Genomic DNA, 144179 nt, shown 5'->3' with positions numbered 1-144179 from the left:
TTAAAATCGAAATAGTTATATCTTTCAAATTCAAGCTTTTGTTTTACAATCCGATTTCAATTACATTCGTGTACAACCCTCTAAATTCAATAATTACAGAAATTTTAACCAATTTTAAAATATTTTCATTTTAGTCCCTATACTCAAAATTAACAATTTTTACTTTACAAATTAAATCTTTTTTCATACCTAAGCATCAAATCTAACCCAATAATACCAATTTTATCCAGCATTCATCAATGATAACATTTAGAAGTTTTAAGAGCTTCGAAAATTAATACTCGAGTTAGCTAAACCGAATTACAACGATTTCAAAAATATAAAATTATGAAAAACGGATTAAGATAGATACCCATGCAAAGCTTGGAAGCCTGGACGAATGGTTGAAGGTTAACCATGGCTTCCCTAATTCTTTTTGACACCCACGGTTGAAGAAGAAAGAAAATATAATGGGTGTCCACTTTTGGTTTCGTTTTATTATTTGCTAATTAACGTTTAACTTAATTTTAACATTAAAATTTAACTTATAAATTATTAATTATAAGCATTAACCGTCCCACCTATATAAAACTGGCTAAATTGCACTTAAATCCCTATATATTCATTAATTAAACCTTTTATAAGTTAAAATTTAATAGTGATCAACTTTTATGATTTTTATGATTAAATCTTTATATCTTAATTAATCACTAATTTGACAAAATTATCTATCCAAAATTCAATTCACCTATATATATAATAACTCCACAAACATTTACGGGTTTGGTTTACAGAAACGATGTCCTGAGACCTTATTTTCCAAAATCATTAATTTTAGGGTCAAATCACTTGTACTTTAACCAACTGACCAATTAGCAAATTTTTTGGATCAAAATTCACGAAATTCAATATATCACTATATTTGACTCGTGAATATTAAATAATAATATTTACAGATTCACTCGTTGAAATTATGATCTCGAAATCATTATTTCCGACATTACTAAAAAAACGAATTGTTTCAATTCCCCTTAATAACAAATTAACAATACCACTACAATCAATACCAGATTTGCTAATATTAGCATCCTAGTTAGGCCTCCACAGTTTCTCCTTACTATGATGACTGGTATTATCAGAATGCCTAAACAAATGACAAGAAATATTACACTTAGGAGGCATCTTTGGTACTTCAACACCGATTGAAACCATAGTGCCCTAAATCTTCAACATTAACAAACTGGGGCAACACTAAATTCACATAAACTTCAACACATACATTTGCATATGAAAGCCTTTTGTAGGGTGGCACAATACTATATATTCATATAAAATGGTGAGCCGATGGCACTTGCAATGTAGCTCAATCCTTTTCAAGAAAAAAGCTTCAAAGAAACCCAACTTAATTGAATCCAAATAGGCATCTTATCAAGGTTGAACTCCAGCTTTTGCAAATTTGGTTCCCATTTACGCAACATCACATCATTGGCTTATTTTGAATGTGCCAAGGATCATACTCTAAAACCCAATCCCTAGCATCAGAATTAGAAAACTGAAAAACAAACAGATTATCTCTAGCCAATTTAACATCAACACCACATTGCTTACTCTAGAGCATATCTACAAGCCGCTGCATTGGCCTAAAAACTGTGCCACCAAATAATATTGGCATTTGCAAATCTGCGGAAAATACTCCAAGGTTTTATCTAAACTTAAATCAAATAACTTCCTCCAAGCAGATTGCTAGATTGAGCCATAATAAAGAGAAAAGGCACAGAAATCAAAAGAAAAGAGGAAATCCAACAGAAAAAGTAGAGACCGAGAAGAGAAGCATGAAATTTCTCAAATGCATCCTTATAACATTTTGAAGTGATGATAATATCGTTACTTATTTAATTTTTTTTATTTCATTGTATCGTGTGATTATTAATTTCAATTATTTATTGGAATTATTGATATTCATTAAGATCTATTGTATTTGGAAGTCATGTGCAGAATTCATGAACATGTGCCTTGTAGCTACATAAACTAAAAAATGGCACACTTTTTAAGAAACCCCAATGCCCCATTTTCTTTACAAATAGGAATAATGGAACCAAATAGCAACACGTCTCAAATCTAAGGGAGAGCTAATCAAAACCTATAGCATCCTCTCCTATGGTGACTCTATCACATTTGATTGCACTAACTAGTCAATTAATTAACGCAACCCATTTTTGAGATTAAAAAATTAACAAACCAAACAGTAGTTTTTCCCCTTTTTTATTAGTTAAAAAATTCTTTAATCATTGCTTCCAATTTCATTCTCTATAGGTCCAATTATTCGTTTAATTTGATTGGTTGGAGATAACTTATATTTTTTTTTAAATATTGAAATGCAGTCCACCTCAAAATTTTTAAAAAGAAATTCAAAATTAAACCATAAATGGAACACATCTACTCACTATGTTTTGGATGTCTAGTCCATGAAACATATAATGGAAAGTGTGATAAAAGTGACAAGTCCGAAATGCCAAACCAAATTGAAACTTTGTCACCAACAATATTTAAAAGGTTAATTTTTTTTAATTTTGGAATTATAGTCTTGGTGAAATGGTAGCTTTAAAGTTATTAAGTTAAATTATGGTATTTTTAAAAGGTTATGTGTAATGTAATGTCATGTTATTATTTTCGCATAATATTCACAAAAAAGCTATGCCATTTTAGTTAACAGTTTGACGACTATTATTTGAATCAGGATTAAAAGAATATAAGAACTAAAAGTGATCAATCTGATCTCCAAAGAAAAATAATCAAATTGAAGAACATGAATTAAATCCATGGCTAATAACAAATTTTGAACTAAATGATTTAATGATTCACTATTTGAATAAGACTGATATTTTAAAATTCAGGAAGAAATAGATTAGAGTATAAAATTTGAATACACAATATTTTTTAACTAGAGTAACATTATCGAATTATCTCGTAATATACTCAACATATTACACAATTAAACAAATTATTATAAATGTCAGAAATATTTTTTATGATTAAAATAAGTAAGGAGTTCATGTGATGTAAGTGCCAAACATAGACCAATTTTAACATATTTTATATAACATGATTTATATTTAATTACATCAAACATTGCACCTTTTATAATTATTTTATATAATGGAAGAAATGGCTTTTACAAAAATTTCCTGGTTCATTGCATGTACGGTGAAACAATCCCTAAGAAATTAAAATACAAAACTCCCATTAAGACGGTTGTTATGGAGTTAGAACTTGGAAGGCGACCTCTATGATTACCAACTTCGGGGTCCACTGAAAGATATGTAGACCTCCGCAAATCAAAGTTTATTGGGACCCACCATTTCAAATCGACACTTCCCACGTGTCTGCCACTTTATATATTATATATACCCAATCATACACCATTTTTGCTGCTCCATCAGCACAGAAACATGTCTTCACAATTGCCTAATCTTTTCTCATTTCAAACACTGAAACATCGTCGCATCGCCACTCTCAAAACCCCGAGCCCCCATATCAACTGCCTGGCCATCCACGCTAACCTCCTCTACGCCTCCTCTGCCAACGAAATCAGCGTCTATAGTTTATCCCATCACTCCTTTGTCGATTCTTTTAACCACGATCCCACCACCGGGTTCGTCAAGTCCATTGCATTCAACCAAACCAAAATCTTCACCGCTCATCAAGACGGCAAGATCAGGATCTGGAAAATCGATACCCTTTACAAAAACCACCAGCTTATCTCTACTCTCCCCACCGTTAAAGACAAGTTCCTCAATTTCATGTTGCCGAAGAACTACGTTAACGTACGGCGTCATAAGCAGAAGCTTTGGATCCAACACTGGGATACAGTTTCGGGGTTGATGGTAAATGACGCCAAGGGGTTAATGTACTCGGTTTCGTGGGACAAAAGCTTCAAGATATGGAACGTAAAGAACCAACGTTGTTTAGAGTCTGTTAAAGCTCATGAAGACGCCGTTAACACATTGGCTGTTTCCGGTAATGGAACTGTTTACACCGGCTCCGCCGATGGGTTGATTAGAATCTGGGAAATGACGGAGAGACGGCATAGTTTAGTGGGAACCTTGGACAAGCATAAATCGACGGTGAATGCGCTTGCTTTAAACGACGAGGGATCGGTGTTGTTTTCAGGAGGGAGTGATGGTAGAATCCTGGTGTGGGAGAAAAGAGATGATGAGAATGAGGTGGGATATGTGGAATCATTGTGGGAGCATAAAGGGGCGATATTATGCTTGATCAACGTAGGGGAATGGTTTGTGAGTGGATCATCAGATGGGACGGTGAGGGTTTGGCAACGTGGTGGGAAAGAAGGTGGTGGGTTCCATTGTAGCATAGTTCTGGAGGGACATGAAAAACCTGTGAAGTCGTTGGTAGCAGTTGAAACAAGTGTGTTGGAGGGTGTGTTTTCCATATGCAGTGGAAGTTTAGATGGAGAAATTAGGGTTTGGGAGATCTCAATATGTTCTAACTTTAAAATTCCCATGAATTCAATAAAACTTGCTTGATTTTTCTTTATACTTTTGTTTGTATACTGATATATTATATGTACATCAAATCTTCTACTTTTTACTCATGATTTCATAGTTGAGTTAATAAATATCTCAACCTTAAGTCGATTAATTTGGTCATGCTGAAAATACGGTTAAGGATGAGGTAAGAAATCTTAGATCATTTAATTTTAAGGTTAAAAATACCAAAAACGTGTGGAGTGTTGCCACCATTGTTAATTGTTGCAATAATTAAAATACTTGTGGGTTTGAACACGATTAATAAAAGCTGGAATAAAATATTATTTAAATTATTTTAAAATATTTTAATTACTCTAAAATAGAGTTTTAACATACTCACTACCAATAACTAATAATTAAGGTTAAAGTCTCTTTTTTTTTCTCCAAGCCGTTTGTTTCTTATATTTTATTTTGCTTAGCGGCAGTGCCAGCCTCCGAGCTGGCTATCGCCTGCCTTTATTCCTTTTTTCTTCTCATTCAATATACACGTCTTCTCTCTTTTCAGTTTGCAGATCTATTTTGTGAGTATCTTTGTTGTCTTCACAAGTTGTGATGGACAGATGACGGTGCCTATCCTTCGCTAAAACTCCACTGGCCACTAGTAGTTTTTCTTGGAAAGTGGGTGACTCTTCGTCAACTTCTTAACTTGTTTCTATTTTGAGAGTATTTCAGAATAATAAATCATTTCACATGTTGATTTGGACCCGTGTTGTCTTAAATTTTTTTTGTTTGTTTTTCCATTGTTTAATAAGTGTTCAATTTAGAGGTTTTTGTATGCTTTTGTAGCACGTTTTTTGGTCTTACTTATGCATGTAATCTTAGTTTTACAAGTGATTTTAGGGATGATTTTGTTATTCTCCTTTCTAGTTTGGTGAATGCTCAATTCTTTTGTCAATTTTTTGCTCGCCGCTTTGAACCATTTGGGACTGATTTTCTTATCGTATTAAGTATTTGCAACCACTCCAAATATGTCATGCTTGAGTTGTGACCATTTCAATTGTCAGCGTGTCATAATATTCTATTAATGCTGAGGCTAAAGCCCTTGTCATGTTGATGGAACTCGTCATTCACCATTTACGACGAGTTTTTACTATTATTTTCCCTCTGGATTGTATGGTTCTATTCATTGAATAAATTAATGAATTTACCTTTCAAAAAAAATTTAAGGTTAAAGTATTATTTTAAATTTTCTTAATTACTTTTATTTTTATAAGTAAACTTTTTATTTATTAACGTAATAAAATAAAGTTATCACATGAATAGAAGTCTAAGTATATAAATAGAGATTGATTTTATCTTTTAATTATGACTTAATTAGTGCTATCAATTAAAATTTAAGTTTAAATCTATAAATGTAACATTTAAGAAAAATCATCAATAACAAGAACAGAAATTATTAGCATTAAAAAATTAAAAATATTCCAAAAAGAAATATTCAAATGACAATGGCACATATGTAACATCATTTTAATTGAAGATGACATTACATAATATTATTATTATTTTTTAAATATTATAAGTTGTTTATTCTGTGCTAAACAAGTATTCTTTTTTACCATATAAGATTTTAATAATTATTTTTAATCATCATTATTAAATGTGTTCTTTCATATTTAATCAATTTAATTTCCTACTTATCATAAATCATTATTATAATTGCTTACATTTTTTATTTTAATTTAATATTATTTTCAACTCCTTTTTGTTTATAAAATATTATTTATTTTAAATATTACCTTTTTTTATATATAAATTTATAACAAAAATAAATGCATTCAAGATTTGAATACATATAATTTTGGGGAAACAGAAATCATGTGATTTAAGTAAATAATACCAAAATATTGTTTTTGGTGTATTCAAAAGTTGATCCTCATGAAATATGTGTTGTTGCAAATAATATAATATGGTGTAGAAATGATTATGTCCACCGTCCAAAAGTGGTTAGCTGACTTCATTATTCTAACTTATTTAATGGAAAGAGCTAAAGTGTAGCTTTGAATCCCCCCAATATATACCCAAACATTCTTCACCTTTGCCATTATATTACTCTAATTTTCATTTTCTAAACCATATTTTTTTTAATTAAGGTTAAAATATGTTGACTTTCATGACTTATTCTTTCTACTTAAAACTTAAATTCTATTTTTTATTTAAATATCCCCAGTTCAGTCATTAAAATCGTATGTATTTTTTGTTAAATTTTGTTTACTTGAAATTTTTATTAGGTTATATCCTCATATGACGTGACATATTATTAGTAGAAAATAAACCTGTTAAATTGAAAATTTTTGATAGAAACTACTGATGATGATAATGGTTGGGTTAGGATTTTTATATTGAAGAAATAGAAAGATTAAATTTTTAACTTTTAAAGTACAGAGACTGTTGATACTAGGTATCAACAAGATAAAACAAGGAGAAGGTAGTGATGGCAACAAGGGGGCCGGTTCACATATGACAATTGGAGAGTCGAAGTAACTAAGGAGGACGAGGGAGGAAGGAGAAGAGAAAGGAATTGTGTGTTTGTTTGCTAGAGGCATTCTATTATGGTTGTTGAAAGGGGAGAGGGCCTCATTCATTGTGCCTTGGGGTATTTATAAATGGAAGGTTTCTCTCCAATTACATTACGTCATTGATAATCTCGAGATAAGATGAACTTGTTGCATACTAGTTGTCATGTACAACTCTGACATTCCCTTTATTGAGGTAATATGAGGTTGTTAGACCTTAGTGGTCCTTTCTTGGTGAATGTGATCGTGCTGATAGCGGGTGGCTAAAGACAAGTGCTTTATGTGAAGCATGAAAGTGATTGGTCACCCAGTGAGTAGGAAAGGAATTCGTGAGTGTTTCCCGATTGCTTCTTGTGATGCCACATGTCTACATGTCTAGTAGGGGTATAATATTGACCAAAGCTCAAATTATGTACAAGTAGAGGGAGTAATAGCAGATTTTAACCTATAACTAAATATTCCAACCCAAATTAAATATATTTAAATTAAACATATTTTGGACACTTCCTTTGGTCCACTAAACATACATAATATTGATGTTTGATTGCTTAACAGATTTTTTTAATTAAACCCACTACTGAGAAACTTCACGTGGTGTAGCTTCTCTGGAATTTGTAATGGCTGACATGTGTTTTTCCAACAAATCTTTGTCGCTACAGTGCTTTCAACCTGTCTTGGTACGAGGAAATCAAGACAAAATTGGTCATACACACACCTTTAATATTCTTACAATCAAAGCAAGTATATGTGCAATATATACAATGCTTCCAAACGTATTAGTAGCGTTTAGTATGTGTTTCTTACGTTTTAGATAATTCAAAAATATAGCCTTCTAAATATCACTCACTAAATTAGAATTTAACATGTACTTTTTGGTGTTGAGAAGAAGAAGAAGAATTACCAGATCAATCTTTATTTTTTGAATTACAATTATTTAATTATATTTTTTTGGATTTTCGAAATATTTTATATTTAAGTTTATGTATATTTATGATAGAAAAACAGGTGGCGCAATCTGATTGGGTTTCTATTTTTTTAACAACCTTTGACATTTTGGATTGAAATTGTTAACAGAAGCAAAATTGACGAATACTAAAATGAGAAAACTGATATAATTTGGGGGCTTAAACATGAACAACAAAAGCTGACCAACAATGACAGCTTTCCGTCACCTTTTCGTAGCATAATATTGCATTCCAGTTAAGTGGGAACATGTGGGAGACCATTAGGCAATTGCAGGTACTTTATAGTAATTATTGTTTAAATTTTTTTATAAAAATAATAATACTTATAACTTAAATTGTTAATTTGCTTACATTTATAATTTATAAATTGTAATTATTGTTTCTGTCATAAAATATACAATTCCAGTTTAGAAAACTGTACGTATAGTAAACACTTATGAGTATATATATATATTCTCTCTCTTTAGTTGCAAGTAAAATTAATAAGAGAATTGATCAAAATACACTGCAAAATCAAAAAAAATGGAAACATAAATTTCTATTTCTTAAAAGCTTTTGGTTTCGGTTTCTCCCACTGGCACCAATGATGCACCACCGCTAGGGGGTATTGGAAGGTTCGGAAACTTTGATCAACCCACCTTATGAATCCTTTAGCTCAATGGGATTGGTTAATAGCATCAAGGGATTGTGTAAATCAGTATTGGACGGGGTTGGTTCAGAATGTGTGCCGCCAGGCAAATCGGGCTGCTGATTCCATGGCTAAGTTCGCGGTGGTTGGCATGATGTCCATCGGTTTGATGAACCCCCTTCAGGTTGTTCGAGATGAATTTTTTGGCTTCCTTTTGTAGCCCGTGTTGATGTTTCCTTGTACCTAGGGCGTTGTCCTCTTCACGTTACCAAACATATATATTTTTTATTTCAAAAATAATTTCGGGTTATTATTAAATGGATTAAATAATTTATTTAATCTTGATTTTATTTTATTTTAAAATTAAGAAATTGGACCTTATTGATTTTAATGGTTTAATTGAAAAATATGAGTAAAAATATAAATAATTTGACGGTAATTATTTGATATACAGTAGGAAGTTTTTATTTTATAAGTGAAATGAGATTTTGCCACATGTCTTATTTATTTATTAAATTTTAAATACAATTTAAGGACACAAAGAAAAAATCTTAATCTTATTTGTGGAGTTAAAACTTTTCGTTTCCAAAAAGAATTGTCATGTGTTAAGAAAAACCTTTAAAAAATTTCTCTTTATTTTTCCAAGCCGTTTACTTCTTATCTTTTGTTTTGCTCAGTGATGGTACTAGCCTCCAGGCTAGTTGTCTCCCGTCTTTTTCCTCTCCCATCAACCCTTTCTTTCTTCTTCTCAGTTACCACACATGTATTCTCTCTTTTCATTTTGCAGATCCATTTTATGAGTATCTTTGTTGTCTTCACAAGTTATGATGGACAAATGACAGTGCTTGTCGTTCGCTAGAACTCCACCGACCACAGTAGTTTTTCTTGGAAAGTGGGCAACACTTCGTCAACTTCTTAATTTGTTTTTGTTTTGAGAGTATTTCAGAATAATAAATGATTTCACGTGTCGATTTGGACCCATGTTGCCTAAGTTTTTCCATTGTTAAATAAGTCTTCAGTTTTAGAAGTTTTTTCTGTTCTTGTAGCACGTTTTTTAGTCTTACTTATGCATATAACCTTAGTTTTACAAGTGATTTTAGGGATGATTTTGTTGCCATCATCTCTAGTTTGGTGAATGCTCAATTCCTTTGTCAATTTTTGCTCGCCGCTTTAGACCATCCGAGACTGGTTTTCTTATCATATTAAGTGCTTGCAATCACTCCAGATATGTCGTGTTTGAGTTGTGACAAATCCAATTGTCAACGTGTCATAATGTTCTATTGATGCTTAGGCTAAAGCATTTGTTGTGTTGATGGAGCTTGTCCTCACCATCTAGAACAAATATTTGTTTTTTTTCCCTCTAAATTATATGGTTCCATTCATTGAATGAATTAATAATGAATTTACCTTTAAAAAAACTTCATTTAAAAAATTCATTTCCAATGTTCCAAATAATTATTCATAACTTGAATATAAAATTACCCAATTCAAATTAATCGATATATTTAATTAAATGTGAATATTGATTAAACCTCAAATAATCATAATCCCAAATAACCCAAACCCAAAATGAATCACCCTAAAAACTTGACTTTCAAAATGGAAATTACTCAAACAAAAAATGATCCAAACCCGAGATTAATTCAAACTAAAAATGATTTGAACCAGAAACTAACCCATCTTGAAATAATCCAAAAAAATTAAAAATTTAAATTGCATCCAATTAAGGGCTAGTTTAGCATTACTTTTGAGAAGCACTTTGGAAGAGTGGTTTTGGGAAATACTTTTGAATAGTTTGGTTTAAGATTTAAGTGTTTAATATTACCGTAAAAAAGTATTTTTCATAAATAAATGTTCATTTTAGACATGGTGTTATAAAGTAATAAATAAGCATTTAAATAATGCTCAAATTATTTAATATTATGATATTTTAATAAGAATATAGAAAATTATTTATTATAATTTGTTTTTAATATTTTAATATATGAAAAATAAATTTTAAATATTTTTAAGTAATTAAGCCAAGAAGGGAAAGTATCATGTGTTGAAGGGGTGAAAACATAATTAAGTTGTCAAAAGTGCTTTTGGGAGAAAAATTAAAAAAATAACTTCTTCGCTTGAGAAAAAATACATTATGAAAATCTAAAAATTTGATTCAAAAGTTACTTGTTTACATTTCTGTTACTTCAAAAGTACTTTCATGTCAAAAGTGCTTCTAAAAAACACTACAAACACAGCCTAAAAGTAACCCGATACATCCAATTGATAGGTCTAACTTTGCGCGCTATAATACATGACTTATGGTATTTCTACCCAAATATTCAAAAGGTGAAATTCAGCTATTAGACCCTGTAGTTTGTATAAATTGTGGATTTAGTATATGTATATTAATTTGGTCATTTTCTGTCCATGTACTTTTAGAATTTAAAATTTTTGGTTCTAACCAAATGATAACTATTAAATTCATTAAATTAAGTTTTGTTATTTTCAAAGTTTGATGTGTCAAACATATTATCACATGTGTAATGTTATGTCTGTTTGTAATTTTTCACATATTACTCACAAAAATAAATTAATAGATTCAACAATTGTTGTTCACATTAAGACAAAAAATTTGAAATCCAAAAAATATAGCCACCGAGAATGATCCAGTTGGTGGATGTGAACTAAACCTATAACTTTACACATAATATAGGACTAATGACATAATTTGACTAAACATATTTAATTGTTACCATTGGGTTAGGATTAAACTTTTCAAATTCTAAAAGTAAAAGGGACCGAAAATGACCAAACTAAAGTAGAGGTACTAAATCCACAACTTACGCAAAGTACAAGGTCTAATAGCAAAACTTGACCTTTATAACACATATATTTAAAGAGAATTTGTGACATTTAACACAGTTTTCTGTCGCCACAAAGCTGGCCAGTTTCCAGAAAGTTAAGCCTTTAATCTCCTTAATTTCACGCTTATAATTGTAAAAGAAAGGGACAGTTTACAATTCCATGGATTGAGTATTAGCTCGACTGGCATCGGTATTGTTGTTAGTGCAGGAGGACGTGGATTCGAGTGCGCTGAAGCGAATTATCCTCCTATTTAAGGATTGGGGAGGGGTTATGGATAGTTTTAGGCATTATATAAAAAATGAGTCAGACATGATAAAAACTTATAATGAGATTAATTATATGAATTGAGGGATAGAATAGGAATGTGTGCAAGGGTACTGAATTTTCGACAAATAAATAAATTTGGGTCGGATAACATAGATATTAGGAATTGTAAAGCAAGAAGGCAATGTGAAGACAGATGCATTGGGTGAGTGTAAGGACTAAAGCAACCAACAATTAGTCCCAATTTTAAGGTATCTCTCTATTTATGAAATAAATATTTTATTTTACGCTATTCTCAATGATTAATTACTTGTTATAACATAAATTTATTTATTTGTCTGGATTGTTGACTTTTGTGTTCTCCCTAAATATTCCTCTCTCCGGCTGACCCGACCTCATCCTTATCATACAACATCCTCATTGCATGCATTTGGATTTTTTATTTTACAAAACTTAACTTTCTTATTTGATTCTCTGTTTTATTTATACAACACTGGAACTTTGTGCAACTCCCAGATCAACTTTTATAATCATTTTTTTTATTTTTTGACTAAAATATTTATGTACTTTTATATTTTTCTTTGAATTTTTAGAATTAAGATAAAATTGAGATCATTTGTAAATTTTGAGGGTTAATTTTTTTTATAAAATGACTAAATCGATACAATATTGAAAAGTTAAGGACTAAATTTATTATTATAGTAATTTTTTAACTGCCACATTATCTTAATGGGTGACCAATTTGAAAAAAAAATGGATAATTGGGTGAAATTTATGTAGGCATTGTTCAAAGAGAATTAAGGCTCTCCAGTTATTGAAGCTGAAACTTTTTCCAGGAGAGGATGAAATTTCATGCTGATGGCAATGAAAATATTTGAGTTTGTGTAAGGGTGAGGATGATAGGGGAAAATTAGAAAAAAAAATTTGGGCCAAGCTAAATTATATATTTTTAATATTTATAATTTTGAAAAGATTAAATTAAAATTTTATTATTTTTAAAGATTAAAGTATAATTTTACAATATACTAAATTAAAATTTTATAAATTTTAAAGGGTCAAAAGTGAGATTTCTTGATTTAAGGAGGTCAAGGCCCTTGCTATGCCCTCGATACCACTCCTATCTATTTGTAGGCGGGATTAATTTGATTGAATCATGAATAACATAAGGACATAAAACATGTACTAGATCTATATTATAGATCAAGCATTTGGGTGAGTTAATGTCACAGGTTAATCGGGTACAAATTCAATTAAATAATGATAAAAATACTCTTACTTTATAAGGTAAATTGTATTATTTCGAAAGTTATTTTTTTTTTGTCCTTTTATATTTTTATGTTAAAAAATAAAAAAACAACCCATATAATAAAATTTAAACCTAAATCTATATAGTATTAAACATTTTTATTTTACCGTTGAATCAAAATCCATTTATTATTTATATAAAATTTTTAAATATTTATTATATAATCTTATTTTTCACCCTTTGTCCTAAATAACATTGTTGGTTTAGAGGCATGAAAGAGAAAGTGGGTCCAAAGGCAACCATTTAACGTGGGCCTGAAATGCTCAAACAGAGCACAATGGGATATCCGCTACCGACTCATCAATGAGCCTTTTCGCAAACTACAAATCCACCACAAATGCTTCAACCAAATTTACTTGCATGTACGATGTAGAATTGCTATATATATATAACATAAACAACCGAGTCGGGTTGCATTTGATCCATCTATTTAAATTGGGTTATTTGATTTTGAGTTATTTCAGATTGGGTTTATTTTAAATTTAGATTTTTTTTAAAAAGATAACTTTATCCTTTATTAATTAATTATTATTCTTTTTTTATCTTCAATATTTATTTTAATAATTTTTATTAAAAATAATAAAAACTTAATTAGACATAAACATATTTTTAATTATTATTAAATTATATTATAAAGTGTATTATATTCTAATATAGTCATATATTAAACATGATGTATTTTTCAATTAATACTAGATTAATTATGTCAGACCTACGATGTGGGTGAAAACCTTAGATAACAAATTTATAAAAAAAAAATTGATATAGCTTTGATTGAAATGGTGAAGTTGAATCTAAGTTTGGCCTATTGGTCGAGTGTTCACCTTCCCTAAGAATAGTCTAGGTTTGAACCACAATTGCATCAAAAAAGAAATGGTGAAGTTAATAGAGTGAAGATTATAATATTTTGAGTTCCAATCCCATTATGTCTAAGTATTTTTTTCTAGATTTCATCCCATCAAAATGATATTGTTGTTACAAAAATAAAGGAGTTTTTGGTAAGTTCATTATAGAGCTGGGATCCAACTATGAGTGACACTGAACTCAGTCAACCCCTTTATAAATAGTTATAAGGCTTTGTTTTTAAAGTTACATTTGCAATCACAATTGCAATTACAAAGAATACATCTAAATAATTATAACAAGAATTGCAATTGGAAACGTATAATAAGAATAAGAATAAGAATTTAAACTTATATTAGAATAATTTTATATAGAGTCCGCATATAATATGATATAAACCAGAATAAATATAAACTAACGATTAAGCTAATGTGTTGTTGAAAGAGATTAATTCAGAATCCAAAGTTTAAAATCCAAGTTCCCAAACAAGCATTAATAAATTTAAAGGCTAATATAAAAAAGAATAATAAAATTAAAATATATGAATTAAATTGTTGAAGCGACTTCAATGTAAAAATAAAAAATAAGAACTTCAAAAGATTATACCCCTTCATCCCTAGTTGAACCCTTCCTAAAGTTTGATTGAGTCAAACCTCTCGTAGTTTCGTTTTGATCCCACCCAAAATTCTATGGTTATTAAATTCAGTATTATATTGCTGTCATCATGTTCCCTGGAAACAACATGTTTCACGATGTCAGTGGCCCTGTCCCCAATTCCCATTCCCAAACTACCAATCAAATTCCAAAGGAAATAAAGTGATAGCCCTAGTGCTACATTATCTAAATGTTCCATATAGGATAAAGGGTTTGCAAACAAAGGCCATTATAAAATTTGAGTATACAAACGAGTTAGACTGATTGTATTTCGATTGTAATAGTAAATATTGATATATTAAATTAGTTGAATGTTGTATGTTAAGGGTGAATGTCCTTCATACTACTTTAGAGGCATGCACTTCGACCAAGGAAAAGAGTGCAGGATTTGTTTCTAAATTTAGCAGGGTACGTCCAAAACCCAGATTATATATATTTCTTCCAATTTTACTACAACTGGTTGCATATAAAGATGATATGCATCAAACAAAAACAAAAAAGAACTAACAATCTGACAACATTCTTAGTCAGTTGCAACATTATTCTAAACATTCCCCGACTTAAACTTAACTCTTGATTTGAGACAACATGCATCTGACATCTTTGCTGTTTGGTCTCTCCTTTGGATCATCCAACGTGCAGAAATACGCAATCTTCAAAACCAGAATCATTTGATCTTCAAACCCTTTTCCAATCAGTTTAGGATCTATGGCTGTTGTGGGGTTGTCTGAAATCATGATGTTTCTCATCCATTTCACTAAACTCATCTCATCAGTGTGTTGAAAGAACGTATCAGATGGTAGCTTCCCCATCACCAAAACACTAAGTATAACCCCAAAGCTATAAATATCACACTTATCAGTAAACTTAAGTGTTTGATGATATTCAGGTGCTATATACCCCACAGTTCCAGCCAAATTGGAAGTGGTAATATGAGTTTGTGCATCAGGCATTGCTTTTGCAAGCCCGAAATCTGCAATCCTGGCTTCCATTTCATCATCAAGGAGGATGTTCCCTGGTTTCAAATCTCTATGAATGATTCGAGGGCTATGGTGCATGTGAAGATATTCAAGCCCAGCAGCCACTCCTTTTGCTATCCTCTGCCGCGCAAGCCAATCTAGCTCCCTTGTGCCTTCTGATACTTGTTGTAAGATGTCTTGCAAGCTTCCATTCTTCATGAATTCATACACAAGGTAGTGACAGTCGGGTCGAGAAATATGAGCCAACAACGGAAGAAGATTCCTATGTCGAATTTGGCCTACTGTGGTGATCTCTGATTTGATTTGACGCATTTTCTTGTTGAGAAGCTTGCTATCTTCATCAGTTAACTCAGCTGCATCTTTTGGGGGTTGAATAATTTTCTTAATAGCAATCATTTTGCCATCACTTCCTGGTAATTCAGCTTTATATACTTCCCCACACCCCCCTTTCCCTATGATCTCCAATGAAGCCAACCCATCTTCTTTCTCTAAAAACGATAAATCCTCAGCTTTCTTAATCAATGGACTGAATATGGATGGACCAGGATCTTTAGCAGCTCCTAAAATGGTTGCCAACACCAGTTTAAACATAACAGAGAAGACGAACCCAAATATGCCCCCACCTACAGCTCCAGAAAAGAATCCCAACAGCCATTCCATTGCTTTTTTACTCTTATTTTTGTGTCGGTGTTGAGTTACTGGTGATGAGCTAGGACCTTCACCGGTTACTGATTTGCTTCCAATTGGTGATGGAGCTTGAGCTCTGCTTCTGCTATTGTTTGTTGATTTCCTCTCAGCAAAAGTGTACCGTTTGGGGTACTGAGATACTGTTGATTCATCAATTTGGCTCATCAATGGAGCAGAACCTTCAAGGAAATTGTTCCCTGAGAAATCAAAGAACCGAAGGTTTCGAAACGAACGTATAGATGATGGGATTTTACCGGAAAACAGATTGTTGGCAAGGGAAAGATTTTCCAAGTTGGGAAAATACTTCAAGAAGGTCAAGTCACCGGTGAACTTATTGGAAGATAAATCGAGAACTCGGAGATGAACCAAAGAAGACAAATTCGACGGTATCTCGCCGGAAAACTTGTTGTTTTGAAGGTCGAGGATTTCGAGTTTTTTACAGTGAACAACTTCATGTGGAAATGGGTTACCAATCCTGTTGTGGGAAACGGAGAGCTCTTTCAGCTCCGACAGCTTCCCAATTGCAGGAGACAGAGACCCATCAAGCATTTGGGAATTAAATACAAGCCTGGTGACTTTAAGGACATAAGTGTCGTCGTCGGCGAGTCTTCTCTCGCAGAAAACGCCGGCGGCGCTGCAAGGATCAGTGGCGGGGAACCGTTGACTGGCGATGCCCAAGTCTTTGAGAAGTGTGGAAAGAGCTTTGGAGTCTGAACGGTCGAGAGTTAGCCTTGAATGGGAGATGAAGAGGAGAGAGAGGAGAGTGAGGAAGCGAAGGAAGTGACGACGACGGTGGGGTATTCCGGGAGAGAACGCCATTTAGGGCGGATAAGGCGGGGTTGGTGGAGGAGGAGAAAAGAAAGGTAGTGAAAGATTATTGGTTGTTCATATTGCTGCTATTTAATTCCTTGGTTTTTTAGAAGCTGATACCGTGTGGAAAAAAATGTGAACGTGGAGCCCAGTTGAGTTGATTTTTCCCGTAAGCAAACGTAGTCACCAGGTGGAGGTGCTTGTATATTTTCGATTAAAAATATTGTCCATTTTTATTATTCAAAATTTATCTCTTATTATTTCATCAATCACATTAGTTTTAATGATAAAAATAAATAAATAAATAAAATTTTTAATAGTAAAAATTAGTAAAACGGATTTTTTGTGATATTTTTGCCATCATCCAAACCAATTATTTTATTTATGTTTATAAAAAAAGTTTTTCTTCGTAATATTAGATTCAGATTTAGTTATGAATATGCTTTGTGATGTTAATTTGATTGTAGTTATTATTTAAAGTTTGAGTATCCCATCATGTAAATTGTTAGTTAATTTTTTATATAAATTTATTTTGTTAAGTTTTATTTCATGTATATATATTTTTATATATTGTAATTTAGATTTGAATATATTCTAACCATTAATTTTATTTTATTTTATTTTATTTTATAATTTAAATTTAAATTATAATTATTTAGATGTATTATTTATATTATAATTATGTTTATTATAATTTTTTCTTAAAAATAATTACAAAAAAATATAAAATAATTTGTAATGTGTTTATTATTTTTAGATGATAGATCGAGTTAGCAAACTGAAATATCCAAATTAATGTTCGCCAAGTATGCCTTTCTAGGACTAAATTACCAAAAATGTCAATTTTTTTTTTGGAATTTATCAGATTAGGTCGATTTTTGGAAGAATTACGAGAATAGGTCAATTTTACTCAAATGCTTTCACGTAGGCGTGTTTTTAGGTGAAATGTAGAAAATCGCTTCTAGGTGGACACATTTTCTGCATACTGCCAATAATACGCTTCTAGCTGGATGCGTTTTTAGTATGTTGGTAGGAAAACACTCCCTGGTGTACGTGTTTTCTGACAGTTCAACTGAAAAAGCTTCCAGCTGGAAGCATTTTCCTATTGGGTATTTCGTGCTAGGGTTTTGTATTTTAAGGTTAGGGTTTAGGATAGGGTTTAGGGTTTTTGAAATGTTAAATAATTATTATTGTATTAGAAATTTAAAAACCTCGTATTTTCATCGAAACTTGAAGTAATTGTTTGGGATGAAATATTAGTTTTTAAATTTTTTCACATTCTTAATACTAGTTTGATCCAATATTTTAGTAAATTATTTATCACAGTGCATTAATATTGATGAGATGGGTTCTGAAAATATATCTCAGGATATATGGTGGGTTTTTTGTCCCAAGTGAGAGTTGAATTTGTAGAGAGATAACGCTCCAAGTAGGACGCACAATATTAGTTTTTAAAATTGTACACATTTTTAATACTAGTTTGATCCGATATTTTAGTAAATTATTTATCACAATGCATTAATATTGACGAGATGAGTTTTGAAAATATATCTTAGGATATATATGATGGGTTTTTTTGTCCCAAATGAGGGTTGAAATTTGTATAGAGATAATGCTCCAAGCAGGACGCACTATCAGCAAAAATACTGAAAGCGCATCTAGTTGGAAACGCTTTCAACTTACATGGCACTGGAAACGCTTCTAGCTGGACTCACTTTCCATACTTTTGCTGATAGTGCGTCTTGCTTGGAGCGTTATCGTTCTACAAATTTTAACCCCCACTAGCTAGTGGGAATTTTTAGAATTAACTTGGAGCTCGTCTCCTGATCTATAAATGAAACATATTTCAGCTTCAAGTGACATAAGCCATTTACGAGCAAATAACCAGTTGTCAGGGAGATTAGAAGAAGAAAAGTTCATAGAGAAGGAATAAGTTGGAGCAATGACGCAATTTGCATAAACGTAAGCATTGATTTTTGTTGTTCATATTTAGTTGTAGCATTAATTTTTTGCGTAATAGTTTTTTTTGAACATCTCTTGACAGATTATTTGGTTGAAAATGAGTGGATGGATTAATGCTATTGTTTATTACGACGGTGAAGTGCGTGACACCGAGAACGAGGTCATTTTTTTATCAGAGAACATAGTGCGGCTGAGTTTTAACCAAAACATATAATTGTCCCTCTAATATCGATTTTGTGCATTAGACGACCCCGTTAGATATGATGCTTTCGATATTAGAAGTGTGAGAGGGTTGGAGACGATGGTCCAGATGCATTTGAACAGTGAGTCACCGTTTCTTGAGTTATATGACTAGTTCTCAAGGGGAGACCAAGGCCCTCAGACGTTGACATATGCTCTTGTTTGAGATGAAAGAATGGAAGAATATGCCGGTAGTCTAAAGACATAGTTGTCTAGTGGGTTCACCACCTTGTTAGGAACTTCCCATCATGATATCTTGGAATCATCAATGGGAAAAAACTCATTTGTCTTGGCCCTAGATTTCAACTGTGGCAGGTAGAACATTGAATAGTCAGGTTGGGGTGGAGAATGGAATACACGACCCATGCACGACACTCATTTAGTGGTATTGATTTGAACTTCAGTCAATCGATATTCAATGTTCGGAACTCTTATAGGGGAATGACATCAACTTTCAATGGTTGGCTATCGACAAATGATTTTGGATGTTTCGATAACTACATAAGAAGGGATAATGTACTCCTACGACGTCCACCGACGAGAGGACATCCAACACAGAAGATGTTGGTGGGTTTGAGAATGAAGACGATAGTGAATCTAATGTCGGTCCAATTTGGGAGACTAGTACTGATGTATAACACCCCTAACCCCTCTCCGTTGTCGGATTAGGGTCACGAGCATTACTAACTAATCAAAGAATTAAATCAATCATAATCAACATATAAACTCACTAATAACATTATAATATGCAGAGGTAGGTCTTCCACTGTCTACACTCTTATCACTATTTATCCCTTCTAGAATGTTCAAATTCGGATACATATAAGACTATTCCAATTTTTAGCATCAGGGTACTAGTCTATACTTCGTCTACGATTATCTTTTTAATCTATCTTCTATGATGTTAGTGGAATGCACTTAATTTAGGTTTGCTAAACCACCCAAATTCCAAGTAAAAGTTACTCTTATAGCCTCTGTTACGAGTCTACAGGACCCTAAAAATAGTTCAAAAATAGGCAGGGACTAGTTTGAAACAATTCTGGAAGTTTAAGAAATAGTTACAAAAGGTTTAACTGCAGGGGCCACACGCCCGTGTGTCTGGCCGTGTGGGCATTCGAAGTAGGGACACACGACCATGTCCTAGTCCATGTCCTTGCCCGTGTAACTCACTGACTTAGGTCACATGGCCAAGCCACACGCCCGTGTGCCAGACTATGTACCCTTTTGAAATGGCCTCGCACGTTCGTATGCTAGCCGTGTGTCCCACACGGCCAAGTCACACGCCTGTGTGTCTAGCCGTGTGGACCTAAATTGTGCTTTAAATCACAAGTTTACCATTTCCTATTTACTTGGACACTAAACAACTCAATTTCTAATCATTCAACCTATTCAAAACACGATTAACACATGTCCAAAATACACAAAATTCATCACCTAATATGCCTAACTAATATACCCTCATTCGTATCGCAGTTTATATGTTCAAATACACCAACAAACACATCAAAAATTCACGTCTTTCCTTCATATCACGCTTGCCATATTTGAACTAACTTCCAAACTTCTAAAGTTACCAAATATGAAGCTAAGCACATACCAAGCATTATGCTAAGCTACCAACTCTTCCTATCCTATGGCATGTCATCTATATCCGACTCAGCCTGATACAGTTAATAGGGATTCATTTCACTTTTCAATACAACCAATGTCTTAGTTTCATGAATATATATATCATCACATATAAGTATATATTCAATTTGATAATCATCACATTTTTCTCAATACAAATACATTCACAATCAATATATTTTATAAATATACAAAATCAATCCATTTCATTTCAATTATGAATTTAATTCAATTCTCAAGTACCAAAGTACTCACCTTAATTGCTTACCATATGCAAACAATTATATATGCAATAATCTACTATTTAATTCGGATTATAGAAACACAAACCGTGATTTTCGAGCTATTCGATGTCGATTTTATCCTTCCCATTTTTACTCGAGGATTCCGGTACGATGTTAGCTATGGAATAAAACAATAGAACACATTAATATTACACAATTCAATTTCATATTACATTTCAATTTTCACACTATATTTTGCTTATTCTTTAATTTAGTCCCTAAACTGAGGCCAATTTTAATCATCACATTTAACTTCATATTTTTGTACTAATTTCACTCTAGACCACATTTAGCTTCCTCTTTTCCAATTCGACCCCATAATTTTGAATTTTTTTCACAATTTAGTCATTATTGTTCAAAATCAACAATTAATTCCACAATTTAATCATTTTCCATTTCTAACTTAAAAATCTATTTATTTAATCTCTAATACTTAAACTATTCAACAATGTCAACATATAAAATTTTAAACAATACTAAAAATTACAATATGGGTCAGGTAGCATTAGATAGTGAGATTCCAAAAATATAAAAATTACAAGAGAAAGGGACTAAATTGACTAACCAATTGAAATTTGAAAGCTTGAAGCCCTTAGGCCGTGCGTTCTCTCCTTTCTCCCTTTCTTTTCTTTTTTCTTTCTTTTTCGTTTTTTTATTTCTTAATTTTGCATGTTTCCACTTACTTTTATTATAACTTTAATTTTAATTATTATTATAATAAATATATATACATTAATGTTAATACATATATATAATATAATATATACATGCATTTTTACTTAGCCACATTCGGCCACCTATACACAAGCATTTATTAAATGGTTTAATTGTTATTTTAGCCCCTTTAGTTTATTTCAAATTATAATTCAACTTTTACCCTATACACGATTTAGTCATTATACTTAATAACTTTTAATTTATGCAAATTCACTTAACTAAAACCTAATTAACTATACAACCAACTTCGTAAATATTTATTAAAAATATTTACGAGTCTGATTTACGAGAATGGAGTCCCTAGAATACACTTTCTGATACCCTTGACTATCGGGTCGTTACAATTCTCCCCCTAATTAAATTTCGTCCTCGAAATTTATTTAAAAAGAGGTGGGGGTATTGAGATCTCATCGTCTCTTCTAGTTCTCAAGTCGCTTCCTCAACACTATGACTACGCCATAATACTTTCACTAATGGAACTCGCTTATTATGCAACGCTTTCACTTCATGTGTCAAAATCTCAATCGATTCTTCTTTGTACGACAAATTGGGTTGAGTCTCAATGTCTTCCGTCGAAATAACATGAGACGGATCCGATCGATATCTTCTAAGTATTGAAACGTGAAAAAATTCATGCATTTTCTATAATTCCGTAGGTAGAGCTAAATGATATGCAACTGGTCCTACACTTTCCGTGACCTCATACTGTTCGATAAAACAAGGACTCAGTTTCCCCTTTTCGGTCAAATCTCAAAATTTTCTTCAAAGGTGAAACTTTAAGAAATACTTTATCGCCAACAAAATATTCAATATCTCAACGTTTCAAATCTGCATATGATTTCTGTCTATCGAAAGCTGTCTTCAATCTATCAAATTTTCTTAACAATGTCTTCCGTTTCTTGAATTAATTTCGGCCCGATCATTCTCTTTTCACCCAATTCCATCCAGCAAACAAGTGTTCGACACCTACGACCGTATAAGGCTCCATATGGAGCCATTTGAATACCCGATTGGAAGCTATTGTTGTATACAAATTCTGCCAAAAGTAAGTAACACTCTCATCCTGATTCAAAATCAATAACACAAGTATGAAGCATGTCTTCCAAAATCTAAATAACACGCTCAGATTGTCCGTTATTTTGCGAGTGAAAAGCTGTGCTAAAATTAAGTCATGTACCAAAGGATTTTTACAACTATTTTTAAAATCTCGTAGTGAACCACGGATCTCGATCAGAGATTATCGACATAGGGACACTGTGCAATCTCACAATTTCTTGAATATAAACTTCAGCAAGCTTTTGAAGTGACCAATCAATCCTGACTGCAATAAAATGAGTCGATTTCGTAAGTCGATCAACAATCACCCATACAACATTTTTCTTACTTGCCGGTAAAGGTAACCCCGTTACAAAATCCATCTTGATACGGTCCCATTTCCACTCAAGAATAGAAATAGGTTGAAGTAATCCTGTGGAAACCTGATGTTCTGCTTTAACTCACTGTCAGGTTAAGAATTTAGCCACATACTCAACCACGCCTCTTTTCATTCCTGGCCACCAATAAGATTCTCGAAGATCGCGATCCGTTTTCGTTCCTCCAAGATGCAAAACAAATCGACTATCATGAGCTTCGCAAAGTATTAACTCTTTCAATTTTGAAACATTCGGAACACAAATTCGGTTATGAAATCTCAAGCAACCACAGTCATCAATGTTGAAATTTTCTAATATGCCATTATGAACCATTTCTCTTTTCTTCGCCAACTTGTCATCATCTAACTGTGCTGACTTAATCCATTCAAAGATCACCAGTTTGATCTTTAGTTCAGCTAATAAGCTTCCATCATGATTGATACTAGGTTGAGCAAGCATTGCCCTCAATTCAATCGCTGCTTTTTTACTCAACACATCAACTACAACGTTAGCTTTACTAGGGTGGTAATCAATAACACAATTAAAATCTTTTAGAAGCTCGACCCAATGACGCTGTCTCAAATTCAACTCCTTTTGAGATAGGAGGTATTTGAGACTCCTATGATCGGTATAGATGTGACACTTTTCTCTGTACAGGTAGTGTCTCTAGATCTTTAAAGCAAAAATCATATTAGCTAGCTCTAAATCGTGTGTCAAATAATTGCGTTCATGCATTTTTAACTGACGAGGTGTATAAGCGATCACTTTCTTGTCTTGCATCAACACAACTAAGACCGCTCAAGGAAGCATCATTATAGACCACAAAATCTATTCCCGATTTTGATAAAGCATCATTTGGTTTAATTTCTCAAAACTTTCTTGACACTGATTGTCTCAGACAAATTGAACATTCTTATGTAATAACTTTGTCATCGCCAAAGAGATCTTTGATAATAACTAGCCAATCCAAGAAAACTACGAACCTCTGACACATTCCTCGGTGCTTTCCACTGAAAAATTGCCTCGATCTTTTTCGAATCAACTCTAATTCCATCTGCCGAGATAACATAACCCAAAAATACAACCTCTGATAACTAGAACTCACACTTACTAAGGTTTCCATATAACTGTTTCTCTCGTAACACTTGCAAAACAATTTTACGGTGTTGCTCATGCTCGTATTTAGATTTCAAATAGATCAAGATGTTGTCAATAAAAACTACCACAAATTGATCCAAAAACGGTTGGAAAATACGATTCATGTGATCCATGAATGTCGCCGGAGCATTGGTAAGCCCAAAAGGCATCACTAAAAATTCATTGTGGCCATAACGCGTATGAAACGTCGTATTAGGTACGTCAGTATCTTTCACTTTCAACTAATAGTAACCCGATCTCAAATCGATCTTTAAAAAGACAGAAGCTCCTTTTAATTGATCGAATAAGTCATCAATACGAGGTAGGGGGTATCGATTCTTAATCGTCAACTTATTCAACTACCGATAGTCAACATAAAGCTGCATCGAGCTATCTTTCTTTTTGACAAAAAGTATTGGAGCTCCCCAAGGTGATATACTAGGGCGTACAAAAGCGCGATCTAGTAAGTCTTGCAATTGTACTTTTAATTCTTTCAACTCAATAGGTGTGTAACACCCCTTACCCGAGACCGTTTCCGGAGTCGAGCACGAGGCATTACTTAGCTTATCTTACCAGTTCGGAGCATAAAAACTAGGTTTGAAAATTTATTTCATTATTCGCAGCAAATCTGTCTAATCGCGCAGCAGTTACTAAATTAATTATAACTTGAGCTAAAGAACTCGAAATTTAATCCCGTAAATTTTCCCTGAAACTAGACTCATATTTCTACTCACCATAAAATTTTTAGAATTTTTTGTTCAGCAAATTAGTACAGTTTATTAGTTAAAGTCTCCCCTGTGTCACCACCAGACTGCCCTGACCTCTAGTTACTAAAAATAAGTTTTCTCGCTATAGAATTTTCATATGAAGTTCTTACTTGTTTCTATAGAAAATAGACTCATTAAGGAATCTAAGCATGTAAATTTCAACTCATAACCATTTTTGTACAATTTGTAATTATTTTCTAAACTCAGAATAGGGGACTCCAAAAACAGTTCTGACCCTATCTTACTAAAATTCACATATCTTAAAATATAAATTTCTTTTTCCTACACCGTTATTTTTCCATGAAAATAGACTCAACAAGCTTTAATTCCATATATCATTCACCCTCTAATTCATTTTATACTATCTTGGGTGATTTTTCAAATTCACGTCACTGTGCTGCCTGAATTCTGTTTCTTTGCAAAATTTTATCCTTTCATGATTTCCATGCATAATTTATCACCTAATCTTTCATAACAACAAACACCTTCATCCTTAATCATTTTAATAACCATACATCATCAACTACTTACACATCACTCATTGTTCATATTATACCAAAAGTAGCTAAGTTTCTATACATGCCATACACAAAACAAAACGTCTAATTATACCGAGTTATTTCTTTGATAGTGTGATCGGCCTCCGACGTTTCCTTCGATCCCCGAGTGGCTAGATAAGTACTATAAGAAGAAGAAAATAAAGAGATTAAGCACTAGGCTTAGTAAGCTTACAAGCAAATAAATCACAACATTCAACATAATGGATAATTATGCATAATATCATCTAACATCATAAATTTCTTTACTTCTCAATTTCTATCTTCTTCTTTATTCCCTTACCTTCTTTCTTACCTGACATTTCCGTTTTCATAAATATAATCTACTTTTCCTTTGCTGTTAATTCACTGTAATTTAACTCGTATTCTGACCCGTTGAACCACTCGGAATACTAAGGATACTAGGGTCATTCTTGTCTATCAATACCCTGCCAATGCCATGTCTTTGACATGGACTTACATGAATTATTCCTGTCTCCAATGCCATATATAATATGGACTTACATGGCTCAATCCTGTCTCCAAAGCCATACTTCTAATATGGACTTACATGGCTCATTTCTGTTCTGTCCTGTCAACCCTAATATCCTAACATTCCTAGGGTTCAACCGGGGCTTTCTAACACTTTTCCTCTGTCACTTCACCTTAAATTCGACTTTAAATATTTTCATAACATAAATATATAAATGCTGGAAATTGACAATAATAATGTAAAATAAAAGAATATTGCATTTATTTACTGTAAACTTACCTCGGTACCAATTATAGCCAAATTTACCAACTTAGTCTTCAACTTTATTCTTCCCTTTGTCTAACCTCGAGTTTCGTACTTCTTGATCTAAAATAGTAAATTTAACTTATTTAATAATCACATTCATCAAAATAGCCCTCGACTCTAACTTTTTCAAAATTACAATTTTGCCCCTAAACTTTTACATAATTACATTTTTGCCCCAAGGCTCGGAAATTAAACTTCATCTCTTATTCTTATGTTTTATAACATTCTGAACATTTTTCCCTTCTATGGCAACATCAAATTCTAATTTAATCCCTTATCAATACTAATTTTATTTTTGCATTCTAACTCTATATTCTCTCTTAATTCTTACTATAAACTCAGTTTAATTCTTCAATTTCCCCATAAATCCCTAATTTCGGGATTCTTTCAATTTAATCCCTATCAATTCAAAACTTATATTTTATTTTACAAATCAATCTTTTACTAACTTCTAACTTAAAATTCAATCATTTTAACCTCTAGTTCATCAATTAATTCAACATAACTCATGTCTAACAATCTACTAACTTTCAAAATATCAACAAAAATCAAGTAGTATTTATCTCTAGGATTTCAAAAACTCAAAATTATAAGAAAAAGACTTAATTTGACTTACCAATTGAGCTTGGAACCTTAAAACCTTAAATTTCCCTTTTTCTTTTTCTTTCTTTCTTTCTTTCTTTCCTTCCTTCTCTGCCCGTTTTGCTCTCTGTTTCTTTCTCTGTTTCGTCTCTTCTATTCTGTTTCTTTTCTTTCTTTTCTATTCTTTCTTTTGTTTTATGTATATATATAATATAATATAATATATTAATAATATAATATAAAACATAATCATTCCTATAATATAATAATATTTCTTTAACACATAAAAATCTCAGATTTTTATACTTATGCCGCCTCAACTTTGGAAAAAGGCATAATTGCCTATTTGGTCCTTTTAACTTTTCTTTAATCTATAATTAAACTTTTATCCCTATTGCAATTTAATCCTTTTTCATAATTAACTATCGAAACGTTAAAATTTCTTAACGAAACTTTAATATTATCCTATTGACACTCTGTAAATATTTATAAAAATATTTACGGCTCAGTTTATGATATCGAGGTCTCGATACCTCGTTTTTGACCCAATTTACCTAATAATTTCTTTTAAATCACAAAATTCACTGATTCAAAAATATTTCTAACTTTTTCATCGAATTTAGTGATCTCAAATCATTGTTCTGACACTACTGAAAATTGGGCTGTTACAACTCTTCCCCCCTTAAAAAAATTTCGTCCTCGAAATTTCTCACCTGATACAAGCTATTAAGTCAAATCTTTCTTCACCCCTTTCAATCGAAGTCCATAAAAATTAATCATAACTCATATCACTTTCGAACTCATACCAAAACTCATTTTAGAAATTGATACTATGCCTGAACTTAACTGAGCAGCTCTGATGTTTTCTTGCCATCACTTTTTCACTAGTAGTATGACTACCAAGAAATGTCCAGTAATTGTCTGTCGAAACATAACTGAGAAACTCGAATTATCTTATTTAATACCTTTGAACGAAGATCTTGGAAACCCATCCAGCGATAAGAAAACAGATAATTTAAACCCATTGTGGAGACCCAAGATGTACTGATTCCATCACTGATTATAACTCAATTAACTTTTCAATGAATAACCCACTCTGATTAAAACAACTGAGTCGATTTTATCTATCAGATAATAACATTTCAGAATAATCTAATCTTCTTGTTGTCAAAACAATCCAGATATACCATATATCATAATCCTCTCGGAACACCAATCGAAAATTTCCACAAATAGCATTTAACTCAAACGAATTTTGACATTCCATTATTGACTTGTTGACATAATTTCAGAATTACCTGAGAAGTGAAAACCAAAATACAAGTTTGAGCTCAATCTTCCTCCATCTACACTTTTGCCGATGTCAACCCCTTTCACGAAAACTAGAAAGGAATTATATATAATAAAAATATTTCAATCATTAACATCGAAGCTTTAAACTATACCGAAGCCACAACCATCAGATAGATTAAAAACCATAATGCCATAATAGAACTGACGTTCCAACCATATAGATAGAACAATACTTCAACATCAATAATGCACTCCATGTAGTCTAACTATCTCTGAAATGTATAACTCGGCCAACTTGTCAAGTGAATAATCCATACGGATTGGGATAAAATGAGCCGACTTAGTTAGCTTATCAATCACAACCCATACTGCATCTTTCTTTTTCAGTGTTAACGGCAATCCTGTCACAAAATCCATAGTAACTCTGTCCCATTTCCATTCTGGAACTAGCACAGGTTGCAATAATCCTGAGGGTACCTGATGTTCGGCCTTTACCTATTGACAAATCAAGCATCTAGAAACAAACTCTGAAATATCTCTTTTCATTCCTACCCACCAATACAATTTCTTCAAATCATTATACCTTTTTGTACTGCCTGGATGAATAGATAAAGAACTGTTATGTGCTTCCTGTAAAATCTTTCGAATAAGCTCATCATTCTTTGGTACACAAATTCTGTCTCTAAACATCAAACAACCATCAGAACCAATCCAGAAATCTGATTCTATGCCTGACTCACATTGAACTCTTTTAGCTTGTAACTCATTATCATCTTTCTGAGCTTCACAAATCTCTTCAAGAAATACCGGTTTAGCTCTAAATTCAGCTAAAATAGAACTATCATCTAACATGGCTAAATTGGTATTCAAAGCTTGCAATGTAAATAAAAGTTTCCTGCTTAAAGCGTCAGCAACTACATTTGCCTTACCTGGGTGATAATCAACCACTAACTCATAATCTTTAAGCAATTCTAACCATCTTCTTTGCCTCAAATTCAAGTCTTTTTGAGTCATCAAGTATTTCAAGCTTTTATGATCGGTAAATATCCGGCACCTTTCACCATACCAAGAATCACATCAAACTCATCAAATGGCAATAGCATGAGATCGGCCGGAAAACAGTAGCCTCTAATAATTAAAGGACAATTTCTACATACTTTATCTACTAATACATGCTTGCCTAATGGATTCGATACTTTAATCACAAATTTTGTAGATTCTATAGGCATACTTATACTAGGCATCAATTTCATACAAACATAAGAATGAGTCAAACCCGGATCAATCAGAGCAATGACATTAATATCATGTAGAGAAAATGTACCCGTAATCACATCGGGGGAGGATGCCTCTTCGCGTGCACGAATAGCATAAGTCCTTGCAGGGGCTCTAACATCTGGTCTCACAATTGAATCTCCAGAGGTACCTCTGTTACTTGCTCCTACTCCTAGTTGCCTCGGTGATCTGCCTCTAGTAGGAGCATTTCCGAATCTAGCACTCTGTGTTACCTCTCGGCTAGCCACTTCTGGACATTCTCGTACAAAATGATCTGGAGCACCACATTTATAGCAAACATTTTCGCCTGCCCGACAAGGACCATAATGAAGTCTACCACACCGTGGACACCCTGATCTACCCTGTCTGACATTACCTACACTCGTAGTCGATGTGGTCTGAGCCTTCGGATCCTTAAATTTGCTACCTCTATTCTGACTAGATTGCCCTGCCGAAAAGCTAAATCTGGTAGAAAACTCTTTGGGCCTCTTGGATGTAGCCTGAAATGATCTGCTCATCTGTCTCTTCTTTGTATCTTGTGTCTCTGTCTCAACTTTGCCTTTTCTTTTTAATAGCTCCTCTGCCTTACAGGCTCTCTCAACTAAAATAACGAACTCTTTTATTTCTAGGACACCCACTGACAGTCGGATATCATCATTTAACCCATCCTCAAACCTTTTACACATGATAGCCTCTGTGGACACACATTCTTGAGCATATTTACTGAGCCTGACAAATTCACGCTCATAATCGGTCACCGTCATATTGCCTTGTTTCAATTCCAGGAATTCCTTTCTTTTCTGGTCAATAAACCTCTGACTGATGTACTTTTTACGAAATTCTTCCTGAAAGAAATCCCAAGTGACCCTCTCTTTCGGTACAACTGATACAAGTGTCTTCCACCAGTAGTAGGCTGAGTCTCTAAGAAGTGATGCTACACATTTCATACACTCCTCGGGTGTACAAGATAATTCGTCAAAGACTCTGATAGTATTCAATAACCAAAATTCTGCTCTTTCTGCATCATCATCTTTTGTTGCTCGGAACTCTTCTGCCCCTTGTTTCCTGATTCTATCAACTGGTGGCTTTTCTCTTACCACTGTACCTGTGACTGGGGAAGCTTGAGCTGCATGGGTAGCCTGAGAATCATGAGGGGCTGGAGGTCTAACTGCCGGATTCGTACGAACGAACTCGGCAAACAAATCATTCAAAGCTCGGAAGAGAGCTTCTCGAGTCACTCCTCCCTGATCAACTATTACTGGCCTATTCTCAGATGGCGCTGCCCCTTCTGTGGAAGCAGGCGCATTACTTTCTACATCATCATCACCAGCTCGCCCGGGATCCATTACTATAAAATAAAATGTTTATTAAAAAAATTGTCAGGAGTCGTCACACTATCAAAATACAAGTATGGCATGTATAGCTAGACTTTTTCTCACACTAACTGTTCCGAGAACCGACTAAACCTGCTCTGATACCAATAAAATGTAACACCCCTTTACCCGAGACCGTTTCCGGAGTCGAGCACGAGGCATTACTTAGCTTATCTTACCAGTTCGGAGCATAAAAACTAGGTTTGAAAATTTATTTCATTATTCGCAGCAAATCTGTCTAATCGCGCAGCAGTTACTAAATTAATTATAACTTGAGCTAAAGAACTCGAAATTTAATCCCGTAAATTTTCCCTGAAACTAGACTCATATTTCTACTCACCATAAAATTTTTAGAATTTTTTGTTCAGCAAATTAGTACAGTTTATTAGTTAAAGTCTCCCCTGTGTCACCACCAGACTGCCCTGACCTCTAGTCACTAAAAATAAGTTTTCTCGCTATAGGATTTTCATATGAAGTTCTTACTTGTTTCTATAGAAAATAGACTCATTAAGGAATCTAAGCATGTAAATTTCAACTCATAACCATTTTTGTACAATTTGTAATTATTTTCTAAACTCAGAATAGGGGACTCCAAAAACAGTTCTGACCCTATCTTACTAAAATTCACATATCTTAAAATATAAATTTCTTTTTCCTACACCGTTATTTTTCCATGAAAATAGACTCAACAAGCTTTAATTCCATATATCATTCACCCTCTAATTCATTTTATACTATCTTGGGTGATTTTTCAAATTCACGTCACTGTGCTGCCTGAATTCTGTTTCTTTGCAAAATTTTATCCTTTCATGATTTCCATGCATAATTTATCACCTAATCTTTCATAACAACAAACACCTTCATCCTTAATCATTTTAATAACCATACATCATCAACTACTTACACATCACTCATTGTTCATATTATACCAAAAGTAGCTAAGTTTCTATACATGCCATACACAAAACAAAACGTCTAATTATACCGAGTTATTTCTTTGATAGTGTGATCGGCCTCCGACGTTTCCTTCGATCCCCGAGTGGCTAGATAAGTACTATAAGAAGAAGAAAATAAAGAGATTAAGCACTAGGCTTAGTAAGCTTACAAGCAAATAAATCACAACATTCAACATAATGGATAATTATGCATAATATCATCTAACATCATAAATTTCTTTACTTCTCAATTTCTATCTTCTTCTTTATTCCCTTACCTTCTTTCTTACCTGACATTTCCGTTTTCATAAATATAATCTACTTTTCCTTTGCTGTTAATTCACTGTAATTTAACTCGTATTCTGACCCGTTGAACCACTCGGAATACTAAGGATACTAGGGTCATTCTTGTCTATCAATACCCTGCCAATGCCATGTCTTTGACATGGACTTACATGAATTATTCCTGTCTCCAATGCCATATATAATATGGACTTACATGGCTCAATCCTGTCTCCAAAGCCATATTTCTAATATGGACTTACATGGCTCATTTCTGTTCTGTCCTGTCAACCCTAATATCCTAACATTCCTAGGGTTCAACCGGGGCTTTCTAACACTTTTCCTCTGTCACTTCACCTTAAATTCGACTTTAAATATTTTCATAACATAAATATATAAATGCTGGAAATTGACAATAATAATGTAAAATAAAAGAATATTGCATTTATTTACTGTAAACTTACCTCGGTACCAATTATAGCCAAATTTACCAACTTAGTCTTCAACTTTATTCTTCCCTTTGTCTAACCTCGAGTTTCGTACTTCTTGATCTAAAATAGTAAATTTAACTTATTTAATAATCACATTCATCAAAATAGCCCTCGACTCTAACTTTTTCAAAATTACAATTTTGCCCCTAAACTTTTACATAATTACATTTTTGCCCCAAGGCTCGGAAATTAAACTTCATCTCTTATTCTTATGTTTTATAACATTCTGAACATTTTTCCCTTCTATGGCAACATCAAATTCTAATTTAATCCCTTATCAATACTAATTTTATTTTTGCATTCTAACTCTATATTCTCTCTTAATTCTTACTATAAACTCAGTTTAATTCTTCAATTTCCCCATAAATCCCTAATTTCGGGATTCTTTCAATTTAATCCCTATCAATTCAAAACTTATATTTTATTTTACAAATCAATCTTTTACTAACTTCTAACTTAAAATTCAATCATTTTAACCTCTAGTTCATCAATTAATTCAACATAACTCATGTCTAACAATCTACTAACTTTCAAAATATCAACAAAAATCAAGTAGTATTTATCTCTAGGATTTCAAAAACTCAAAAATTATAAGAAAAAGACTTAATTTGACTTACCAATTGAGCTTGGAACCTTAAAACCTTAAATTTCCCTTTTTCTTTTTCTTTCTTTCTTTCTTTCTTTCCTTCCTTCTCTGCCCGTTTTGCTCTCTGTTTCTTTCTCTGTTTCGTCTCTTCTATTCTGTTTCTTTTCTTTCTTTTCTATTCTTTCTTTTGTTTTATGTATATATATAATATAATATAATATATTAATAATATAATATAAAAACATAATCATTCCTATAATATAATAATATTTCTTTAACACATAAAAATCTCAGATTTTTATACTTATGCCGCCTCAACTTTGGAAAAAGGCATAATTGCCTATTTGGTCCTTTTAACTTTTCTTTAATCTATAATTAAACTTTTATCCCTATTGCAATTTAATCCTTTTTCATAATTAACTATCGAAACGTTAAAATTTCTTAACGAAACTTTAATATTATCCTATTGACACTCTGTAAATATTTATAAAAATATTTACGGCTCAGTTTATGATATCGAGGTCTCGATACCTCGTTTTTGACCCAATTTACCTAATAATTTCTTTTAAATCACAAAATTCACTGATTCAAAAATATTTCTAACTTTTTCATCGAATTTAGTGATCTCAAATCATTGTTCTGACACTACTGAAAATTGGGCTGTTACAAGGTGCCATACAATAGGGGGACATTGATAGCTTAAGTTGCTGATATGATACGAGTTGAACACCATTTACCTCAATCATACCACCACCTTCACTCTACACACTTGATCTACTAACACGGATTGTCCTAACGGACTAGACACCACTATTGATACTTTAGACATATTATATTTTAAACTTTCCTACTTAACCAATTTAGTATTAACATACGAATGCGAAGATCTCGGATCTATCAAAACATAAACAGGTTCTGAATGTAATAAAAAGATACTTGTCACAATGTCATTAGCATCGCCATCCTCACGTGACCGCACAACATAATCTTGGGTTGGTGCTCTAGCCTCCGACTGATGAATAACAACAACATTTCCCTTTCTAGCACCACCTCTCAGAAATAAACCACCTCGACTTGACCCGCGACCCTTAGGAACAGGCACAGATCTCTAAGAAGTACCAGATGTAGCATTCTCATTCTTGGGACATTCTCTAGCAAAATGTTCCGTGGATCCACAACAAAAACAACCTCGAGTTAACTTCCAGCATTCACCATGGTGTTTTTTCCCGTACTGCTCACAAATTAGAATATCAGTATCCCTAATTGGACCTTACACACTACCCATGGACACAGTCTGTTGTCGATCATGGTTTCTCTCAGCTCTATCTGACTTAAAATTTGACCTCCAGCCACCATGAAATTCTTTTCATCTCTTAGGTTCTGGATTTGAACTAGCAGCTCCATAACACTTTCTATAAGTGTGAAAAAAGCTCAACCTTTTTATCAAGTCCCAAGGCTTGTTCTACCATTTTTCTCATTCAACTAAATCTGCAAACTCAGTAATTCTATGCGATACTAATTGTACTCGTAACTCATCGCGTAAACCACGCAGAAATCACTTGCAACTATAAAGTTCAGTCGGGACAAACTCAACAGCGTACCTACTAAGTTGCGAAAACTCTCGTTCATAATCAATCACAGACATTCCACCTATTTTCAGCATAAAAAATTCTTGTCTTCTATCATCAATATAAATTTTGCCAACATATTTCTTTCGGAATTCCTTTTGAAAGAATTCCCAATTAGCCTGATCTGTGGATATGTGACGTGACACTGACTGCCACCAGGTATATGCTTCTCCTAACAGTAGAGAAACATCACATATAACGCTTTTACATGGGTTGCATTCAAGTTGTTGCAAGATGAGCTTAAGCGATTCAATCCAAATTTCAGCTACGGAGGGACCAACTCCTTTCAACCCTAAAAACTCAATGGCATCATATATCCACAGTTCTTTTATCAGAGCCCGTCGAATGGTAGGTGTAGGCGCTGTAGAAGATGTAGTTCTCGCAACCCGCTAAAGTGCATCAACAATAACTCTAAGTAAATGTGAATCACCTGCTCCATCATTATCATCTCGCTCAACATTACGTTGTTGAGCACTGGTTGGGCTAACATACGGAGTTACTGACTCTGTTGCCTCACAATCATCACTATGCTCATTACTAGAGTAGAACTCTTGTTCTACTTTATTATCTAATTCATTTGCCATCTTTTAACTATAAAACAAAAACAATTATCATCAGCATCCAAATCCCAACTTAATTCGACTCAATTATTGCATGTGCCTCTAGACTCAATTTCGAGCTCAATTTAGTCTAAGAATCGACTAAACCTGTAAGCTCTGATACCACTAAATGTAACACCCCTAACCTCTCTCTGTCGTTGGATTAGGATTACAAGCATTACTAACTAATCAAAGAACTAAATCAATCATAATCAACATATAAACTCACTAATAACATTATAATATGCAGGGGTAGGTCACAGCAATCTGATACTTTCATGCTAGATTCCTATACATTTGAATAATAAATTATGCTATATACACTCTTATCACTATTTATCCCTTCTAGAATGTCCAAATTCAGATACATATAAGACTATCCCAATTTTTAACATTAGGGTATTAGTCCATACTCCGTCTACGATTATCTTTTTAATCTATCTTCGATGTTGTTAGTGGAATGCACTTAATTTAGGTTTGCTAAACCACCCAAATTTCAGGTAAAAGTTACTCTTACAGCCCCTATTACGAGTCTAAGGGACCCTAAAAATAGTTCAAAAATAGGTGGTGACTAATTTGAAATAATTCTTGAAGTTTAGGAAATAATAACAAAAATTCCAAGTAAAAGTTACTCTTACAGCCCCCATTAAGAGTCTATAGGACCCTAAAAATAGTTCAAAAATAGGTAGGGGTCACACGATCGTGTGGCCAGGCTGTGTGACTCACATGGCCAAGTCACACGCCGTGTGTCTAGCCATGTGGGTATTCGAAGTAGGGACACACAGCCGTGTCCCAGCCCATTTCATTGTCCGTGTAACTCACTAACTTGGGTCAGATAGCCAAGTTACACGTCCGTGTACTAGACTGTGTACCCTTTTGAAATGGCTTCGCATGCCTGTGTGCTAGCTATGTGTCTCACACGGCCAAGTTACACGCCCGTGTGTCTGACCTTGTGGACCTAAAATGTGTCTTAAATCACAAGTTTACCATTTCCTATTTACTTGGACACTAAGCAACTCAATTGCTAATCATTTAACCTATTCAAAACACGATTAAACATGCGTAAAATACACAAAATTCATTACCTAATATGCCTAACCAATGTACCCTCATTGGTACCATATTTTATATGTTCAAATACACCAACAACACATCAAACATTCAAGTCTTTCATTCATATCACACTTGCCATATTTGAACTAACTTCCAAACTTCTAAAGTTACCAAATATGAAGCTAAGCACATACCCAGCATTATGCTAAGCTACCAACTTTAAATTATCATATACCAAAATATAAACTAGGCTAGCATACCAACATAGTCTCAACCTCAACCATATACACATTTAACCATCATTTCACTAGCAACTAAGTTAAGAACATCTTATAAATGATATCAACAAAATACTCCCTAGGTACATGCCATTTCAAAATGAAATATCACCACATTTGATCTCGGGATTTGTGATTTGATACTGAGTCGGAAAAAATTCGAACAGTACCTAGCCTGCGCACAGAAAACAAAATCGCACGCTGAGTAAACTCAATGGTATTTCTATAATCCGAATAACATAAATGATATAAATATTTAAAATGCAAAATGCAACAAGTAAGCTATGTTCATGTGTTTCAATTCAATAGTATAATTTTTGCTCATTCCTTATTCACATCTACTAAGATTTTCACATGTTCAAATATATAAGTATATATATCAATGGCAATTCATTTAACATTTGAATACATCATCTCATGCAATGGCAAGATTCATACATTTGATCAATACTTGAATTCATTCAAGTTTCACATCTCGGTTCATCATTTCATATTTCATTTCCCATCTCATAATCATTTCCCATATTTTCAATTTCAATATTTTCTCATCTCATAAATTATTATTTTACTTTCGCTTATTAACACGACACGGACTCGGATGGATAAACGGATCCAACCAACACACCAGTTTAGCACCCAGTGCCTCATCAGATTAATTCGAAGTAATAACTGCGCCCAGTGCTATATAAATTGACACCCAGTGTCTCATTGGTTAAACCGAAGGAAATTGACACCCAGTGCCTCATCGACTCGAGGTCAAAGTAATCCCTAAACTCTTCCTATCCTATGGCATGCCATCTATATCCGACTTAGCCCGATATAGTTAATAGGGATTTATTTCAGTTTTCAATACAACCAATGTCTCAGTTTCATGAATATATATCATCACATATGAGTATATATTCAATTTGATAATCATCACATTTTTCTCAAAACACATACATTCATAATCAATATATTTTATAATATACAAAATCAATCCATTTCATTTTACTTATGAATTTAATTCAATTCCCAAGTACCAAAGTACTCACCTTAATTGCTTACAATATGCAAACAATTATATATACAATAATCTACTATATAATTTGGATTATAGAAACACAAACTCTGATTTTCGAGCTATTCGACGTCGATTTTATCCTTTCCCTTTTTACTCGAGGATTTCGGTATGACGTGAGATACACAATAAAGCAATTAATTCACATTATATTACACATTTCAATTTCACATTACATTTCAATGTCCACATTATATTTTTCTTATTCTTCAATTTAGTCCCTAAACCGAGACTAATTTTAATCTTCACATTTAACTTCATATTTTTGTACTAATTTCACTCTAGATCACATTTAGCTTCCTCTTTTCCAATTCGACCCCATAGTTTTGAAATTTTCACAATTTAGTCCCTATTGTTCAAAATCAACAATTAATTCAACAATTTAGTCATTTTTCATTTCTAACTTAAAAATCTATTTATTTAATCCATAATACTTAAACTATTCAACAATGTCAACATATAAAATCTTGAACAATACTAAAAATTACAATATGGCAGGTAGCTCTAAGTACCGAGATTCCAAAAATATAAAAATTACAAGAAAATGAGACTAAATTGACTAACCAATTGAAATTTGAAAGCTTGAAGCCCTTAGGCTATGCGTTCTCTCCTTTCTCCCTTTCTTTTCTTTTTTCTTTGTTTTCTTTCTTAATTTTGCATGTTTCCACTTACTTTTATTATTTCTTTTATTATAACTTTAATTTTAATTATTATTGTAATAAATATATATTAATCTTAATACATATATATAATATAATATATACATGCATTTTTACTTAGCCACATTCGGCCACTTATACACAACCATTTAGTAAATGGTTTAATTGCTATTTTAGCTCATTTAGTTTATTTCAATTTATAATTCAACTTTTACCCCATGCGATTTAGTCCTTATACTTAATAACTTTTAATTCATGCAAATTCACTTAACCGAAACCTAATTAACTATACAACTAACTTCATAAATATTTTACGAGTCTGATTTACGGGGATGGAGTCCCAAGAATATACTTTCCGACACCTCTAGCTATTGGGTCGTTACATGATGGTTCAGAAATTGTATCATTTTCTGAATCCTAAGTGGATGATGGACTATGTATGCATGACTCATGCACATTGATGAAAGTAAAAGCTTAAGTTTAAATAGATAAGGAACCGAAAGTTGGTGCGTTGGGTGTACGACTTATGCTGTATGTAGCATCACTCACAACAGTAGAATTCATAGCCTGAGATATGAGTGAATGATATCATCTTATTGGCATTACGTGGTTGATGAAAAGTAAATGTTGTCATGGGTCATTCGTATTTGTGATGGATGACTTGATCACTATTTGATAGTGATTGACTTTTAATGAAGAAAGCTGTAATAATTACCATGAGCTAAAATATGACCATATTGGGAGAACGAATATTATCCCAAAATTAAGGATATCCTATGAGGGTAACACACTTATGACAAGGTCATTGGACGAGCATTGATCAAGTTACTTTCGTAATAGTATACCGTTGGAGAGAGCTCAATCATGATACTATAGTGGAATGACTTCATGACTAAATGAGTTTATAATTAATAGGTGAAGATCTGGAACTTAATTATAAATCATTTGAGCCTAAATTACATATGTCAAATCGGTCCCTCCGCTAGTTCGTTGAAACCAGAAATAAATTGCTTGTTGAATCAAATGAACAAAAATTATTAGAAATGGTGAAATGATTAAGGTTTTCTCCAAAAAGAAAATGAAAATAGAGAAATGAAATCATTTAGAAATGAATGTGGTTTTCTTCAAAATGGAAAAAAATAGAAAAGGGAAATAAATTCATTCAGAAATGAACAAGGGTTTCTCAAAAATGATCGTAAGAGAGAATTTATGCTTTTGAGCTATTTTAAAGCTCGATAATGAAAATAAACCATACAACCATAGTGAACATGTTGAATGGTGAAATATTAAATATATTTTCTCAAAACTTTTACCAAGAGCAAAATCATCATATTGTTACCGAGGGTAAATTTGGGATAAAAAAATTATTTAATTAAATATAATTATTAAAGTCTATTTTGGGAACTAGTAAAACAGAATTAGATTGGATCAGATTACAAAGTACTGAGTCAAAAAGCCCGAGAAGTACTCGTAATTAGACCCGATGTGAGAGAGGCGCAAAATCCCCTCATAGAATATAATGGGGCGAAAATCCTAATAGGAATATTAAGGGTGTGCTGCCCACCTCAATCCTACTCTATGAAGGAATTGTTTTTCTATTTGAAATAAACTTCTCTAATTCAACAATGTTTCTAGCTTCTTTCTCAATAAATGATGGCATCGGTAGGGCTATTGATAGAACTTTGAGATATCATTATTTTGCCAGAGAGACTTTTATTCTCTAAGAATTAAATATAATTTTTGGAATAATGATTCTGTAAATTTCTATTTGAAAAGAGAATTTTTGCTTTTACTACAAAAGACAAGAAAACAATTCCTAGTTTCTGTGTTTGATTCGTTTTGTTCGAGTCCACACTCGAAGAAATTCATGGTATGGGAATAGTGGAGAAGATCGTTTGGTTGAAAGTCAGGAATAATAAGGATCCGTCTATCCGAAATCACTTGTACAATTTTTGTGAATTGTTTATTGCTACAAACATCCCAAATTGGGTTGATTTTCAAAGTTTTTATTTTTTACTATTCAAGAAAACCATTTTCAAATCAAATTTTTTCCAACATCAGCTTCCACTAGCATCTCACACAAAGTGTAATAACACATGAAATCTAGGTCAAAATCCTATTCAAGCACTTCCCCTCCTACATAGGATGCACAAGTATCTGTGATAAAACTAGGGTTTCTTGATTTGAATCCGAATTTCGTGAGATGAAACTAGGGTGATCAATGATGAAACTGGTGATGAAAATTTTTCACTCTAAGATGATGAATAGTTTTTTTAGATGGTTGGAGAAATTTTGGGGTCAATGTATAGGGTAATCATGATTCGAATCAGACTTCAGTGAGATGAAACTAGGGTAATCGACGATGAACTAGTGATAAAGGTTTTTTAATCTAACATGATAAACAGTTTTTTTCATATGGCGATAGAAATTTTGGGTGTATGGATGGTAAGTTTTGGGGTGAAAAGATAATTGATGGTAAATAATTAATGGAAAAAAATAAATCCATTTCAATTTTCCACACTAGAAAAAGAGGTGTTAGGCTTGAGTACCAATTTAGTTGACGGAAAAAAAATTTGGATATCAACCAATTTAAGCCTTAAAATTTAGTAATATAAAAAATGGCTTCCAACATTGAGGCATTTTTAATAAAACAACATTTAAAGAAAATCACTGAAAAAGGAATGGAGGAAGATTGTTATTATTATGGAGGAAGATTGTTATTATTTTATAAGTTAAAAGTAACTAAAAAGAATAAAGCATTAAATCTATGGTTCTTCAATGAGAAAGATGAAATAACATATTTCAATCAATAATAAAATAAAATAATATTATGATATTTATTTATCACACATTTATTTAATTTATTATATATATTGTATTAAACTTTTTTTTAAAACTCACCCTTATTCGTAAATTTATAAAATTAGATATCAAAATCCTCCATTTTAAGTTTCCCTCAAAACTTTCTATAGAAATAGAATGTCGATAATGGCAAGAAAAGAGAGAAAAAAAATAGTACACACATATTTTACGTTGGGAAAACCCATAAGCAGAGGAGAAGAAAATTCACTATGTCGAATTTGAATGATACAAGAGGAGAGACGACTACGTCTATTTATAGGTTTGTAAAACCATATTCTAATCAAAGTCAAATAGAAGTAATGCAGTAAGGTTAAAACACTTTATTCTAATCAATATCAAATAGAGGAAGCATACTTCCAAATGGACTTCACTTGTGCAACCTGTATTTTTATTTAATAAGAATTTAGGTCATATATCTTTAACAATCTCCACCTTGACACGAATTCTTAATGAACAAGTTCTTTATCACGAACTCTCAACAAACAAGTTCTCCATCTCTTCCATGAAACCCCTTAAGGGTTTATCTTCAACAATGAACACCAACCAAGTCTAAGCAATGCTCAAACTTGCTAATCGAAAGTGAATTAGTCATCATATCATCAGGATTATCATGAGTACTGATTTTGCTCAAAACAATATCACCACGAGCAGTAATATCATGAACAAAATGATACCGGACATCAATGTGCTTTGTTCTCTCATGAAACATTTGATCCTTCGTAAGGAAGATGTCACTTTGATTGTCACAAAATACTATACTAATTTAAAAGTCTTCATCGAGCTCACTAAAGAGCCCCTTTAACCAAATAGCTTCTTTACAAGCCTCAGTAATCGCCATGTACTCAGCTTCAGTGGTAGATAAAGCAACAATAGTTTGCAAAGTGACTTTCCAACTGATTGCACAACCCCCAAATATAAAGGCATAACTTGTGAGAGATCTTCTTTTATCAAGGTCTTCGACAAAATCAGCATTAACATACCCAATGACTCCATCTCTATTTCTTCCAAACTATAAGCAAACATCAGTAGTACCTCGTAAGTATCTTAAAATCCATCGAACTTCTTTCCAGTGTTCTTTACCAGGATTCCACTGCACTAACTGCATATGATAAATCTGGACATGAGCAAATCATAGTATACATGAGAGATCCCACTACACTAGAATATGGAACATGTGACATGTAGTCAATCCCCCTATCTTACCACTTCTATTTTTGTTTAACAAGAATTTGGATCACATATCTTTAACACTTTCACTTTCCTCGCTCAAAATCAAATTATCATGTCTTTTAATCCTAATTGGTAAAGTCTCTCGCTCGTATATTTTCCTACGATTAATATCTTAAAGATATAAATGTCATATTTCATTTATATAAATTATGCATGTTAAATTTGACGTAAATTAAAAATTTTTAAACATTTGTTTTATATAAAAAAAATTTGTCATTCAATAAATATTAATATATATACTACTTAAAATAGATATGATAGAGATATCAGATCGATTCAAAATTTTATATGAATGACAAGTACAATTATATTGATAGATTCAACTGTTAAATCATATAAATATTAGTCGTACAAAACTATACGAAAAGATGTAAAAGTAAAGTACATTTACACTAGTGTAAGTGGATCCTTCATTTTCTATTTTTATATAAAAACTGTAAAAAGATAAAAGCACCTTAAAATAATATAATTTACATTGTCAAGAATTGATATATTAGATATTACTCAACTGAATTGATACTTGATTGATTCATAACACCAACTCAATAAAAATGTGGAAGTATGCCTCTCATTTCGACCAAAACAGTGTGTGACATTGCAACGAGAAAAAGCTCTTTGACCTGACAAGCAGCCGACGTCACGACAAGAAGAAAGCCTTCATCTCGATGACATGATCCTTCTTCATCCTGACGACCAAACACCACGTCACGATGTGGCGATGTGCTCCTCAAGTTTCTCGATTTTCTTCTCTCAGTTAAAATCTGTTTTAGTTTCCTACTTAAACTCTAATTAACCTAGGGATATTCTAGTCATATATGCTACAAATTTCAGCCTATAAATCGACTTTAGTTACTCTATGTTTTACAAAGCTTAAATATTTAAATTGAGAGAATTTTTTTCTTTATTTTGAAGGGTTTTTCTTTTAAGGTTTCGAGTTTTTTTTATTTTGATGCTCTCCTTCTCTTGTACTCTTATATTATTATAGTGGGATATCATTTTTCTTATTTTTTATCCTCTTTTGAGAAGTTTTTCCACGTTAAATTTGTGTGTTGATCGTTTCAATCTCTTAGTTATTTTTCTTATTCGTTGCATACACAAGTTAATTCCCTACAAACTGGCCTCAGACCTAGTTTGATTTTCGCATTTAACCCGTTTAGAGATGGCAACATTAAGGTTTGGTATTGATAAGTTCGAAGTATCATATATTTTAGTTTGTGGCAGTTTCGTATGTTAGCAATACTGATTCAGAGCGATTTTGAGAGGATCGTTACAAAGAAAAAGCCTGCGAAAATGGATCAGTTAGAATGGGATAGGTTAGATAAAAAAGCTCTATCCACAAGTAAATTTTGTCTAACAAATAATGTGTTACAAGAGGTTTTGAAGGAGAAAATAACGTATACATTATAGAAGAAACTGGAAGCTTTGGATATGACTAAATCATTGGCCAACAAGTTAGTGTTAAAATAATGCCTCTAAACGTTTAGAATGGCCGAAGGTGAGTCTATTAGAGCTCATATTAGTGAGTTTGTTAGCCTTCTTAGAGACCTGAAGAATCTCAAAGCAGATATTAGTGACAATGATTAGACTATGTTATTATTATTTCTTTTCCCTCTTCTTATAAAACTTTCAGGGAAAATCTGATATATGGAAGAAATCATCTTTCATTTGAGAAAGTGCAGAGGAATCTACTAAGTAAGGATAAACTTGAAAATAAGTTAGGCCTAGAAAAAGGTCAGATGGGCAAGCATCGGTTCTTAGGCCCCAAAAAAAGGTCAGACGGGCAAGCCTTGGTTCTAGTTGTAAAGGGCAGACGACAATTTAGAAAGCCAGATCAAAGCAGGTCTAAGGCAAGATCTAAATTCAGAAACCGAGACAAAGAGTATGGTTACTACAAGAAGAAGGGCCACATCAAAGTCGAAATGCTACAAACTTCAGAATAAGATTAAAAGGGATGGTCAAAATGATGAGAAAGATAAGCAGAAAGTCAAAGTTGTTGATGTTAGTGTAGCCAAAGATAGAGGTGACGATTTCTTGTTAGTGTCGACAAGCGAAAACTCCAAGCTTACTTCTGAATGGATCCTAGATTCAATGCACTCTTAACACATGTGTCCCAATAGGGACTGGTTCTCTACATAGAGTTCAGTTGAAGATAGAGTAGTTTTGATGTGGAATAATTCTTTGTGTAAGATAACATGTATAGGAACAGTACAAATTAGGATGCAAGATGAAATAATTCAGACACTGTCATATGTTATTTATGTACTCGACTTAAAGAAAAATCTCATCTCAATGTGAATTTTGGATTTTAATTATTGTAGGATAGTAATTGAGTCAAATGGCTTAAAAGTTTCTCGTGAAGCTCTCGTTGTAATGAGAGAACCAAAAAAAGGATAGTCTATACGTTTTGCAAGGATTAATGGTTACTGGTGTAGCTGCAATTACTGAATAAGAGCCAATATCGTCCCCACATTGCGAAGACACACCGTGATTCTTTCTCTACAGATTCTGATTCAGCCAGACTCTGGCACATGCGACTTCATCATATAAGCGAGAAAGGTATGACAACATTGTGTAAACAAGGTCTTCTTGAAGACACTGGAATTGGTAAGTTAGGTTTCTACGAACACTGCACTTACAGAAAGTAGAAGCGAGTAGATTTCGATTCAGTAGTGCACAAAACAAAATACACTCTTGATTACGTCCATTCCAATTTATGGGCTCTGACTCCTGACATTTCAATAGGAGGTAATAAAATATTTCCTAAATTTTATTGATGATCATTCTAGAAAAGTTTGAGTTTATTTTATGAAATTTAAAAATGAAGTTTTCGAAATCTTCAAGCAGTGGAAAATGCTATTAGAAAAATAGACTGGGAAGTCCGTGAAGGGTTAAAAATGGAAAATGGACTTAAGTTATGTTCATCTAAGTTTAATGACTACTGCAAACGAGAAGGGATAGAGAGACATCGCACTATTACTCTGCGACAGAATAGAGTTGCAGAAAGAATGAAAAGAACCTTGTTGGAAAAGACCCGATGCATGCTTTCAAATGTAGGTCTAGGGAAGGAGTTTTGGTCTGAAGCAGTAAATTTGGCAAGCTATTGTTGGATCTGGTGCCCTAAGTGTAATATTTTCATCTAATTACACTTCTAATTTTTTAAATAGTTTGTTAATAAAATTATTTATGAATTACATTAATACTTTATATATTGTCCTCACATGGGTTTTGCATGCAAATCAAAATATAAGCAAATTTTGCTCACTGGTTGTCTAATGTTTAACTAATACTAAGCGGTATTACGTGGTCGGATCGTAATATGAAAAGACAACTTGTATTAGTAGACAAACCTAAACATGTCTTTAGTCTAATCGAAAATGAGTAACTGATTGAAAGACTAATATGCCGTCTACCAAGTCCAATTGGGGAGATGCCTTGTCTTGGACATTGGAGCAGATGACTCCCAGAAGCTAGAGACATAGATGTGACTTTCTGGACTGGCAGTACATCAAATAGGGCCCAAGCAGAATAAATCCTAAATCTGTTTATGGATTTATCGTAACATCCCAAACCCAACCCAATCATTACGGCTAAATTCGAAAAGCTACATTGCCCTACGGAATGGCCCATAAAAAAAACTTTCGTAGTTTTCAAACATACTTTTTAAACCATTTGATGAATAGTTCAAAACTAGTGAAATAGAATATTTAACTTAATCTTGCGGAAACATGAAAATTATAGAAATCGATGATTTTTGTATTTTATTTGTAAAAGCTTGATTGTTATTCAAAACTTTCATAAATCAAATCACATTTCAAAATCATTTATCTTTTTCTTCAAAACTAGAGAATTTGGTTATTCGTCATTATTCAAAAAAAAATATCTACTTCAAAAATCAAATGTCTTTAAAAATCTCCTTCGTAAACATTAGTAAATTTGAAAGAGTACCTTATTCAAGAAGATTCTTGAGTGATTTGAGATGCAACACTCAAAATCGGTAAGTATTCCCTGAGCTGCACATTTTAAATTGACAATTTCAGATTTTCCCCAAAACAAAGAAGAAGAAATGTACATATCAAGAGTACCTTATTCAAGCATAGTTGGAAATTTGATGTATGCAATGGTATGTACTCATCTCGTTATTTCACATGTTGTTAGTGTTTTTAGTAGATACATGGCCAAACAAGGTAAGTTACACTGGTATGCAGTTGAGTGGATATTTATATATTTACAAGCTACTTCTAATGTCATGGGTTGCGCATGGGGGCCCGCAACCATGACAAACTTGTATGATACATCGTATTCAAAGGAGGTCATTTAGCCCAATTGGACTGGTCCGTTTCTTAGAGAGATTGAAAGCCCATCTCCGAAGCTTGACAAATATGGAAGGTGATCTTCAAAGATATGTGATCCTAGACATTAAATGTAATATTTAGAAGATACGAATCTCTAATATTAGAGATTTGATATCTAGATAGCTTTTAATCTTAGCCATTGATGTACTTTGATCTGTACCGTTGATTTTGGGGAGGCTCAGCTATAAATAGAGCCCTCTCCCCCTCATTGTAATTCATTCAGATATTAATAGAATTTTGAGAGTATTCACTCAAACTTTTCTCTCAAGTGTTCTTATTTTTCTGTGGCTTTCGTTCATCTTTCGAGTTCGTTCATCTTTCGAGTTCATTCTTCCGCTGTTCTTCGTGAGTGCCTTAGAGGAATTCCGTTGAATTCTTATTTGTTGCGAGTTAGGCTGACTTAGGCATTTTTGAGCGAAGGAACTACTTAAGGTCGCACAGATCACGTGGGAAAAATATAAGTTTGTGACACTAACATGTGCTTAGAGTTCAGAAGAAGCAAAAAGGGTTTAGTCGGATATGTTGGTTCAGATGATGCAAGAGACTTAGATCAAAGGAGGTCTCTCACATGTTATCTATTCTATTTTGGAGATTGTGCCATCAGTTAGAAAGCTACACTTCAAGCTACAATGGCCTTGTTTACTACTAAAGCAGAATACATGGCAATTACCGAAGCTATAAAATAAGCAATTTGATTAAGAGGCCTGCTTAGTAAACTAGTAAGTGAAAACGAGGCAACAGTTCTATATTGTGATAGTTAAAGTGCTATACATCTCACTAAATATCAAACGCACCACAAAAGGACAAAGCACATAAACATTTGTTATCACTTTGTTCGAGAGATAATCATTCAAAGAGATGTTCATGTAGCACCCTATACTCGGCTTGGTCGCCGAGCCCGAATATTAGGTCGCCACTCTACCGTCACACGTCATACATATTAGTTGGTCTCATTATTAAGCAAACACCTTCCATTTTAGCAGTTGTAAGAATTTTAAGTCATACATACTTTAATCCTTATTAAAACATGCTAAACATTCATCAAGAGAACTTAAAACAACAATTAATCATGCTTTTAAACCACTAAACAAAATTTTTGAATTATTCACGTAGGTATCGATACTAGAATCGTGGTATTGATAATTTCCTTATATGGTATCGACACTGCTTGAAAAATCAGCACCAAAATAGTATTTTGTTTCTCGCCTAAAATTAAAACATAAGAAAATATCGGTACATTTCAAAAAGTATTAGTTTTATTACCCTGAGTATCAATACTCGTGATATGTTATCGATACTAAATTACCATTCTGACTTCCTGCACTTTCAAAAATCATGAAGGTATCATTTTTAAAATCTGAATATCGATACCTTTGTTCCATACAGCAAAAATACAACATATTAAAGCAATTAGTCCAATCAAACTTAAGTCTATTCAACATGCATATTTTGTCACATCAAACAATTGTCAAAACTACTATAATAACAGTTCTAAATATCGAAAATGTGTCCAAGCAAGAATCAACATATCAAAGTCCAAATTCTTAAATCTTAAGAACAAGTAAACCTAAAAAACATCCAAAATGTCATGGCAATATTTATGCAACTATTTTACTACATTGCCTTATTCTCACAATCTCAAAATAATAACTAATAACACATACTCAAATGCTAACTACTTGGATTAGTCCCTTGGAAAATATTACGCACCACTCACACTGTAACGTTTAACAGTCTGCGAAGGTTTTAAAAAAGAGTGGGTGAGCATTACAAGCTCAGTGAATAATCAAAATAACTACCTTGCAAACATGTCATAATGCATTATCGAGACAACCATATAACACAATTACAATATTTCAAAAGTTAGTGTCATATTACTAATTCATGCATTATTCATTGATTCATTTACAAAATAATTACATACTCATTTAGGCATATATCAGAGTACACAAAAACACATTTAATGATAATTTGACACTTAAGCTATGAACATAAAAGTGGGCTCTACCACCATTCATCAGATACACAGATCTGCAACACACCAAATGACTCATAGAGTCAAACATATCCTAAAAGTGTAGCTTATAGCTAGCACTCTCCAACACACTAAACATATCTCGTTGAATTGAGCTTAAGCTCACATTCCCTTATCTCTCCAAATCTATCCTGGGCCTTAATGCCCCCAAAATACAACACATATAGGTGAGTAATCACAATTCTATGGCATGCCAACTATATTAAACGGTCTCAAAGATCACAAGGCTAAAATATTTGTTATTAAACACACATATTACTTACCATTTTCTGTACTTTTTCATTGCATATTCACATTATAAGCAAAACATAATCATTTCCATTTGGCATGTTACAATCATCTCTTTCACAATAGCTATCATAAGTTTATTTCACATGTTAGAGTACCACATTTTAATCCACAATCTCACAACACATAATCACATATTAAATCAAGAGTATGAGAAAGCTTACAGTTGGAATTTAGAGTAGAGGTTTAGACTACTTCTAAATTCCCAATTAACGCAATGAATCGTGTCCACAAGCAAAAATTCTAAACATTCACCTTTTACGCTTTCGCCTAGTCATCGAAAGCTCAAACTAGATTTTCCTTAACTTGTAGAAGGCCCTAATGGATTCGAAGCTTCAACAAGGAATTAACACAACAAGCACAAACAACACACAGTCAAAGACTCTCTTAAATCAAGCAAAAACACAAGTCTAAGCTAGATTCTCTTGAAACCGAAACCTTCAACATAACAAACTTAAAACTCAATTATCTCAATTTATACTTAATTTTTTTTGCCTAAAACTGATTATATTCACCTAATTATTCACCTACAACTAATTTTCAATCTTTAAACTACGCAAAACTACCCAATTCATGGTATCAAAATTTTTTGACATGTTTTGACAATTTTCACGAAAATTCATTAAAACTTAAGAAATCTTTAAAAAAAACTTTAAACTTAGTTTAAAAACCTTCTATTCACATCAAAACTTATTGAATAACACTTTGAAACCACGTTTTTACTCAAAATCCTGAAATCTACCATTAACGACCCAATATTCAACTTTTATTTAAAACTTACAATTTAATGGGTAAAAACTCAAATTAAAAGACCAGATAACATCTAAAACAAGTAGAAAGAATAATTTTTACATTTGATGAAAGAAAAACGGAGGTTTAGTCAAAAATCTGGAAAACTCACAAACTTGAGAGGTGACAAAATCAATGGTGCTTTGGGTGTTTTTCTTGAGATTCTATGGAGATTTATGGATTGGTTGATAATAGAATTCAAATGAACAGAGTTTTGGAAATCAAAATTGAGTGGGAAGAGCTTTTGAAAACAAGGGACGACAACACAAAACAAAGGGGAAGAAACTAACGTGAGCTTACTGTATGTGGGGGAAATATTAGGTTGAATTTTAAAATTTGGTTTCACTACCTTATAACCACTCAAAACTTAACCCCTTTTACAAATCAGTTCTTATTTTAAAATTGAAAGTCTTTTCAACAATATTTTCAAAAATTGATTTGATTTTCAAAAAGCCATAGAGGAAAACATTTCTGGTTTACCATGTTACGAAATTCTCGAGCACACTAGAGCTAAAAATCTCATTTTACCCTCGAAACTCCTATGCCAAATTTTAGGGTATGACAGTTTAGATCCATAAAATTGGCACAAAACACAATCCAGCCGACATGTTGACAAAAAGCCTTCCAATTTCAAAGTTTGAGCATTGCTTGGACTTGGTAAGTATCTAACGAAGATCAAATTAGACCCATAATAGGGCTTGGCAAAGGAGTTAAGTCAAATATGAGTAAAGGTGGAGATTTGTGAAAGTATGCTTCGCATTTTGACTAAAACAGTGTGTGACGTCGCAATGAGAAAAAGCTCTTCGTCCCGATGAGCAAGCGACGTCACAAGAGAAGAAAGCCCTCGTCCTAACGAGAAGAAAATCGTCATCCCGATGACGCGATCCTTCTTCGTCCCGACAGCCAAACACCACGTCACAACGTGAAGACGTGCTCCTCAAGTTTCTCGATTTGTTTATCTCAATTAAACTTTGTTTTAGTTTCTACTTAAATTGTGATTAACCTAAAGATATTCTAGTCATATATGCTATGAATTTCAGCCTATAAATAGGTCTTAGTTACTCAGGTTTTACACAACAGAAATATTTAGATTGAGAGAATTTTGTTCTTTGTTTTAAAGGATTTTCTTTCGGGGTTTCTGGTTTTTTGTTTTGATTCTCCCCTTCTCTTGTACTCTTCTATTATTATAGTGAAATCTTCTTTTGCCCGTGATTTTTTATCATCTTTTGAGGAGTTTTTCTACGTTAAATTTATGTGTTGATTTTTTTAATCTCTTAGTTATTTTTATTGTTTGATGAATTAATTCCCTACAAAAAAAGATTAATTTATAGTATAGATTAAAAAAATGATTATTTAATTAAATAAATCATATAGAAATATATATAGATTTAATTTGTGGCCAGGTTTCTCTAATATCAGTAAAAAATGGAAACAACATCAAAGTCAATGGAGAAAGGAAAAAGAAGGGATTTAGTTATTTCCGTGGAACAATCAAATCATTTTCATCCCAAGAAGTATAGTGTAAAATTTTCTCCAACGATTACCCTACGGCCACGACATGATGGAAAAAACTTAGGCTGGTAGGAGTCAATTCCAGCAGGTGAGGTCAGTCAAGTCAACCGAAGAGTGTTTTTATAAGTCTTTCTTTTGTTTTAAGCCGTTAGATCATTTTATGATCGCTGATGCTGAAGCTTACATCTGTACTTGACTGCAATAGAGGGGGTTAGAAAAAGAGACTTAAAAAGAAATAATTAAAATATAAAAAAGACATTTTTTTTCTTCAAATAATTTTTTATATGTTTTTAAAGAAAAGCAAGAGATATCATCCATTTGGCTCCGTATCAATTTGAATTTTTGGATTATTCTTTTTTTTCTATACTATTAATAATATTAATATCAATTTATTTAAAATAAAATATTATTATTAAATTGATACCACAGATTAATCGAGTATCAACTTGATTAGAAAATAACTAATAAACCCTATCATTATTATTATTATATTTTTATTTTTCATACTTTTAAATAATTTTTAAATAAAAGCAATGAAATTATCATGTCTAGAATTGAACTTGAATTTAATGGATTTTATAAACAAACTTTTAACCGCTACACCAATAATAATTCTAAAATAAATTTTTTTAAAAAATTTAACTTTTAACATGTCTAGGAATTGAACCTGTATTAATGTATTTATTTTATGTTATTTTTAAATATATGTTTGTGTTCTAAATACATGTGAAACACACGCTTTGTGATACAATTTCTAGTATTTATTAGATGTTTAAAAAGTAATTAATATTTTATATGTTTTTACATTTATTAATATTAAAAAAAATTATTTCACATTAATATTTATAATTTTATCATTAAAGTAAGGTCCCAACTATACATTTGGTGCTATCTTGCTTACCCAACAATTAATTTTTTTTAATTTAGTCACTTAAACGTTTCGAATTAAATATTTTAATCAATCTCCAGTTGGTTGACATAGATGAATGAGGGAAAGCTGAAATAGGCCATTTTTTATTGGCCTAATAGAAAATTTAACCCTTCAATAATTTTACATATTATTAATTTAATCCAAAATCTAAAAAAAAAATCAAATTCTATCGAGAAATAACTAGAATTTCTCTGGCTGCTTCATTGAGACGAGCAAAAGGTGCCAAAGGGCAATGTAGAGCTTGAGGATAATACCGACTGAGCTTGTGATAATAATTTGAATAGTCAAGGAAACCAAGTAGTTGGCTTTGGCGAAACATTGGAAGTGTCTCAGTGTGATGGATTAGAAGTTGGTTGGCAAAGGAAGATCATTTTAGTGAGTGATGGTGCACCTGATCAATTGTGGGGAGAATTTTGGTGGAGCATTGGGAGGTGGATGTAAGGCATATGCCAATGAAGTACAATCAGATTGGTGATTTCAAAGTAAGGAAGGCTTTTATAAGTACTCGATTCTTGGGAGTTGGTCGTTGCTTTCCAATGATGCCTTTGGATTTATGGGTTAATCTGTTTGAGATTTTTTGCTGTAACTTTTGCTTCTCTATTTCCAAAAAGAAAGAAAGAGGTCAATTTAGATAATGGATTGTATACTAGTGTTCTAAATATCTCAATGGATGAAAATATATTACTACTTTCTTTAAGCTTGAGTTTTGCTACCCTAAATGTTTTGTATTGGATTTGCATTTTAGAACAAAATAACATTAGTGTAATCCAAATTATACACCTATTACATAAAAAAATATAAATTTATTTTATAAATTCATTTGAGATTCCATAATCTAGTTTTTGCATTTATAGATATATATATATATAATTCTTTAGAATCAATATCAAATTGACACAATTTGTAAACATTGAAGGCTAAATCATTTAGAATTTGGACTAGATTGACGTAATTTGTAAATTTTAAACGCTAATTTTATTTTTATGTCAATTAATCATCTTATGGTTGATAACCAAAAACACAATTGTATTTAAATGATCAAAACGAAAATTTAATTTTACCCAATTGAAAAAAATAGATGGAGCTCTCAAGTTGCAATTTTACATAAGACTATGAGATCCAAATAGTGATGGGTCGTGTAAGGTGGTTGACGAGAAGGTCGAGGGAAGGGTGCATTGTTAAGAGTGAGAAATGGTTTAGATGTTTCTTAATAGATTCTGTTGAATTTTTTAAATTTAATATCAAATTGATGGAACGTGTTAACATTGTAGAGCTAAATTTATTATTAGGCTAATAAAAAAGCTGACATCAATTTTCCATCACTTAAAAGTTGGGATTGAATATTAAAATTATACATTAACTTTGGTACAATTTACAATGTTATCCATCACCTTTAATTTGGTGTATTTGTATACATCAAAATTTAATTTTGGTTCAATTTTCAAATTTCACTAACCTTTTTATATATGGGGCACAAATTTCAGTTAAATCACGTGCAAATTGCTAATATGGCATTAGGTTAAAAAACAAACCAATAAATTTAAATTATTTTGACCAAGACTAAAAAAAATAGATTTTTTGAAAAAATAAGAAAACATTTTTCTTATTTTTTAATATAGGTGGAAAGAATTTAAATTCGTTTGTTGGTCTAACCTAATGAAATGTTATGTCCATGATTTACACATGATTTAATAGAAAATTGTGTCATATAAATAATGGAATTAGTGAAATGTAAAAATTGAATCAAAATTAAAATTTAATATATACAAATACATCAAATTAAAATTGATATATAAAATTATATAATTTTAATATTTATGCCTGAGATAGAAAAGGATTACCAATAAAGAGAATCCAGAAGTAAAAGCTTTTTAGCTTTAAAAAAAAAAGTTCTTCAAGTTTTTGACATTTGAAAGAGAAAGTAGAAAATTAAAACTACAAACTTATAGATATCATTATTTAACGTAATAACCTGACAACAATCATACAAGCAAACCACACATATATATAAAGATAACGAACTCAGGCCCCTCAACAACCGATGTGGGATGATAAAGAGTCCTAAATATTTGTAGAAATCTCACAAACACTACTATAGAGTGGACTCTCTAGATATGATGATCATAATATAATACCCAAACAAACATCAAACTATGCTGATTGTCCTTCAATTTCTTTAGCATATCACTCAACACAGCAGCGATACATGAAATACATCTCCATGGGGCGTCCGCACTCAGCACACACCACCCTCTCCGCAATCCCGCCACTGATACCTGGAAGGATCAATCGAGTACAGTGATGATCGTCGGTAATCCCTTCCAGATGCTTGCGTAGTGCTGGGATAAACCCCATTTGTCTCGCCATTTCTTCCCATTCTTCAAAACTCTGCATGCTGCTAAGTACTCTCTCTCCATTGGCTCTTACCATTTCAGTCGTTCCTAAAAAGAAGATTGCCCATCCATGTTCACTGCCATCGTACCCTAGTATCGTCATCACTTCTTGCTTTATAATATCTGGATCATTGGTCTTCCCATGTTGGGTTTTGGAGTACAACATGCTCTCTAACCGGTTCCAAAAGAACCACACACTCGCGTCTTGCCAAGAGTGACTAAGCTGTTTCTCGGTAATTAAACCACTTATCTTTTTCACCCGTTCCTTGGCGTTGTTCTTTCCAACATAAACCATCTCCAACCCAATTTCAAGAGTTTGTGCAGCCTTCTTTGTTGCGGAAGTGAAAGATTCGATCCATTCCATCTTTTCACCGCCATAGAAACATATCACTTTCTCTTCTCGCATCTGATAATAACAACAAAGGCAAAATCATGAATGTATTTATGTGTATATATATACATATATAAAGGTAGGTGAAGGATGTACCCAATTAGGTAAGTTTGGTTCAAGGCCATTAACAAGTAGTTCAATTGTCCAAGACTCAGATTTCCAAAGACTTTCTTCTTTGTCAGTGCTGAATGGGAAGGCTGCATTTCCCCATATCCACATCATATTGAGTGCATTGGTACATGTAACCTTTCCTAGTGGATCCAGTGTGACCACAATCGGCTTCTTCACGAAACGCCATTTTTCCTTGGTGTATTTAATCACTGCTGGTTCAATAACGGAAGGGTGGTTCACTGTATACCATGGCATAATCGACTGCAGGTTCAAAAACTTTTGCTGATAGCTGTTGTTCCAAGCTGATCTATCCACAATCGGGAGCCATACGATCTCGTAGTTAAGCTCAGACGACGATGCCCTTTCATATTTGTAAAGAACCTCCAGAACCTGAATCTCGTCAAGGGAGATATCCAGATCCGAAATCAGCAGTAACACATGCTTTCTTCTCAACACATCTATATCAACCTGTTGATTTTATATAAGAATAATAAAGTACATTATTCAATGAATTTACGGAAACATGGTTTGAACTTGGAAATATCAAACAGACCCTGGTCTTGTCAGCAGGACTGAAGAGAGGATGAGGATCTTCCTTGCGGAAGATTACTCTGAGAATCTTGGAGATTTCCTTTTGAGGTGTTTCAATAATACGGATGAATTCTTTATAAGTTTCTTCCTGCTTCTTTTCCTCTGCATTTTGTCAGCTCACTAAGTAAATTATATATATATATATATGTGTGTGTGTGTGTATGTATGAATGTATGTATGTATGTATGTATGTACAAGTAATCCTGACCAATGAACAAGTTATCACCATGACTCACCAATACGCTGATAACAAAGACGTAAGAGATTTTGAAGGTGTTCATGTATGCTGCTAACTTTATGTGCCAAGCTTGACAATTCCCATGCTTCCGAAGTGGATGTGACAAACCTGAAATCAGCCAAAAAAAGGATTGGATTATTGGTAATTAATTTGTTTCATCATATTTGTGTCATGGCTCGCTCACTCACTCCTGTCTCAAACCAACGAGGCTTGTAATCTGCGCAGCACAAGCCACAACGCTCCGAATGGTCCAGTAGGCAGCCGTGGGGATACTAGCCATAGCAGTCGACAACGGTGGCACCTCGCTCGAAATATACTCACAAGGTAGTTCAATGAACTCAACGATGCACTTGGTTACATCGATCATTGCCTTGATGAGTTTGTTGAGTGCATCGAAGTGGGGTTTCAGTGTTTGAGAATGCTCTAAAACGTCCGGTAATTGCTTGAGGAGTGCCACGGATTTAGCCAGTGTGTTGGTAGTGCAGAGCTGAACAATCAGCCAAAACTGACCGAAATTCACGGCGAAAGCTGCTAACGTTAGCACCACTTTTGCATCCCATGAATAGCTTGAAAGCATGTTGAGAATCACCATTGTTGTTGCATGGGCATCCCCTCCTCCAGCACACTTGCATGATATCTGCAAAAACACATTTACAGCCACAATGTAATGTTATGGTTATTAATTTTTTTTTCCATTTAGGGTTTCGAAAAAACAGCCCAAATTATAACCTCGCAGGAGATTTTGTGCACGATATAAGCCAATGCATCCAGCACGTCATCAATGGCAGACAAGTTAGTCGGATCATCGAAGGAATCGATACGTCCCGATCCAGCCTACAAGACAAGGAACACCAACATTATATTTAAAATTCAATAAACATGAAATAATCAAAAGTTAATCGAGGTTTACGGTCAACGCTTGATCAATTTCGGGAGTGATATGACGCAAAACATTGTCAATGATTAGGAGAATGGGTTTGATATCAACTAAACGACCATCGGGGGCATGAGTCGACAGAATTTGCTTCATCATGGCATTGTCGTCGGATGCGGCGAACATCCGACGCTCGCTACGGACAAGTTGCTGCGATCTAGAAGCCTGTGCCATTGTTGAATATATGTATGAAGTAAAAATTTCGTTGATGTGTGATTTGTTTAATGAGCATTGCAGGGTTTATATAGTGATGGGAAAATGGAATAAGATAAAGCTGGGATATTAGGTTTGTACCTTGCGTGCAACATTAAAAAGCAAAAGGGCCTGTTTACTGGGATAAGGATCAAATGTAAATGTAGCCATGGATGGCCCCATGCTTCTTTTTCACCCTACTCAATTGTCTTAATCAACTTGATATAAGACACGAAGTTATGAATTTTATATCCAGGGTTATCAAATTTCAAAATTTTGAACACTATTTATTAAGATAAGGATAAATATAAATGTGGCAATGGTTGGTCCCCCAAACTTCTTTTCCTGCACAGTGAATTTTGGAAAAGCACCGACATATATAGGTTAATAAATTTTTGAAAGGTTTTTAAAATATACCGAAGGTGAAGAAGTTGATACTTTGGCCGACCTCCTTCCTACATCTTTGATATGATAATTTTTGTATCATGAATTATCCCAACACTAACTTAATTAAAAAATTATTAAATTATTTTTTATATACATTTTTTTAATAAATATGATAAAATTTAAATTTAGGATACATAAATTTTAATAAGAAATTACCCCCACGTACTATAAAACTAGTATATATTTAAGTAAGTGACTTATCGAATTGAATTTTGTGTGACAAAAAGGATAGGAAGTTTTGGTGTTTGCAATAAAGATGCTAAAGGTAGTTTAATTTCACTTTTGTGACATCACAAAGGTTGTGTCATTCGTATTACTCAACCAGCTGACTTTGTGGTGTGCTAATTCATAAATTTAAGGGTCCATTATATTAATAATAATCTAATTATTAGTATTTTTTGTCACTGAATTATAAAAAGTTATAAAGTTTTATATTGAATTATTCGATTTTTTCCTTTTTAGTCTTCAGCAGTTAAATTACTAACGGCAAGATAAGTTGGCAGCTTTTAAAATTGATACGATAGCAATTTTAACCCTGAATATTTATAAATTGCGTCAATTTAGTCTTGATTTTATAAAGTTTTAACTCTAAACATTTACACATTGTGTAATTTGTTTTTCTTTTGTAATTTTGCTCTATTTTTTACATTGAGGGTTAATTTTAAAAGAATGAGAAATGATAAAGATCATTATCATGAATTTTTGGGTGTTTTTATTTTCGGTATATTTTCTATCAAATTTGGCTGACAATTTTTTTAGCTTTTTAGGTGAAATGGTCCCAAAGAAAAGCAAAATTACAAAAAAAAACTCAAATTACACAAAGTATTTTATATTTTAGAATCAAGACTGAATTGATACAATGTATAATGTTGAGGATTAAAGTTATTATTATGCAAAATTTAAAAGTCACCACATCATTTTTCCATTAGCCATTTAATGACTAGTGACCAAAAAATGACAAATCAAATAGTTGGATGACCATTTTGTAAGTTTTCATAATTGAGTGATAAAAAAAATGCTAATAGTTGGATGACTACTAATGTGATTTACCTTAAATTTAAACACAACTAAGGGTGGATTTGGATGAATGATGCGTTTACCTGTGGTTAGTGTAAAAATAACAATGGCGATTAGATTAGATACCGTAATGATATTGTAGCGTGAGACAAAAATAAGCTAAATGCACCACACCACACCTAATCTCCCATCCAAACCCACCTTAAGATTATTGTACACCTAGCTTAACAAAAAAAAGTATATATTTATATTATATATAAATATATATGTAAAAATTAAATCAAAATTTTTTAAACATTAATTTTTTTTCTTAAGTTGAATCCTTGTTGTTTATGAATTTATTTTAAGTTAAATTTTTTTCGACTTTATATAAAAAGATAAAATCTTCCTTAGCATTTATTTGTTTTTAAATAAAAATTTTAAATTATTATTCAACTAAATTAATGTTAATTTAATCAATAAATTAAATATAACGTAGATATAATGTAAATTTAAAAATATTCAAAATTAATAAATATGATATAACATAAAAAGTCATTCTTAATTTTTTTTTAATAATTCCATTATAAATTTTGATATTTTTTTTGACATAATGTCTAAAACTATCCATAATCCCATCTCAACCAATAAATAGAGGGATAATGCACTTCAGCGCACTCAAACTCATGTCATCCTACAGTGATATTAATATCCATGTCAATCAAATTAAAATTCAATCAATCATTCTTCACCTATTGATTGAACCAATTCCACTAATTAATCCACTCTAATTTTAACATATATTTATGACAATATATATCGATTTTAGCAAAATTAATTAGCAACATTTTTTTTATTTACTTCTCAGACATAATCCCTCATCGCTTGTTGTAGTTAAAGCTAAAGATACTTTAATTAATTTAATGTAATAGCATTTTAAGATTCCTTATTAATTGCTTCTTCTTTTTTAGATTATTTTTTATTTTATCCGTACAAAAATTTCTAAAGAAAATAAGGTGGAATTGTTGGCAATTCTCTCTTTTTATATTTTCTAAAGTTCTTTTCTTGTTTTTGGTAAAGGAGGCGAAATTTGTCCAAAGAAATCTGTGATGCATTAGAGGATCCATTAATAAGATTGTTATGGTCTCTTCGGTGGGATTTTATCTCTCAATTTTATTACAATGTTGAGTGTTTAAAGAAGCAATAAATTTATAAAGTGAGAGTATATTGTCAAGTGCATGAGAAGGCGAACCACACACATTGTGCATAGTTAGACTCGAATCTAATGCCCTATAGCATATATAGAATTATTAGGTGAGAATCCTACCACTTGAGGTAACTAATAGCATATTTACCCAATAATGCATGGTTCAAATCCCACCAAACATAAATATGAGATTTCTTTTGTGAGTGAGGTGTTCCCGTTTTATGATCTAGCCACCAATGTCTATTTAGACATCTGGGCTCTCAGCAAAGTTAGGAGATAAAAGCTTATTGTGGATAATATTGAACGTGCTAAGGGGTCTGCCAGCTACAGATGAACGATTCTTTGATGACTTCTCTCGAAGGAGTCAAAAATCCCTCAACAATTTTATATTTCATTTTAATGAAATTTAAAACATATTTGAATGTTGTGTTTTTTTTTGCTTGGTAATGGATTTATATTTGATATATTTCCCGTATGCTTTTGTTCATAGGTACATTTTTAGTGTTTAAAAGCTATGCAATAGCAATGAATCTATATATATACTATAATAAAGCCCCTAACTAAATTAATGTCATGAGTCAGCTCGATGCCTACTCAATTGGAAAATAACTAAAAAATCATGCTTTTTATAAAGCGAGTTATAATATTATGAGGATTTTATATATATAATTAATAAAAAAAACTTACACTTGGAAAGATTCAAACTTAGAATACCATAATTTTCAAACATTCAACCTTACCATTTCAACCAAAATTTAATTTTGTTTTTATATGAACTTTCGATAAATATGTTTTTACATAATATTTTTCACGCACATTATACGTGTGCCTTAATCTATAAACTTACATGAAAATAAATAGTATATTTTATACCATTTCCATAAGCCCTTCTCCAAACGTTGAACCACTCAATAACTACATAAAGCTCAGCCTCGCCAGGAGAATAGTCTCGTCAAAATACCATATCATAAAAGACAAGTCCATATGATCTTTAAAAAATATATGGTGAAGAGTCCCTATCAACATCTATAAATCCATCACTTTTGTAACCCTACAGATGCTCATCTAATCTCTTCAGGTCGACTGCAACAATGCCACTTTACTCTATATACCTATGAGATAGAGCGTTTGATAATTGGGACCCTCGTCAAGCTAACCTTCATATACAAATACTTTCTTTCAGTGGTGCCAAAAACGATAGTTTTGGAACTTTATTTTTCGATAATTGAGTTCATAAATATTATTAAATAATATTTATGAGTTGATTATGGTATTATATTAAATTTTAGTCTAACAAATTTGCTAATTGAATAGTTAATTAAGGTACAATTGTATCGACCTTAAAGTCAGTGGTTTTGAAAAATGAAGTTCGGGACCTCATTTCTATAAATCGAACTCGTAAATATGTTTATTAAATATTTACAGAGTTATTGTATACGTGAATTGAATTTTAGATAGGTAATTTCATTGAATTGGTGATTAATTAAGGTATATGGACTAAATTGTAAAAATAGTAAAAATTGATCGCTATGGAATTTTAATTAATTAAAGGACCAATTGAACAATTGAGTCCTTTTTAATTTAATGTACGGTAGTGGATGACATCTACCATCCACCAATTGGTTTAATAATGTTAATGTTAAGTTAATTATTAATTAAATAGGTTTATATTAAATTAACTATAATTTGTTATGTTAATTATAAGTATAAAAGGGAACACGTGGTCATCATATTTATTTTTTTCCTTCTTCCTCACTGAAATCATAGAAGAACATAGGGTTTGACATTGGCTAAGCTTTGGTCCTTTAAATTCCAAGGTAATTTAAGTTTTTTTTTGTTTGTAATTTTTATGTTTTTAAGTCCTCGAGAGCTTGATTTAGCTAGCCCGTATACCAATTTATAAAGCTGTTAAAGTTTTCAAAAGTTTTCATTGATGAATACTTGATGAAATTGATGTTAATTTGTTAGATTTTAAGCCTAGAAATGAAAAATGACTAATTTGCAAGCTTAATTGCTAGTTTTTGAAAATAGGGGCTTAAAGTGCATAAATTTGAAATTGATGTTAAATTTCTATAATTATAGATAATATAGGGTTGTAGAAGGATGAAATTGAGATCGGTTTCAAAATCAAGGCTCAAATTTGAAAGATATTGCAATTTTGATTTTAGGGACTAATTTAAATAAAATGTAAAATTTTAGGGGACATCCAAAAAATGAAATTGAATTGATATATGCTTATAATAAGTTATTGTAATTTTTAAAACTGTTAAAGTTTTATGTTTTTGTAATAAGCTAAAGCTTATAATAAGTTATTATAATAAGTTATTGTAATTGATTTAAGTTTTTTTTGTAATTTTTATGTTTTTAAGTCCCCGGGAGCTTGATTTAGCTAGCCCGTATACCAATTTATAAAACTGTTAAAGTTTTCAAAAGTTTTCATTGATGAATACTTGATGAAATTGATGTTAATTTGTTAGATTTTAAGCCTAGAAATGAAAAATGACTAATTTGCAAGCTTAATTGCTAGTTTTTGAAAATAGGGGCTTAAAGTGCATAAATTTTGAAATTGATGTCAAATTTCTATAATTATAGATAATATAGGGTTGTAGAAGGATGAAATTGAGATCGGTTTCAAAATCAAGGCTCAAATTTGAAAGATATTGCAATTTTGATTTTAGGGACTAATTTAAATAAAATGTAAAATTTTAGAGGACATCCAAAAAATGAAATTGAATTGATATATGCTTATAATAAGTTATTGTAATAGGTTTTAAGTTGATAAATTGAAATAAATTATTATAGATCGAGAATTGAATAAATCGGAGAATAATCGAGGAAAATGCAAAATTACGAGTTAGTCCCTACACCTTATTAGTTGTTGTTTTTTCTAGGTAAGTACATATTAGACTTACTTATTAGTTTAAATTGTTATGTAATTTTGTTGAAATTAGCATCTAAAAGACTAAATTGTAAAGAATGAATTATATGATTACCACAAACATATATGATGTATTGAGTGGAATTGAAATGTATATATAGATGGATGATTTGAATATGATGGCATTACAAGGTTAAGAATGTATATAGATTGTTATTTGAAATGTGAAGAGTGAGTATACAGTTTCAGGGTTTGAAATGATATAAAAATGGTAATGGTGCCCGTGTGAACTTAGTAAACGATTAAGATATGAATGACATGCTATTAGGGTTCAAAAAAAGAAATTGAGTGTTGGTCAGGGATTTCTTTATCGATGGCTGAGATCTAGCATGTGTTGTGGATTCTCAACAACTTGAGTGAGCAGCATCGAATAAAGTGCAAAAGTAAACCTGACCTGCGACTTGAGTTAGCGGCCCAAATATCACATCTCGTGTGAGAAAATCGATTTATTCTTTATCGCTGATTGAGACCCAGCACATGTTGCGGATTCTCAACAGCTTGAGTGAGAAACATCAAATAAAGCTTGTATAAGCAAACCAACTTTACAATTTGTGGAAGTAAATCAGTCTCGTGTATTTGAGATCAATTTACTTTAGTTCTCCAAGCAAACGAAAAAAATGGAAAAGGCCTCTAAATGGAAATGTAGGGTTCATAATAAATATATATGTTACAAGTTGGATTTGATTTAGTGGTACATGTTTTGTGATGGAATGTTATATCATTGTATGAGTGTGTTATAAGCTTATGACATGTGATTGAACTAACTTATTTAATATGTTAGTTGAATGTACATGAAGTGTAAGATGCCAAAGGATTGTTATGTTTGTACCAATGATTTCAATTGCTGAATTGTTATCATGTCAAGGTAAGTTAAGTAAATTTCATATAGACTTACTAAGCATTTAAAATGCTTACATGTTGTCTCCTTTTTCCTTGTAGATCTTCAATTTTGTGAAGCACGTCAGTTGGATCACCATGAAGCTCACACTATCCTAACAGCAATTTGGTAAAATTTTATTCGTTTAAATCTCAGTTATGTGGCATGCACATAGGTTGTTTAAACATGAGTTTATTTGGAAATGATTGTTTGGTTTGAATCATGGTTAATGGTTGATCTTTGACAAAATTATTGCCTATATGTATGTGTTTGGTTGATAACATGTTTTGCATTTTGAATGACCATTTTGAATGTGAAATGGTTTAACAAATTATGGTCTAGTAGGAATAAAAGCATTATATTATAAAAGAAGTATGATTGGGCTAAATTGGTAAGAGTGCTACCAAATTTTGGCATATTTGCTTGATTGAACTTGAAAAAACGGTTAAATGATTGTTCTAGATAGTATTTTGGTTGGTTTTGTGTAGGAGTAACGGTATAATTATGCAACAAATAGTTCAATGGCATTCGCAGCTTGAAATAGGTACCAAATGGCCTAAAATGTGCCAAAAATAGAGTCCTCATCGAGACATGTAACACCCCTCGTAGCAATGTCTGCCGACAGAATGTGACGTCCTAATGTCGGAAGGTTGGACACCACAACGACACTATCTGTTTGGTGGTGTCATGACATGGAGAAGGTGTCGTCATGATGTCAGCCCTAAATTTTAAAAAATTTTGCAATTTGGTCCAATTTTATGCTCGGGTCAATAAAAAGGCTTTTATAACCTCGATTAAGAATTTAATTTAATTCTATATAATAGTATCTAAGTGTTTATGACATGATTAAATATTTGAAGGATTTATTTATGATATGCTTGATCTAAAATTTTGAAAATGTTGTAAATTAGTCCTTACTCAATTCCAGGTTGATTCTAAAGCATATGTAAACTCATATAAGACTCGAGAAAGGTCGTATTTAGTGATTTTGAACTGAATTGACTATGATTGTGTGATTTATGTTAAATTTGAATGTTAACTATTCATATTTGATCTGACAACAACTATAGGATCTCGTAACTTGAACCCGACGATCGAGTCGGGTGAAGGGTGTTACAAAAAAACACAAATAAGAAACACGAGATCATGCATACAACAAACACTCTACTTATAAGTACTACCTCAACACTTCCAAACATCCATCTTAAGTGGCTCTCCACACCACCTACGATGTGATCCACCTTTATTTTAATGGCTCTTCGCACCCTTACTCTAACACCCCATTACCTGACCCGATCACTGGATCAAAATTTTGAGGTATCACATTTGTTGTTGGAGCGACTACAATAAAATTATATTCAAATATTCTATTAAATGATTAATTTCAAACCAATAAAATCATACAATACGATATATAACCATTGTTGAGTTTTATACGAGCTTAGAAAATCTTTACAGCTAACCCGATGCCGAATTAGGACTAAATTGTAAAGATTTTAAAACACCAAGTTGACGTCGCAACGTCGGGGGTTCCTCGTCGTGATGCAACATACTGAGTAGGCCTCATCGCAATGTTCAATACTCAACATCGCATTGTGTCATGGCAACTTGGTCTTGTCGCAATGACAAACATTTGATGTCGCAACGTGACATACTGATTTCAAATGGTCAAGTTTTGGTACCTGTTTATAAAATCTCAAATTCATTTGCAATACAATCTCAAACCCAAAACACCATATCCAATGAATTCTAACATAGTTAATATACTATTCATGAATATAAGTTTTCATCCATTACAACCAATTTCTTTAATTTCATAATCATTTCATCAAGGCGCCTCATGAAGCTAATTGACATATATTTAGATATATTACCATATAACTTATTAATATACCATAAGTTATATCTAACCAAATGTTAAAAACAATCTTCATTTCATATATATATAAACATATGGTCTTTTCAAAAATTCTAATTCTAACCCTCAAAGTTCGCATGATCACCTATTTCATTAAGAATTGACTCGACCTAGGTACATGTCATATAACGAATAAAATAAGCTTATACAAACGTTGTTAAACAATAAAGCTTAGTAGTATTTCCATGATTCAAATCAATATAACATATGTTATAATCAATTGCATACAATTTACATGTTTTCCGATGCCCACCAATGCAAATACATCATATATCAAATCTCATTCAACATATATATATGCATATTGTAACGCCCCTAACTCGTATCCGGCGCTAGAACAGGGTTACGGAGCATTACCAAACTTATAACTTAAACAATCATACATTTCTTAATCAATTATAAATCAAATAAAAAACCATTCAAATCCATTCATACAGTCCTCAATACGAGCCCTAAGGGCCTCAAATAAACATTAAAAGTGTTTCAGGACTAAACCGAGTACTCAAGAAATTTTTAGAAAAACATTGAAATTTTTCAATGTGCAGGGGACACACACATGTGTGGCCAGGCACACGGCCAAGAAACACGCCCGTGTCTCAGGCCGTGTGAGCATTCAAAATGGGGACACACGGCCGTGTCTGACCCCGTATAACTCACTAACTTGGCTCACACGACCAACCACATGCCCGTGTGTTAGGCCGTGTACCCTTCGAAATGGCCTCACTTGCCCATGTGCCAGGCCGTGTGCTACCTGGAGGGTACACTGACTTGTGCCACACGGCCAAGCCACACATCCATGTGGTAGGCCGTGTGAAGCTACTGACTTGATTTCTATAGAAGTATCAGGGGACATACGGCCGTGTCACCTGGCCATATGTCACACACGGCTGAGACACACACTCGTGTCATTTTCCAAGCCATATTCCTCACCCATATTGGTACCAACCTATACACATCAATTTGGACATAACCATGTCATAAATAGGCACTCAAAACCAGATAATATCTTTCTTTTTCGGAGATAGAGGTAATCCTGATACGAAATCCATCGTAACTTTATCTCATTTCCACTCTGGTATCATCACTGACTGTAATAGTCCTAACAGTACTTGATGTTCGGCTTTAACCTTTTAACAAATCAAACATCTTGACACAAATTCAGAAATGTCACGTTTCATACCTGACCACCAGTACATCTATTTCAAATCACTGTACATCTTAGTACTCCCCAGATGAACAAACAAGCTACCACTGTGTGCTTCATGTAAAATTCTCTGTGTAAGCTCGGGATTCTTCGGTACGTAAACTATACCCTTAACCCGTACCCGTCGCTGGATTAAGGTTACTAGGTATTACCGAACAAAACACAGCTCATAACAGGCATTCATTGCAATTCATGCTTTGTAAATTAACCCTATCAATACATTTATCCCATTCAAAGTATGAATCTTAATACTCCTATATTAATATCATTCGCATTTTAAAAATACTATTTAAGCTTATATTATTACATAACATATATTGTGCATATTATACTTCATATGCGATATCACACTGTATAAAGACTCAAACATATTCAAGCTAAACAACCTCAACAAATGGTCAAGTTTATTACCAAATTTGGCTTCTTCTTTTCTTGATCTATTTCGGGCTTATATTATTACCAAATTCAGTTTCTTCTTTTCTTGATCTATTTCAATACAATTTTGAATTTTTTAATCATATATTTATTCAAATTTATTCAAAAACATACAAATGGGCAAATTGTATTTTAGCCCCTAACATTTCACATTTTTTCGATTTAGTCCATATTTCAAAAGAACTCAAAATATTCAAAATTTCAACATACTCTAGTTGGGCTGAATTTACCTTAGGTCCCTAGCAGCCCAATTCTATCATTTATTTCACATTTTAGTCACATAATTTCAATATTTCACAATTTAGTCTAAAATTGACATTTTTATCAAAAATTCATCAACAAAACTTACATATCTAACAACAATGATTTATTTTCCATCATCAACTATCAAAATACTCATGCATTCAACAATGGCAATCTTCAAATACTTTAACAGTTTTGAAATCGGAGATACGGGCTAGCTAGATTAAGCTACAATGATCTCAAAAACGTAGAAATCATTAAAAACGAAGTTAAAATCGTACCTATTTGGGCAAAGAGAGCTTGGCCGAATGTTAAATCCAACAATGGCTTTCTTTTGCTTGAATTTTCGGTGAAGATGAATAGTGGAATATGACAATACATTTTATTTTATTTTCATTTAACATTATTTACTTATTTACCTAATTAATCATTAATAACATTAGTAATTACACCATGTGCCATTCCACTATCATCCATTATCACAAAAATGGGATAATTACCATTTAAGGACCTTCACATAAATCAAATCACAACAAATTAGCATATTGACAATGAGAATGCCACTTTTACTTTTTATGCGATTTAGCCCTTTTCACAAATTAAGCTTACAAACGGATAAATTAAATCACGAAAATTTCACACTTCAATTCACATACTATAAGCACGGAAAATAATATTAAAATATTTTTCTGACTTAGATTTTTGGTCCCAAAACCACTGTTCAACTAGGGTCTAAACCAGGCTGTTACACAAACTCTACCTCTGAACAATAATCAATCATCGAATCTGATCTGAAACTCTGAATCTGTAGTCGACTCGCACTGTACTCTTTTAGATTGCAATTCATTATCACATTTCTAAGCCTCACAAATTTTTTGTAAAAACATTGGTTTAGCTTTTAACTCAGCTAAGATCAAACCATCATCAGACAAGGTCAATCGCGTATTCATCGCTCTTAGAGCAAACAAGGATTTTCTACTCAAAGCATCCGCGACTACATTTGCTTTTCCCGGGTGATAATCAATCACTAACTCATAATCTTTCAACAGTTCGAGCCATCTTCGTTGTCGTAAATTCAAATCTTTCTGAGACATCAAATACTTCAAGCTCTTGTGATCGGTAAAGATATAGCACACTTCTCACTGAACAAGTGGTGTCGCCAAATTTTCATTGCAAACACGATCGAAGCCAACTCCAAGTCATGTGTCAGATAATTTTTCTCGTGTGTCTTTAACTGTCTAGAAGCATACGCTATCACTTTGCCTTCTTGCCTTAAAACACATCCTAAATCGTTCAATGACGCATCATTGGAAATCAAAAATACTTTACCCAACTCAAGCTAAACCAAAACTGGTACTTCAGTTAACAATGTTTTCAACTGATTAAAACTCTGTTGGCATTTCTCAGACCACTCAAACTTTACATCTTTCTACAATAACAGAGTCATTGGTGTAGTTATCATTGAGAAACCTTTAACAAATCTCTAATAATAGCCCGTTAACCCCAAGAAACTTCTAACCTCAGAAATGTTTCTTGGTGGTTTCCAGGCAACAATTGCTGAAATCTTGCTCGGATCAACTCTAATGCCTTCCTCCGAAACAATGTGTCCCAAAAATCTAACTTCTCGGAGCCAAAACTCACATTTTCTGAATTTAGCAAATAGTTGTTTATCTCTCAACGTTTGTAACAAAATTTTCAAATGATCGGCGTGTTCAGACTCATCTCGAGAATCGATTAGAATATCATCAATGAATACAATGACAAATCTGTCTAAATACAGTCTGAAAATTCTATTCATCAAATACATAAAGATTGTAGGGGCGTTAGTTAACCTAAATGGCATAACAAGAAATTCATAGTGCCCGTACCTAGTTCTGAATGCAGTTTTTGACATATCTGAATCTTTAACCCGTAACTGATAATAACCAGATCACAAATCAGTCTTTGAAAACACCGCTGCACCTTTCAACTGATCAAACAAATCATACATTTGTGGCAATGGATACTTATTCTTAATCGTAACCATGTTAAGCTGTCGATAATCGATACACAGTCTCATTGATCCATCTTTCTTCTTTACAAACAAAATTGGTGCACCCCAAGGCGAGAAACTCGGTCGTGCAAAACCTCTATCTGTTAACTCTTGCAACTGAGATTTCAACTCTTTCAACTCTGTAGGAGCCATTTTGTACAGAGCTATCGATATCAGTGATGTTCCCAGTACTAACTCTTTCAACTCTGTAGGAGCCATTTTGTACAGAGCCATTAAGACACTTTAGTATCCAGTACATATGTAAGGCAAGTATCCCAAACTTTTCTCACTTACTTTTATGCTAACATGGCCGATATCACAATAGGCAAACCACTCAAATCATCGGATTCAATACGAAGAGTCCTACCATTCTGACATTTCAACTCAATAATCTTTTGTCTACAGTTTAAAACAGCATCATGTAGAGTCAGCCAATCCATGCCCCAAAAACTCATCAAACGATAAAAGCATCAAATAGGCCAAAAAATAGTAACATCGAGTCATCAAAGGACAATTCTTGCAGACTTTATCAATTAGGACATACTGACCTAAGGGGTTGGATACCTTAACCACAAATTCAGTGTACTCTACAGGTAAACTCTTAATAGACACTAAATTCATACATACATAAGAATGGGTTGATCCGGGATCAATCAAAGCAGTTACATCAGTATTATAAAGAGAAAAAGTACCAGTGATAATATTTGGCGCCGTTGCATCTTCGCGAGTGCGAATAGCATAAGCTCTAGCTGGCGCTCATGCCTTGGATCTCACTACAGAATCTCTCGCTGCACCTCGACTACCACTCATATTTTTAGTATTTTGGGGTGGTCTCCCTCTAGCAGTTGTATTGCTCGGCCTCGCGGTTTGTGTTTTTTCTTTCTCAGACTTCTCAGGGCGATCTCTAATGTAGTGGTTAAAGGAACCACATCTAAAACATGCTCTACTTTTCACTCGACACTCTCTATAATGTGGCCTGTTACAGTGTTTACAAATGGGTCTAGAATTTCTAACACTACCTACGCTAGCTATAAATGTAGCCTAGGGTTTAGTACTGGAGTGTCTCGCATCTCTATCTTGACTAGAATACCCTACAGAAATAGTAGGATGGTAGTGATTTTCTTTAGATTTATTCGATGTTGATTGATGAGACTTTCCCGTAAATCTCTTCTTCGAATCTCTAGCTTCAAATTTGGCTATTCTCTGTTCTTTGCTAAGCTCCTCAGCTTTGTGTGCTCTGTCGACTAACACAACAAGCTCTTTCAATTCAAGTATTCCGACTAGAAGCTTAATGTCTTCATTCAACCCGTCTTCAAAACGCTTGCACATAACCAATTCAGTTGGAATGCACTCTCTAGCATACTTGTTTAATCTGAAAAATTCACTCTCATATTCAGATATGGTCATTCGACCTTGTTTCAACTCTAGAAACTCATTGCGCTTTTGATCAAAGAACTGTTGAATTATATATTTTTTTTCTAAATTCTGACTGAAAGAACTCCCATGTAACCCATTTCCTCGGTACTACAAAAATTAAAGTGTTCCACCACTGGTATGCAGCATCGTTTAGAAGAGATAACACACATTTAACACATTCCATTGGCGTATAAGACAACTCATTAAAAACCCGGATCACATTCTCAAACCAAAACTTAACTCTCTCCAAATCGTCATCAACAGTAAACCTAAAATCTTCGGCCCTATATTTGCAGATTTTATCAACAGATGGTTTGTTCAAGTGTACGGGTTATAGAACTTGAGGAGCTATAGGGACCAATCGGGGAAAAGGCGGGGGTGGAGGTTGCTAAGCAGTCGGATTAGTTCAGACAAAATCAGTGAACCACTTGTTCATCATATGGAAGAATGATTCCTTAGCCTCTCCTCCACAACCCTTAGATACGAGTCTCGATTCAGAAGAAGTCGCTCTGCAAACGGGGGCCAGTGCATTACTTTTTATATAATCAGAATCTGCTCGATTGGAATCTATTTTTATATGAAAAGATGATCTTAAACTATCAGGACTCATCACACGATCACAATTTATAAAATGGCATGTATAACTAGACTTGCAAATGCTACGTTAGTCTAAGAATCGATTAAACCGTAGCTCTAATACCAATAAATGTAACGCCCCTAACCCGTATTCGACGCCAAAACAGGGCTACGGAGCATTACCGGGCTTATAACTTAAACAATCATACATTTCATAATCAATTATCAATCAAATCAAAAACCATTCAAATACATTCATATAGTCCCCAATACGAGCCCTCGAGGCCTCAAATAGACATTAAAAATTGTTCAGGACTAAATCAAGCACTGAAGAAATTTTTACATAAACATTGAAATTTTTCAATGTGCAGGGGACATACGCTCGTGTGGCCTGGCCATGTGGGCATTCAAAATGGGGACACACAGTCGTGTTCCAGCTCGTGTCCAATCCCGTGTAACTCACTAACTTGGGTCACACGACCAACCACAAGCCCATGTGTTAGGCCGTGTACCCTTTGAAACGGCCTCACATGCCCGTGTGTCAGGCCGTATGCTACTTGGAGGGTAGACTGACTTGTGCCACATGGCCAAGCCACACGCCCTTGTGCTAGGCCGTGTGAAGCTACTGACTTGATTTCTAAAGAAGTATCAGGGGACACACGGCCGTGCCACCTGGTCGTGTGTCAAACACGACTAAGACACATGCCCGTGTCTCTGCCTATGTGGACAAAAATAGGTCATTTTCAAAGCCATATTCCTCAACCATATTGGTACCAACCAATACACATCAATTTGCACATAACCATGGCATAAATAGACACTCAAAACCAACTAATATCAAGTTTTTATCATGTACTAACCACACATACAACATGATATCCATAAGCGCATTCATTTGCCCACTTTTAAACATATTAAATATACTTCCAAAATCTACCTAAATGGTCAATTACATATATGAGACATTGTGCCTAACTTAGCATTCATACACATTCTCAATTCAACCATTTGGTACTTTAAATACCAACTCACAAATCAAATCATTCACATAGCAATTATACACAACATATCATAAGGCATTTACACCTATTTACATATCAAAACATATACCATTTTCAAGTCAAATCAAATGGCTACATACACAACAAAACATATAGGTCACATTAGCCAAAATACCTATACATGCCATTTAACCCAAAATATAAAGTCCAAAGTACCAAAATAAGAGTTTGATAGTGTGATGCGATCCTTGATGACTTCTAATCCGAACGAGCTACCGGGACACTATAAAAGATGGAAAAATAAACATAGTAAGCAATTAAGCTTAGTAAGTTTGGAAAACATAGAATTAAACTTACCATATAACCACAAATTTAGGTAAGTAACTCAGTTCAATTTGGCCAAAGCCTATCACATAACCATTAACCAAGTTAGTCATGTATTCATATAAAATCGAAAATCTTGTATGAATTCAACAATTATTAAATTCCATGTACATGTACCATCTATACCGTCTATCCGTATATCATATATAAACCATTTCCATGCAAATACCTGTACTAGTTCGTATTGAACTTGTGTAATCTCATAATAACACTATGCCCGTTGAACCACTTAGAATATTGTTAGATATGCGGGTAGTACACGCAAGACGTACTAAACTGTAAATCCTTCAATTCTTGTACATGTATGCTCATACGAGCGATAAACATAAGCTTCTCCGAGCTGAATATCAGTAAGCTCTCACAAGCTAAAATCGGCAAGCTCATACAAGCTATGGTGTGTCCGCAACACATGCAGGACCATAACTAAATCGATAACCCTAATGACATGTCATTTGTATCCTACGAATTCTTAAGGTTCAAACGGGCCTCGGTATTCTTCGTATGTCATCGATTATGCGCTCAATAACTATACATAATAATTAAACCATTCACATACATATATTTCAATTAAAGCATATAAATACGCAATTTAATTACACGAACTTACCTCAAACTCAAACGGAGAATACGATCGTTTAGTCCACAACTTTATCTTTTCCCCAATTTAGTTCCGAATGTTGCTTTTTCTTGATCTATATAATCAAATTTAACTCATTTAATCATATTTCTAATCAAATCAATCCAAATTTCATGTTCTGGAAAAATTACCATTTTGCCTCTAAACATTTGACTTCTTTACAATTTAGTCCCTAGGCTTATAAAATGAAATTCATGAAATTTCACTACACCCAAGCCTAGCCGAATATCCTCTACGCTCAAAGCAGCCCATAAAATTCACAAATTCACACATTTAACACGCAATTTTCACATTTCTTAAATTAATCCCTAATAGGTAATTTCATTAAAAATCCCTTAACAAAAGTTATTTAATTAACAATAAAGACTCATATTCTTCTATTAAACTTCATAAGCATCTAAAATTCTCTCGTGGTAAAACCCTAGGCTTTCAACCATTTTGGAAATTAGTCCCCTATTTAGCTAGATTAAGCTACAACGATTCCAAAAAATAAAAATCAACAAAAACGGGACAAGGAATCACTTACATGCAAAGAGAAAGCTTAAATAAAATCTCTTCTCCCCTCCTATAGAAAGCTTGAATAAAATCTCTTCTCCCCTCCTATGGTGATATTCGGCCAACACAAAAAAAAAAATGGGAGAAAGATGATAGCTATTTGTTTTATTAATTTGGCCTTTAATTACCTAATTACCTTTTTGCCCTTACTTAACTTTAAAATTTACTCAATTAACAAGCCATGCACATCCACTATCACCTTTAATGGTCTAATTACCATATAAGGGCCTCTACTTTAAATTTCTATAGCTATATAATACTTTTACCTAATAGAACTCAACTTTCGCACTTTGCGCGATTTAGCCATTTTTATCAAATTGAGCTAGCAAACGGTACAATTTCTTAGTGAAATTTTTATACAATCCTATTATCATGATATAGATATTAAAAAATATAAAAATAAATTCTCTAACTTCAAATTTGTGGTCCCAAAACCACTGTTCTGATTTCACTGAAAACGGGTTGTTAGACATATGCCACAATTATACCAATACTTAAAATGTATCACCTATAAATACTTGATGTAGCACCCTTATACTCGACCCGATCGTCAGGTTAACATATCGGGATGCTATATTTGTTACCAAAGCAACAACAGTCAAATTCATTTGGTACTGAATAATTATTTAATCAATTTGATTAATTTTAGCTTTTGATATGCCTTAGTATCTTTTCCGAGTCTTATACGAGTTTATTGCAACCTTTAAAATAGTATAAAGAGGAACAACGACTAAAGTGAAATGTTCTCAAAATTTTGGGGTGATGTCGCAACGTCAGGGATTCCTCGTCACAATGTCACAAATTGACTTAGATTGTCGCGACTTGGTTCCTTCGTCGTTTCCATGAGAATCTTATTTCCCATGTTTTACCATATTTCAAGTTTTTTTAACATCCAAATCCTTTTTCAAAGCTCAAAATTCAATCAACTCAACTCATTTCACATATCATCCACATTTACCCATTTATAATCTCAAGTTCACATAATAAAACATGATATTCAATCAAAGATAGTAAAGCTATTAAAATTAACACAATTATCAAAGTTTTACAAATAAGTCCACTAGAGGACTTACACTTACAAATACAGTTTAATCTTTCAACATACCATAACTATTGCCTACATATACCAATCAATTTATCAATTAGAACTACCTTAATTCATTTTATAATCATTACTCACTTAGTACTTTAACAATATATTTGAACTTCTCTTATGTATTAGCAAATCCATTATTTGCAACAACTTCTTAACAATATCACACTTTTATCATTTTGCCCTCCTCCTCCTCTCCATTCCACTTCCTTAATGTTTATATGTGTATATATATATCAATCTTTGGATCTTAACATATTATGCTTATATGTAACATTAATTAATGTTTCTTTAGTTAATCACATACTCTTATCAAGGTTGTCCATTTGAGTGACAATAACTAATTTATTTATATATTGGTATATAGAATTAGAAATTAAGATCCGCTTGTTGTTTTCGAAACTAGACTCAACGAGTTTTATGCCATAAAAATTTCAAAATTTCTACTTAATCCAATTAATACAATTTTTTCTTCAAACCTTCCCACGTTCTGCTGCTAGGCAACTCTGACCCTTCTTCACTAAAAATTAAATATATTTTAGTACAAATTTTGTATTATGTTTCCTTTGTTTCCATTGAAAATATAATCTTTCAGATTTTAGGCATATAAATTTCATCTCCTAAACATTTTTTACAATTTATAATGATTTTTCAAAGTTAGAACAGGGGAACCCAAAATCATTCTGACATTGTCTCACAAAATTTATTAATCTCATAACCTACGATTCCAATTCTTACATTGTTTCTTCTTTTAAAAGCTAGACTCAATAAGATTTATTTTCATATTTGATTCAACCTCTAACTCAATTTTCACAATTTTTGGTAAACTTTAAAAGTTGAACCACTACTGCTGTCTAGAAACTGATTTAATGCTAATTTTTACTCTTTCATGGTTCTTTATATTAACTTTCATTTACACATACATAATCATTATGCTTTTTATTATTGTCCAACTTAATCCTTAAAACTCACTTATCATCAACTTATAATTTTATCATAACTTCTCTTATTTCAATTATAAATTATAAATGTCAGGGCAAGTATAATAGTTTTGTGGCAAGTGCATAAAATGTTAGATCTTGTACCCTAAGTGTAGTATTTCTGTCTAAGTACACTTGTAATTTTTTCGAACAGATTGGTTAATAAATTTATTCATGAATTACATTAATACTTTTTATATTTTCCTCACATGGTTTTTGCATGCAAAGCAAAATGGAAGCAAATGTTGCTCATTGGTTGTCTAATGTTTAACTAATACTAAGCATTACGTGGTCAGATCGTAGTACAGAAAGATAGCTTGTAGTAGTTGACAAACCTAAACATGTCATTAGTCTAATTAGAAATGAGCAAACCGATTGAAAGACTAACATGCCGTCTATCAAGTCCAATTGGGGAGATGCCTTGTCTTGGGTATCGGAGCAGATGACTCCTAGAAGATAAAGACATAGATGTGACTAACTGGATTGGCAGTACATTGGACAAGACCCAAGCAGAATAGATCTTGAATTTGTATGTGGATTTATTCACTTTTGACGTTCATAGTGTAGCATACCTAAATCCTGAGTGGATGACGGATTATGTATGTGTGACTCGTACACTTTGATGTAAGTAAAAGCCTGAGTTCAAATAGATAAAGAACTGAAAGCTAGTGTGTTTGGTGTATGACTTCTATAGTATGTAGTCTCATTCACAATAGTGGAATTCATATCCCAAAACATAGGTAAATGATATCCTATCATTGGCATTATATGGTTGATGAAAAGTAAACATGGCCAAGGGTGGTCCATCTTTTTTATGGATGACTTGATCACTATTTGATAGTTATTGACTTTTCATGAAAGAAGATATAATGGTTACCATATGATAAAATAGGATTATATTGGAAGAACAAATATTATCCTAAAGAGATCAATGATATCCTATGAGAGTAACACACTAATGACAAGGTCATTGGACAAGCACTAAGTAGTTGCTTTCGTAATGGTATATCGTTGGGGAGAGCTCAGTCACGATACTATAGTGGAATGACTTCGTAACTAAATGATTATATAATTAATAGGCTAAAAGCTAAAACTTAATTATAAATCATTTAAGCCTCAACTACATATGTTCAATCAGTCTCTTCGCTAGTTCGTTGAAACCAAAAATGAATTGTGTGTTTGAATAAAAATGAACAGAATGGATAGAAAAAAAGAAATAGGAAACATTCAGGAATGATTATAGTTTTCTCCAAAATGGAGAATTGAAATCATTTGAAAATGAATATAGGTTTCCAAAAATAGAAATGGAAATTCGTAATCCTATATAGGATTACTTAAAAAATGATGGTAGAATGAGTTTTTGTTTTTTGGACTATTTTGAAGCCTGAAAATGAAAATAAATCATTCGATTATAGTGAACATGTTGAGTTGTGACATATTTAACAAATTTTATTGAAATTTTAATTGGGTGAAATTGTCAAAATTTTACTGAAGTAAAATTGGGATGAGAAAATTATTTAATATGTAAATATTAAAGTTTATTTTGGGAAATAGAAAAACTAAATCAATTTGGGTCATATTACAAAGTACTGGGTCAAAAAGGCCTAGGAAGTACTCGTAATTGGACCCGATGTAAGAGAGGCCCAAAACCTCTCATATAACATGAAGGGGGCGGCAACCCTAGTAGAAATACAAGGGTGAGTCGTTCACCCTTCTCCTACACTAAGCAGGATGTTGTTTTTCTATTTAAAATAAACTTCTATAACTCTACAAGGGTTCTACATTCTCTTTCTATAAATAGATGGCACCGATAGAGCTATTGACAAAACTTTTGTTTTCACCCCAAAAGGAAAACTTTTTCTAGTTTTGTGTTTTGATTCAATTAGATTGAGCTCACACTTGAAGCAGTTCGTGATATGAAAATAACATGAAGATTGTTTGATTGAAAGTCAGAAAACATCAAGGATCCGCTTATCCAAAAACACAGGTATGAATTCGATTAAGGTTTATTGCTATAAATATCACAAACTAGGTCGATTTTTAAAATTTTAATTTTTCACTGTGCAAGAATATCGTTTTCAAACCAGATTTTTTCCAACCTAAATAGCCAAAGCACACAAAGAAAGCAAATGCTACACTAGACCCTTTCTTCAAATCTCCTTACTAGAACCAAAACACTTAATAGTGAATTGATAAATGGTTGATGGTAGAAGAAGACACTCACAAACAATATCAAATTCTCTAGTAAATAAAGGCAAAGACCTTCACGACATAGAAGGCAATTAAGGGATCCCTTAGTGACTCTTTTTATCAAAATATGGTCTAACGCCCCAAAAATCTAAGTTTGTAATTTTTGCATGTTTTGACACAAATTACTTATTTGCTTTAATGGCTAATTTATTTGGGTGTGTATGGGAGTGTTTGAGAAGCCTAGGTTCAAGTCTTGGCCTTGACAGAATTTTTAGTTTTGCTCTTAATGAATCTGGGCATAGGCATACAGGCCTTATAAATATTAGTGTTGGTTTTATGTCACAAAAAGAGCTTGTGGCCAAATGGCAAGGTAACGTGTTGTGTAACTGAGAGGTCTGAAGTTCAAGTCCTGGGTTGTGCAGTAGAATATTAATTTTGCTGCTTGAGCTGTATAGGTAGTGGAGTTGGACTAAAACACAGCTAAGGGGAGTTTGAATGGAGTTGTTGGGGGAGTTGAAGGAGAAATTGATGGAGTGATTCAAGGAGGGATAAGGGGAGAGGTTTTAGGAGAAAATCAAGGAGTTGTTTGTGAGGAGAGTTATGCCGTTTTGGGAAAACTCTAGCTAGAGGTTTTGGCTAGGGGTTTGCTTGTGTAGAATTTGGTCAGAAGGCATTGAGGTAATCATTTTTTGAAGTTGTTTTCTTTCTGTCAATTTTGGTTTCAGTTAGTTTTGCGTTCTTGTCTTTTCGCTTTTGGGTGCCAATTTTTGCTAAGACTTGGTATTTCTCTCGGGTGTGTTTGATATATTTTTCTGGTCATCTCTTTTTCTTTTTGTGTGTTGGCTGAATAATTGTGGTTTCCCCTATCGAATACACTTTCCTCTTCCTTCATCTCTTGTTGCTAAATTTCCCTTCTCTTTACTCCTCATCTCTTCTCTGTAGGCCGAATATTTTTCCCTTCTCCTCTTCTTCCTTGACCGAATAACATTCTCTTTCTGTCTTTGATTTCTACTTCCTATTATTTTCTTTTTGATCGAGAGTTATCCCCCTTTATTGTCTGTGGTTCAACTGTATATCACTCTTCTCTGTCAGTTCGAACTCCTCGAGGATTGAAGGAGTATCAAGTAATATCAAGTCATCAAAACTTTTCTCTCTTCTCACGATCTAAGGTAGGTATGTGGGCTAGCATTCTAGGGTAGGCTGAATGCTGGCTGTATTTCTGTAAGTTTTCATGAAGTAGATTTAAACCACATGATTAAGCAATCTTGTCTAATAAATTCATTTGCAATACAGATATCCGTCAAGAAGATTCTAGTCAACCTTCGTCGGTGATATAGGTGGGTTAAGCCATTTTTGACAGGCAAGGCAAGTATTAATTTAGTTTTGGTTAAAGGATGTAAAAGAAGGAGTTTAACCCTATTGTTTAGCGACTAATGGAAAAATTATATGAATGTAGATTTTGGGTGCCCGTGGATCTTGGTGCGTTTTCACAATCAGGTGTGTAATCGCCCCACTACGACCGTAGATCAACGAAACGTCAAAAAGCCGTAGATACAGCATTTGAGGCAACACGGGCGTGCGATCGCTCGAGTGGTAAGCCCAACTTGCGATTCATGGTAAAATGACCGAAATAACCTCGAAGGATAAAATGATCGAAAGGGTAAAATGACTGAAATATCTCGAAGGGTAAAATGATCGAAATACCCCGAAGGGTAAAATGACTGAAATACCCCGAAAGGTAAAATGACTGAAATGCCCTTGAAGGGTGAAATAACTGAAATACCCTCGAAGGGTAAAATGACCGAAATACCCCGAAGGGTACAATGATCAAAATACCCTCGAAGGGTCAAATGACTGAAATACCCACATAGGGTTAAATGACTGTTATACCCTTAGAGATGAAATGACCGTTATAGCCTTATGATATGTATAGCTAATTTGTTCTATGACATATATATGACTGTTACTGAGTATGACGTTCTGCATTCACGTATGATTTATGACAGGACATACTGCATGGGGTTGGGATACTGATATGGGGGAAGTATACTGTACTGGTGGCTTTGCCACATATACTATTACTGGCAGCTTCGCTGTGATTCTATTACTGGCAGCTTTGATGTGATATTGGTGTGTTGGCTGGATAGGTCGATTTTATCCCCACATGGTGCATTGGTGGTACGGAGTGGTGTGTTGGCTGGATTGGGATGGGTTACATTATTGCACTGTACTGGTTACTGTATTGGGCTAAGGCCCGTACTGTTACTGTTTTGGGCTAAGGCCCACACTGTACTGTTACTGTATAGGGCTTAGGCCTAGACTAATACTGCATAATTACTAATTGACTGTTAGGGGATTACACGCTAAGTTTCGTAAACTCAACCTCTCCTTTTAACTGTTCAGGTAATCCTCAGCCTTAGGTGATTCGATGCTACGAGACACTCGAAGGTGGCCACACAACTGTTATTATTCACGCTTGCTTTTATTTTAATTTAAATTATAAGTTGGGTTTTTTTTGTAATAAGGCCTTTGAGTTGGTTTAAATTTTTAATTGGGCTTTTACTTACATATTTTTAAACTACTAGATAGGAGAAGATGACTTCTTAAAATAATTACTGATTTCAAAAACACGAGTTTTAAACAATAGAATTTAACAAACTTTTGCGATTTTAGACCAAAATATTAAAACAATATCAGATAATAAGACAAACATTTTGTCTAGTTGATTTGTTAATTAAATAATAAAGGGGTTTATCTTAAGCTTAGAAACAAACTTTTACCAACGAGTTAAATTTTCAAATGACACTTCAATGTGACACGTCAGATTTGATCATAACGTCTAGGCCGGGTTTGGGGTGTTACATATGGTGGCTCTTCAAATCACCTTACCAAATGTGCACAAAACAAACATTACTTTATATCATCACAAATTAGAATAGCACAAGGAAAACCACTTAGGTGGGAGTAAGAATGGAGTCGAAAAGTATGAGTGAATCCTTTTTGGAGATCAAAATGACTTAAAGGTCTTTTGGAGCTAAAGGTATTGAGGGCTAAAGAACTCTTAGAACTTGTGCACAGTAATGTTTATGGCCCCGTGAAATTAGTAAGCAAAAAGAGTAAAATTACATCATAATATCATAGATAATTGTTCGCATTTGGATATGTGTACCTAACACGACATGAGGTAAAAATGTAATTGTTTTTATACATAAAAGTGCTTTGACATAATTATAATGGAGAATACTTATTGGGTCAGTTTCTAAGACCAACCACATAGAGAATGAGATCATATCTTAGAAAATTGCATTAGAAACTCTACATTAAGAGTAGTATAGTGGAGAGAAGTAATGGAACTTTGTTAGACATGGTATATAGTCTTTACAAAATTATTCATAATGGACATTATCCTTTTGGTGATATATACTACAAATGGCTTGTTATATTTTGAGTTTTCCCAAACTAGGTTTGCACCTAAGATTCTATAAGTTTTGTGAAACAACAAAGAAGCCTAACCTTAACCATTTAAGGATATTGGACTCCTAGCACGCATATTGAATAATGATGCAATGAAGTTGGAGACATGGTTAGTGTTAGGCTCAAAAATACCAATAGGGGTTGATTTGGTATTTTGAAATTCTTTACAAGATTAAGAATAACTTGGATAATTCGATTTATAATGGTTCAGCGTTAATTGCCTACATCCACTACCTTAATGTACCTCAACCAAGGATTTCCCAATTCACTATAGGAATTGATACCTTTCAAGTAGAAGGTATAAACTTTACAACTCTATCTTTTTCTCAAGGCTTAGATATAACCTTTCCCCCTAGCTTTTATTGAAAAACTAGAACCCTTATTAGTTTTTATGGCTCAATTAAAGCCATCCAAATTTATAGTTGCTAATATAAAAGAAAGTAAACAAAAAAAAAACCTCTACAGAGTGTGTGTTTACAAAAAATTAAGCTTTCAAATAAATGAAATGTAAGTGATAAAAGATCTAACAATAAACTCATATTGAATATTTACAAGAGAAATGAAATAATGAGGAATTGAATACTTTTCTCTTGTGTTTGATGCTTGGATATCTCCATCTTGTGTCTTGATTTATCTTTGACTTGTATTTTTTAAGGAATGAATTTGTGAACATTTATGGTCATTGGGGATGAATTCTTGTCGTTGAAAGCATTAAGTTTATGCTTAAAAACTATCCTTGTAACCTAGGTCTTGAAACATGGCAAGATGTCTCGAGACATGGTTGAAAAATAGTCATTATATAGTCATTGGTTGGCTATGTCTCGAGACATACATGCCAGTGTCTCTAAACATGCAACCCATAAAGTAAAACTTTAGTTTCAAAGTTTCATGTCTCTAAACATGCAACCCATAAGACTTGACTACTGAAGTTCCTTAAGAATATTTTAAACATCTTAGAACACTTTGGTATTGACTCAAAAACATTTGGATAAATTAAAGCACATTTAAAACATGTTTTAAAGTAATTGCAAGTCTTTGAAAATGTTTGATGAAATTTTCAACCATATTTTCACCAAATGACTTAGAAAAATATAATATATAAAATTTATCTTAAATTCTATTATATTAAAAGCTTGGGAAATCAAAGTTAATAGACAAAAATTATGCATATTTGTAGAATATTCAAAAAGAAAATGGGGTGAGCTATTTTATAATCCAAAGGACCAAATGGACACAGTGTCGATTTGTAAGACATTCCTTCGGGAAGTTACATAAACAAGTTCAAGTCTCGAAACCCATTGGAAATACAATAATCCAAGAGGTTTTAGTCTTGATCTTCAACATCATAAAAAACTCTGGCTTAGTGGGATAGTTTCCTTAAAATAGAAGTTCTTCATGATGGTCTAGTTTATCAAATAGATGACCTAGTAGTAAACTATGATGATACTATGCAATAATGTTGATTTCAAGTCCTTAACCACTAGCTCATCATGCAGCTTCCTAATCTTGCCCTTCAAGTTTTGAATTTCCATTTCTAGTTCCAGAACCCAAGCCGTATTATTTTAAGGTGGATTATTTTTACTAACAAGTAATAAGAGAGTCAGTTCATGGATTCCTTAAAACTAAAATTGATTTAGTCCTATGCATTTTAATTGGTTAGCCAATTTTTTCACACTACAATCTTCATGGCCTCGCTAAGCTAATTGGTAGCAATGTTGATAGTTATTTAAGCTCGACCTAATTTGAAATATGAGTTTAAAATTTTATTCAAATTAGTTCATAATCATAAACAGTTAAGTTGAATTTATCTAGATTCCCTCATATTTTTTTTAAATCTATTTTTTTAAATATTTAGTAATTATATATAAGCATACTGTCATTATATTTTTTTATTTTATTAAAAATTTTATATTTACATTATAACCCAATATATTTAACTTCTATATATAAATAACATAATACATAAAAGAAAAGAAAAATAACATATTATAAACTTAAAAATCGAACAGGTTAAGCCGAATTCGAGCTTTGAACATTAAACTCAAAATTTAATCTATATTTTAAACGAGCCTAATTTTTTTAAAACTTATTTTTCGAGCTTGATAGTAACTTTTTAAATTTTAACTGAACTTTCCAACTTAAAAAGTTAATCCGAATCTTGAACAATTCTTACCAAATAAGCCCACAAAGTTGTATCATTGGTGAGAAAGGGCATGGAATTAAACCAAGAACAATTTCATAAACAACTAAAGGCCCGGAAGTTTGCTATCATCATTGATCCATGAAAGAATTATCAATTACAAAAGTAAGCCCAAGAGAGTATCGTCAGTGTTGGGCCAACCAGATGAGTCAGTTCCGAGTGAGAAAAGCTAGCAAGCCATACTATACTAATGGAAACTGACACTAGTTCCTTCCTTCTTCATCCACGCTCTGCATCTTCATTTTATTCGATTCTTCCTTTATTAATCAATCTTTTAGCTCCCTAACTTCATTTTCTTCTTAGGATAACCCCTTGTTCTTCAGGATGGAGGTGCCTTACTCTTTCCATTTTCTTCCCTCTATCTCGCTTCACTTTTATGCTTAATAACAGTTTTGGTTTCTGGGTTTTGTTTTCCTTCTGATTACGGGGAAATGGTGTTTTTTTCCTCTCTTTTTTTGTTTATTACTTAGGTTTTGAGTTTGGGTTTTCAAGAAATGATAAAATTGTCTTGGTTGATCATCAAAAATAGAAAAGGAATAATTTAGGGACGGTTTCTGAGAATTTCTAGGGTGATCATCAATGATAGCTTGAAGAACTAGCTTTTATTATATCTATAGAATTGTTTGAATTGTTGGATATTCTTTTGACTTTTACTAACATAATAGCTTCAATTAGTGTAATTTTGTAAGATTCATAATCTAGGAATTGAAACAAAACATGATGCAATTTGATTGTTGTTTTTGTGAACTTCCCAGAAGGTGGGAATTTTATGTTGTGGATATAATTATTGGTGCAAAAGACATCATTTGAGGTAGTTCCTGGTACAGGGTCCGGTATGTCAAGTAGCCTGGGGATGCTATGTTCTATTGGTCATTTCCATTGGGGCCCATTGTGCCATGTCTAGTGATAATTTAGCATGTCCATCGACTTCGGACCTGAGAACTCAGCCCGTGGCTGCCCTTGATAAGGAAGGCATTGGACCTGCGATGATGTCTATACCAATGATTGCTTGTTCAACTTCTCTGTCTGAGGTTCCTCTGTTTTTTTGTGGCTTGCCTTGAAAATAAAATTAGTTATGGCCATAGGCATTGTCAGTGGTTGATTCGTGTAGCATTCAGTGGTTTTATTTCAGTATTTCTGTTTCCTTTTGTTGTTTTTCGGTTCAATGGTGACTTTGTGCTAAACATTTTTGGTAATGATTTGTTAGCACCACTCGGGTGGAAGTGGGACCAACAAGAACAAACAAATGGTGGAGCAGTTGCAGCGATATGGAGTGATTTCATCAAAGAAGGTTGTTGAAGTAATGGAGACTATTGATAGAGCATTATTTGTACCTGATGGGACCCCAGCTTATGTCGATAGTCCAATGGCAATAGGTTACAACGCCACCATTTCTGCACCTCATATGCATGCTACCTGCCTTCAGTTATTGGAGGAAAATTTGCAGCCCGGCATGCATGCTTTAGACGTTGGTTCAGGTCTCTTTTTACTCCATTATGTAGTATCTGTGCTTTTTCAGATTCTTTCATATGTACTACTCTCTTGAAATGGTGGAATATCAAATGTGCTGCACTTATTTTCTTGATGTTAATCTCACTTTGTCAATGGTCATTGAGAAACAGTCGATCATACTAGTTGATGGCTGCATCCAATCATCCTGCATTTAGGAAATGTTTTTAGCAAAACCATCAAAATCCAATCTCAAGTGTTTACGACTCTATGGTAGTGGCGGGAAAAAGAAAGGTTGTTTGAAGAAAACTAGTGTTATAAACTTTCAAGTGTCCGAAGGCTTTTTGGATCATTATCTTAACACTTTTTGCATAATTTAGTCATTGATCGCAGTCTAATATTTTTATTTTCCCTTTTTTGTGGAAAGGCTTATTTTATTTTTCGTCATGCATTTGTCCTGTAGGAACGGGGTACTTGACTGCTTGTTTTGCAACAATGGTTGGACCACAGGGTCGTGCTATTGGTGTGGAACATATTCCTGAATTGGTTGCTGCTTCTATAAAAAATATTGAAAAAAGTGCTGCAGCTTCGCTATTGAAAGGAGGTTCTCTTGCAGTGCATGCTGGCGGTATGTACTTATCGGAACTTGATATATTGAAACAGAATTTGCTCTAAACTTTTCATATTGGGAGAATGTTTCCATGAATGTTTGTGATTGATGGTTTGATCATGTACATTGTCATAGATGGCCGAGAAGGTTGGCCGGAACATGCACCCTATGATGCTATACATGTTGGAGCAGCAGCACCAGAAATACCTCAACCCCTTATTGATCAATTGAAGCCCGGCGGCAGAATGGTGATCCCTGTAGGAAAAATATTCCAAGATTTGCAAGTGGTGGACAAGAATTTGGATGGTTCGGTTAGCATTAGAAACGAGACTGCTGTTCGATACGTACCTTTGACCAGTCGCGATGCACAGTTGAAGGGTTATTGAGCTCAGGTAAGTATCTTACATTCAGGTGGTTACTGTTATTGAATCCAGTATTGTACAGAATATCGGAGTTTTTTTTTTTTTTTTTCGGGACTTGCACCGTTGTATAAATGGCATGCTTTTCGTATGTTTGAACTTGGAACATAATGAAAATGCTTCCTGGAAGCAATCCATGGCCCAGTGAAAGATGATTATATGAATCTGTTTTGGTTTTTTTACTGTTTTCCAACAATATTATGCATTTTTCATATCATTGTTGTAGATGATAGTTTAGCTGAAACAAGTGTCTCCCAAATGATGACCAACTCTCTGGATAAAAATATTCCATACAAATATTTTACAAAACTTCGGAACTGTTAATAAAATGAAAAGAAATAGAAATAGGAAAGGGCAAATATGAAATAAAAAACCAACAGCAACATATAGTCTTAATCTATAATCATTTCAGCTCAAAAGGGGCTTCGCCTTGGTTTTTGCTCTGCAACATTTACTCTTAGTGCTCTTCCATCCAGACTCTGCAACAATACACACGAAAAAACTTTATAACCCGAAATCTTGGTTATTTACATCAGATACTGATATATGATTAATGTATCTGTCCATCGAGACATACCTGTCCATCGAGAGCAGCAATGGCATCATTCAGTTCAGTCTCCGAGGACATAGTCACAAAACCGAAACCGCGCGAACGGCCGGTCTCCCTGTCATAGACTACACGAGCCTCCAATACTTTACCATGTTCACTGAAAATTTGTTCCAATCGAGTATTATCCACACCCCATGGAAGGTTACCCGCATAGACTCTAAAAGCTTGTTCATAAACACGAGGGGATTGGTCGATACGTGATCCTCTAGGAGAGGCCTTATTTACGGTCAAGAGCCTTCCATTGAGATCCTGTTTAAAAGCAAGAATGGCTAAACACAAGCACCTAATACAAACTTCATAGCACATTAATGCACAATTGAGATCATTATATGCCAAGCATCTCATATTCTTGCCAAAGAATTTGGATTGACATAGAAAGCGATTAAGTAGGAAATTTTGAGCAAAAGAAAAGGCTTACATAACCATTAAATGTTTCAGCAGCCTTCTCAGCTTCCTCAACTGAACTCATAGTTATGAAGCCAAACCCACGGCTTAGCTCAGTATCCCTATTGTAAATAACCTGCAAACCTAGAAAACAAACAAAATTTCAACCCTAAACACACGAATTTCAAACAGTTTTTCAAAGAAGAAAACTTGGGTCATTTAACCTCAGCAATTTCCACAGTTCCAGCTTTCTCAAAAAGCATAGCCAAGCTTTGACTATCAACATCATAAGGCAGATTCCCAACGAACAATTTAGCTTCCTCAGAAGGTTCGGAAGCATCCTCTTCTTCTGAACCACTACCAGTAACCTCACCTTGAGGTTCCCAATCAGACAAACTTGCTTCAGCCCCATCACTCTCCTCATTTTCCCATGTTGATTCCCCTCCTTCACTTTCAGTTCCTTGGTCATCAATGGTTAGGGTGGTGTCGTTTTCCTCCTCTTGTTGAGCCCAATCTGACGTCTGGGCCAAAAAGGCAACGAGGGAAGGGAAATGGGTTTTTGTTTTGAGGGAGGATAAGGTTGGCTGAGTGGAGGAAGATAAGAGGACAAGGTTGATGGGCTTTGAAGGAAGTGAGAGAAGAGATGGAAGCTTGGAAGAAGTGGTGAAGAGTGAAGGCAAAGAAACAAGGCAAGTTGAGTCAACCAGAGACACAGGTCTCATTACAGTAGACATATCTGTTGTTGGAGAATTGCGAAGGAGAGAAAGGAGAGAGAGGGGGGGGGGTTAAGAAGAGCAGAGGAGGCTGAAAGGATAATAGGAGGCAGAAAGGAGAGGGGACGAGGAGGTTTATACCAAAAAAGATATTTTCTTTGAAAAGAGGCCAATATATGCCTCTTCTGCGTATAATACATTAAATTGTATCATATCCAACAACAACAACAACAAAATTCAATATTGGAAGATCAAAGGTAAATCTTTTATTTAATTGTTATGGCCATGCCCCTACTTGTCCCAGCCTATATTCCCATGAAAGAGTGAAAGTAAACATTTATAAAATATACATTTATATTTAAGAATCATAAGATTATAATTGCTCAGGCATTTCAAAGGAAATTCTTAAATGTTAACACCATGTTTAGTTGCGTGTAATGGATTAGCTATTACACCCCTATTTCGTGGCCTCACTCAATACTGTGTTTGGTTCGCTGTATTGCCCTAATACGGACCTATTACATTACGGATGTATTCTTCATTTTCTCTGCTTCAGCGCCGATTTGTAATTCTTTTCAAAAGCAAAGATTAGCTGATCGGTCTCTGTTTTACCCTCCCAAGCCGAAATCAATCTCCACCCCATCCTTTCCCTCCCAACATCAACAGAAGCTGCCAGCGAACCAAACCTCCAGCCGCTCCCGACTTTCATCTTGGCATCCTTCGCCGACTCTACGGTCTCAGATCTCCGGACGCTTTGAAGCGGCAAGTGAGTAATCTCTATTTCTTTCCTCTTTGCATGCATTTTTAATGGGTGTTATTGCAATTTTTTTTATAAATACGATTAGTTTTTGGTGCGGTTGTTTCAATTCATTAGTTTCTTGGTAAATCGGCATTTCGTTTCTTGCTGGTTATGATTTTTTTTCATTGCCGAAGCTAGGATAGACAAAATTTGGGTTTCTTTTTGGCAATTCATTTATTGTGCTTTTGTTTAGATGATGAGAAAGGAAAGTCAAGATGAGTGAACAAGTTTGATTTTTATTTGATTGGTTTGTTATGTTCATGTTAGTCTGGTAAAAAGTCTTAAACTGGGTCTGAGGATTTAATCTGTGCTTCTTCTTTGCTGGAATTTACTTTTTTTTTATTTGGAAATTATTTGTTTGGTTGTTGAGAAAGGTAATATAAGTTAATTATGTTTATGCAGAATATAATTCTCAAGTTATATTATGATTTTAGTAAATTCATATAAGAATATTTATTATTAAGAATTTTATGAAATTATATATCATTATTAAATTATATTTAATATTAATTATTTTAAATTATATAAATTCATATAAGAAAATTTATTATCAAGAATTTTATGAAATTATATATTATTATTAAATTATATTTAATAATAATTATTTTAAATTATACAAATTCATATAAGAAAATTTATTAGTAATAATTATTTTAAATTTTATTAAATCATATATTTTAATTAAAATATATTTAATAATAATTATTTCAAATTATATTTTATAGTATCATATATTATGATTTTAGTAAATTCATATAAGAATATTGATTATTAAGAATTTTATTAAATCATATATTTTAATTAAAATATATTTAATAATAATTATTTCAAATTATATTTTATACTATCATATATTATGATTTAAGTAAATTCATATAAAAATATTGATTATTAAGAATTTTATTAAACCATATATTTTAATTAAAATATATTTAATAATAATTATTTCAAATTATATTTTATAGTATCATATATTATGATTTTAGTAAATTCATATAAGAATATTGATTATTAAGAATTTTATTAAATTATATATTTTGATTAAAATATATTTAATAATAATTATGTTAAAATATGATTAAATTATTTATTATTAATATTAATAATCTTATTAAAATTTAATAACAATAACAATAATCATTTACCTAAACAAATTTCTGCTAAGGGTATTCTAGTCATTTTAGTTTTTTCTCTTATGCTATTACACCTCCATTCCATTCAACCAAACACAAGAATAATATTCCACCTCTATTCCATTACATTCAACCAAACAATTGAATTGCTATTACGCATCTATTTCATTACGCCTCTATTCCATTAGAGCAAACCGAACGTGTCCTAAATTTTTTTTAAGGGATAGGATTTGTAATAGATAATTTTTAAAAATTTTATCAAGTTTTTTTATTATTTTGATTTTTTATTAAGTGTTAAAATAGCAATATGGATTAGACTAAATTTATTAAAAAATTACTAAAATAATATATTACCAAAAATACACTAAATTTAAATTATAAAATTGAGAAACAAGAAACTTGAGATGTCCAAAGAATGTTACTTTGATTGAGAACCAAATTGTGGTCTGCTGTTATGCCTTTTTTGTTTTTCCAAGATAAAAAAAAAATCCATTGTTATTATATTAGATGAGTTTAAGTAGTACTAAGAATGCTAAGGAAAACAACTTCAATTTCTTCCATTACCAGTACCACACATTACATCAATAATACCTCACTTCAACACCAACACCAACACCAACACCAACACCAACACCAACATATATATATATATAACACTAATATTTCATTGGCAAAGCTTACATAATAATAGGGAAAACTTCATGCACTGTAAAATCTAACTAAACCCACATTTTCTTTTCATTCAAAATTCCCCATACAACCTCGTCTCAATAAACAAAAACCATTTCTCTTGAGCTGTACTCACCTTCAACCTTCACTGTCACTAGTCCATCTATGGGATTGTATATGAACTCCTCATCTTTCTCGTTCATGCTGCAACATTTTGGTCTCTTATTTGAATATGCTCCGAACCGTCCACACCCTCGGATTCTCACCTTTATCTTACATTCTGATGATTTGTTTTCGGAGTCCATAGCTTCAACTGCACCTCCTGAATTGTACATGTCGAGTAATCCGATAGGAGCAAACCGAAGATCCTCGCTGAATGCCTGTTTGGATTCATACTTCATTATTTTAACTACTTTGCTTATGCTTTTAAAAAAAAAAAGCTATGGAGAAGTACCGACCCAGATAGGAGAAACAGTAAAGACTTCACATTTCAAATGTTCTAAGGCCACTTGAAATTTTGCATCCTTTAACATTGTCTTCAGGGAACCTACAGTATATAGATTCACATTTCAAGCACTTTCTGGAGAGTCCAAAGTCAGAACCCGAAGACCGACAAACATGAAACAAAAGGATTTACCTGAAAGGCATGCATATACTGCACAATGTCCTCTCCAATTCTCCCCTGCAACCTCTTCAAGTGCATCAACATCTCCAGCACTGGCAATCCCTGAGATTGGTATTCCTGAGCCGGGCGCCGGCATATATATACTACCTTTAATAGGAGGCCATATTCCAGCTCTTTGGCAGTTAAAAACACCTATAACCCCTGATAACTTGTTCAAGTTCCAAATCTTCAATAGGCTGCAAAAATGTCATCAGACAAGATATACTCGCAGAATACAAGCATGATTCTTTGCTTTAAGTGTTTAACCTTTTTCCATCTGTGACAGGGTCATTGAATAAACAGTCCCGAGTAGGTCGACCGGCATATCGAGCTCTAAGGATAGAGCCATCATGCAACACTAGCTTCTTAATAATGTCAAAATCGTGACTACCTGGCTTGTCACTGAAGGAATGAAAATCCCAACATTAAGACACATATAGCGATGTACAAGAACTTGCATTTAGAACTAGGGGCACACCTTACATATACTGCAGAACCACTCAAGGCTCTCGCTGCACCATGGAACTCTGCGGTAATATGATCGCTCTGAAATGGAAAAAAAAATCCCATGTGGAATATGCATGGATAGTTCATGGTTGTGTATATGTGAAAGGTGTTCATGCAGATGCTTAAGAACCTACATAAAACATGTCCCAATCTGGTACAATGATCTCTCCTATAAGAAGAGAGTTAAAAGCAGCAGCAGCAACATGTAATGTCTGAAATGTTGGTTCATTTGGCATGAAATCTTCAGTTGCTCTAGCTGCAGCAGCCTTCTTTGTACTGACAGTATCCGAAAATGTTATTGTAAAAAATTGAAGATACCCTTTTCCTTTTTGCCGAATCATAACAAAAGTTGCATAATAATTTTGGGCAAACCTGTATAGGAAGTCAGTATTCAGACTCATGGAGCAGATTAAGTTGTTGGATTTGAAAGTTTCGGTAACAGAATCCTCAAGGGCTCCCAGGTATGATTTAGTCAGTGAAACTCGACCACTGTAGCCAGCACCGAGGAGCTCCAACACACTCTGAACATCCACCTTGACACCATCAACACCACAACTTGCTTGGTAGCTATGAAAATCGTGGTAAAAATCGCGGATTTTGGAGGGATCAATTAGCCCGATTCCCTTTTCCTGTATGTTGTCCAGGGTTGAACATACAACATGGGTCAGATTACCAGGGGACTGAACAACAGGTTGAATTTTGGGGTTGTATTTTTTCATCACTTCAGATTCTGGAAGAACCCCTCCCCAGTAACCAGCCATAGCATGCCAAATGTATACGTATCTGCAATTGTTACTGCTATGATTAATAAGAACAATCTATACTTCTATAGCTTCTGACAGAGAAAAAAAAACTCACTTCAATCCATATTTCTGCTTGATAGTTTTGATAAAATCTCTGAGATTTTTTCCTGATTTATCCAACTTTGAGCCCTTGAATTTTGTATTTTCCTCAAGATTAATTAATCTTGACAATTCCCTTCAATCAAACAGATGGAATGACTAAAGCTACTAAGCAAGAGTGAACTTATTGAATTAATTGTCTTACCCTGTTGGGTTCTCTTCATAGCTGGGAAAAATATTTTGCCAGCCTTCATCAATGGTTAAAAGTTTTGGAGGACAACCTCCCTTTGAGAAACTACAGATAAAACCCTAAATCAATATTATGAACGAAGAAATTGAAGCCTATTTGAAGTACCGAGAATAATATTTACCTTTCGAGTCCATCTTTGATTCCTTCAGGATCTACATTACAATAAAAAGCATCCCAGGTGTTCCATCCAAACCAATCTATATGTTCTGGCTTCTGTAATAAAAAAAACAGAGATTTTCAACCATGGAAGTTGTCTAACAAGAACATACATGGAAAACATGGATTCTTGGTTCTTTACCTGCTTATTATCGATATGCTTGAACGTACCCTTATGCTTCTCCAATATCCTACAAGCAATTCAAACTTCATATTCGATAAAACGCGCTTGTAATTTAAATCCCTGATCCTATGCTCACCAACATACTTAATAGAATTCCTTATGAGCTTAAACGGGTTGTTCCCCGAATTTACGAAAACTGGTTCTTTAATCTTGGTGGTTTGAACATCAGGATCTCCTGAAACAATGGATAATCAACAGAAGAACTAAGAAAACAGAAGTAGCTTGTATTGAACTACAATAAAACATAGATGAAAAAAGGGGGCAAATCGACCGCTCTCAATGCAAAACTCTAGTTCATTGTCTGGTGTCCCTTGCAAACTTGTACGAAACTGACCATCCAATACAGGTAGTATCAAGACATAGAACTTGTTCTCAACTTCCAGGAGAAGCATTTGAGTTTCTGCCGGAATGTCTCCGCCCGAAGTTCCGAAGCATGGTATCATCCACCAGATTTTGAACCTGAAGAGACACACCAATCTGTGCACCCTGCAGTATCCATATATACACTTACCAAAATGTAAGATAAACCCGAAGTTTAACTCAATTAAATTGCACAGTTATTGTACATACTGGAGGGTTCCGAGATTGAACACGTGACGAGAACTTGAACTGGTTGCATTAGCTCCAACGAAAACCGAACCGTCGTTAACCGGTGTAACCGTGATGTTAGCTGGAACGTTAGTTAAAACAGCCGTTCCTCGAACCATGAACGAACCACCTGTAACACCTGGTTTAACACTAATCATAACATCTTCGTTACTTCCCATGTTTTTCTTTTCTTTTGACTGAAATGCTAATGTTTTTGCAGATACTGCAGGATTCAGAAATGGAAGCCGTCCATTATATAGTGTCTCAGGATGAGACGAGATAGGAAGATGAATACTAGGAAACCGCACCGAACAAAGCGAGAAATTTGAAAATCTGACTGAGATTGTTGGATTTATGAGCCATGAACTCCAACTATAAAAATATAGTGATGGATAAAACGTGTCGACATTGGTTCTAAGCCAGAGCGGATGGCAATGGAGCTATACGTGGCTGAAAACCAACTGAATTGGAGCTCATGTGCAGCTGTGGTGCATGAGTTTTAGTCCAATACAATAATTTTAGCTTAAATTGTATCATTTCTTAATCTGATTTATTATTTAAAACTAAAAAAAGTTGTTTATATTTATTAATATGTTTTTATATTATGCTTGTTTCGATTGATTTTTGTTTTCTTGTGAATTTAGCGGTGTGGGGTTATTACGGTGCAAAAGCATGTGAATTTAGGGAAGGATCCCAATTCATTAAATAAACACATTCATATATTTGTATATTTTTGTAAGGTTGTTTTATTTCATGTTTAGTACAAGATAATTTGCAGAACAGTGGAGGGATGGTCTGCCCTAAGGGAAATGTGGTTTAGCAATAACCATGAGAGGAGCAATCTTATGCATTGTGATGCCAAAGTTCTCTGTAAGATCCAAATCTTTAGCTTCAGTACCTGATTGAAGCTCCCAATCAAAGCTATGAAGCAGCTGAGCCAGTGCCAACTCAACACTCACTGTGCCAAATGTAATAGCAGGACAGCTTCTTCGACCAGCTCCAAAGGGTATCAACTCGAAATCTTGCCCCTTGAAGTCAATTGAACTATGTACGAACCTTTCTGGTGCAAAACATTCTGGATTTTCCCATAATTCTGGATCTCTTCCTATTGCCCATACATTGACGAAAATCCGTGTTTTGCTCGGAATATCGAACCGGTCGATCGTAACGTCTTCCATGGATTCTCTAGGAAGTAAGACCGGTGCAGGAGGATGTAATCGCCAGGTCTCTTTGATGACAGCTTTCATGTAATCAAGGTGAGGCAGATCAGTTTCTAAGACCACTCTTCTATCCCCTACAACTTTCCGGATTTCGGCTTGAGCTGTTTCGAGTACTTTCGGGTTCATGATAAGTTCTGTCATTGCCCAATCAAGAGTTATGAATGTCGTATCGGTTCCAGCAGCAAACATGTCCTGCAAAACCAATAATACAACATACTCATATCAGGCATATACTCGTATTGGGTTCGTCAAACAAAAGGTACTTACCAACATGATGGCCTTAACATTGTCCATGGTGAGGTTGATCTCATTAGATTTACTGTTCTGTATGTCCAGCAAAACATCCAACAAGTCCTTACTATGTTCCTCTTTATGTCTGTCCGGATCAAGGTGTTCGGTTATCACCTCGTCGAAGAACCGATCGAAGCGTTGGAACGTGCTCTGGAGTTTCGATTTCAAACCCGTTAAGCTATGGATGAACTCCATGGAAGGGAAGAAATCTCCGATACTAAATCCTCCAAGCAACTCTTGATACTCTTCAAGCATCTTTTGGAATCCACGGCGATCATAGTCTCTACCATGTGAGAAACCTCTTCCCAAAGCAACTCGACAAAGATTATCGTTGGCGTAGAAACCCAACAACTTGCTTAGATTTACAGTAGCAGGATAAGAAGATTCTGAAACTCTGCGGACCAATCGAGCAACCTCTTCTTCCCTGACAAAGCTAAATGATTGAACTCGTTTAGCACTCAACAGTTCAAGGATGCAGAGTTTCCGAATATGTCTCCAGTAAGCACCGTAAGGGGCGAAGGCAATATCAGTGCAATCATAGAACAAAAGTTTAGCCGAGAAGATGGGTGGGCGATTGGAAAGTGCGAGGTCGTGAGTTTTCATCACTTGTTTGGCCAATTTAGCTGATGAAACCACCACGGTGGGGATCTGACCCAGCTGTAAGTAAATTATTGGGCCGAACTTGTTGGACAGGCGACGGAGTGACAGATGAGGCATGGTACCTAGCTGGTGGAGGTTGCCGATGATGGGTAACTTGGGAGGGCATGGTGGAAGATTGGGTTTTGTTTTGGTGGAGTTTTGGTTGAAAAGAAGTTTAAGGAGAAGGAGGATTGATGCAAAGAGCAAGAAGGGACTGGAGCTCAGTTGCAGCAGCCATTGAAGAGAAGCCATTGGAGTTTCTTCGGTCACAGTTGGAAGTCTATATACTTACTAACTTTATCTCGTTCTATTGCTATGCTATTGGACAAAGTTGGTGGAGGGATAGGGTATGGGGATTACATATTGGTGTGTTTTCAATCACGAATTATTTGGTTTTGATAACAGTATCGACCTTTCCAATGAGATAATATTAGGTTTTCAATAATCAGTCAGAAGCTGATGATACAGTATCAAATTTCGTAAAGAATATTGGATTTGCTATAAATTAAAAAAAAAAAGCCCTAAACTACTGAACAAGTCCTCTAATAATCTATACACAAATTTGCAGCAAATTAGTATACATCCATTCGGCATTCTGGACAAATATCTCTGTTCAGTGGGGAAATTAAAATAAAGAAAATATGGGAATCAAAAGTTTTTATACCTTAAAGCTTCAAACTTTCATTCTATTTAGTAATGTTCTAAATGAAATATGTTTTCTTTTTACATTTTTTTAATAATTTTTTAATGCATTAATTAACTCTTTTAACTTGTGCTCTTTTTTAAAAGTAAAATACATTTTAAAAGTAAAATACATAGGTAAACTATGTAGAGGCCTATTTTTATCCGGCCCAAATAAAAATAACAAAAATAAATAAAAATAAGTCCATTAATTAAAAGTCCAGTCCATTACAAGTCCAAATATAAAACCCAAAAGCTCAAATTATTTAAGCCCCAAACCTAAAACCTAAAAAATATCAACAACCCTAAAAGTCCGTAAGCCTCCGGTCGTCGCCCTTGCCGCGTCAGTAGGTGTGCCATTTGAGGCCTAACACCTCCTCATCCTCGCCACCACCATCTGCAGAAGACGAAGAAATTCAAAAGAGAATACAAAGAAAAAAAACAAATTACAAAAGTGGTTTTATATTCTTCTATTTTTATTTTTATTCTATTTTTTGTAAAAAGCATAAAAAAATAAAAACAAGGTTTAAAAGAAAATTACCTCATCGCTTCATCTCCTATCACTGTCGTCGACGGCTCTCTGCCGATTCGACCGGTCTCCGAGCCCTTTAGGGTTCGTCGACAGCCTCGACAGAAACTGGAGAAATTGAGTATAAAAAAACAACAGCAAAGTTCAAAAAAACTAAGATTCATCATTCTTTTTTTTTTCTCTACTTTTATTTTGAATAACATTAAAATTAATAAGATAAAGGTTTAAATTTTACCTGTTCATCACCACTGGGAGGTCCTCCTCCAACCAGGGAGGTCTCCGAACCCCTTTGGGTTCGTCGATGGCCACGTCGGAGAAGAGAAACCGAAAGGTTTCTTGGTCACCAGTCGAATTTTGACTGGATTTTCGGAGGATCTATCGTCGGATCCACGATCTACACAAAAAAGGGGCTCGAGGAAAACTTTTTAGGAATTTCGGCCACCAAAAACTGCGATTGCCGTCGTCGATGATCGGTGGCCACGGCAAAGGCTCACCAGACCTCATGGTTGGCCTAAAGGTCGTTTTGAGAGAAAAAGGAAAGAAATATATATATTTTTAAACAGAGAAGGGAAATGAATTTTTTTTTAGTTTTTTAACTTATATAAGGGTACTATACGACGTCGTTTTGGGGCGTAGCTTAAAATGCCCAAAACAACATCGTTTTGAAGCGTGAACTGACAACCCGATCTGGATTCCCTAGGATCCATGCATGTTAGAAATGGGGATGTAATTATTGCCCTGGTCTTTACGCTTTTGGCCCTTTTCAATGTCATCTTATTCTTTTTTTTTACATTTTTACCCCATAATTTTAATTTTCTTGCATGTCAGTCCTTTGACCCACTATTGAACCAAGGAAACAATGTGGGTTGGGATAATTTCCCTTTGAGGCCCTATACTTTTCCATTTTATTTTAATTCAATCCTTTATATTCTTTTTTTTGTTTTTTTTGTTTTTTTTATGGTTTAAATTTTGTTACATATTCAATTCAATCCCCAGACTATCGACCCTTTGGGGAATGATGTGTACTGGGTTTGGGTTATTTGTCTTTTTGGTCCCTACATTTTATTGTTTTTTATTTAACCCTTTTATTTATTATTTTTATTTATACCTGAAGTTTTGTCATAGTTTCAATTTAGTCCCCTGTTCATTTAATTAAATCCTTATACTTACTTTTTTAACCTTTAAGTTGCATAATTTACATTTTTACCCTCAAATTTATCAATTATTTTATTTTAGTCCTTTATTTTCAATTATTGATACTATTAATACTATTAGGTAATTATCGTTGCTAATTAATATTATTTTGTTAAAATTTGCTCAAAAATCAATATTTCATTAATGTAATTATATTATTATCATACATTTTTATATTATTTCACTATTAGTATCATTATTATATAGTACTATTAATTGAATAAATTTTTTATCATTATTTTTTAATTATTGTATTCATTATATTATTGTCATTTTATTTTATTATTTATGTTGTTATTTTGTTAATGTCATAATTTTGCCATTATCGTGTATTGTAAATATTACTACATACGTTCATAATATTTTTCTACACAAACGCATAAGAAATAATTTAAAACCGATGCAATATTCTTTATTTGGGGAATCCAATGGGCCTGCTCCTAACTTACGGAGTATGACTTTCTCCTTGAACTTAAGTAATCGAATATCCTATTTAAAATACAAAAACATAGGACTTAGGTAATAATCAAATGGCGATTATTCTTGTTTTCGAGGATTCGAAACATCGTGCCCTAACTTACAAGGCATGATCTTTTCTTCTCGATTAACTCAAAATAAGGCATTTTCCATAAAATTTATTTTAGTTAGCGATATTTTAATCAAATAACATCATGCAAAGAGGGATCGTATTTTAAATTCTCTTCGAATTTTCAATTTTCGACACCAAGACATCAAGTAATCAACTATGTACCAATTTTAGGCGTTATGAGGGTGCTAATCCTTCCTCATACATAACCGACTCCTGAACCCACTCATTGGATTTTGTAGACCGAAAATTATCATTTTAGTAAATTTAACCTTTTATTAAAGTGATTAAGTTTCAAGGTGATTCGGCCACACCTAATAAAAAGGGTTGGTAGCGACTCCATTTTCGTTTTTCTAAAATAAAAGTCGATTTCCACTAATATTTTCATTTTGATCACTTAACTAAGAGTAAGTTACAATTTGGCCGCTAATGTTTTCGATTTTTTTCGTCACTCGAGTGTCAAGCAGTTGATGGTGTTATTTTTTTAGTTGGTATAATAACAATTTTAATTGGTTTTTATACTTTCTGTCAATTTGACCCTGATTCTATATAAAACAATAAAAAATAAAATTCTTTTTAAAAATTTAGAAAACTCTAAAATTGAAAAATGATAGGGTGTCAAAACCTACAAAAATAAAACCTACTTGTAAAAGAGTAATTAGTAAGAGCAGCAAGTAGGGTCGTATCCATAGAGATCGATAATAACTTTATTTCTTTAAAGAAATACAATAAAAGTAAATCGGAAGGGGGTTTTATGAAATCGAAAGCTAAAATTAAACTAAAACCAAATTTAAATTGAAAACTTAGATTGAAGAAAGTAGTAATTAAAAGTTTTATAAAAATTAATGGAAAAAAGCTCTCGCCAAAGGTAAATCTCTGTTTGATTTATGAATTTGATCATCAACACAAATATAACTTCAACGCCTTTAGTGAATTAATTCTAGTTGTTGACTCAACGTCGGGCAACCAATCTCTCCTTACTTGACCGGTAACCAAGAGACAACTCGTATATAAATTACTTCCCAAACTAATAAATAACCTCGCAACTCAATGCCCAAGCTTTAACTTACTAGCAGCATTAAGAACTAGAGAGGCTTAATTTTAACTAACAAACTCACCTCACCAAAATTCATTTAAGCTAAAACACACATTAACACCACATAACTGTAAACTACAACATAAATGTGTTATGTAATTTGTCACTAGTATTAGAACGAATTAAACAACTACATATTTAACCTTCCTAATTGACTCGGCTTATTCTAAGCAATTGAACACTAGCCATATATTCAATAAACCTGAGTAGTTGTAGTAGTAGCCCAATTTTTGCCCGGGCTAAAAGCCCAAAACTAAACAACAAAACCCAAAACAAAAACAAGCCCAGATTAAGAACAAAAATAAACAAAACCCTAGGTGCGCCGCACCTAGGGCTCTATGTCTTCTGACCAGCCGCCATTCGCATGCCCACTGCCACCATCGTTCGCCTATCACCGACCCCTGACATCTGCAAAACGTGTAACACGCAACAAAAGGAAGCAACCAAATCGCAAAACAACAAAAAATAGACATCAAAGAGTTGTTTAGATCGGCTATAAAGCCAAAATGAGAGACTTGTAATTTTTTTCTTCCTTTTACACGCATCAAACATCAAAAATAGAACAGAGATTTGAAAAGGTTGAAATCTGATTGCCTTTGTTTTGTTTTTCTGTTTTCTTTTTATTTTTATTTTTTATTTATTCATTTTTTTACAAATCAGTTTTAGCAAATAAAATAGAATAAGAAGAAAAGAGAAGGAAGTACCTGGGATCGCCGCAAACCCCATCGCTGGAGACCTTGTTTGGTCGCTGAAATCGGACTGGTAAAAGGGGTGTTGGGGGTTCTCTTCTTTCGGCTCTCGAGCCCAGAAGGTTCGGCCTTCAAACGGTCTTTGAACCGGGTAAAAAATCTGACCTTTGCATCGCTCCAACCACCGCCTACGGCGGGGACCCGACGGCGCAAAAGGTGGCCCTGTTGACCGGAGGAGAAGACCGAGAGAGAGAGAGAGACCTTTGGCTCTCTGTTTTTTTCTTTCTAAAAAATGAATGAGAGTGATTTTTTGTGTGTTTTTTTATTTATATAAGCTATAAAATGGCGCCATTTTGGACCTTAGTATCAGTGGCCAAAAACGGTGCCGTTTGGCCTAAGACCTGAAGACCCAACCCGCATTCATGGGATCCGCGCGTTTTCTAATGTGAGGGTATAATTACGCATGCGGTCCCTCTGACTTTGCAGCATAGCGCAATCTGATCCCTTTGGTTATTTTAGAATTGGGCCGTAAATTTTGCCTCTGTTTCAATTCGGTCCTTGGACCATGCGCAGCTTCCCCAATTAAACGCCGCATTTTAGGGCTGGGGAATAGTTCCCTATAAGTCCCTCACGTTTCAAGCGCATTTCAATTCAGTCCCCTGCAACCTTTTTTTATTTTGTGATTTTGACCCCGAAATTTTAGCTTGATTGCAATTTGATCCTTAGCCTATTAAACCTTGAATTTTCCTTTTATTTTTTTATTTTATATTCCTTTTTAAAAAATCAGTTTTATTTAATATTTTCTTTAAGGTTATTTATTTATTTATTTTTATTTTTTTAGTCAAATTTACAATAATTTTATTTTTGGTTTATTTACTCATTATTTTTTAGAATTTGGTTTGTTTATTCTATTTTTGCCATTATCATTGTAATTTTATCCTCTCACTTATTTATTCGTTATTTTTCAAATAGTTTCAAATTTTAGACCCATTTTGTATTACATTTATTGTTATTATATTATTGTTATCATTATATTGTTGCTTGCATAACTATTATTCATACATGTTGACATTAGAACTTTTAAATATCAAATATTTGTATTTTATGCATATTATGCCACAGTTATTTAAATGCATGTCGTATAGCCACGTATGATGCCTTTGTGCATCAAATGATTCTATTAAAAGCATAATGAATTAAACGTGTTTTTTATTTCAATATTCTTTTACTCAAATTTGTAACCAATTTCAAGATAAGGCAATGTTTCGCATTTTGGGAATTCGAGAAATTGTACCCTAACTTGCTGGGTCTCAATTTCTTTCGTTAAACCTAAATAGCAAAATATCCTTTTAAATTTCCAAACGCATAAAATTTCGAAAATAAAGGCAGTATTCCGTATTTAGAAAATTCGAGAAATAGTGCCCTAACTTACTGGGCTTCGATTTTTCTCGTATTGATCATAAATAACTGAATATCCTTTTAAAATTGAAATGAATGAGGTTTAAATAAAAAATGAAAGGCAAGCTTACTCTTAAGAATATGAGGTGTCGTGTCCTAACTTACTGGATGTGACATCTTGTTACTTCGAGATAAGGAGGCATTTTCTTTTTTGATATATTCGAGTAATTTTAAGATAACACAATAAAAATAGGGATCGTATTTTTAAATTCTTTTCGAGTTTTTAATTTTCAACACCAAGACATTAAGTAATCAACTAGGTACCAATTTTGGGAGTTACGAGGGTGCTAATCCTTCCTCGTACGTAATCGACTCCCGAACCCGTTTTCTAAATTTCGTAGACCAAATTGTTGTTTTGATAAAATCAAATCGTTTATTAAAAACAACCATTTTCTAAGGTGACCCGATCACACCTCATCAAAAAAGATTAGTGGCGACTCCCATTTTCTTTTTCATCTTTAAAATCCAAGTCGAACCCGTTTTAATCAAAAAGTGGCGCCAACAGTTGTAATTAAAGCAAAAGATGCATGAATATCAAAGAACAAAGAAGAATTAAAGCACAAATAAGTCTCACAAATTTATTAAATCAAACTTTGATAAATTCTTTGTATACAAAAAAGGGAGTTTAGCAAGCCATAAAATAAAAAAAAAAGTAAACAAAATTATCTATTTAGTTTCTAAACGGCCAAAAGCCCTAACTCCCTCTCAAATCAGAGTATTTATAACATCCCTTCTATCTAAATTAGATTACAGAAACTTGATTTAGGTCATAAAACTCATAAATGACAAAAAAACCCTTAAAATACAATCAAAATGCAGAATTTCAAGCCAAAACAAAGGGGTTCGACGTTGGGGTGTTTAAATTGGCGTAGAGGCACCGCTACTCATGCGCGACGGCACCAAAATGTTGTTTCGGGGCTCCAAACTTCTTGTTTTCGGCTATGCATTGCCTCAATTATTCATCTAATCTTTTGATGGTCCCAAAACTCGAGTCTCAAACTCCCATGCACCTATATCAATTTCAAAAACACCTAACTTAAATTTAATTAATTAGGAATACACAAAATAAAGGGAAAATACTAAAAAAGATAAATAAATACAATTGAGGCTCAAAATAAGTAATTAAACTAAACTGCAATATTTCACCTAAGGATTATGCAAAATGCTAAATGCACGGATATAAAATATGTGTAATATTTGTACTTATAAAAAAATTAAATAAAAATAGATAATGTGAGAAAAAATGATGGGAAATGAGGGGAAAGTGTTTTTAAACCCTCCAATTTTTTCTCCATTTATCTATATAGAAATTGTTGGACAATACACACGTTAGCGAAACAAAATAAGATAAATATAAATAAAATGTAAATGGAACAATTTATAATTAAATTGTGAAATATGAAAATCAAACAAAACCATAATATAAAGTTGAAATAAAGAAGAAAGAATAGGGATTTTACAAAACGTTGAGGCCTGTGAAACACAGTTTCCTTAAGACGGATTCGGCCGCTCCTACGGTACATGGAGTAACGTTGTCGAATGTCTCTCATGATACAACAACAACAGTGATCAAAGTAGCAGCACCTCTACAATGATTAACGAACAAACCGAGCATTTTTCTATCACCGGAATGTTGATAATACGAAAAGGAAAATGAAGAGTTTTGAGACAACAGAGTTTCGATAAGAGAAAAATATCAAAGAGTATTTTTGTATGTAAAATCCTTATATAAGCAGATTATGTCTACTGGGGAAAACAAATTCGTGTTGGGCTAAAATATTTGCAGGCCCCTTTGGGCCTAACCGATCTAGACATTTCGCGTCGCCCACGTTGTGTGGGTGGGCCCTAACCAGTCAAGTTTGGACCTGCACCCCCTACGGGCGAGGCAATGTTACAATCAATCATTCAATTACTTTTTAAGAGGGTTCACATATATAAACATATCTCACACTTTGGTATTTAACCAATGTGGGATCTAAGCATTTATTTTTCCTCAATAATATTTCCAAGTAGCTTACTTTGAGTATCAATTTCTCATTCATCACTCAACCATTTTGAGCATATGGTATACCATTATAAAGGTCTCATAGAGTAGAATATGAAATCATAATTTTATGATTCAACTCTCTACCTTTCCTAATTGAGAATATGCCTTAAAGTTACCATAAAAGCAATTTTTCCAACAAAAATATCCAATACCTATTCTTTGAAAAACATAGAAAAATAGAAATATTAAGTAAAATTGTAACACCCCCTAATCCCAAACCGTCGCCGGAACAGGGTTACAAAACATTACAGAACATATTGGTCAATTTATGAGCAATTCACAAGTAAATAACAAACATATAAAAATTAAATCATAAAATCCCTTTTAATGGGCCCTCAAAGTTAAATCACATATTAACAATGGAACGGGATTTGTTTGAGTACTCCAAATATATATTTTTTAAAATTTATTATAACCCATTTATAAACATCTAACCTTCCCTGCAATTTTCAAACAACAACTAATCCAAAACCAATGGCACAACCAAAAACAATATAAACTCAAATGTACTTAAATCATGACCAATTCATTAACATAGTAATTTAATAACTAAACATTCATAATATCATTCAAAATTAACCAATAACTTCATTCATTTTCCATTCTAACTTAATGCCAAATTATATAATATAATCTTTACCATTTTATTAAACTAATACCAAAATATGGTATACCATTTTTACAACCAACATTACAAGCACATCTATATAACCTATACAACTCCTAGTACATGCCACTTTCAATTAAGGGAGAAAACATCATCAAAATTTATGCTTGAGTCTGGATTGTTCTCGATGCTGAACCGAGACTCTGGACCCCTTTCAACCTACGCATGTAAACAACCGTACGCTGAGTATTTTATACTCAGTGGTATTACCATAATTCAAATTGTAATAACCATAATAAAAATATAAATATCAAGTATATAACAATTGATTTTCTCTTACATTAATTCATTCTTAAACTATATTAGTATTAACAATACACTTTTAATTATGCATCAATTTTAATATTATGTCATAACTTTAATTACCTTTACTACATGAACATTTAGTTCATGTTTTCCAATTCCATTTTCAATTTCAATCCACAATTCATTTTTTTCTAATTTCTTTCAATATTTTCAATAATACGATCAATCATATTCATATAATTTCTTCATTTCAGTTATTCACCCTATTAACAATCTGGACTTTGAAGGATACACAGATTCCAACCCAAACACACCAGTACGTCACATTGTGCCTAAAATGGTACATAGTACCTGATCAGTATACGACACATAAGTGCCTGAAACGACCACGAGGTGCCTGATACGACACACGAGGTGCCTGAAATACGACACATAAAGTGCCTGATATACAACACATAAAGTGCCTGATCGGCAAAGCCGATAAATCCCGTACTCTTCCAAATCCAATGACATGCCAATTATATCCGATTTAGTCCTACTGGTTAATAGGGTATTTCAATTCTCAATTAAAACTCAATTCAGCCACAATTTCTCACATTTTCAATTGAATCATTTTTCACTTTTCAATCAATTTTCAATACACTTTCTCAATTCAATATGCATTTCAATTATTCACATATAATCACAATTCAATTTTCACTTTTATTTCAAGAATTCATTTGTCAATATCAATTATACTTTTCCATTCATTAATCAAAACACAATTCAATACCAACACATACTTTTCTCATTCAATTTAATTTTCCAAATTCAATTCATTAAAGTCACTTACCTTATTATTTGCTTACCATACACATAATTTAAATTTAACATTAAATAATAAATAATTTGAATTATAGTAATACAAACCCGAATTTGCTCGATTATTCCTCAATAATCTTCTCCTTTCCTTTGTGTGTCAATGCCTCGAGTTCCTTGTTAGCTACGAAAATAATAATAATTTACACTATTAATTACAACATTAATTTATAATAATAATAGAATTTCTATCTAATTTATACTTTAATTCCAATTTAATCCTAACTAAATTTATTTACTTTTCTAATTTAATTCACACTCTATTTCTATTCAAAATTCTTCCAAACTCAAATTTATCTACTAATTTTTAGCATATTTCACTAATTTTGATTTTTTCTCAATTTAGTCCCTATAACATAAAACTTATAGCTTACTTTACAATTTAATTCTTTTATCAATTCTAACTAGAAATTCTATCAATTAAACCCCTAATTCAACAATTTGTTCAACATGAATCATGTTCAAAAATCTAAGAACTTTCAAAATTTTAACTTAAATTCAACAAAACTTTGTTCTAAGACTTTTAAAACATCAAAATTAAAAGAAAGGACTTGATTGACTTACCAAATTAAAGCTTAAAGCCTCAAACCCTAGTTTTTCTTTTTATTTTTCGTTTTCTCCTTTCCACTGCTCTGTTCGAAATGCTCTCTGCTTCTTTCTCCTTTCTTTTTATTTTGTTTCGTTTTTATTTCTTTACTTTCTTTTATTTACTTTATTATTTTAATTATAATAATATAATAATATATATTTACTTAATTAATAAGCAATACATATTTTATTATTAAATACATGTTTATTATTATTACACATGTATTTACCAACACCACCCACTTGTCTATTATCATCACCATACATTTGTCTTTATTTAATTTATTTTTTAATATAATAATTATTTTAAATTAAGTTAACATAATTTGTATCTAAGTAATTAATTTTATAATTAAAATATAACATAAAAATCTTAGATTTTTATTACATATATGCCGCCTCATTTCTGGTTAATGGCTTAATTGCCATTTTAATCCATTTTAATTTCTATATTTATAATTCAACTTTTACCCCTAATTCAATTTAGTCCTTTTTCCTAATTTCTCTTAATTAAACTAAATTCATCTAATAAAAAATTAATTAGACACATTACTAGACTTATAATTACTCATAATTATTTAAGAACTTGGTTTACTAAGACGGAGGCCCGATATTACACTTTTTCGATGCCTATGAATTTTGGGTCATTACAAAAATTTTGTTATAAGAAAATAAAATTTTCATGATATAATTTGTTTTTACATTTTGAGATTTGAAAAATAATTTAAATGAATTGAAATTTTGAATTGATACTGAAAAAGAAAATTTTATGGTAGATTTTGTATTTCTTCTTTTTTTGGCTAAAAATTGGCATGAGACTTGATTTCACAAGCCTCTATTATATTAGTTATGGATGTTCTTCAAGGCATGGAACTCGACTTGAACACATTACTAATTTGGTTTCGAGAAACAAGCATGTAATGATCTAACTTTTTTTTTTGTTTTATCTTTAATTTGTTATTGAATTCTATTGAATGCTTTTTTTTTATTTCTCATACATATTAGTTCTTCAACAACACGTTCAGAATTTTATTTTTCTAGAAGTTTTATATAAAATTTTCTATTTTTAAAATAATTTTGAGTTTTTTTATTTTTTATTTATATAAAATTAGGGTCAAATTGATAGAAAGTATAAAAATTAAGGACTAAATTTATTTTTATACCAAATAAAAAGTGTCACCATTAGCCACTTAATAGTCGGGCGACAATACTTTTTTAAAATGTTAGTGACAAATTATATTTTTTTTAGTTACTAAGCTAAAACTTACCTATAATTTATGATTAATGGTGTAATTTACCCAGAAAAAATTTTGAATCTATAAAATCGTTCAATATAATTGAATACTTAACAACGTAATTTTTCTTTAAAAAAAGTGTTATTAAAATTTTATTTTAATATATTAGAAAAAAATGAAAGAGAAGGAAAATAGGAAATAAAATACATTTGTGTATTTATATCATGTTTATTTTATATATCAATACATTATTTAATTTATTTTGACATATTAACTATCCATACTATATATATTTCCGCATGATACACGAGTTGATTTTGTTTATAATTTGTATGGTATAAAAAATTTGAAATCTTATGATTAGAATTTTTAAATTACAATGAGGAACGAAATTAAGATAGTGTTACAAAAGCCACCTACTAATTGGATTTGAGTATAATTATTTGTAATTACACAAGGGTGATATATTTGGGTAACCATTGTAATTTGTGGATCCCATCGAATTAGGTATAATTGGAGCACCCTAATTACAATTTCTAATTCTTAAGGGAAGGGTGAGAATTGAAGTTTTTACTTAGGGAATTACACTCAAATTCTTTTTTTTTCTTTTTTTATTATACAAGTTATAAAAATTATATTATAAGCATGAACCTGTATGAGTGTTTGAAATAGTTATGGAAAAAAATATATTATAAATTTTAAAAATATATATTATAGAAATAATTTGTGTATTTTATAAAGTTATAACAAAAAATATATTATTTAAATCTTAAAAGTTTTTTAAAGTTATGGTCAAAAAATATATTATAAAAAATAACTTACATGTTATAGAAGTGTTATAATATATTTATTTATAAAAATTTATAGCAAAGTATGGACTCTCATTTATATGTCCATGCTATATATTATAAAAATAATATACTTATTCATAAAAAATTTGTTATAGTTTTTTTTTATAACTTATTTATAAAAATAATTTTTTAAAGTTATGGAAAATTTATATTATTTATAAGAAGTGTTATGAAATTTTTTGACAATTTATAAAACCTTATTTTATAAAGATTATATAGTATATAGTATAAATTTTATATTATTGTTGACTTAATTTACATATTATAAAAAGAGATTTAACCTAACATAGTCTTTCATCAAATAAAGTTTATATAAGTTTTTATAATTAAATATATAGATCATTAGGATTGTGAACTCAAAGATTATAAGGTTGATGCTAATTATGTAAATAAATTTTTTTTTTCTTACACCATATCATAGAGTATGTTACCATTTGAGAGAATGGTGTCAGACGCAAGCACCAGAGGCAACTCACGAACTCTTTAATTTGAGACATCCGGGGCTTCAAAATGTGATTAAGAAGACATTAATTGTTTTGAAAAAAACATTTCTCATATTAATAACATCATCTTAGTATAGCATAAAAATCAATGTTGGATCATACTAGCATGTTGCATATTTCATAACTTCAATCATAAAAAGAATTGAGACGATCCATACTTTGTAGAGTATAGAATAGTGAAATTTATACTAAAATAAAAGGAAAGAGCGCAAGGCAAAAAAATGAATACTTAGTTGAGTTGCATGACATCAAAGAGAATTCTATTAGCTTTAATTTTGCATTCAAAAGAAGAAAATGAAGATATGCAGGGTTAGAATTTTATGTTATTCCAAATCATAACAAAAAAAATCAAATTTTTTCTCGTCATCCAAACAGATGTTTGAACCTATTAAATTTCCATATAAATTAAGCAAATTCTTTATTATTTCAATTAAAAATCAAATAGAAAGAAAAACAGAGGATAAAAAGATAAGGAACTAACCTAAGGTATTAATTGTTGTCTTCAGTTCGTTTAAGTAATAAAGAATATAATGTAGTGCTACATAATAAGTTATTATGATGGTGGTAGAAAGGTTCAACACATTCAATAGCATACCTGTTTTACGATGATGGTGGTGGCTAATGGAGGCAGTCTGTGTTGAGGGAAGAGATAGTGGTGGCTGATTGGTGTTTGTGGTGGTCGGTCGATGTTGTGGTGGTCGGTCGATTGGTGTTTGTGGTGGAGTGGAGAGCAACAAAGGTCTATGAGGAATTAGGACAACATAGTATTCGGGCCAGACCAAAAAAGGTTTATCCGAGGTTCAGCTCATTTAGAAAATGTGCCTCATTTTTTTGCCAAAACCCTCCTATTTTTTGGGCGGGCCTTCTGGCTAGGGCGATAACCCAACCCATGATCAGATCTAGTTAGAGCTGATGATGATGAACTCGATGATGTACTCCTAATTATGGCCTCATATAGAGTCGTGTTGGCATTCTACAATGAATTTGTCTACTCCTTTCCCCCTTTGGTAATAGATACGACTCACCATGAAGTCTAAACCATGTCATGTAATCTGAAGATGTCGCCAAATCCAATTTGACAATTGGTTTGTGCATAAGTATGAAATCATACTTATGTTCCCACAAGTAGATATACTTGGCATGAAATTTAGGCCAATCTTCTTCGATTCTCCCTCATAAGTTAATCTTGTGAAGTTCATCGAGGTTATGAGGTGAGAGCGAGATATCTTACACAAACTCAAACTGGTGCATCATTCGATCAAATTTACACATCTTAACTATTGTAAAAACTATCAATGGTTGACATGCCAAATTACGATATGTAAAAAATTCAGCTTGGATGTATTCTTGAATTCCCAGATCAATGTATGACATCCATTCCAACTGTAGTACAAAATTATAAATTTCATTACATACCTAATATTAAATTTCAAATCCTTACCTAATTATTGTGTAATTGAAATTTTAAAAACTAACCTCGGCTTTTGACCTATTGATTTAACAATAACCGAATATCTTCAAGCTCGTTCGATATACCCACATGACTTGTGTCATGTATGTTATTCCAAATATATAATAATGAAAAAAATAATATAATAACTATTATTAAATGAATCTTATCATATTACAAGTGAGCATTGATAAGGGAAGAAAACTCGAGGATTTAAAAATAGTAAACGGTACCATGCCCATGATTGAAAAAGGAGTATACAAACATCGACTTTAAATTTCTATGCTTCAGTTCCCGGACAAATCTTTCGGTACAATGTAGTCAGGATAGTTTGTAACGCTCCTAACCTGTATACGTCGATAAATTAGAGTTACGAAGCATTATCGAATAAAATGCAACTTAATACAGACATTTAGTAGAATTCAAAAAAAAATTTACATTTATGTTAAATTAGTCAAATAAGAAGTAATTATAATTATAAAATTTTACTTTAAACTTTTATAACAAAACATAACGTTTCAGTTCAGTTAAATCGTAAGAAAAATAAGCTAGTTTCATATGGCTATTAATTATATATATATACAGTACATTGAAGTACGACTTCCAAAATATTATCTAGCCTATACATGCCATAATTTAAAATTTTTAATACCGAGATAGTAGATAGAGTGATGATCTTCACTAACAATCCCCGAGTCTGCAGCTTGGTTTTTTTTTATCTATAAAACAAACGGACAAAAACAATCAAAGTAAGCTTTTATAGCTTAGTAAGTTTATAGCATATCTAAAATACATATAAACGAACATATGTATAAACAATATATGCTTATAATCAAGTTCCAAACATAGTCATTAATAGCATATACTGATTTCTAATATACTTATCATTTGCATTTCATAGAATGTATATCTATGATCTTTCAAATACATATGTCAAAAACTTATATTTTTACTTATCAACTACATAATCCAAATGCACATCTATACTTTTAATCCACATGTGCCGAATGCATACATGTATATTCAATAATTTTCATAACAACCAATATATGTGCCTATTCACTAAACACAGAGATCCAAACCTTTATATACTCATCAAATACATATAGACAAATGCTCATATACTTATCCATTATATATAACCCAAAATCATATATATATATCAAATGCGTATAATCACTTAATTTAACATATTCACCGGCACTTAGCCTGCTAGGCTTATAGCCTGATTCAGATCACCGGCACTTAGCCTGCTAGGTTTATAACCTGATTCAGATCACCGGCACTTAGCCTGCTAGGTTTATAACCTGATTCAGATCACCGGCACTTAGCCTGCTAGACTTAAAGTCCGAATTATTTCACTGACAATAAACCTGATAGGCCCTGAGGCTGAAAATCTCAATTTACAGAAATTGTAACTCATATTCGAACTATAGTTGTATATAATATCCATACATAAAAATTCAGCTCAATAATTTATAAACTATATCTTTAAACCACATAGATATATAAAGATCAAATACCAAATTCAGCTAAATAATTTAATTATACATCCGAAAACTCACACATATATATAACTTAATAAATTAAATTCTACTACTAAAATCTTATCATTTAACTTATATCATACCTTTAGTAATATACATTTACTAATCGAATCACTTAAATACATATATATTTCATAACCTTAAAAATCAAATCAAAGAAAATATATCATACATTCGAACACCTTATAGATAATCTAAGCTAACAATTTCATACCTTTGATTCAGAACAAAAACTTATACATGTATATACATACATATTCGAAATTACATATACATACATAACATTCATACCTTTAAATATATTCAAGACTTATTTATGAGTATAAATATATGTTCCAACTCACATATACATATATATTGTTTTAATAAAATCAAACCGTTTATTAAAAACAACCACTTTTCGAGGTGATCCAATAACACCCCATTAAAAAGGATTGGTGGCGACTCAAAACGGGGTCAACTTATATAACATTCCTACCTTTAACCAAGTCCAAGGTTTTATACATGTATATGCTCATATATATATATTCGAACCTTATGTATATATATTATATACCTTTGATTAAAAACAAGAATTTATACATATATATATTTTCGAACATGATACATATATATACATATCATTCATACTTAACCAAATTCAATCCATATACTTTCAATTTCAGCTCATCAAAATACAATAGATATACATGCATATATACTGATTTAATAACATCAAATTGCTAATAGACTTACCTCGGATATCAGTGGACAAGATCGATTATTCAATTACTTTCGTTTTCCCCCGATCCAAATCCGTTTTCTTCGTTTCTTGATCTAAACATAATCAAATCTAACCTTTTTATTCATCAAAACATTCAATTAAGTCCAAAAATACATAAATGGGAAAATTACCATTTTGCCCCTAACATTTTACACTTTTTGCAATTTAATCCTTTTTGCACAAAACACAAAATACACAAAATTTGCCCACACTAAGCTAGGGCCGAATATTCCTTGTCTTCATACAAGTCCACACATTTCATTTATTTCACATTTTAATCCCTCAAGAATTCATTTTCACAATTTAGCTCTAATTTCTCAAATTCACTAAAAATTCAAAGACAAAATATGTTAATCTATATATTTCTTTCATTTTTCATCATCAACTATCACAATGTTCAAGCATTCATCAATGGCACATTTTAAAATCATCAAAAATTCACAAAATTAAGGCATGGGTTTTGAAGTATTCAAAGCAACGATCTCAAAAACATAAAAATTATCAAAAACCGAACTAAATCCATACCTTAATCCAAACTTGAAAGTGCCGAACCCTTAACAAGGTAAATGACTTTCTTTTCTTCTCACATTCGGCCAAAAAAATGAATAACATGCATGGCTTTTATTTTATGTTTTATTATATTAACATATTTAACTAATTTACAAAACTAACCTTAATGATTTTACTTTACTAATTAACTAACCATGTCCATAAAAGTCCACTCAAAATTTCAATGGTATAATATCAACATAAGGACCCCACATTATAAAAGCCATGGCAATATAGCACTTTAACAAATTGCTAGCCACTTTTGCATTTTACGCGATTAAGTCCTTTTATAAAATCGAGCACACAAACGATAAAATTTTCACACGAAATTTTCACACAAGTAAATTCAAACATAATAAACACATAAAATAATATTAAAAATTTTTTTAGACTCGGATTTGTGGTCCCGAAACCACTGTTCTGATTAGGGTCAAAATCAGGTTGTTACATAGTTGATCCACAACTGAGTTTCCCAGTTTCTTTTAGGTTGATTAGTTGTAGTGGCCACTTTAAATGTACTAGATTTTGAGATTTATCTGGTATTAGATGACCTCCGGTCAACCTTAGTATGAATGCTCGAGAGAATTGTTGTCTTTCAACCGCACTAGAAAGAGTTGTTGAGATGTAAGAAATTATCTCTAACCATTTCGTATCTATCTGGTTACCACTAAACTTGTCCGGCACCTTGCCTAATAGTTGGTGGGAAATTGGGCTCCAATCACCAAGGCGCACTACCCTCGTAACAATTGACCCATCAACTGGTAGACCGAATTGTAATGCCACATCCTCGAGTGTAATCCTACACTCATCACATGGAAGATGGAATGTGTGTATTTCAAGTTTACATCTTTCCAACAAAGAGTTGATAAGTACGAACTCCAATTTAGTCCTGTCAAGCATACGGGACATGTGTAAGAATCTCGCCTCTTCCAAGTATTGTTTAATAACATATGATGTTCTTGCACTTAAATTGTGCATATATGTTTCGATAATCTGATCTTCGTCCTGATTGTATAAACATAAAAAATAATAATAACATCAACAACTTAGTAATGATGTTAATTAAAATAAAAATATAATAATATTTTCTTACCATTTGTAATTGGATAACGTAAATGTGTTTGTGGTACAAACGAATTAGAGGCGTTGACATTTTTAAAATCTTTAAGATGATGTAAATCAAATAAAATCTGAAAAATTACAAACGATTAGGATAGAAAATTGAGAGAAAAAAAGAGAGAGATTAGGATAAAAATTTAATAATAAAAGAGATGAGAGAATAGGTGAATAAGATTGAATAAAAAATATAAATGTAAAGGGTATATAAGGAAAAAATATTTGAGAATTTTTTTTCAGATTATAACCGTTGATTCCAATAATTAGAAAGTTAACGTCCTTGATTTTTTAACAGTTGGCGATCCAATACTTAATATATATATTTTAGAATAAATACGTGACAAAAAACACGCCCAATTAAATGCATTTTTGTCACATGACACCAACTTCCGAAAAAATACATATTTTCATAAATTTAAAAAGATGGGCTAAATCCTTAATAATTGATATCCATCAAGAATTTAGCACATTTAAATTGGCATATTCGGTGAAACCAACGGGTACAGGCCTGACACGTGTACGATCAGATATAATCACAATTGCCTTAGTTGCTAGGTTAAAAACTCGGGCAAGGCCCCCAAGCCTCTTACTTTGTTCACAAGAAGAAATAGAAAGCCTTATCATCTTTTTTAGCCTTATTTTATTCGTCGAATAAGCGATTTCTGTTTTTCGATTTTCTCTCTCTTTCTCCGGAAAAAAAAAAAGAAAATTTTTTAGATCTAGAATCTGCGATCATGGAGATGGAGCGCGTGACGGGGTTCCCTCATACGCATATGGATCGCCGACCAAGAAAGCGTCCGCGATTGGGCTGGGACGTAACTCAGCTGCCACCGCAGGTACCTCTTTTTTTTTTCTTGGATCAGATCTTTCTTTCGGTATTTGATTTGCGCTCCGCAGGTCCGTTTAATTCCTTTCCCTTCAATTAGGTTTTTGAATTTAAGATTTGCGTATTTTCATAGCTCTTGTTTCAGATCCATTTAATTCTTTTTTCTCCAATTAGGGTTTCGAATTTATGATTTGCGTATTCTCATGGATTTTGCTTTAGATCCGCTGTTAATATGTTTGATTTTGCATTAGATCCGCTGTTAATATGTTTTTCTTCTTTATTTGATTATTATATGATTTATTTGAAAATATTTTTTTTCCTTTTTTAGAAAATAATTTCCGTGGATTGGGATTTTTCTCTAAAATTTTAAGATTTTCTGATCGGTATAACAAGAAAAAACGTTAAATTTCTCCAGAATTTCTGTTTCATATTACAAGATTGTTTACTGTGATAGTTTTACAGAAGTTTATGATTGCTGCTAGCATATATATTTAGCCATGGTATTTTTGGTCGATAAGAAGAGGGGGATGTAAGGTAATTGGGGAGGGTTAAAAAGTATTATTTTTAATCTTAGTGGTGCAATCAATGAATGGCTGTGTGTAGGCTCAGGTAGGAATGTTTTGTGCACAAGAAGTTGGGAGAGTGACAGGCTTTGCTTCTTCCACTGCAAAAGCACCTGCAGATTATGCTAGTACTATTACTACTAGTTCTTCTGTAGTTCTAAAGGGAGGAGTGGCTCAAAATGGTTCTCCCCCATGGCGAGACGATGACAAAGATGGACATTACATGTTTGAGCTTGGAGATAATTTAACCTCTCGCTGTAAATCTCACTTTCATCATCATTATAAACAAGTTTACATTCAGTAGTTGCCTTCAAAACCTATGTTGCTTTGACTCTTCCTTTTCTTGAAGTACTGGTGTTCACATAGGTGACCTTGCATATATGGACATTGGTACCAAGATGTGATCCTCCAAGGATTCCTCCAATTGCATTGAAAACCTCTAAGAAAATTGGGCATACTTAGTTTTGATGCATCCGAGTCTTAATAATTGTTCAAAAAATTATTTTATAATTGTTGATATTGGATATAAGATATGATCGTAGAATTGTTGAAGCCTGGATTGTCTAGTTTCATGCTTTTAGATTAAGTTTCTTGATTAAATGAAACATGGTAATGTATAACATGGCAGTTTGAACCAAAACATTTTAGGTCTGCTAAAAGTAATTTTTATGCTTGTTGGATCTTCCTATGCTAAATGTGTGATGTTAATAAGTAGATGAAATATGATAGAAAATAACATTGAACTGATTGTTTTTAGTAATTTTTCTCCCCTAATTCTATTTGCTTTATATTTTTGCAGATAAGATACAGAGTAAAATGGGCGAAGGTATACCTTATTGAACTCACCGCACCATTTCTTTTACTTACGTTTTATTTGAATCTTGGTGATACCTTTTCCTTTTAGGGATTTTGACCCTGACCTCCCATATTTTTATAGGTACCTTTGGTCAGGTTTTAGAATGCTGGGATAGAGAGAGGAAGGAGATGGTTGCCATAAAAATTGTCCGTGGAATTAAGAAGTATCGTGAGGCAGCCATGATAGAGATTGAGATGTTGCAACAGCTTAGAAAACATGATAAAGGTGGCAACCGGTGAGTTATCTTTATCATTGTAATTGCATTTACTGGAGCTACTTACATTGTAGCCAACCTTGTAGAGGTTTTTCTTTTTTTTATTCAATGGTTAAATGGGTTCATTCCTTGCAGTTGTGTGCAAATACGGAACTGGTTTGACTATCGTAACCATATTTGTATTGTAAGTATATGATTAATTTGTGATGGATTGGTTTCCCCTGCTCACCAATAATATGGGGGTTAAAACTTCTGGGTGAATTTAAATGGTTTGGACAGGTGTTTGAGAAGCTTGGACCAAGCTTATACGATTTTCTACGCAAAAACAATTATCGCTCATTTCCCATTGATCTTGTCCGTGAGATTGGCAGACAACTATTGGAATGTGTAGCATGTGTGTAATAATTACTAATCTAGTTTCTCTGCCTATCCTTTTTATGATTTTTTTAGATATTGTCTCTGATTGCTAAATCTTAGCATGAATCCTGATTCAATGAACATTGAAAAGTTGTCAATTGCTGTGCTCTCTCTGGCATTGGTTTCTTATATGGTTCTTTTCTTTCTGTTCAGTCATGCATGATTTGAACCTGATACACACAGACTTGAAGCCAGAAAACATTCTTCTAGTCTCTCCAGAGTACGTCAAAGTTCCTGATTATAAGGTATTTTCTTTTACTGGATGCCATCATCCATCTTTGCAGCACAGTGTCTAGTTTAGAATCCCTGTTCGTCTTTATACTTGGTCAAAGTTCCTGATTACAAGGTGTTTACCTTTTACTAGATGTGCAATAAGTTTTTATTTTAATTTATTTTTTGCTGTCAGGGTACATTGCGATCTCCAAAGGACAGTTACTTTAGAAGATTGCCAAAATCAAGTGCTATTAAGGTAATAGATTTTGGTAGCACTACATATGAGCGCCCAGATCAGAATTACATTGTATCAACAAGGCATTATCGTGCTCCGGAGGTTATTCTTGGTATGTATTTTTCAAGTTGTATTGATGCTTTAGAATATGGTCGGATGATGGATGTAATTGTGGTATTTTGTTTTATAGGACTTGGATGGAGTTATGCTTGTGATATATGGAGTGTTGGTTGCATTTTAGTTGAATTATGCACAGTATGTTCAGAAAATTGATTATTTGGTTTTCATAAGGAAATTTCAATCTGTATGAGCCTGCTTTTATTCATCTTGTATTTATAATTTTACAGGGTGAAGCGCTGTTTCAAACCCATGAAAATTTAGAGCACCTTGCCATGATGGAGCGAGTGTTAGGTCCACCACTACCTCAGCACATGTTGAAGAGAGTAGAGTGCGTATTCTTAGGATGGTCTTTTTATAAAGTTATACACTTGCTGGATCTTTTGAAGTTAAAATTGTTGCTGTGAATTTTGTGTATTACAGCCGTCATGCAGAGAAGTATGTTAGAAGAGGTAGATTGGATTGGCCAGATGGTGCAACCTCAAGGGAGAGTATTAAGGCTGTTCTTAAGCTACCTCGTCTCCAGGTAATCTTTGTTGCGTTATAATTTCCAACATGTACGTGCAGCATGTTAATGGCCTCTGTTTCTTCCTTCTCTTGTGTTCTAATCTCCGTTTGGCATCTCATGTTAATGGAAGAACTTGATAATGCAACACGTGGACCATTCAGCTGGGGACCTGATTCATCTATTGCAAGGATTGCTTAGATATGACCCTATTGATAGGCTGACAGCTCGGGAAGCCTTAAGGCACCCTTTCTTCAGTAGGGACCAATTTAGGCGATTGAGCTTGGCTGGCATTGGTTGGCCTGGAATGAATGAATATCTAAGAAAGTAGACAAGGATTCATATCTGTAAATATTACTAACCTGGAATACTTGTTAACACTAGCACCTTCTGCGTGTGTTAAAGGACTGAATTGTGGGGAAACAACAGATTAAAACACCATTTAGTTAGATTGTGACTAAACCCTTTTGGATATTGTAGTAAATATGGGGGCATTTATTCACATACTTCTCGTCTCCTGGCAATCCATTAATTCCATCTTTTTTGAGTGCATATCCTGCCAGCCTTAATTTGTGCAAGATTCTTTTTTTATTTATGTATTTTATATTTTTGGGCCCTAAAGTATGCCTTTACCTAATACAAATTATCAAAGTTTCATAAGATGTTCAATCACACAGATCGATAAATTATGACTTGAAATTAATAATTGTCTGGGACACCCTGTATCGTATAATACATATGGATGTCCATATTCTACAAATATTTATAATTTGTGCAATATCCTCCGTCACTGAGATGGTTTGACCATTGGTTTTTAAATAATAACTTTGATCTAGACAGATTTTCTGTCCGAAAAGTTGGGTTGAATTTTCTCATGAAGACCACATTTGCTTGACCACCAAGGTACAAGCCTTAATTTCAGAATCTCAGACTTTTCTTCAACTATTCACGATAGAATAGGGGTTACATTACCGCCAAGCGGTGACCGAATTGAAGAAGGCTACGTCCAGACAAAGAAAAGAGATGACAGAGGACTTAAGCAACACAACACAATCACAGAGGCCACAGGAAACCTTAGATAGAAAGGAATAAAATCAAGTTGCTCCAGTCCAACATCCATAGGCTTCATCTTTTCCACAAGTCTATATTACATAATAATTAAATTGAGTTTGGCTTTCTTGCTATATTCTTTTTCTTTTCTTTATGAAGACCATGAAATTACAATAAAAAAAGATATCTTATTAAATTAAAAATATGCTAAATTTTATATAATATAATTTTTTGTATATAGAAATTATTTGAAAATATTGTACGTTCATTAAATGAAGTGATAATTTTCTAAGTTAAAATTTTAATTAAAGATTTAAGTTGAGTCTTGTAAATTTAGAAAATTATATTAAAAAGCTTCACTTTATTAATTATACTAGTGAAAAGTTAAAGCAATTTTACATTTATTCTTAACAATTTATACTATTAACATTTTAGCAATTAAACTGTCTTAGTTCATATTTCGTTCATGTAGATCATGCATATGACACAAATTAAAATTTTTTATTTTTTCGTTTTATGTATAAACCTTTGAATCGCTAAATATATATTAATATGGGGAGGGATTCACTCACACAAGTTTTACACAATTCTATACTTTTTATATGATTAATATTTTAAGAGTCTAATTGGACTTGTATTTGTCATATATATATAATTTTTAAATATCTTTATCAAATCTATTTCATTTATTTTTTATATTAATATATATTTTATAAAAGCAGTAGTTAAAATGTTTTAAATTATATCAAACTTGACATAGATAATATACATGAAAAGAGCATGAAATATCACGCTTGAATTGATATACAAATTTTTACAGCAGCATAAATGGATACTCTCCTATTAATATAAATAATATTTTAGATGAATATAATAGATATATAAGATGAATTAAAAAAATTTAAATGACAAATATAAATGTTTTGATAAATTTAATAATTAAATTATTAAAATATTAATTATATAAAAAATTAGATTAGTTTTACGTGTATATAAACAAGAGAAAAAGGATGTAAATAAACAGATTGGTTCTAAGGAAGATCACCGCTTAAATATTCTTTAAAAGTGAGATCCAGAATTTGTTATCTTCCCAAATTTCATTTTTAGACTCAAAGTTGAAGATCTATGTGATTTGTGAGTACCCTACAGTGACAGCAATTTCTTCTTCTTCTTCTTATTATTTTGGGTTATGTTTGAGGTATAAGCAGCTAAATAATCATCTTCTGCTCTTCATTGATTCTTACAAATGCTAAATCTGCTTTGTTTGAACTCTAGTTCTTGCAAATTGTAGAACTGAAGAGGTAAACCATGAATCCAACAATGTTATTGCAACAATGGTGGCAACTGTTTAATTCAACTGATGTGTTCAACCCTCTCACATTAGTTCCTCTTCTCCTCACCATTAGTTTTCTCTTTAAGCTTTTAAGAACTTGGAAGCTCAATCTCCCACCATCTCCACCCAAGCTGCCCATCATTGGCAACATCCACCAAGTTGGGAAATCGCCCCACCGATCTTTCCGAGCCTTGTCTGAGAAATATGGTCCTTTGATGCTCTTACACATGGGTCAAACCCCAACACTTGTGGTTTCATCTTCTGAAATAGGCAAGGAGATCATGGTGGCACACGATGTGTTCGTAGAAAGGCCTCAAATAAGGGTTGCCCATACTCTCTTCTGTGGCTGCACTGATATTGCATTTAGTGCTTACGGTGATTACTGGAGACAAGCTAAGAAAATCTGTGTTCTCGAACTTTTGACCCAAAAGAGGGTTCGAATGTTTCAGCTTGTGAGAGAGCAAGAGGTTTCAAGAATGGTGGAGAATGTAAGGCAATGTTGTCATAATGGGTCTGAAATTGTTGTTTGTGAGATGCTTGAAACCATTGCAAACAACATCATCAGCAGATCTGTTCTTGGTCGAGTATATGACAGAGAAGATGGGAATAAAGGGTTTGGGGAATTATCAAGGAAAGCAATGGACCTTATAGGATCCTTTTGTTTTGAAGATTTCTTTCCAAATTTGGGATGGATTGATGTTCTTACAGGCTTGACTTCAGAACTGGAAAGAGTTTCCAGTGAATTACATGCTTTTCTTGATCAAGTGATAGAGGATCACCTGGCTATGATGAATGAAGATGATGATGATGGTGATACATCAGAGAACAAAGATTTTGTTGATATCCTTCTTCGTCTTCAGCTCGATGGCAAGCTCGATATCAGTCTAACTCAAGATAACCTCAAGGCTATAATACTGGTATACTACTCTTTCCCTCTCTTTTCCCATACTTGTATTAGCCACGTACTCATAACTCGAATCTTTGGATAATAACATTATCATCCTAGTACAGGACATGTTTGTTGGTGGAACGGATAATATAGCTGCAACACTGGAATGGGCAATGGCAGAGCTTGTGAAAAATCCCAGCATAATGAAGAAAGCTCAAGAAGAAGTAAGAGCGATTGTTGGTAAGAAACAAACAATCAGTGAGATTGATGTCAATGAAATGCACTACTTGAAATGTGTTGTGAAAGAGACACTGAGACTCCATGCTCCTGTTATGGTGTCAAGACAAAATTCCACAGCTACTAAATTGGAAGGCTATGATATTCCTCCCAAAACAATAGTATTGGTCAATACATGGGCAATTCAAAGGGATCCCAAGTTATGGGACAAGGCTGAAGAGTTCATCCCAGACAGGTTTTTGAACAGTCAGGTTGATTTTAGGGGCCAACATATTCAGTACACTCCATTCGGTGCTGGAAGAAGAGTTTGTCCCGGAATTACATTTGCAGTTGCAGGAGCTGAGTATGTCTTGGCCAATCTCCTTTACTGGTTTGATTGGAAGTTGCCGGATTCGAGACGCTGTGAAGATTTAGACATGAGTGATTATTATGCTCTCATCATCCGCAAGAAGGTACCCCTTCATCTTGTACCAATGCTGCATTCTTTTTCATAAACCTGCAATCCATTTGTATGGTATTCATGATCTCAGGGGTAGAGATAGTCCTTTTATTATTTACATTACTGAAGCTCATCAAGAACTTGGTACCAGTTATAGAAGATTGGTAAAGAACTAAATCATGTGTTTTTTCTCTTTAATGCTACGAGCTTTGTTTGGAACACAATGTTTTTGTAGCTCTCAATGGCGGAATGATTACATGAATTCGGATTCTCTTAACTGATAAAGCCGTAAGAAACTTATGTTAAAATCAAGTGGTCCAATTTTAAGTTAAATGAGTGTCTAAATTTATTACTTACTTTTGTCCGGATTCTTTTTATTTGGCAATACCCACAATCATACTTTTGTTCTTTCTTGCTTTCTTATACTAGTTAAAGATGGCGGTTTTGCATATGATGTTAGTATACCATTGTTAATCTTACCATACCAACCACTATGATAAGGTTCTCTTTAGGTTCGGGTCTTCTGATTTTAGATCTGTGTTTCTTTTAAAAATTAAAGGGAAGCTATAGCCATTGCAAACCATTGTTAAGTGTTTCTGACCCCAAAACTTTGGGGCCAGTGTTGAGATGATGATGAAGAATTTAAAACCCATGGTTAAGTTGTTACTGATTGAGAGGAAAATAATTAAAAAATAGAGGAAGAAACACATCCAATAAATTAATTTTTCCCTCTTGACCTTTTCCCCACGAAGAAACACATCCAGTAAATTAATTTTTCTCTTGACCTTTTTCTTTAGTCACACAATAGGAGTTGCTAAGAGTAAAATTCGGGAAAAAGGGCCGATTGTATGGGAAATATTGCAAGAAGTTATGCGGGGACATCTTGTATTGCTGAATGGAGCGCCTATTCTGCATAGATTAGGTATACAGGCATTCCAACCTTTGTAGTGGAAGGAGTGCTATTTGTTTACATCCATTAGTTTGTAAGGGATTCAAAGTAGACTTTGATGGGGATCAAATGGCTGTACCTTTCTCTTTAGAGATGTAAGCGGAGGCTCGCTTACTTATGTTTTCTCATATATGAATCTCTTTTCTCCAGCTATTGGAGATCCCATTTCCATACTGACTCAAGATATGCTTATTGGGCTCTATGTATTAACGAGTGGGAATCGTTGAGGTATTTGTGCAAATAGGTATAATCCATGGAATCTAAAAAGCTATCAAAATTAAAGATTTGACAATAACAACTATAAGTCAACAAGGGAGCCTTTTTTTTTTTTTAATTCATGTGATGCGATTGGAGCTTATGGGTAGAAAAGAATCAATTTAGATAGTCCTTTGTGACTCTGGTGGCAACTAGAGCAATGTGTTATTGCTTCAAGAGAAGCTCCCATCGAAGTTCACTATGAATCTTTGGGTACCTATCATGAGATTTATGGGCATTATCTAATAGTAAGAAGTTAAAAAAAAAAATTCTTTGTATATACATTCGAACAACTGTTGGTCATATTTCTCTTTACCGAGAAATCGAAGTAGCTATACAAGGGTTTTTTCACGCATACTCATAAGATACCCAATCATATGGTATCTAAGCTAAAAAATTTTATGACACCAATATGAATTCGGGTCTCTCCAGTTCAACTAGGACCCCAGTTCCTAACCCAACTTTTTACCAAAACCAAGATCAAGAAAAGGAAGTTTTTCAATCATTGACTCAAGCTCACTGGCGGAATAAAGGGGACGGCTATAATTTTATGTGTAAAATAGGTAGAGGAATGATCAATTTTTAATCTGGTGTATTCATGAAGTAACCAAATGAATGAATGAGATTCAACTTCTATTTAAAGTAAAAGTATATCTCCTTTAAATTAGGTGATATTATTTGGATGCGCGTAATTGAACTAAAATCTTTCAATAATGTGTGTATTTGGTTTCAGAAATATTTAATTGTACGATGGTTTGTTGTCGGTAAAGTGATTAAATTAACAAATTTTCATAAATGTGAATTAAATTATTCATCTATATAATTGTTAATATTTATATTATTAATGAAATGCTTATAATAGAAAATAATATAAATAGCCTAAAAGGCGAATTCTATAAAAAATAAAAGTTATGAATACAAATAAATTTTATTTGAATATCCAAAAACAACTAATTATATATTTTGCACGTTGAAATGATTTAACATTTATTTTATAGTTAATTAGTTATCCAAGTGAATTCATAAACATTTATATGTTGTTTACCGATTACGTTCGCTTCACTCGAATGTTTCATCTATATTGATTGCGTTACGGGCTAAGCTTCATTCAAGTGTTTTTGAATATTAACTTGGCACTTTTTGGATTAGTCTCTGATCAATTCAACTTAAATAAATTATTAAAAATACGGTTCAACCGGTTTTACTAGTTCCTATATTAATTAATTTTTTTTATCTCATTTTAGATCGGTGTCCTAACCGATTTGATTTTGAAAAAAAAAACAAACAAACACTATTAAAAGATAAATCTGATAAACAAGCTACTATTACGGCTGTTTTAAGTAATGGAAAAGAGAAGTTGTACCCAACTAGAAGTGTAAAGCAATATCCTAGGGTAGTACATATTCTTACATGCCACAACAATAACGTATCAATAACATTAGAGGCCAACATTTGATTGAATCGAGTGAAAAATTTAAATTAATCGAGTTGACGAGTCCTATTTATTATTTTAACTCGATTTGAAATATTTCGAATCAAGTGGAGTGAAATGAAATTCGAATTAAGTGAACTTGTTTGAGTTAAATTAAAAAATTGAACATGTCAAATTAAAATCTTATTATAGCATATTAGAGTACATAAATTTGAAACTCTATATATTTGAAAAAAAATAAAAAATAAAAACAATATACTTTAGTATAAATTTGAATCATTAATTAACTTATTTAGGTCCCAAAACTTATTATTTTTTAAAAAAAATTAAAATTTGGAGTTTTTATAAATATTTTGAATTTTAAAAATTATTTTAAAATTTTGAAAATTATTTTGAATTTTTTTTATTTTTTGTTGAGATAGAGATCAATTTGTTTATTTTCAAAATTGATAGGGACTAAAAGGGTATTTAAATCAATCTGTTATTCGAATTGTAAAATTCAACTCAATTCGAACTCAAAAATTGAATTACTTATTCGAGTTGACTCGAATAACTCGATTCGATTACCTCGAAATTTGAATATATATATTTTTATTTTTCGAACGGAATCAAGTTTTGCTCACTCTCAATTAAGATGACTAACGTTGTAGTAAGGTTAAAGATTTTGAGGATGATGTTGGAGAATGGAGTACTCTTTATTAATGTAGTTCATTTTGAGTTGATTGGTTTCAAATTAACTACAATACTATTAAAGATAAGTAAAATGTTAATATTGACAAGTAAGCTTATTTAGGAAAAAGCAATATTACAAAATTATAATTTAAATTCTCCGAACTTGTTTCATTTTCTTCCTAAAAAATAGGAGGTAGAGTTGAAATTAAGAATTGTTTTTGATTCGATCGATAGGAATCAACAGAAAAGACAAATCTTTTATAATAAACTGAATCCGACTCAATTATTGATATAGTGAATAGATCTGCCATTTCTTAAAATCTCTCTCTAGTATTCATACTCTATCATAAATATAATTCTATAATTCTATTAATATTATTCTAATTTAAAATAAATATTGGTTTAATTTTTTAATCCCTAGTATGCATTAAATATAGGTCAATTGATCTGAAACAATACCGTAAGGATTAAATTAACTAAAATAAAAGATAAGTGGGTGTGATAACAAAAATATAAATAATTTTAAGGACTAGATTTGCAATTACATATTTTCTTTCATATTCCGACAGCAAACCAACTTGCGTCTTTTATTTCGAAAAAAGGGGAAAAAAAACCCTTCACCAATCAAACTCCATCTCTTCATCAATCACCATTTTCAGTCATAATCTGCAACAAAAACAAAAACACACGTCTATTGGCATTGGAGTTTTCTTTTCTCCTCGTATTTCAAACAAGCAAAAAAAAGTATGTCTGTTCTTACTCCTTACATTCCCTTTTAATTCATTTTTGTTTGTTTCTTATTCTGAATTTACAAACTATACCAAGAGGCTTTGTTAGAAATTTTCTATTGGTTGTGTTTCGGATGCTTTTAATGTAATTGTTTAGTTTCTGTGTATGTCTTGTAATTAAAATTGAACATATTCGTGTTGGGCTATTCAATTATCTTTTGATTCGTCCTTGCCAATTGAATCAATGATTTGGTAACTCTGATAGGAGTAAGGAGAGTATCCCTCATGGGGTCTGCAAATGGATTAACAAATGGGAGAGGCGGGCATCCTCTGTTTGCCTTTGGAGTTATTACTGATGTCCAATATGCTGATATCCCTAATGGCCACTCGTTCCTCGGAGTTCCCCGGTTTTATCGACATAGTATGCTCGTCTTGCAAAGGGCAGTCAAGAGCTGGAACAACAACAAGAATCTTAACTTCGCCATTCATTTCGGAGACATTGTTGATGGGAAATGTCCCAAGGATCAATCTCTAAATGCTGTCAAAAAAGTGGTAGATGAGTTTGAAAATTTTAAGGGTCCTGTTTATCATATGATTGGGAATCATTGTCTTTACAATCTCCCAAGGGATAAGTTACTTCCTTTATTGAAGATCCCGAATCTTGATGGCGGTCGTGCCTACTACGAGTTTTCACCAGCACCGGGATACAGATTTGTTGTATTGGATGGTTATGATATCAGTGCAATCGGATGGCCTCATGACCATCCAAAAACGTTGGAGGCATTGAAGTTCTTGAGAGAAAGAAACCCAAACTCCGATAAAAACAGCCCAAACGGACTCGAGGGACTTGATAGAAGGTTCCTTATGTTTAATGGAGCTGTTGGGGAAGAGCAAATGGAATGGCTAGATTGTGTACTTCGAGATGCAATAAATATGAAACAGAAAGTGGTTGTATGTTGTCATTTGCCTCTAGATCCGGGTGCTTCGAGCCAAGAGCCACTTCTATGGAATTACGATGAAGTAATGGATGTTATTCATCAATATGATTGTGTGAAGGTTTGTCTCGCAGGACACGATCATGAAGGAGGACATTCGATTGATTCTCACGGGATTCATCATCGAGTGCTCGAAGCTGCCTTGGAATGCCCGCCAGGTACTGATGCATTTGGATATATAGAGGTTTATGACAACATGTTATCACTCGTTGGAACAGATCGAATGAAAAGCACCAACATTCATTTCAATCCTTATTAAACGAGTTGCAACCGAGGTAAAGGATGTGATTCATCGATACGATTGTTTGAAAGTTTGTCTTGCAGGACATGATATTTATGACGGAGGGCATTCAATCGATCCTCACAGAATTCATCATCCAGTGCTTGAAGCTGCCTTGGAATACCCTCCAGGTACCATCATGTTGGAACAGATGGAATGAAAAACACCAACATTAGTTTCAATCCTTATTAGACATGTTTTGTGGAATGTATCAGTTCAAGGTTTCAATATGACATACTGTCTATGCTTTGAAAGCTTATAATAATAATACACACCGTCTTAAACAAGAAACATATAAATTACACATTTGAGAGTTTGATTTGCTTTGCATGTTTCATCCACTACTGTTGAGCCTTTCTTCCTTTTCTTTTCTCCACAAAGAAGAAGCCCATCAAGGAAACGATGGAGAAAACACTGAAGCAAACGGATGCGATATCGAGCGAGACATGGCGTCCGCTGATGGCCTGGATTTCGAAGAGGTTGGTAGTCTTTTTGGCATCAGTATTTTGACCGTAAGCCACTTCGTGATCATTGGCGTCCAGTGCGTAGGCTCGGACGAAGTATGTGGCAGTCGGCACGTCTCGCTCGATGGTCCATTCCAAAGTTTGGTTGCCGGTGGTGTAGGGCCTTTTAACGATCTTGAATTGGCAAGTTTTGTCTTTGGAAAGATGGTCCTCGGTTTTCCTCCAGGCGCGGTCAACCTGGCTAATGGGTGCGTAGCATAACTGAACCTTGATTGTCTTATAGGCCGAGTCGGTCCCTGCTGGGAGACTCTGGTTCAGCCCCCATCTCACTGTTATTTTGTCTTCCCCAGCTCTGAGAACTGCACAATTTAATCATTAACCAAATGGCTCGAGATATAAAAAATAAATAAATGATTAAAATTTTAAATTTTAATTAAACCAATTATGATAAAAATCAACAAAAGAAATGAAATACAAAATAAAGGCAGGAGGAAGACATTGCATCGCGATCACTATTTAATTAGCTTGTTTTTCCTTTACAAGTCGTTGGCGTGGGCGCATACAATATTGACGAAGCAGAAAATCCAAGTGGAAAAAATGGTAATGGCAGATGAAATGTCAATTTACCTCTAAATTTCCACATTTGATACCGTTCATACATGTATTCTTCTTCTCATATTATCTTTCATTTTTGGACGTATCTATACTAAAAATCTGCTATTATTTTACCCGAATTTAACTTAGAGCCAGTTTAGTATTACTCTTAAAAAACACTTTTGACACAACTATTTTTAAATAAGTTGCTTTTTGAGAGAAAAACTGTTTCTCCCAAGTTAAAAATTGGCCCAAAAATACTATTTTTTTTTCAAAAGTTGAAATTTTTAGTTTCTCCTCAAGTGTTTTTTTTTCTCTCAAAAACACTTTTGAGAAGTATCCCTAAAACTAAATTTTAGTACCAGATATAAATATATATTTAATATGGGTATAGTTTGAAAATTATATAAACAAAAAAAATTCATTTCAAAAACTTAAAACCTTTAGGTTATAGCATATCAATGATGTAGATGAAAAAAGTAGGTAAAAAAAATTAAATTTTAGTTGAAATGATAAAATTGGTGCTTTAAAGATTTTGGTGTTTTCAGTAAATATTTTATAAATTTTATATTAAAATATAACATCTTACTTTGTAAAAGATATATATTTTTAATAAATTTCTAATTGAATTAATATTTGGTATAAAATACATATCACATTTGATTCTAACATTTATTTTAATGTTTTAGCATATAATATTGGAGGTGGATAGTGTGTGAAACCGTCACTTAAATGCGAGAACTTTTAACTAGTGCTCTAACATTTTATATAAAATAGTAAAATAGGGATAAACCTCAATTTTCCTGTTTTCCAACCTTCGTTAATTTAGAAATAAGATGATTTTAAAAATATGATATGGATTAAATTAGCGTGTTAGCTGAAATCTATTTTCACAATATAAGTCATCTAATGCATAAAAAACCCATCTTTGAAATATCTATGAAAACAAAAATTTATAATTTCAGGAAATCAAATGGATTTTCCCTACCTTTTTAATAAAAAACCCATCTTTTTTTTCAAAAAAGAAAAAGAAAAAAAAAGACAATGATAAAATGGGAGAGGGAGAGGGGTTGACTTACGTCCTTGTGGATGAGTAGCGGTGACAACAAGTGTTGTTTGCAACGAAGAGAAAGAGATGAGGGCAACACCAATCTCTGAAAAGCAACCCAAAACAAGTATTAAACCCAGTAGAAGACCTGTAGCCGCCATGGATTCACCTTTGTCTTCAACCAAACAATCAAATCCCTCGGCAGGTATTGGAGGATGAAGAAAGTTGAAGCCAGAGGGGGATTTAAATAGAAACCCGAATCCAGAAGAAAAAGTCAAAAAGGCCTTCTGTATTTGAAGAGAGACTATTACTGTTATTCTTATTATAATTTAAAAACATAAGTAATGCCCCTTTAACATGATTAAGAGCTTTGATCGACTCTTGCGGTTTACTCTTTAGTCGTTGACTTTACTAGTTGGGATGTGGAAAATGGTGACGGAGAATACGCAAGTAGTAAAGTGATTTTAAAAAGAAAAATGTCTTGGAAAGTAGAAAAAACAAACAAGAAAATGATTAGATGTAAATAAAAGGAGGACCATTTCAATCCATCAACATTCTCTCTACAAACCTCTTTCCTTTAGTTTTTAATCATTAACCAAGGCAATGAAAAGGCAGCTGTATTTGCATCTCTAGGGGCAAAGAGGAAGAAAACGACTTTAATATTTTTGTATTTTTTAAAATGGAATTACAACAAAACTCCAATATACTATATACTATCCACATCAATAAATAGACATTCAATCTCAAATAACTTGTCAACCTTGAATCAATTTTCAAATCCTCTAGAAATTAAGAAACAGAGAATCCCAAAAAGGAAAATTTTAAATTAAGTGGTGCGATTGGTAGTTATCTAGAAAATTAATTCTCGGAGAGACTTTTATAATTGTTGAAAATAATAAAATTTGGGGATGTGGATTAAATGGAATGTCCCAATCCATTTACAACATTACATAATGAATTTAATTAAACAATGTACCAAAGGTTTGAAATTTAATTGTGAAAGCGCTATGTTCACTTTTGTTGGGAGGGGAAATCCATATACAAAAGTCCTAAAATGAATAAAGAATTAACATTGTTAACTTTATTGACATAACATACACATGGGTTATCATGTGAATGCCCATATGAAATTACGAAATTATAGAAGGGACACCAATGTAGTTCCATCCCCGGCAAGGTAACGTTTTTTGAAATCTTTTTGAGGCGACAAGGGTGTTGTGGGCGACTCTCTAAGGGAAAATTTCAATCTTATATGTATAAATTTGAGATGCCATAATTCGTTCTATCACTTAACAAAATTGAAGGCATTAAAACTTGAACTAATTTGAATATTGTTTGAGTTAAAATAAGATTATCTAAATATTGAAAAAAATTTGAAAATTTTAACCTTAATAAATAATAAAGATAATTCGTTAAACATGTAGTGATGATATTATCATCCTAAGCTTCAAAAATATTATCTGAATAATTTATTAAAGATGTATTAAAGCCGTAACTTTAATCTCATAACATTCATAACTATGATGGCAGAAAATTAAAAGCTTCAACTTTGTCAATTATAACTAATGTCCATAAAATCAATTCCAAAAAAGTTGATCCATAGTCGTGAATTAAACCAAAACATGACTCAAAAGTCAATGCGTGATTAAAATGCTTGGTGTACAAAATCAATGCATTATGTGCTTATTTTATAAAAGTTGAATTCATAAACAGTGAAAACCTATCCACAAAAAAAGTCAAAATCTAACGCTTGATGATAAATTTCAAAAGATTGAATATATATTCCCTACACCGAAACAGTTTTTAGCGGCGTTTGAACCAAAAACGCCCCAAAAATTATACATTAGTGGCGCTAATCGGAAAACGCCGTAAAAGGTTAGAGCTATAGTGGCGTTTATGAGAGAAACACCGCAAAAGGTTAAGCAAAACACTGCAAAAGGTCAAGTAGTAGTGGCGTTTATGAGAAAAACGCTGTTTATGATAAAAACGCTGTAAAAAATCATTTTGTTTTAATCAAAACGGTGCTGTTTTGATTGGCTTTTTAGTGGCATTTACGAAAAAATGCTGCAATAGGTCAAGCATTAGCGGCATTTATGAAAAATAGCCACAAAAGGTCGAGTATTAGCGGCGCTAGGAGAAAAACGCCGCAAAAGGTCATTTTGTTTTAGACGAAACGATGTCGTTTTGCTCTCCTCAATTTTATCGCAACCCATATACCCGAAATACCTTAATTTTTTCTCCCTAAAAATTTTCCCCAAATCAAAATCCCAACCCATCCGCTGCATCGCCGTCGACCCGACCATCTGCTGCATCGCCATCGACTTCGAAATGGATTTCGAAATGGATTTGGGTAGATTTCGGATTGGGCAGCAAGTTTTGGGGTTGTTTCCTGCTCATCAATTTAGTTTAATTTAATTTATATTGATTCATTTCTAATTGGTGTGATGAATTCAGTTTTTGAAGCAAACGAGATTGGAGAATCGTCTAAGGTGAAGAGCAAGGTGACCTTCGACGAGTGATCAAGCAGACCTCGGTTTGTGATTTCTATGTTCCGAGTTACTTTATAAACCCAAATAATGCATTGAGTGAATTATTTAATTTGAATTGGTGGACAAAGATGGCCTCCAGCAGGTTGAAATGCCAACAACTTCATTGCCTTGATAAAATTAGTTGATTTTTTAACATAAAAAGTAAATTAAGGTCTCTCCCACAAAGACAAATAATGTGGTTGATGATGATTGATTAACAAAAATAACTAGTTTCAAAGGATAATCATGATTCTAATTAGTTATTACTGGCTTGTTCATATATTCTAATTCATTTATTTTTATTAATTGGAAGGCTGTAGGATTATGTAAGAGAGGATGGTACAACATCAGGATTTACATGTTAAAAAAGAAAGTGAAAGTGAAAGTGTTTATTGTTTTTCTTTAATATTTGATGCACTCACCTTTTATAATGAATTAACAAGCTTTCAGAAATTTTATGGTTTTTATTAACAGGCTGTCTTTTTTTCTGTTCATTGTGTATCTTTGTCATCAGCCATGTCAAATTACAGGTTTCAGTAGTGTAAATTACATTCATACATGTCCTTTTTTGACAGTAAATTTAATTTATACTAGCCTTCTTGCATTTGTTACTTTAAGCCCTCCTTTTTTTCTTTTAATTTTGTCTCAATTCCTTCCATTATTAAAATAATTGACTTCTCTCCCAACATTTTCTCTTACCAATAACACGTTAACAGGTATAATTTCATCTTGTTTTTCTTTTCTTTTTTCTATTAAATTTATGCATTCCGTAATTAAAATAAAATTTATCTCAAGTTTACGTTGAAGGATAATTGTAGTAGTTTCCTTTTAATAGATCAAATTCTTAGAGTCTTTCTTACACTTTTAAGTGCAATACTTGCACGCAATTTTAATGTTTCACAGTTATAAAACATTGTAAACATGGATAAAAGATATTGTTTAACAATATTCTGCTCATCCATAACTATTGTTTGTTCTTGACTTGAATTAATCAAAGTAATGATTTTGTTTGTGTTAGATGATTTTGAGATTTTGGGTGATATATTGATGGTGACCATTGTGTGCTAAGATCATTTTCCCTTGTTGACTAAGGCTAGTATAATTGAGTTTTTATATCAACAAGTTCTTGAAATAGAGCACGGTTTTGCAGGACAGTTACCGAGCTCCAAATTTTCTGTTTCTTTCTCTTTTTTGGTCTGATCGAATTAAGCAGGCTAAAGTTTGTAAAGGTAATAACAGTGAATTTCAATGGGTTATATTTAAAACTGCTGCTTTCTCTTTTTTGCATGCTTTGCCATTTTATGAAATTGAAGATTGCTGACAACATTTACATTGAGCATGCTATTGTCTTCCTCTGGATATGCTACTTGCAAACTGTTAAAGCCTTCATTGTCTTATACTTGCAAACTGTTTGCCTGTATGTTGGTGGAGTATGAATGTGATCTCTTTTGCTCCTTAAGTATTAAATTGGTTTTGGTTTCATAATGTTCCATGGTGTTGAAGTTTCCATTTCAGAGGGTTTTTTTTTGTTTCCATTTCAGTCTATAAATGTTCAAGTTTATTATTGTACATATTTTGTGACATACAAATTAAATCTTACATTTTAATGATTAATTTAACTCAATCATTAGGGTTTAGCATAATTGCATTATTTGAACTCGTATTTTTGCTATTTATACTATTTTATTTTTCATTTATTTTATTATTTTCGCTATTGTTGAGTTCAATATTTTATTAAAATATTAACATGATTTTTCAATATTTTGACTAAAAATATTAATTTATTATATGATTAAATACTCTCTTTTTGACTAAAAATATATATTTAATACTAATTAATGTATATGTTTAATAATGTTGAAAATTATAATGTTTGATTTTAATATTTAATATTTTTAAATGTTTTTAAAAATTAAAAATAATTTTTTTATCAATATAATAATATTTAGCATTATTTAAATTTATTTTATATAAAAATCAAATTACTAATTTTTTTCCAAAAAATGATTTAAAAGCTATTTAAAATGAAAAGATATTTTTTTACCATCAAATTATAACCCACTCTTATCCTAAAAAAAAAAAGCTTATAAAATGGATTTATCGTACTAATATATATATTTTTAAAATTGCACAAAACAAAGCTGATTAAAGATCAAATTTCACAATTATATAATTTTGAGTCATTTAATTTAACTTTCTTTTACTGATTCATTCCACCATGATTGTAGTGGCAGCTCACTTTGGTGGGGTCCACATATATTTTAATCAGGCTTATATCGTTTAAATTTGCAACCTCATTTCCGATTAATTAACACCAAAAACGAATTCTGAAATTAAAGAGAAAAAGAGCCATGAAATTTTAATTATATATGCATGCTTGCTAGCTGGATTCATAAGGCTACCTTGAGCTATTTACCTCTCTTTATCTGTGCTTAGATCGGGTATATTTTGTTCTTGTAACATCATGTTGCAAATATCTAATTGTTTTGCTTATGCAATTTAAAGTTAAAATTTGAAGACGATAATCATAACTTACATAAACATTTAAATTTTATGCTTATCATAACTTACATAAATATTTAAAGAATAAAAAAAAACTTTGGATCATAACTTACATAATACATAAATATATATCATATCATAACTTATATAACTTAATTATACTTATAAATAAACAACTTACCTGAATTAGTTTACTCCCATTAGATACTTGATACTTGATATGTATTATCTATTTTAGTACAATGACATGATTTAAATCAATTTAGAACACTTAAGTAACCGTAATTTATTGTCAACTTTAGACTTCAAGAACTACGAAATGGATAAGAGTTGGATGAATTTGTCAAGGGTAAGCAACGACTATCGAAATGGAGTACAAACTTTTCTAAATTTTGCATTTCAAAATGCAAGCCAAGAGAATATGATTCTTTGCCCGTGTAAGAAGTGTGGCAACATCAATTGGCATATTCATGAAGTTGTCTACGAACATCTAATTGTTGATGGCTTTATTTGGGGGTATAAAAAATAGATTTTTCATGGAGAGTGTACACCTCGTAGAACCTCTTGAACGATTAACCCGACTTATCCTCATAATGCTTACCATCAGTCTGTTAGAGAAGATGACATGGAAGCTATGTTGCGGGATGCATTTAATATGCGTAGTCATGGTTTGCAATCGTTTCCACCTGAAATTATTGCATCCAATGATTGTGATATTGGTGGAAATGCTTTTACCGAAACAGGGAGAAGTGTACCTGATGAAGAGCCAAATGGAGAAGCAGCGAAGTTTTATAAGTTACTTAATGAAATGGATGAAGAACTTTATGAGGGATCGAAAATTTCAAAAATGTCCTGCATTCTTCTTTTTCATTTAAAATGTTTAGGAGTGTAGACCAGAAACTCATTGACACTACTATTAGAGTTTTTGAGAGATATGTTTCCGTTTGCAAAAATCCCTCATTCATGCAAAGATATGAAGAAACTGATAAAACATTTGGGCCTTGGGTACGAAAAAATTCATAGTTTCCCAAATGACTACATGTTGTATTGGGGTGATCGGAAAAACCAATAGCCTTGTCATGTTTGCAGTAAATCTCGTTGGATGAATACAGAGGATGTGAATGAGAATGAAGGGAGGCACAGTCAAGAAAGAAGACAATAAAGATTTTGCGATATTTTCCATTAATACCAAGGCTTCAAAGGCTTTTCATGTCGTCAAAGATAGTCGAGTCTATAAGGTGGCATCATTATCAACGAACCGATGATGGATTATGCACCCTGCGGATTCTTTAGCTTGGAAATAATTTGACAGTAAATTTCCAAGCTTTGCAAGAGATCCTCGGAATGTAAGGCTTGGGCTAGCATCTGATGGATTTAATCCTTTTAAAATCATGAGTATTTTGTACAATACTTGGCCTGTAGTGCTTGTTCCTTACAATTTGCCTCCCTGGATTTGCATGAAGCAATCTTCTTTTATCTTATCTATGATTATCCCTGGAGAGAAAGGTCCCAAAAATGATATTGACATTTATATGCAATCACTTATTGAATAGTTGAAACAGTTATAGGTGAGTGTTGAAACATATGATGTCTTGAGAAAGGAGAACTTTTATTTATGTATAGCTTTATTGTGGACTATTAATGATTTCCCGGCTTATGCCAATTTATCTGGTTGGAGTACCAAAGGACATTATGCTTGTCCTTGTTTTGCGGCGCAAACATGTTCGAAATGGTTATATAATAGGAAGAAGTTCTCTTATATGGGGAATCATCTGTGGTTAGATGGAAATCATAGATTTAGATTTCAAAAGACTCTATTTAATGACACTGAAGAGTTCAGAGAAGCTCATGAATAGACCATTAGATCTGAAATCTTGTTCATGTTAAAAGATATCAATTTCAGTTATGGGAAGATGAATCAACCACCCAACACGCAAACAAAGAGAAGACCGAGGGAGGCGTATGTTGGCGATGTTGATCGGCATATTGATGATGAATCTAATGAAGAGAATGATCCTAATGAGGCAGGCTCGTGGAAAAAAAATAAGTATTTTTTTGAGTTGCCTTATTGGGAGCATCACATTTTGTGACACAATTTTGATGTCATGCACATTTTGCCATTGGATGATCCTAATGAGGCAGACTTGTGGAAAAAAATGTTTGCGAGAACATCATTGGGACAATTCTAAATGTCAATAGAAAACCGAGAGACAATCTTCACAGTTGACTTGATCTAGTTGAGATGGGAATTCAGCGTGATCTTCATCCCCAAGTACTTCCGAATGGGAAATATCGGTTGCCGCATTCTATTTTTGCAATGTCAAAGAAAGAAAAAGAAGTGTTCTACATGGTGTTGAAGGATATAAAGGTCCCAGATGCGTATGCTTCACATATATCTCGATGTGTGAGTCTTAAAGATCGAAGACTATATTCCCTAAAATCACATGATTATCATATCTTGATGCAAGATTTACTGCCAGTTGCTTTACAGTGTTGTATGTAAAAAAAGGTGACATCTTGTATAATTGAACTATCCAATATAATGAAAGCTATTTGTGACAAAGTTTTGATTGTTGAAGAACTTGAGAAAGTACAAGATCGAACCGCCTTGACTTTATGCCATTTGGGGAAGATCTTTCCACCTTCCTTCTTCACTATTATGGTGCTCTAATCCATATCCCTCATGAAGCAAAACTTGGTGGACTGGTTTTCTTTCGGTGGATGTATCCTATAGAGAGGTGCTAATTTATTTGTAAAGTTTTCATTCATTCATGAATATACCTTTAGTTACAAATTTTGATAATGTTGTATATCGTGTGTAGGTTCTTATGCAAATTGCACACTTAGATAATAGATCTTGGGTACAAGCACATCGATATGTTCTTTTTCACCATGATTCAATTGAACCATTACGCAAGTAAGTTTTAGAATTTGATAAATATTCATCTTTTTAATTTGTTTATCTTCTAACCAAGTAATCCACTTTTTAACATAGCGAGTACAAACAAGTCTTGAGATCTTGTTCACGCTCCCGAAGATTACAACATCGAGAGATTCATAAGTTATTCACAGAATCTTTTCATGAATGGTTAGGGAAAACGGTATGCAACTGAAGCTTTCATTGACAAATAATAATGTTTTCTCATAACATTTATAATTAATCAATTTACTTTCGATTCAATAGGTTGGAGTGGAATGGACGTCAATGACGAAGTTAAATGGCTTTCCTAAGGTCCGAATAGAGTAGTAAAAAGATATATTGCCTTCCTCATCAACGGATTCAGGTTTCCTACAAAATCTCGCGAAAGATTGAGGAGGACTCAAAATTGTGGAATAGTTGTTAATTCTTTAATTACAAGTTATGCTAGTGCTAGAGACAGTAATCCTGTTGAGGGAAATGTGGAGTATTATAGACTTCTTACTGACATTATTGAGTTGGATTACTATAGCAAATGGAAGGTTGTCTTATTTCGATGTGATTGGGCTGATGTTAATACTGCTCGCGGAATAAAAAAAGATAAATTTGGTTTTACAATGGTGAACTTCTCTCGATTAATTCACACTGGACAACAATTGATAGACGAGTCGTATGTATTTTCTTCTCAAGTGAAACAAGTTTTTTACTCGAAAGATCCAACTGATGAGGGTTCGTACATTGTACTCTGTAACACCCCTAGAGACTTGTTTGACATGGGCAATGGAAGTAGAGATGACATCGATGAAAGATCAGAAACTTTACATTTTCCAGAACAAAACTTAAATGAAACTATCCCTAGTACTAGTACACAATTTCAATGGGTTCGCCAAGATGTGGATGAAGATATTTACGAATTATGATGTAGTAAGATTTTACGATTTTTTTTAATTATATGTGATATTATAATTTAAATCTTGATCTTGTTAAATATTTCAACTATTTTATATGTACTATTATTGTTGTAATTAGTTACTAAAATTTCAACTATTTTATGTGTATTGCAGATAAAATACCTAGAAGAAGATTGCGAGATCTAAGTATTGTTCAAAATCCTCCCAATTTGGAAGAAACAAATAGTGAACAACAGACTGCTATTAGATCTTCGAATGTTCTGAATACAGCTGACGAACCTGCAGAAATTCAAAGTAATGTTAACTTTAATTTACATGCGTGTTGACTTTTATTATTGATTTCTGTTTCAAATTCTTATATTATAATATACCATTTTTTTAGCTGAAAGTGGTGGGACGAGCAAAACTCTAGGACGTACGCTATTAAAAGATTTATACGAGTTAAATTCTGTTGAGCGTGTCAAAGTAGCTAGAAACAGTCCTCTTACCCGTATCAACGCTAGAATAGGGTACGAGGCATTACCAAAATAAATACACTTATAGACATATTAATCCGAGTTATAAAATTTTATCCAAATTAAAACTTTCCAATTGTTATTCTTGGGTCGTTAATTAGGGTTTACTTGGCTAAATATACTCACAATCTTTCACTTCCTCATCGTATGAATTTATAAATTTTCACTTACTTGTTGAATTCGTCCTAAGTACCTGAATTGATCCGTATCATTACATATTCTCATTTCGTCAAATTTTCCTTTTTAACTATTGTAGTATATCAATAGTTCACTACCTGGTAAGCTAATTGTCACATACATACATTAACCATTCATCTCCCATACAGCTAACAAAATTAGCCACAAATATAGTACAAAATTTCTCTATTCGATATAAACCAAAACCTGTTATTTCTTTTCCAACAAACCTTACTAAATATACACTTTATACTAACCCAAGTGTTTAACCATTCACCCATGGCATAAATGTATTTTATCCATTATTGCCGAATATAGATATGCTTCACAAATCATAATTCATCTCACATAGTAACCGAATTAATTTTTATCATTTGTCAAATAGATTACAAAATAAGTTATATAACAAAATATAGATACATTTTAAACCACACAATTAAACAAATTTTCATGGCATTACATGATCATCACATATCAAAGACAAATGTTCTTGACATTTCATCACCTAAACCGAATTAATCAATGCAAATCAATAATATAATCATCCATACATCATTATTATCACACATATATATATCATGACTAAATTTCTTAAACATTTGATCATTTGCTTTTCAATACCGCAATAGCTCCTTCAGTACCAATACGTATTTACCATTCAATTTAACTTTTACCGATTATAATCGGGCATATGACCATTTATACACAATTAATTCATACATTTTATTTTCCTCCTCCTCCTCTCTATCCCACATTCTTTATGTATATAACATGCTTAAATAGCATTATACATAATTTCACTATCCACTTATATTTAAATTTAAAGCTGTCTAGTCGAGTTATAGTCATTAAATTATTTTTATCTGGAGCTACAGAGCTGAAAATTAAGTTATGTTAATTTTTCTCGAAACTAGACTCACATATCTTCTTACCATAAAATTTTCAGAATTTTTGGTTTAGCCAATTAGTACAGTTTATTCTTTAAACTTTCTCTTGTTTCACTGCTCGACAGCTCTAATCCCTCTTCACTAAAATTTACTTAACTCTTTTTACAAAATTAAAAATATGCTATTGTTTGATCCTCTTGAAAATAGATTCATTTACAAGTTCAAGCATGTATAATACAAGCCATAATTATTTTTGTACAATTTTTGGTGATTTTCTAAAGTTGGAACAGGAGATTTCATAATCAATTCAACCCTGTCTCACTAAAATTCAAATATTTTAAAATATATAACTCTTTTGCTTGCTTTATTTCATTCATGTGAAAATAGACTCATTCAGCTTCAATTTCATATATTATTATCCTCTAATTCAATTTCCACCATTTATGGTGATTTTTCAAAGTTTCACAACTGCTGTTGTTCAAAACTATTTTATTTCTAAATTTACTCTTTTATAGTTTTGATATTTCATACCATCTTACACATGGGTCGATTAAGTATCAAACCCAATATTCCTCACATAATCTTGTCCGTTTCATATGTACATTCACTTTTCCAATTTCCCTGTTGAACACTCGGAATATTATCCGTTACTCGGTGGATTCAGCACTTAGGAACCACTTTAAATTCAGTGATACAGGGAATCAGCACATAGCAACCCCTTTCACAATCAAAGATACGGTGGAATCAGCACTTAGCAACCACCTTTATATTCAGTGATACGAGGAATCAGCACATAGCATCCCCTTTCACAATCAAATATACGGTGGAATCAGCACTTAGAAACCACATTTAGAATCAATAATTCGGGGAATCAGCACTTAGCAACCCCTCGGGGAATCTGCACTTAGCGACCCCTTTTTATTCAATGTATTCCGGTCTATTCCGAGTGTTCAATCGAAAACCTTGTTTTTTTAACATTTTACCACCTTTCTCAAACTTAACCACATTTTTTTTATAATCTACATCAAATATTTAATCTATATTCACTCAAATCTCAAAAATATATTGAATAACATTAAAATAATGCATTAATTCACATACAAACTTACTTTGGTGCAACAATATAGAAATTTAGCAATTTGTCCTTAATCTTTTCTTTTCTTCGATCAAGGTCGATTCCACTTCTTTCTTGAAATATAATAACACATTTAACTTATTTAACATGCACATTCATCAAAATAGTCCTTAACTCAAAATTTTGCAAAATTACAATTTTACCCCTAAACTTTTGCATATTTACACTTTTGCCCCAAAGCTCGGAAATTAAAATTCATCTCTTATTCTTACATTTTATGACATACTGAACATTTTCCCTTGTATGGAAACATCAAATTCCCACTCTAACACTTACTTATGAACATTAGATATTTTTACCGATTATGTCGTTTTACTCGTTTTCACTTAAAATCGCTTAGCAAAAGTTGTTTAACATAATTTCTAGCTTTATATTCTACCATAAAACATCAAAATAAACACATTTCACCTACGAGTATTTTTCCAAATATAAACCCTAGGTTAAATTATTGCTAGAAATAGCTAAAACAAGTTACCGGGACTCTAAAAACGTAAATAACATTAAAAACGGGGCTTAGAATCACTTACCATGGAGCTTGGAAGCTTTAAAACCCTAACTCTGGCTTCTCCCCTTGCTAAATTCGGCCTTAACTTGAAGATTGACAAATTTTAGGCTATTTTGGCCTTTTTAATTCTTTTAATTACTAAATGACCAAAATGCCCCCAACTTAAAAAAAATCCTATTTCACTTATCTCTTGTCCATTTTTGTCGAACAAGTTAACCAATGGTCTAATTACCATTTAAGGACCTCCAATTTAAAATTTCATAGCAATTTAACACCTCTAGCTTCTAGAACTCAACTTTTTCACTTTTTACAATTTAGTCCTTTTGGCTAAATTGAGTGCCCAAACATCGAAATTTTTGAACGAAATTTTTACAAAATCATTCCGTGAAATTTTAGATTGTAAAAATATAATAAAAAATAAATTTTTTATCGTCGAATTTGTGGTCCCAAAACCACTATTCCGACTAGATCTAAAATCGGGCAGTTACAAACTATGAGTCATGGCACCATATGCCTGATAGTAACAAAAATCAAGCTCTCGATAATATTAAGGTAATAACGTGAATTTAATTTATAATACTTTGGTTTAAGTTTCATTTATATTTACTTTCTAAACTTGTGTTTTTTGCAGGAGAAATTTGCTTTAGAAGTCTTAAATAATTATGTGAAGAAGGCATTAGGAAAAAAATGAAGAGACCATAAAAGTTCTTTAAAGAAGGAATATTTTAAGAAAAATATAAGCCTCGAAAAGAAATTACGGAATGTCCCGTCGGGAATGCTGAGGTACCAATGGGAAGATGCAGTTAGATTCTGGAATTCAAAGAAAGGAGAGGTATTACGTACTTCCAAACTCTTATAATTATTTCGATTTATAATATTTACCATATATGTAATAATAATTTTATAATGTAGGATCGTGAGCGAGTTGGAACTACAAGTAGGCAAAAACAAAAATTCACGCACACAGCTAGGTCGAAAATTTTTGCTTGTGTAGCTGAGGCTGAGGTATTTTGAATTTATTAAATATGTCAAATATTAATTATTTTATACTAAATAATATTTTTACCACTATATTGTAAAAACTGTCGTTTGGTCAAAAAGTTGGACTCTTTCAGTTTTTTGACATTACACATAGAAAAAAATGGATCTCCTATGACTACTAAAGCTGTAGAAATTATGGTATATTTACTTAATAAAATTTGAATTATTTTAAATATTTATCATGTTTAATTATAATGATTTAATTTTTCGTTTGTAATGCAAATAATGTTAAGTTATGTTGCATTTGTTTTGATAACATATTTCATTTCTAACTCTTTGATTGATTTATTAAGAGAAACTAAAGGATAAAAAGGTGGAGTATGAATTGATCGCTTCGAGTGATAGTTATGTTAATCTTGACGACATTGATAACCAAATTATTATTGAAGTTTTGGGTCTTGAAAGGTATGGTCGGGTTTGATTTTAAGGATCTTTTGTTAACCCAACCCAATATTTTGGATGTAGCTCGCAATAATACATGCCTTCAGAGAGTTAGGCTCAAGCTGAAGTTTAGAGGATAAGAGACCAGATGGCTTAGATGCAAGCGAGCACAGTTGAGAAAATTGCTCAAGTTAAAGTGGAGGCAGCATTGAGATAAGTAGATGCTCAAAGAAAATATGAAGAACTCCAACTACGACTTAAAGCGGAGGTAGCAGCGAGGGAAGCAGAGGCAGCAACGAAGGAAGTAGAGCAAAGCAGAAAATATGACGCACTCCAG

At 32.7% G+C, this 144179-nt stretch overlaps 12 protein-coding genes and 3 long non-coding RNA genes across 21 annotated transcripts; 5 read left to right on the top strand and 10 right to left on the bottom strand.

Annotated features, from left to right (window-relative positions):
* Nucleotides 1-3412: 3412 nt before the first annotated feature.
* Nucleotides 3413-4533, top strand: LOC107949719 (protein JINGUBANG). The gene has a single exon (XM_016884464.2). It carries the CDS (start codon nucleotides 3429-3431, stop codon nucleotides 4521-4523), a length of 1095 nt encoding a protein of 364 aa, XP_016739953.1. The 5' UTR covers nucleotides 3413-3428; the 3' UTR covers nucleotides 4524-4533.
* Nucleotides 4534-14959: 10426 nt separating this feature from the next.
* Nucleotides 14960-17187, bottom strand: LOC107949720 (leucine-rich repeat receptor-like serine/threonine/tyrosine-protein kinase SOBIR1). Its single transcript, XM_016884465.2, has one exon. The coding sequence runs from the start codon at nucleotides 17030-17032 to the stop codon at nucleotides 15113-15115; it is 1920 nt and encodes a 639-aa protein (XP_016739954.2). The 5' UTR covers nucleotides 17033-17187; the 3' UTR covers nucleotides 14960-15112.
* A 37341-nt stretch (nucleotides 17188-54528) lies between these two features.
* Nucleotides 54529-57491, bottom strand: LOC107949723 (protein SIEVE ELEMENT OCCLUSION B). The gene is made up of 7 exons (XM_016884467.2): nucleotides 57234-57491; nucleotides 57053-57157; nucleotides 56512-56960; nucleotides 56322-56431; nucleotides 56048-56187; nucleotides 55480-55962; nucleotides 54529-55398 (listed from the first exon to the last, which is right to left on the bottom strand). Exons 1-7 carry the CDS (start codon nucleotides 57429-57431, stop codon nucleotides 54784-54786), a joined length of 2100 nt encoding a protein of 699 aa, XP_016739956.2. The 5' UTR covers nucleotides 57432-57491; the 3' UTR covers nucleotides 54529-54783.
* A 26893-nt stretch (nucleotides 57492-84384) lies between these two features.
* On the top strand, nucleotides 84385-86912 carry LOC107949725 (protein-L-isoaspartate O-methyltransferase 1). Of its 2 annotated transcripts, XM_016884469.2 has the most exons (5): nucleotides 84385-84582; nucleotides 85080-85283; nucleotides 85460-85730; nucleotides 86165-86329; nucleotides 86447-86912. In XM_016884469.2, the coding sequence occupies exons 1-5, from the start codon at nucleotides 84577-84579 to the stop codon at nucleotides 86695-86697; spliced, it is 897 nt and encodes a 298-aa protein (XP_016739958.1). In that variant the 5' UTR covers nucleotides 84385-84576; the 3' UTR covers nucleotides 86698-86912. The 2 variants fall into 2 exon arrangements, with proteins under 2 accessions (XP_016739958.1, XP_016739961.1); XM_016884472.2 differs by lacking the exon at nucleotides 85080-85283 and having other exon boundaries at nucleotides 84388-84582.
* Nucleotides 86913-86980: 68 nt separating this feature from the next.
* LOC107949724 (28 kDa ribonucleoprotein, chloroplastic) lies at nucleotides 86981-88763 on the bottom strand. Its single transcript, XM_016884468.2, has 4 exons — nucleotides 87949-88763; nucleotides 87759-87860; nucleotides 87308-87589; nucleotides 86981-87209 (listed from the first exon to the last, which is right to left on the bottom strand). The coding sequence occupies exons 1-4, from the start codon at nucleotides 88456-88458 to the stop codon at nucleotides 87144-87146; spliced, it is 960 nt and encodes a 319-aa protein (XP_016739957.1). The 5' UTR covers nucleotides 88459-88763; the 3' UTR covers nucleotides 86981-87143.
* A 2143-nt stretch (nucleotides 88764-90906) lies between these two features.
* On the bottom strand, nucleotides 90907-94565 carry LOC107949726 (probable galactinol--sucrose galactosyltransferase 2). Of its 2 annotated transcripts, XM_016884473.2 has the most exons (14): nucleotides 94212-94565; nucleotides 93913-94127; nucleotides 93726-93816; nucleotides 93600-93648; nucleotides 93423-93514; nucleotides 93257-93346; nucleotides 93068-93187; nucleotides 92582-92992; nucleotides 92344-92485; nucleotides 92181-92248; nucleotides 91970-92104; nucleotides 91676-91899; nucleotides 91497-91585; nucleotides 90907-91418 (listed from the first exon to the last, which is right to left on the bottom strand). In XM_016884473.2, exons 1-14 carry the CDS (start codon nucleotides 94406-94408, stop codon nucleotides 91137-91139), a joined length of 2205 nt encoding a protein of 734 aa, XP_016739962.1. In that variant the 5' UTR covers nucleotides 94409-94565; the 3' UTR covers nucleotides 90907-91136. The 2 variants fall into 2 exon arrangements, with proteins under 2 accessions (XP_016739962.1, XP_016739963.1); XM_016884474.2 differs by lacking the exon at nucleotides 93068-93187.
* A 384-nt stretch (nucleotides 94566-94949) lies between these two features.
* On the bottom strand, nucleotides 94950-96876 carry LOC107949727 (cytochrome P450 71AP13). Its single transcript, XM_016884475.2, has 2 exons — nucleotides 95717-96876; nucleotides 94950-95641 (listed from the first exon to the last, which is right to left on the bottom strand). Exons 1-2 carry the CDS (start codon nucleotides 96629-96631, stop codon nucleotides 95030-95032), a joined length of 1527 nt encoding a protein of 508 aa, XP_016739964.1. The 5' UTR covers nucleotides 96632-96876; the 3' UTR covers nucleotides 94950-95029.
* Nucleotides 96877-97234: 358 nt separating this feature from the next.
* On the bottom strand, nucleotides 97235-98350 carry LOC121215490 (uncharacterized). The gene is made up of 3 exons (XR_005911361.1): nucleotides 97825-98350; nucleotides 97602-97697; nucleotides 97235-97457 (listed from the first exon to the last, which is right to left on the bottom strand). It is a non-coding gene; the product is annotated as an uncharacterized lncRNA (long non-coding RNA).
* Nucleotides 98351-100499: 2149 nt separating this feature from the next.
* LOC121215420 (uncharacterized) lies at nucleotides 100500-101574 on the bottom strand. Its single transcript, XM_041089896.1, has 3 exons — nucleotides 101536-101574; nucleotides 101170-101439; nucleotides 100500-100873 (listed from the first exon to the last, which is right to left on the bottom strand). The coding sequence occupies exons 1-3, from the start codon at nucleotides 101572-101574 to the stop codon at nucleotides 100802-100804; spliced, it is 381 nt and encodes a 126-aa protein (XP_040945830.1). The 3' UTR covers nucleotides 100500-100801.
* Nucleotides 101575-105078: 3504 nt separating this feature from the next.
* LOC121215489 (uncharacterized) lies at nucleotides 105079-107099 on the bottom strand. The gene is made up of 3 exons (XR_005911360.1): nucleotides 106995-107099; nucleotides 106482-106554; nucleotides 105079-105485 (listed from the first exon to the last, which is right to left on the bottom strand). It is a non-coding gene; the product is annotated as an uncharacterized lncRNA (long non-coding RNA).
* Nucleotides 107100-111215: 4116 nt separating this feature from the next.
* LOC107950831 (uncharacterized) lies at nucleotides 111216-114155 on the bottom strand. The gene is made up of 4 exons (XR_001698224.2): nucleotides 113893-114155; nucleotides 113340-113420; nucleotides 111710-111776; nucleotides 111216-111404 (listed from the first exon to the last, which is right to left on the bottom strand). It is a non-coding gene; the product is annotated as an uncharacterized lncRNA (long non-coding RNA).
* A 1448-nt stretch (nucleotides 114156-115603) lies between these two features.
* LOC107949728 (serine/threonine-protein kinase AFC2) lies at nucleotides 115604-119530 on the top strand. Of its 2 annotated transcripts, XM_016884476.2 has the most exons (12): nucleotides 115604-115868; nucleotides 116462-116678; nucleotides 117221-117247; nucleotides 117359-117512; nucleotides 117627-117675; nucleotides 117771-117885; nucleotides 118062-118153; nucleotides 118315-118468; nucleotides 118547-118611; nucleotides 118704-118804; nucleotides 118897-118999; nucleotides 119112-119530. In XM_016884476.2, the coding sequence occupies exons 1-12, from the start codon at nucleotides 115767-115769 to the stop codon at nucleotides 119307-119309; spliced, it is 1377 nt and encodes a 458-aa protein (XP_016739965.1). In that variant the 5' UTR covers nucleotides 115604-115766; the 3' UTR covers nucleotides 119310-119530. The 2 variants fall into 2 exon arrangements, with proteins under 2 accessions (XP_016739965.1, XP_040946057.1); XM_041090123.1 differs by lacking the exons at nucleotides 115604-115868; nucleotides 116462-116678; nucleotides 117627-117675; nucleotides 117771-117885 and having other exon boundaries at nucleotides 117215-117247.
* Nucleotides 119531-120860: 1330 nt separating this feature from the next.
* LOC107949729 (cytochrome P450 71A1) lies at nucleotides 120861-123203 on the top strand. Of its 2 annotated transcripts, none has more exons than XM_016884480.2 (3): nucleotides 120861-121162; nucleotides 121304-122278; nucleotides 122373-123203. In XM_016884480.2, exons 2-3 carry the CDS (start codon nucleotides 121337-121339, stop codon nucleotides 122979-122981), a joined length of 1551 nt encoding a protein of 516 aa, XP_016739969.1. In that variant the 5' UTR covers nucleotides 120861-121162; nucleotides 121304-121336; the 3' UTR covers nucleotides 122982-123203. The 2 variants fall into 2 exon arrangements, with proteins under 2 accessions (XP_016739969.1, XP_016739968.1); XM_016884479.2 differs by having other exon boundaries at nucleotides 121049-121226.
* A 3615-nt stretch (nucleotides 123204-126818) lies between these two features.
* LOC107949731 (manganese-dependent ADP-ribose/CDP-alcohol diphosphatase) lies at nucleotides 126819-128524 on the top strand. 3 transcript variants are annotated; one of them, XM_016884482.2, is made up of 3 exons: nucleotides 126819-126978; nucleotides 127228-128115; nucleotides 128282-128524. In XM_016884482.2, exons 2-3 carry the CDS (start codon nucleotides 127248-127250, stop codon nucleotides 128395-128397), a joined length of 984 nt encoding a protein of 327 aa, XP_016739971.1. In that variant the 5' UTR covers nucleotides 126819-126978; nucleotides 127228-127247; the 3' UTR covers nucleotides 128398-128524. The 3 variants fall into 3 exon arrangements, with proteins under 3 accessions (XP_016739971.1, XP_016739970.1, XP_016739972.1); XM_016884481.2 differs by having other exon boundaries at nucleotides 128270-128524; XM_016884483.2 differs by having other exon boundaries at nucleotides 127228-128524.
* Nucleotides 128395-131269, bottom strand: LOC107949732 (high-affinity nitrate transporter 3.2). Its single transcript, XM_016884485.2, has 2 exons — nucleotides 130375-131269; nucleotides 128395-129060 (listed from the first exon to the last, which is right to left on the bottom strand). Exons 1-2 carry the CDS (start codon nucleotides 130502-130504, stop codon nucleotides 128579-128581), a joined length of 612 nt encoding a protein of 203 aa, XP_016739974.1. The 5' UTR covers nucleotides 130505-131269; the 3' UTR covers nucleotides 128395-128578.
* Between the last annotated feature and the right edge of the window lie 12910 nt (nucleotides 131270-144179).

Source organism: Gossypium hirsutum, chromosome D03, assembly GCF_007990345.1.
Source record: "Gossypium hirsutum isolate 1008001.06 chromosome D03, Gossypium_hirsutum_v2.1, whole genome shotgun sequence".
Lineage (NCBI taxonomy): Eukaryota > Viridiplantae > Streptophyta > Magnoliopsida > Malvales > Malvaceae > Gossypium > Gossypium hirsutum.
This window is presented reverse-complemented; position numbering and strand designations above follow the sequence as displayed.

Coding starts and splice junctions, on each gene's coding strand:
- LOC107949719 (XM_016884464.2), top strand. CDS start 3,429: ATGTCTTCACAATTGCCTAATCTTTTCTCATTTCAAACACTGAAACAT.
- LOC107949720 (XM_016884465.2), bottom strand. CDS start 17,032: ATGGCGTTCTCTCCCGGAATACCCCACCGTCGTCGTCACTTCCTTCGC.
- LOC107949723 (XM_016884467.2), bottom strand. CDS start 57,431: ATGGCACAGGCTTCTAGATCGCAGCAACTTGTCCGTAGCGAGCGTCGG. Junction 56,961..57,052: donor TGCACAAAATCTCCTGCGAG/GTTATAATTTGG, acceptor GTGTTTTTGCAG/ATATCATGCAAGTGTGCTGG. Junction 56,188..56,321: donor TCTTTGTTATCAGCGTATTG/GTGAGTCATGGT, acceptor GACAAAATGCAG/AGGAAAAGAAGCAGGAAGAA.
- LOC107949725 (XM_016884469.2), top strand. Junction 85,731..86,164: donor TGCTTTAGACGTTGGTTCAG/GTCTCTTTTTAC, acceptor TTTGTCCTGTAG/GAACGGGGTACTTGACTGCT. Junction 86,330..86,446: donor TCTTGCAGTGCATGCTGGCG/GTATGTACTTAT, acceptor ACATTGTCATAG/ATGGCCGAGAAGGTTGGCCG.
- LOC107949724 (XM_016884468.2), bottom strand. CDS start 88,458: ATGTCTACTGTAATGAGACCTGTGTCTCTGGTTGACTCAACTTGCCTT. Junction 87,861..87,948: donor GAACTGTGGAAATTGCTGAG/GTTAAATGACCC, acceptor CTAGGTTTGCAG/GTTATTTACAATAGGGATAC. Junction 87,590..87,758: donor CTGAAACATTTAATGGTTAT/GTAAGCCTTTTC, acceptor GCTTTTAAACAG/GATCTCAATGGAAGGCTCTT.
- LOC107949726 (XM_016884473.2), bottom strand. CDS start 94,408: ATGGGAAGTAACGAAGATGTTATGATTAGTGTTAAACCAGGTGTTACA. Junction 93,515..93,599: donor AGCATATCGATAATAAGCAG/GTAAAGAACCAA, acceptor TTTTTATTACAG/AAGCCAGAACATATAGATTG. Junction 92,993..93,067: donor AAGCAGAAATATGGATTGAA/GTGAGTTTTTTT, acceptor TAACAATTGCAG/ATACGTATACATTTGGCATG.
- LOC107949727 (XM_016884475.2), bottom strand. CDS start 96,631: ATGGCTTCTCTTCAATGGCTGCTGCAACTGAGCTCCAGTCCCTTCTTG. Junction 95,642..95,716: donor ATGTTAAGGCCATCATGTTG/GTAAGTACCTTT, acceptor TTGGTTTTGCAG/GACATGTTTGCTGCTGGAAC.
- LOC121215420 (XM_041089896.1), bottom strand. CDS start 101,574: ATGCGGGTTGGGTCTTCAGGTCTTAGGCCAAACGGCACC. Junction 101,440..101,535: donor GTCTTAGGCCAAACGGCACC/GTTTTTGGCCAC, acceptor TTCATTTTTTAG/AAAGAAAAAAACAGAGAGCC. Junction 100,874..101,169: donor GGGGTTTGCGGCGATCCCAG/GTACTTCCTTCT, acceptor CACGTTTTGCAG/ATGTCAGGGGTCGGTGATAG.
- LOC107949728 (XM_016884476.2), top strand. CDS start 115,767: ATGGAGATGGAGCGCGTGACGGGGTTCCCTCATACGCATATGGATCGC. Junction 117,248..117,358: donor ACAGAGTAAAATGGGCGAAG/GTATACCTTATT, acceptor ATATTTTTATAG/GTACCTTTGGTCAGGTTTTA. Junction 117,513..117,626: donor CATGATAAAGGTGGCAACCG/GTGAGTTATCTT, acceptor CATTCCTTGCAG/TTGTGTGCAAATACGGAACT.
- LOC107949729 (XM_016884480.2), top strand. CDS start 121,337: ATGAATCCAACAATGTTATTGCAACAATGGTGGCAACTGTTTAATTCA. Junction 122,279..122,372: donor ACCTCAAGGCTATAATACTG/GTATACTACTCT, acceptor ATCCTAGTACAG/GACATGTTTGTTGGTGGAAC.
- LOC107949731 (XM_016884481.2), top strand. CDS start 127,248: ATGGGGTCTGCAAATGGATTAACAAATGGGAGAGGCGGGCATCCTCTG. Junction 128,116..128,269: donor TGCCTTGGAATGCCCGCCAG/GTACTGATGCAT, acceptor ATTGTTTGAAAG/TTTGTCTTGCAGGACATGAT.
- LOC107949732 (XM_016884485.2), bottom strand. CDS start 130,504: ATGGCGGCTACAGGTCTTCTACTGGGTTTAATACTTGTTTTGGGTTGC. Junction 129,061..130,374: donor CGCTACTCATCCACAAGGAC/GTAAGTCAACCC, acceptor TAAATTGTGCAG/TTCTCAGAGCTGGGGAAGAC.